Below are 142,330 nucleotides of genomic sequence, written 5' to 3'. Positions count from 1 at the left end.
CTCAAATCCCCTCTAAACCTACCACTTACTACAAATCTATGCACCCTGGTCATTGACCTCTCTGCTAAGGGGAATAGGTCCTTCCTATCCTCTCTGTCTAGGCCCCTCATAATTGTATCCACCTCAATTAGCTCTCCCCTTAGAGGAGTCAGTACTAAGTGCTCAGCAATTTAAAATGATCACCGAGCGAAGAGAGAGGTTTAATTTTGTCGAGGGTTTTTGGAGTGTGAAATGCTTTGGCACAGGGCTTGGTTGTCACAGAGACCATTGCATCTATTCAGGGAAAAGTGGATCAGTATTTGAAGCAGAGGAAGATACAGGACGGTGGGGAGGGCGAGCTGGTCGGTGGGAGTGGTTGAGGATTGCTCCAGCAAAGGGTCAGCACAGACACAATGGGCTGAATAGCCCCCTGCACCGTCAACTTCTTGTTTCCAATAGAGAAACCTTGTACGTGATCCCTCTGTAAAACATTTCAATCTGTCGCAGTCCTTGTCAACCCTTGCTTAATGACTTCAGACTAAAAGGGGCTCCATATACAATATTGCTACTGGTATTATTTAATCTACTGATACCAACAGATTATTGGAAAATCGCACTTAAAACAAACTTTAATGTTGTACAGTACACTTGTGTGATACATACTTCCTCCCACAATCAAGAGGGTCCAGTACATCGAGCTAATAAGCCCCAACCTCTGCAATACAGACCATAACTGGGACTGTTCAAGGGGATTCCTGTTCCCGACACGATTTACCTCCAGTCTCTGTCGCCACGTAATTATTTCTTGAAGAAGTAACTATTTATATCATTAATAGAATGGAATATAGGCAACATAAAGAGGTAGGAAAATTTTAGCGAGCACTTTTTCTGTAATGTATTTACCCATTGTCTGCCTATGTACAGAATATAGTGTGCGTCACAGAAACACTGAAATTTAAGGCACAGAAGAAGGCCAATCGGCCCATCGTGTCTGTGCCGGCCAGAAAAGAGCTATCCAGCCGAATCCCACATTGCAGCTCTTGGTCTGCAGCTCTGTAGGTTAATCATAGGCAGTCCCTCGAAATCGAGGAAGACTTGCTTCCACTCTAAAAGTGAGTTCTCAGGTGATAGCACAGTCCAATACGGGAATTAACAGTCTCTGTCACAGGTGGGACAGACAATGGTTGAAGGAAAGGGTGGGTGGGGAGTCTGGTTTGCCGCACGTTCCTTCCGCTGCCTGCGCTTGGGTTCTGCATGCTCTCGGCGACGAGACTCGAGATGCTCAGCGCCCTCCCGGATGCACTTCCTCCACTTAGGGCGGTCTTTGGCCAGGGACTCCCAGGTGTCGGTGGGGATGTTGCACTTTATCAGGGAGGCTTTGAGGGCATCCTTGTAACTTTTCCTCTGCCCACCTGGGGCTCGCCTGCCGTGTAGGAGTTCCGAGTAGAGCACTTGCTTTGGGAGTCTTATGTCAGGCATGCGGACAATGTGGCCCGCCCAACGGAGCTGGTCGAGTGTGGTCAGCGCTTCGATGCTGGGTTTGTTGGCCTGAGCGAGAACACTGATGTTGGTGCGTCTGTCCTCCCAGGGGATTTGCAGAATCCTCCGCCTGGTCCACGACGACATGTAAGCCATGATCCTGACCAACGGATCCACCACAGACCCAATCGACGCCCCTGTAGGTTACGGCACTTCAAATGCACATCCAAGTACTTTCTAAATGCGATTTTCTGCCTCTACCATTGTAGTGTGTGGAGAAAGAGTCAGACTGAACGGTGTGACCTTAGTCTTTTATTGCAGGTCTCCAGAGTGCCTCTCCAACCAGTGAGGCCTCCTTAAATACCTGTGCTCCCAAGGGATTATGGGATCCCTTGGGACTCCAGGGGATGAGCCCTCTGGTGGCTGTACAGAGTAAATACAAGTCCACATATATAACAACCACCCTTTCAGGCAGTGAGTTCCAGACCATTAACACCCTCTGGGTGAAACAAGTTCTCCTTGACTCCCCTCTAATCCTTCTACCAATTACTTTAAATTTATGCCCCCTGGTTGTTGAGCTCGTGAAATAGGTCCTTCCTATCCATTCTATCTAAGTATCTGTGTCTTGTATCTCGTAGGCATCCATCACATTTCAGACATCATATGACAAAGAGTCAAAGGTATATATTAACAAAGGAAAGAAAGCCAGTCATTTTCTGCTGGTTTTTCTTTTCTGACCTTGATAATTTGGCCTACAAGTGATTTACAAGCTCCAGGTGTGGTTTTAACCAGGGCTTTGCCACCTGATCCAGAAACACCCAATCCCAATAAAACATGCCAGCCTATTCTGAGGTTCTGAGCCTATTTAAATAAATGGGAGTGCCTCTGGGTGCAGGAGTCCATCAGCCATTTGATGGTGAGAGAGGGCTGGACAGAAGGAGATTGAAACGGGCAGATCTCATCAGGGAAAGGAGAAATCACAATTTTCTTTTTTTAAATAATCGTAACAATTGTAGTTGGGTTTTGGGGGTAGGCTCATGCACGAGAGGTTTTGATAGAGCAAATGAGGAGAAACTCTTTCCACTGGCTGGGGTGTCGGTAACCAGAGGACGGAGATTTAAGATAATTGTCAATAAAGCCAGGGAGGGGAGTTGAGAATGATTTTTCGCAGCGAGTTGTTGTGATCGGGAACGCGCTGCCTGAAAAGGCGGTGGAAGAAGATTCAACCGGTAACTTTCTAAAGAGAATTAGAGATATACGCTTGAAAAGTTAAATATGCACAGCTACGGGGACGGAGCAGGGGAGTGGGACTAATCGGACCGCTCTTTCAAAGAGCCGGCACGGGCCACGATGGGCCGAATGGCCGTCTTCTGTGCTGTATAATTCTATGCTGCACACTCGGCCAATTGGGGAGCTAGGATCATCTGAATTCCAGCATGAGAACGTGTACTGATAATATTTTTGTTTTCTTAAATAGAAGCTGGATTTAAACATTGACAGAATCTGCCCTTTTCAGTGATACAGCGGGACTGCCAGATGGCGACAGAATTCTGCGGCTGCAACAGGAAGGGAACAAGATTGTTCCGATCCCCAACAAAAGGGCGCCAAATTCCTTGCCGAAGGTAGCTGTGTCCCGGGAGGGGAGGGGAGGGGGGGGGGAGGGGAAGAGATGAGTGTCAGAATTGTTACCTCCAGACTTGACTATTCCGATGCACTCCTGGCTGGCCTCCCACATTCTACTCTGCGTAAACTAGAGGTGATCCAAAACTCAGCTGCCCATGCCCTGACTCGCACCAAGTCCCGCTCACCCATCACCCCCTGTGCTCGCTGACCTACATTGGCTCCCGGTTAAGCAACGCCTCGATTTCAAAATTCTGGTCCTTATTTACAAATCCCACCATGGCCCTCGCCCCCTCCCTATCTCTGTAATCATCTTAAGCCCCACCACCTCCATGAGATGTCTGCGCTCCTCTAATTCTGCCCTCTTGAGCATCCCTGATTATAATCGCTCCACCATCGGTGGCCGTGCCTTCAGCTGCCTGGGCCCCAAGCTCTGGAACTCCCTCCCTAAACCTCTCCGCCTCTCTTTCCTACTTTAAGAGATGAGACGTTAAACCGAGGCTCTGTCTTCCCTCTCAAGTGGACGTAAAAGATCCCATGGCACTATTTCAAAGCAGGGGAGTGATCCCCGGTGCCCTGGGCCCAAATCTTTATCCCTCAATCAACGTAACAAAAAAACAGATTATCTGGGTCATTATCACATTGCTGTTTGTGGGAGCTTGCTGTGCGCAAATTGGCTACCGCATTTCCCACATTGCAACAGTGACCACACTCCGAAAAGTGCTTCATTGGCTGTAAAGCGCTTTGAGACGTCCGGTGGTCGTGAAAGTCACTATATAAATCCAAAGTCTTTCTTAAGACTCTCCTTAAAACCTATCTCTTTGACCAAGCTTTTGGTCATCTGCCGTAATTTCTTATGTGGCTCAGTGTCAAATTTTTTTGTTTTGTCTCATAACACTCCTGTGAAGCACCTTGGGACGTTTTACTACGTTAAAGGCGCTATATAAATAAAAACCGTTATTCCAAAACTTTATTCAGTGGGGTGTTCCTCCTGAGAACTGTTCTCATTTTGTTCTCTTCACGCCCCCCCCGCCCCCTCAGACGCACCCACACCAAACAGTGGGGGTGCATGCTCCAGTGTTGGACCATTGACGGGCACTGTCCAACTTATTTCTTCCCTGGTGCGCCGCGCCTTCAATATTGGGCTTTTCCCCCTCGTGACTCTGCCTCTGGATCCACTATAGGTGCATGGGCAGGCCATTCAGCCCCTCGAGTCTGTTCCACCTTTGAGTTAGATCATGGCTGATCTGTATCTCCACTCCATTTACCCTTAATAGCCTTGCCCAACAAAAAACTATCAATTTTTACATGTTTAATTGATCCCTCCCCCTCCCAAGCCTCAACAGCTTTTTTGCAGCGGGGGGGGTGGGACAGAGTTCCAGATTCCCACTTTCGTTTTGTGTGAAGAAGTGCTTCCTGACATCACCCCTGAACGCCGAGCTCTAATTTGAAGGTGATGCCCCCTTGTTCTGGACTCCCGCCCCCACCAGAGGAAATAGTTTCTCTGTCCGCTCCGCCCTAGAAAATCCTTCAATCATCTTAAACATCTCCATTAGATCACCCCATAATCTTCGAAAATCAAGGAAATGCAAGCCTAGTCTCTGCAAACTGTGCTCCGATTTTAGCTCTAGCCCCCGGTATCATCCTGGTGAACCTGCGCGACACCCCGTCCAAGGCCAATATAATCTTCCCTGAGGTGTGAACTATCAAGTGTGGAGCTGAACCATACAACCGAGGAAGATAGTCCGTCTGTGTTGAGCTAGCTGTTCCAACATTCCCGTTGGATTGGCTCGATTAACACCCTCGTTATTTTAAAGGGTCTTTTGGCATTTTTTTCCCCTTACTGGAGATAATGTTATGATGAAGAAATGCAAATAAAATTAAAAGCAAGCGTCATTTTCCCATTACCAATCCAGGTTCAACTTTATCTCAAGTTTAATATATTTCTGAATTTCCCGAACTTCGCCATTTAAAAAAAAAACACGAATTGCGCATGTGCAACGACTTCCGGTCCGTTGGCAGCAGCCGTTCCGTTTAAATCCATTGGAACTGCGCGTGCGCAACTACTTCCGGCTCGTTGCCAGCAGCCGTTCCGTTTAAATCCACTGGAGCTGCGCGTGCGCGACCATTTCCGGTTCGTTGGCAGCAGTCGAGACCATGAATTTTGTTGGAAGTGCCATTTCACTTTGCGATTGTGGCACTAACAGGTGGAGGATCTTATTAAATGTTTTGTGTGCCAGCATTACCCAGTTACTGATCCGTGTGCGTTCCTCTGTAGGCACCTGGCACCACACCCGGCAGTGTCCCCTGCAGGCGGTCACACCCCTGCAACTACCTGGACACCAGCGCTGTGATCTTTGCGAACAGGCCGGATGGTTGCGAGGAAGTGAGTATGGGAGTAGAATGGAATGGGGTAAGTACACCAACTCAGCAAAAAAAAAAATCAAAACACCATTGTATTTGGAATAAACAAAGGCGCGAGCCACAGTGATTATAGCACGGGACTGGGGAGTGCGGTTACTAAAATAATTAACTTGGATTTACATAGCGCCTTTCATAACACCGGACGTCTCAAAGCGCTTTACGGCCAATGAAGTACTTTTCTGGAGTGCAGTTACTGTTGTATTGTACGAAACTGGGTTGCTCTTCGAAAGAGCGGCACAGACTCGATGGGCCGACTGGCCTCCTCCTGCACCATACTATTCTACTCCATGATCAAAGGTGTAGAGAAACAGACTGCAGAGAGATAAAGAAACTCTAGGATAGAGCTAGTGAAGATGAGATGTTGGCTGAGTGTGGGAGAGACATTGGAAACTGTCGCACGAGGAACTGAAATAAATGAGATTTTCATCGCCTCATTGAAAGGCGTGGAGGAGACCGAGATAGTCATTCAGCCAATGCACTGCGAGAATGAAGGGGCGTGATCTGAGGGATGTCCTCAAGTTGTGAAAGGCGCTAAATAAATGTGGAAAGGTATCGGCAGTAAAGCAGTGGATAGGGCTGCATGATGAGTGGAGATCATTGATATGACGAAGGAAGAGAGGCCAAGTAATGGAGAATACTCTGTATCTAACCCCGTGCTGTACCTGCCTCGGGAGTGTTTGATGGGACAGTGTAGCGGGAGCTTTATTCTGTATCTAACCCGTGCTGTATTTGCCCTGGGAGTGTTTGATGGGACAGTGTAGAGGGAGCTTTATTCTGTATCTAACCCGTGCTGTATCTGCCCAGAATGTTTGATGGGACAGTGTAGAGGGAGCTTTACTCTGTATCTAACCCCATGCTGTACCTGCCCCGGGAGTGTTTGATGGGACAGTGTAGCGGGAGCTTTACTCTGTATCTAACCCCGTGCTGTACCTGCCCTGGGAGTGTTTGATGGGACAGTGTAGAGGAAGCTTTACTCTGTATCTAACCCTGTGCTGTACCTGCCCTGGGAGTGTTTGATGGGACAGTGTAGAGGGAGCTTTACTCTGTATCTAACCCCGTGCTGTACCTGCCCTGGGAGTGTTTGATGGGACAGTGTAGAGGGAGCTTTACTCTGTATCTAACCCCGTGCTGTACCTGCCCTGGGAGTGTTTGATGGGACAGTGTAGAGGGAGCTTTACTCTGTATCTAACCCATGCTCTGGGAGTGTTTGATGGGACAGCTTTACTCTGGCCCCGATATTTACGGGGGGGCCGAGGAACACAGCGAGGCCAAGGACGCTTCTGTTTACTGCCCGGCAGCGGCCAAATTGACAGGCTGTCAGGACATCCAACGTCAGGACCTCCTGCCCGTCATGGGGGGTGGAGGGTTAATATTGAGACCTCTATTGAATCCGTGCTGCAGCCGACAAGGTTGTGTTTGATAAGCACTAGAATTCACAAAACAAATATAATTTTATTTAAAAAAACATCTGTAATCTTTCTCCGGCCGCATTAACCCCTGCTTCTCTCTTTCTTCTCTTTTTCAGTCTCTTCGATGCAGAGACCTTACCGATACTAACACTACTCACCATACGAAGACCATATAACATCTACCTCTGTTCCTTCTGTGTTGCTCTGTGTCCGATAACCTTTTGTTGTGTTAAGGCGGCGTGCAGGAGGGGGCGGTGGGGGTGGGTGGGTGACAAAGGGTGTCAAATATTGTGCCTGTTTTGTCTGGATATTACTGAGAGCGTTTCTGCCAAGTGACCGAGTGAGGATAAAGCAGAATTAGAACTGTACCGGCATTGTGCAGTCTGCAGATCGCTTGGCCTAAGGGTGCAATAGATGGTTTTTTTGAAGGGTGTGCATAAGCATCAGTGAGTTAACCCTGTAAAAAGTTGTCTCCTAGGATGCGATTTGCATTCAGGTTCAACTGCTTTTATTTGCTTATCAAAAACTTACGGCAGCCAAGGCAACACTGTCCCCACTGACATAAAACCAACAACAATTAATGTGTTTAATACCAAAATTGTTCCCCCCACCCCCCCCCCTCCCCTCCTTCTCTCGGGGTTTGCATATATTCAGTCACTCCGAGTGCTTTGTTTTCATTCATCCTTTCTCTCAGGTTAACACGATGAAGTATCGCAGCCGCCTTTATTTTTTCACAATGTGCTTTGTCCCGCTACAGGACACGCTCGGGAGCCTGAAGCGCAGTGGGTCCTTCACCAAACTGCGTGACTCCATCCGACGAAGTAGCGAAATGCTGGTCCGGAAGCTGAAAGGTGTCGCAACACAAGACACGCGGCCGAGAAACCAAGGGTACGGAACCCGCCAGCGCCGGATGGCTTGGGAAAGATGCCCCTTTCTCAGCCTTCCCTGCGATCCACGGGTTTTGAAATCCACTTTCGATCCCTCCCTATTTCTGTAACCTCCTCCAGTATCACAACCCTCTCCGAACTCTGCCTTCCTTCAATTCTGGCCTCTTGTGCATTCTCCATTTCCTTTGCTGCACCATTTGGGGCCGTGCTTTCAGCTGTCTAGGGAGTGGAGGGAGATTTACTCCGTATCTAACCCGTGCTGTACGTGCCCCGGGAGTGTTTGATGGGACAGTGTAGAGGGAGCTTTACTCTGTATCTAACCCCGTGCTGTACCTGCCCCGGGAGTGTTTGATGGGACAGTGTAGAGGGAGCTTTACTCTGTATCTAACCCCGTGCTGTACCTGCCCTGGGAGTGTTTGATGGGACAGTGTAGAGGGAGCTTTACTCTGTATCTAACCCCGTGCTGTACGTGCCCCGGGAGTGTTTGATGGGACAGTGTAGAGGGAGCTTTACTCTGTATCTAACCCCGTGCTGTACCTGCCCTGGGAGTGTTTGATGGGACAGTGTAGAGGGAGCTTTACTCTGTATCTAACCCCGTGCTGTACCTGACCTAGGAGTGTTTGATGGGACACTGTAGAGGGAGCTTTACTCTGTATCTAACCCCGTGCTGTACCTGCCCTGGGAGTGTTTGATGGGACAGTGTAGAGGGAGCTTTACTCTCTATCTAACCCCGTGCTGTACGTGCCCCGGGAGTGTTTGATGGGACAGTGTAGAGGGAGCTTTACTCTGTATCTAACCCCGTGCTGTACCTGCCCTGGGAGTGTTTGATGGGACAGTGTAGAGGGAGCTTTACTCTGTATCTAACCCCGTGCTGTACCTGCCCTGGGAGTGTTTGATGGGACAGTGTAGAGGGAGCTTTACTCTGTATCTAACCCCGTGCTGTACCTGACCTAGGAGTGTTTGATGGGACACTGTAGAGGGAGCTTTACTCTGTATCTAACCCCGTGCTGTACCTGCCCTGGGAGTGTTTGATGGGACAGTGTAGAGGGAGCTTTACTCTGTATCTAACCCCGTGCTGTACCTGCCCTGGGAGTGAGTGTTTGATGCGACAGTGTAGAGGGAGCTTTACTCTGTATCTAACCCCATGCTGTACCTGCTCTGGGAGTGTTTGATGAGAGAGAAGACAGGGCCTCGGTTTAAGGTCTCCTCTGAAAGACTTCACCTGTGACAGTGCAGCATTCCCTCAGCACTGCACTGGGAGTCAGCCTGGATTTTTGTGCTCCAGGTTCTGGAGTGGGGCTTGAATCCACGACCTTCTGACTCGGAGGCGAGAGTGCTGCCCACTGAGCTACGGCTGACATAGAACAGGATAAAAATAAAACCCTGTCTCTCTTTCTCCTGCAGGATGAAGCGGGCAAATTCTCTCAATGTCCTGAATGTGGGCAGCAGGAGGACAGGAGACAGCTTTCAGGTAACCGAATTATTTTACTGCCCCTATCCTGCAAGGCCTTGCCTTATACACCTGTTGGTGGGTGATTCAGCTCTTAGTTATTTTTATGGGGTTTATCTGAGTAACCTGACCCACCCCCTCCCCACCTCGCCCATCTGCACCGTCGCGTATTAAGCCCTGTCTCTGTCGGTAGCTTTTGCCTCTGGATCAGACGGTTGGGGCTTTGTGGTCCCACTGCTCCCTGCTGCCACCGAGAGGGGTGCTGCTTTGCCGGAGGTGCCGGGACACCAGGGCCGGAGCGGCACCCAGTAACACTGCGGTCCCGGGTGACACCGTCGGAGGGACCGGCAGGTTTGGCGACGGTCGCATAATATGCCCACTTCGCGTGGAGTGAGACCCTCTGTGAATGAGGGGACATTTGTCACTCTCTGGCTGCAACACTGGGAACGAGGAACACTTCTGTCCTTGGGAGCTGTGTCCCTGTTGCTGTGAGAGCCGGAGAGTGCGAGGGAATTTATATTGTACGAGGCGGGTCCTGTGATTCGATCACCTTACGGGCTAACCAAATTCCACAGCTCCAATTTTGCATGTCTTCATTTTGTTCAGCTAGTTCCCTTATACAATGCTGCTTGAAAACAAAGCTCCCACCCCTCCCAGCTGAGGCGGTAATGCCAGGAAAGTGTAGAGGGAGCTTTACTCTGCATCTAACTCGTGCTGCACCTACTCTGGAAATGTTTGATGGGACAGTGTAGAGGGAGCTTTACTCTGCATCTAACTCGTGCTGCACCTACTCTGGAAATGTTTGATGGGACAGTGTAGAGGGAGCTTTACTCTGTATCTAACCCCGTGCTGTACCTGCCCTGGGAGTGTTTGATGGGACAGTGTAGAGGGAACATTACTCTGTATCTAACCCCGTGCTGTACCTGCTCTGGAAGTGTTTGATTGGACAGTCTAGAGGGAGCTTTACTCTGTATCTAACCCCGTGCTGTACCTGCCCTGGGAGTGTTTGATGGGACAGTGTAGAGGGAACATTACTCTGTATCTAACCCCGTGCTGTACCTGCTCTGGAAGTGTTTGATTGGACAGTCTAGAGGGAGCTTAACCCTGTGCTGTACCTGCCCTGGGAGGGTTTGATGGGACAGTGTAGAGTGAGCTTTACTCTGTATCTAACCCCGTGCTGTACCTGCCCTGGGAGTGTTTGATGGGACAGTGCAGAGGGAGCTTTTCTCTGTATCTAACGTCACCCATCGTACCACGCAACTCCAAACGGGACGGAAGGGTATGGAGATTCCTCCACGTGGCAGGGTACTCGTTCCACGCCTCCCCGAGGAATTTCACGGCCAGTATCTCTGCTCCCTCTACACTGTCCCATCAAAGGTAGCAATCTCAGGATTGCTACCAGTGCCACGAGCTAGTCAGAGTAGGAATTGCAGGATAGCGCAGATGAATACGTTGCTTGAGGAGTGGTGCAGAAGGGAGGGATTCAAATTCCTGAGACATTGGAACCGGTTCTGGGGGAGGTGGGACCAGTACAAACCGGACGGTCTGCACCTGGGCAGGGCCGGAACCAATGTCCTAGGGGGAGTGTTTGCTGGTACTGTTGGGGAGGGGTTAAACTAATATGGCAGGGGGATGGGAACCTATGCAGGGAGACAGAAGGAAGTAGAATGGGGCAGAAGGAAAAAATAGAAAGAAGAAAAGTAAAAGTGGAGGGCAGAGAAACCCAAGGCAAAAATCAAAAAGGACCACATTACAGCAAAATTCTAAAGAGGCAAAGTGTGTTAAAAAGACAAGCCTGAAGGCTCTGTGCCTCTGTGCCTCAATGTGAGGAGTATTCATAATAAGGTGGACAAATTAACTGCACAGGCAGCAATTAATGAATAAGATATAATTGGCATCACGGAGACATGGCTCCAGGGTGACCAAGGCTGGGAACTCAACATCCAGCTATTCAACATTCAGGAAGGATAGACAGAGAGGAAAAGGAGGTGGGGTAGCGTTGCTGGTTAAAGAGGAAATTAACACAATAGTAAGGAAGGACATTAGCTTGGATGATGTGGAATCTGTATGGGTGGAGCTGCGGAATACCAAAGGGCAGAAAACGCTAGGAGTTGTGTACAGACCACCAAACAGTAGTAATGAGGTTGGGGACGGCATCAAACCAGAAATTAGGGATGCGTGCAATAAAGGTACGCAGTTATCATGGGTGACGTTAATCTACATATAGATTGGGCTAACCAAACTGGTAGCAATACAGTGGAGGAGGATTTCCTGGAGTGTATTAGAGATGGTTTTCTAGACCAATATGTCGAGGAACCAACTAGAGAGCTGGCCATCCTAGACTGGGTGATGTGTAATGAGAAAGAACTAATTAGCAATCTTGTTGTGCAAGGCCCCTTGGGGAAGAATGACCATAATATGGTAGAATTCTTTATTAAGATGGAGAGTGACACAGTTAATTCAGAGACTAGGGTCCTGAACTTGGGGAAAGGTAACTTCGATGGTATGAGACGTGAATTGGCTAGAATAGACTGGCAAATGATACTTAAAGGGTTGACGGTGGATAGGCAATAGCAAACATTTAAAGATCACATGGATGAACTTCAACAATTGTACATCCCTGTCTGGAGTAAAAATAAAACAGGGAAGGTGGCTCAACCATGGCTAACAAGGGAAATTAAAGATAGTGTTAAATCCAAGGAAGAAGCATATAAATTGACCAGAAAAAGCAGCAAACCTGAGGACTGGGAGAAATTTAGAATTCAGCAGAAGACGACAAAGGGTTTAATTAGGAGGGGGGAAATAGAGTATGAGAGGAAGCTTGCTGGGAACATAAAAATTGACTTCAAAAGCTTCTATAGATATGTGAAGAGAAAAAGATTAGTGAATACAAACGTAGGTCCCTTGTAGTCAGATTCAGGTGAATTTATAATGGGGAACAAAGAAATGGCAGACCAGTTTAACAAATACTTTGGTTCTGTCTTCACGAAGGAAGACACAAATAACCTTCCGGGAATACTAGGAGACCGAAGGTCTAGTGAGAAGGAGGAACTGAAGGAAATCCTTATTAGGTGGGAAATTGTATTCGGGAAATTGATGGGATTGAAGGCTGATAAATCCCCCGGGGCCTGGTCGTCTGCATCCCAGAGTACTTAAGGAAGTGGCCTTGAAATAGTAGATGCATTGGTGATCATTTTCCAACAGTCTATTGAATCAGTTCCTATGGACTGGAGGGTAGCTAATGTAACACCACTTTTTACAAAAGGAGGGCGAGAGAAAACGGGTAATTATAGACCGGTTAGCCTGACATCAGTAGTGGGGAAAATGTTGGAATCAATTGTTAAAGATGAAATAGCAGCGCATTTGGAAAGCAGTGACAAGATCGGTCATGGTCAGCATGGATTTATGAAAGGGAAATCGAGCTTGATAAATCTTCTGGAATTTTTTGAGGATGTAACTAGCAGAGTGGACAAGGGGGAACCAGTGGATGTGGTGTATTTGGACTTTCAAAAGGCTTTTGACAAGGTCCCACACAAGAGATTAGTGTGCAAAATTAAAGCACATGGTATTGGGGGTAATGTACTGACGTGGATAGAGAACTGGTTGGCAGACAGGAAGCGGAGAGTTGGGATAAACGGGTCCTTTTCAGAATGGCAGACAGTGACTAGTGGGATGCCGCAGGGCTCAGTGCTGGGACCCCAGCTATTTACAATATACATTAATGATTTAGATGAAGGAATTGAGTGTAATATCTCCAAGTTTGCAGATGACACTAAACTGGGTGGTGGTGTGAGCTGTGAGGAGGATGCTAAGGGGCTGCAGGGTGACTTGGACAGGTTAGGTGAGTGGGCAAATGCATGGCAGATGCAGTATAATGTGGATAAATGTGAGGTTATCCACTTTGGGGGCAAAAACACAAAGGCAGACTATTATCTGAATGGCAGCAGATTAGGAAAAGGGGAGGTGCAACGAGACATGGGTGTCATGGTACATCAGTCATTGAAAGTTGGCATGCAGGTACAGCAGGCGGTGAAGAAGGCAAATGGTATGTTGGCCTTCATAGCAAGGGGATTTGAGTATAGGAGCAGGGAGGTCTTACTGCCGTTGTACAGGGCCTTGGTGAGACCTCGCCTTGAATATTGCGTTCAGTTTTGGCCTCCTAATCTGAGGAAGGACGTTCTTGCTATTGAGGGAGTGCAGCGAAGGTTCACCTGACTGATTCCCGGGATGGCTGGACTGACACATGAGGAGAGACTGGATCGACTGGGCCTGTATTCACTGGAGTTTAGAAGGATGAGAGGGGATCTCATAGAAACATATAAAATTCTGACGGGACTGGACAGGTTAGATGCAGGAAGAATGTTCCCGATGTTGGGGAAGTCCAGACCCAGGGGACACAGTCTAAGGATAAGGGCTAAGCCATTTAGGACCGTGATGAGGAGAAACTTCTTCACTCAGAGAGTTGTGATCCTGTGGAATTCTCGACCACAGAGAGTTGTTGAGTCCAGTTTGTTAGATATATTCAAAAGGGAGTTAGATGTGGCCCTTACGGCTAAAGGGATCAAGGGGTATGGAGAGAAAGCAGGAATGGGGTACTGAGGTTGCATGATCAGCCATGATCTTATTGAATGGTGGTGCAGGCTCGAAGGGCCGAATGGCCTACTCCTGCACCTATTGTCTATGTTTCTATTCACTGTTTTCACCCTTCCCCCGTTTCTGCTTGTCTCCCTTCCAGCGACCCACCAGCAGCCTGACGGAATCGCGGGTCCTGAGCACCAGCCACTGCAACCTGGCACGCTGTGGCTCGCTAACTGAGTCGGGCTAGGCCGCACCGGGGCACCAGGAGCGTGGGAAGTTACCCGGGACCCTGCCAGCTGACTGCTGCCCAGCGCCCACACCAGACTCCCAGCTCTTGCAAAGGCTGAGGTTCCGACTCAGCCGGGTGTAAGGCGCTGCCCCATCAATCCACTTCTTTCTCTCCCGCCGGGGATGGGGGGGTACTGCCGCAATGTTTGTCTGCACAACCTAGTTACCTAGAACGCACGGCACAGAATGCAGCTACTCGGCCCCCAGCCGGTGCTTACTCCCCACACCAGCCACTTCCCACCCATCTCCACCTCGCCCCGTCAACATATCTTCCACTCCTTCCTCCCTCGTGTGTTTATCCCGTTTCCCCTCAAAGGCATCCATTTTATAAGAAATAGAACAGGCCACGTGGCACAGTGCCGTACCCTTTCCAAATATATTCTGTGTTTCACGCCCCCCCCTGTCCATAAATACTGCTACCGTTAAGCTCTCGTTCTCGGCACTTAAACCGGCTCAAATCACAATCAGTCTTTCATCGAATTACCACAGGTTTTACAGCACCGAAACAGGCCATTCGGCCCAACTGGTCTGTGCCCGTGTTTGGGCTCCATGCCACCTTCCTCCTACCCCTTCGCTCATCTCGCCCCCATCAACCATTCCATTCTCCCTCGTGTAGTTATGTTGGCTCCCCTTAACTGCGCCTCGCTACGCTATTCGCCTCAACTTCTTGTGGTAGTCAGCTCCACCCACATTCCGACCACTCTTGAGTGCAAATCTCACTGAGTGCAATGGGGCGATGGACACCCCAATCACCGTGATTGTTGCTGACACATTCCAGGAGGGAAATTGGGGGATGGGGGGGGTGCAAGATCTCCCTGTGTGATTTGTTTAAATCAATTTTATGATTTTGCTGCAAGAAGCACACGGGGGAAATTCCCCTCGCTCCCTCCCCTGCTCCTCCCAGGACTGCTAATCCCACGGGAAATCCAGTAGTCCACCATTCCAGGCTGGGGATGAGGTCTCTCGCTCTCACTCTCACTCTCTCACTTTCACTCTCTCTCTCACTCTCACACTCTCACACTCTCACTCTCACTCTCACTCTCACTCTCACTCTCTCTCTCTCTCACTCTCACACTCTCTCACTCTCACTCTCACACTCTCACTCTCACTCTCACTCTCTCTCACTCACTCTCTCTCTCACTCTCACTTTCACTTTCACTCACTCACTCTCTCTCTCACTCTCACACTCTCACACTCACTCTCACTCTCACTCTCACTCTCACTCTCACTCTCTCCTCGGCGAAGCTTCGATTGCGGATTGGTGTTTGGAACTCTGGCTACGTAGCACCGCGAGAACCATCCAACATTCCCTCGCGTTTTATTTCAGTGCGTGGTCCCTTTAACTGGCTGCGTTACACGGTTTCCTCCCCCCTGGAAGTTGACGGGCGGGGCTGCGCGGGACCTCCAGACCGCCACACCGGCCGCGCAGCTGAGCGGGCAAGATCGGTGACCCCGCTCTCCGGCCGGCTCGGTCCTACACAGAGAGGGGTGGGAGTGGTGCGGGGGTGGTGCGGGGGTGGGGGGGGGGATTCTTTAAATGGGGAAACGCAAAGTGAGCTGTGGAGGCGGGAAATCTGAAATCGGAACAGAAAAGGCTGGAGAACACTCGGCTGGCCCAGCAGCATCTGTGGGGAGAGGAGGTAGCAGGGGGGAAGGGGAAATGGTGGGGGGGAGGGGTAAGAGAGAGAGGGATGGAGGGGGAGAGGGATGGAGGGGGAGAGGGGAAGAGAGGGATGGAGGGGAAGAGAGGGATGGCGGGGGAGAGGGGAAGAGAGAGGGATGGAGGGGGGGGAAGAGAGAGGGATGGAGGGGAGGGGGAAGAGAGAGGGATGGAGGGGGGGGGGAAGAGAGAGGGATGGAGGGGGGGGGGAAGAGAGAGGGATGGAGGGGGGGGGAAGAGAGAGGGATGGAGGGGGGGGGGAAGAGAGAGGGATGGAGGGGGGGGAAGAGAGAGGGATGGAGGGGGGGGGAAGAGAGAGGGATGGAGGGGGGGGAAGAGAGAGGGATGGAGGGGGTGGGGAAGAGAGAGGGATGGAGGGGTGGGGAAGAGAGAGGGATGGAGGGGTGGGGAAGAGAGAGGGATGGAGGGGTGGGGAAGAGAGAGGGATGGAGGCGGGGGGGGGAAGAGAGAGGGATGGAGGCGGGGGGGGGAAGAGAGGGATGGAGGCGGGGGGGGAAAGAGAGAGGGATGGGGGGGAAAGAGAGAAGTGGGAGGGGGGAAGGTGGGAGGGGTAGGGAGGGGGGAGGGGGAAGGAGTAAGGGAGGGGGAGGGAAGGAGCGAGGGAGGGAAGGGGATGGGGGAAGGAGAGAGGGGAGGTGAGGGGGAAGGAGAGGGGGAGGGGGAAGGAGAGAGGGAGGGGGAGGGGAAAGGAGGGAGGGGGAGGGGAGGGAAGGAGAGAGGGAGGGGGAAGGGGGAGGGGAAAGGAGGGATGGGGAGAGGGAAGGGGGAAGGGAGAGAGGGAGGGGGGGAAGGGAGAGAGGGAGGGGGGAAGGGAGAGAGGGAGGGGGGAAGGGAGAGAGGGAGGGGTGGAAGAGAGAGAGAGGGAGGGGGAGAGGGGGGGGGAAGGGAGAGAGGGAGGGGGAAGGGAGAGAGGGGGGGGAAGGGAGAGAGAGGGAGGGGGGAAGAGAGAGAGGGGGGGAAGGGAGAGAGGGAGGGGGTGGGGAAGGAGAGAGGGAGCGGGAGGGGGTGGGGGAAGGAGAGAGGGAGGGGAAAGGAGGGAGGGGAAGGGAGGGGTGGAAGGGAGAGAGGGAGGGGGGGAAGAGAGAGAGAGAGTGGGGAAGGGAAGGGGAGGAGGGAGAGAGATAACGTATCAAGTTGCTGACCTTCCGTGAGAGGCCGATCGGTTTGGACGAAAGGACACCGACCTGAAGCGATGCTGCCTGGCCTGACCTGACCCGCAGAGTATTTTTTAAGCCAGTCATTTCCATTTTAAATGTTAAACCCGAGGGCTGGGGTCGGTGGTGGGGGCAGCCACTGGCCGTTTCCCCACAGTCTCCCGTTGGCTGTTCGACAGCGTTTTGCGTCAGGAGTACGCCACAAACACGCTGCCTCTGCCTGGGCTGACCACCCCAGAGCTGCACCCTGTCGCGTACTCCCAGTGTCAAGCACCAAGGCTGGGCAAGGGCACCGTCCACATCGGCACCGGATAAACCAGGAGAGCCTGCTCACTGTGCCCGATTCAGCAACACACACTCCCCAAAGTACGGGAGCGATGGGCTGAATGGCCTCCTCCTGGGATGCTGGGTCCAGTTGCGGGAGGCCATTCGGCCTGGCCCTGAACCCCACCCTGCTATCTCACTGCCTCTCGGGTGACTCCCAGCGTTTGCCCACCTTATCTCACTGCCTGCAGCACAGTTCTGCCCTAAATCCCCGCAACACAACCCCAAGCAGTCCAAGAGACGCCCCAATGCCTTGGGATCGAGTAGTCGGAACGCGCCTTCTACACACTGCCTTCATACTGAGTGCATCGTCCGTGTAATCCCCCCCCCCTGCTGTGTCTGTGTCCTCGGGAGTGGCTGTGGAGCATAACCCACACACACTTATTCTGCCAATCGCACATGTAATGGTGTAGAAATTACAGACCTTCTCCCCCGCACCCTCAGCAGGGTATTCACAAAACATACGGTGGGGGGGGCTTTATTCAAATGGCTTGATGCCCTTCACATGCTGCAAGTGTAACTATCGCTGCAGTGGCCGCAGGTTGAATGTGGCAGGAAACAGGGGCGGGGAGGGGGCGCAGGATCCCAACGCCAAAGGTGGGTGCGCCTGGTGAGCCTCGGATCCTCCCCAGATATTTATGCACCAACCAGAGGTTTTAGCCAATAGTAACATCAGTGCAGGCCCAGTCAACGCTCGCTCAGAGCGGCCTAGAAAGTGGATTTAGTTAAGTTTTAGCACAGCACGAAAGGCGTCTGCTGCCACAATGGGATGTTTCCACGTCTGTAACAAGAAATCGGGGCACTTTAAAGGGAGGCCTGTGTCTGTGTGTGTGTCTCTGTGTCTGTGTGTGTCTGTCTCTTTGTGTGTGTGTGTGTGTCTCTCTCTGTCTCTGTCTGTGTGTGTCTCTGTCTCTGTGTCTGTGTCTCCGTCTGTGTCTCTGTCTGTCTCTGTGTCTCTCTGTCTGTCTCTGTGTCTGCGTGTCTGTCTCTGTCTGTGTGTGTCTGTCTCTTTGTGTGTGTGTGTGTGTGTCTGTCTCTGTCTGTGTGTGTCTCTGTGTCTGTGTCTCCGTCTGTATGTGTCTCTCTGTCTGTCTCTGTCTCTCTGTCTGTCTGTGTGTGTGTGTGTGTCTCTGTGTCTGTCTCTGTGTGTGTGTGTCTCTGTGTCTGTCTGTGTGTGTGTCTGTCTCTGTGTCTGTCTCTGTGTGTGTGTGTGTCTCTGTGTGTGTCTGTCTCTGTGTCTGTGTGTGTCTGTCTCTTTGTGTGTGTGTCTCTATCTCTGTGTGTGTGTGTGTCTGTCTCTGTGTCTGTCTCTGTGTGTGTGTGTGTGTGTGTGTGTGTAAGATGTCTGAGGGGAGGTGTATGAGAGACTGAATAGCATGCACCCCAGCTTGGAAAGGAGAGAGGGGAAGCAATGATTCCACGCTGGCAGTGTTTGGGTCAGTGTTGGGACGGCAGGCACTCGCATGCAGTCAGTGCAGTGGGGGCTCTGTACATCTCGCAGTCAAAGCCAGTCACGTGAACATTTTCCCACCTTCCACTCTGCGGGCTCGAACTTTTAGCACAGCTCTGGTTTAGTTCTGTTGTGAAGCATTTTGTCGTGTTCTGAATACTGTATCAAACTCTACTGAAAACCTGTGTCTCTGTCACATTTTACAATGTTATTTATGTGTTGGTAAGAAAAGAAAATAGTACAATAAAAAGTTTACTTGGCATTTCTTTAAATAAAAGTTGAACAAAGTTCTGACGATGGCTCCGGGCCTGAAACGTTAACTCCCCCGCTCTCTGCAGATGCTGCCCGGCCTGATGACTGTTACCAGCATTCTCTCTCTGTTCTTGTTACTAAACAGTAGCTGAACCTGGCTGAATTTGTGGTCGCTGACTCTACATTGGCTCCTGGTCAAGCAACGATTTCAAAAATTCTCATCCTTGTTTTCAAATCCCACCATGACCTCGCCCCTCCTTATCTCTCTAATCTCCTCCAGCCCCACAACCTCCCTTCCCCGCCAGATGTCTGTATTCCTTCAATTCTGCCCTCTTGAGCATCCGATTGTAATCGCTCCACCATCGGTGGCCATGCCTTCTGTTGCCTGGGCCCCAAGCTCTGGAACTCCCTCCCTAAACCTCTCCATCTCACTTTCCTCCTTTTAAGATGCTCCTTAAAACCGACCTCTTTAACCAAGCCTACACTAATTTTTTTTGATGTGTCTCAAGGGGCCAAGTGCCCTGCTCCTGCTCCTATTCTTATGTTCAAGAGGCCCGAATGGCAGATGCAGTACAAGGTGGATAAATGTGAAGATATCCACTTTGGTAGGAAAAATAAAGAATTATTTAAACGGTGATAGCTTGGGAAATGTCGACGTACAGAGGGACCTGAGTGTGTTTGTACACAAGTCATTGCACCTGCATCTTTGCTTTCAAACAGTTAGGAAGGCAAATGGTATGTTGGCCTTCATTGCAAGAGGATTTGAGTACAGGAGCAAGAATGTCTTACTACAGTTATACAGGGCCTTGGTGAAACCGCACCTGGAGTATTAGAAACATAGAAAATAGGAGCAGTAGTAGGCCATTCGGCCCTTCGAGTCTGCACCGCCATTCAATATAATCATGGCTGATCCTCTATCTCAACACCACATTCCTGCTTTCCCCCCATACCCCTATTGTGTGCAGTTTTGGTCTCCTTACCTAAAGGAAGGATATACTTGCCATAGAGGGTGTTGTGTATGCAATAACAGACTGAGTACTGTTTAACTCCGAGGTATGACCTTGGCTCTGCTTTATTAAGGCCCAAAAGTGACTAATATACGAAATGGCTGGCCTTTTATACACACGTGCGTGCAGCCCAATGGCCTCCAACAGTGACGCCATCTAATGATCCCAAAAGTACATACATGATAATATCCCCCTCAGATATTAACAGATTTTTACAAATTGAGACAGTCTGATGGTTTACGCTCCCGGGTTGACTGTCTCAGTTCAACTCCAGCCTTGGGTGAGTGTTCAAAGTCTGTTGTGACTGGTGGCTGGGTGGCTGACCTGGTGGGAGTGGCAATGGCCATGTCAGGGGTTGAAAGTTCATTTTCATTGAACATGTCAGTGATTGAAAGTCCCGATTCACTGATGACCACTGAGTCCTCTGCTGACTGGGGGTAGGTTGGTTGGTCGGCGATTGTCTCTTCCGGTTTGTCTGTGTGCCGCAGCTTTGTCTGATCCACATGTTTCCTGCATGTTTACCCATTTTTGAGCTTGACAATAAATACTCTGTTGTCCTCCTTGCCCATGACAGTACCAGCGATCCACTTGGGACCCTGACCATAATTCAGAACATATACAGTATCATTTACAGAAATATCACGTGACATAGGTGCGCGATCATGATACCTTTGCTGACTTTGTCTTCTATATTCAACATGATTATTCAGGTCAGGGTGTACAAGAGATAGCTTGGTCTTAAGACCTCTCTCCATCATTAGTTCAGCAGGCGAGACCCCCGTAAGCGTGTGTGGTTTTGTCCTGTAACTAAGCAGTATGCATGACAGGCGGGTCTGCAGTGACCCTTGGGTTACTTGCTTCATACTGTGCTTTATGATTTGGACAGCACATTCTGCTTGGCCATTGGATGCAGGTTTGAACGGTGCTGACCTTACATGTTTGATACCAATGAGTTTCATGAACTCTTGAAACTCCTGACTGGTGAAGCACGTTCCATTGTCGCTAACAATGATGTCAGGCAGACCATGTGTTGCGAACATGACACTGAGATTCTCAATGGTAGCTGTGGATATGCTGGATGACATGATTATACACTCTCCACTTCGAATATGCATCCACCACAACTAAAAACATCTTCTCCAGGAAGGGACCTGCAAAGTCTATGTGGATCCTGGACCATGGTTTAGATGGCCACGACCACAGACTCAGCGGCGATTCCCCTGGTGCTTTGCTGAGCTGCATGAAAGTGTTGCACTGACGCACACATGATTCCAGCTCAGAGTCAATTCCCGGCCACCATACATGAGACCTGGCGATGGCTTTCATCATTACAATGCCGGGACGTAGCTCACGTACAAATTTCTCTCTCCCTTTCTTGGGCATACAACACGATTGCCCCACACTATACAATCCGACTGAATAGATAGTTCATCTTTGCGATGAATGTAAGGTTTGGTCTCCTCGCACATTTGCTTGGGTATGGCAGACCAATCATCTTTGAGGATGCAGCTCTTCACCACCGATAAAATCGGGTCCTGGCTGGTCCAGGTCTCAACTTGTTGAGCCGTGACAGGGGTTCCTTCACTCTCAAAAGCATCCATAACTAACAATCGGTTGTGGCGTTTCCACCTCTGGTGTGGGCAACGGCAGACGGCTCAAAGCATCGACACAATTCTCGGTGCCAGGTCTATGGTGAATGACAGTCTTAAGCGGATAATATCAGCGCCCACCTCTGGATGCAGGATGAAGCATTGGTATTGATACCTTTGTTTTCAGAGAACAGTGAAATGAGCGGCTTGTGATCTGTCTCCAGTTCAAACTGAAGACTAAACAGGTACTGATGTATCTTTTTAACCCCATACGCACAGGCTAGTGTTTCTTTCTCTACCATGCTGTAGGCTCTTTCCGCTTTAAACAAACTTATTGAAGCATACGCAACTGGTTGAAGTTTACCCGACTCATTAGCTTGTTGGAGTACGCAACCAATTCCATATGACGAAGCATCACAGGCCAATACTAAACATTTACATGGGTCATAATGTACCAGCAACTTGTTAGAGCAAAGCAGATTAGTGGCTTTCTCAAAAGCTCTGTCTTGAGACTCGCCCCACATCCAGTTGTCGCCTTTTCTTAGCAGCATGTGCAGTGGTTCTAATAAGGTGCTCAATTTAGATAGGAAGTTACCGAAGTAGTTGAGTAGACCCAGGAACGAACGCAGCTCCGTCACATTCTGCGGCTTGGGTGCATTCTTGATGGCCTTGGTTTTCGTGTCTGTGGGCCTGATGCCGTCAGCAGCAATTTTCCTCCCCAGGAATTCAACCTCTGGTGCCATGAAGACGCACTTCGAGCGTTTCAGTCTGAGTCCCACTTTGTCCAGACGATGTAGAACCTCTTCCAGGTTGTTCAGATGTTCCTCGGAGTCAGGATGTCATGGAACATGATGATTCTGGGAACGGACTTCAGTAGACTCTCCATGTTCCTCTGAAATATTGCTGCAGCCGAGCGAATTCCAAAAAGGCACCTGTGATAAATAAACAATCCTTTATGCGTGTTAATACACGTAAGTCTCTTCGACATCTCAACCAGCTCCTGTGTCATACAGGCCGACGTCCAGTCCAGTTTGGTGAACGACTTCTCCCCGGCTAGCATTGCAAACAAGTCATCAGCCTTCGGTAACAGGTACTGATCCTGTTTCAAAACCCTGTTGATTGTAGCCTTGTAGTCTCCACAGATTCTGACTGTGCCATCACTTTTCAGCACAGGAACAATGGGGCTGGCCCATTCATTAAATTCAACCGGTGATATGATCCCTTCACGCTGGAGTCTGTCCAGTTCGATTTCGACCTTCTCATCATGTACAGAACTGCCCGAGCTTTATGATGGACGGGTTTTGCATCCGAGTCCACGTGGATCTGCACCTTGGCTCTTGTGAAGTTGCCGATGCCCGGTTCGAACAGCGAGGGGAACTTGCTCAGTACTTGGGCACATGTATCTTTCTCTGATGACAACGCCTTGATGTCGTTCCAATCGCATCTAATTTTTTTCAAGCCAGTTCCTGCCGAACAGCATTGGGCCATTGCCTGGGACAATCCATAGTGGTAACTCGTGAACCGACATTTTAATTATGGCACTGCCAATCACTGTTAAGAGTTCTTTGGTGTACATGCACAACTTGGCATTGACTGGACTCAGCCTGGGCCTCACAGCCTTAGTATCCCACAGCTTGTCGAATGTCCTCTGGCTCATTATTGATTGACTCGTCCCCGTGTCCAGTTCCATCGATACCGGCACCCCATTAAATTTCACGTTGATCATTATCGGTTTGCTCTTAGTTAGGAATGAGTACAGTCCCTATACATCCTCCTCTGGTATCTCGGATTACGTATCCGGATCCGCGCTACTCTGACCATCATTCTCCACGTGGTGTGTCGCAGCACGCTTGCTCATCTGCGGACACTTGCGCTGGAGATACCCCACTCTCAGACAGCCTTTGCAACTGTATTGCTTAAACCGGCATTGCTGATGCCGATGATTTCCCCCACAATGCCAACACTGAGAAATCGTATTCATTCCCACTGGCGGACTTCGAGCAGCCACAGGTTTCACGTACACAGTCAGGTAGGCCCTGCCATGTGTCACACTGTCGAACGCCGAATCAATCATATTTACAGTGTTGTGTATCTGTAAAGCATGCACTCCCATGTTCCACCACCAGGGAGCTCATCCCCTGAAGTCCCAAGGGATTCCAGCATCTCTTGGGAGCACTGTATATAAGCCGGCCCCTACGGCCTGTTCCTCACTCTGAAGTGTCTTATTAAAGACTGAGGTCACTGTTACTTTAACTTCCCTGTGTGCAGCCTCATCTGTGTTAGGAACACAATAACTGGCAACGGGTATACGAATCCAACGCAAAGATGCAGCAAACTGTGGGCATCCTGGAGAAGTTCTCGGAGTGTGAGGACAGGGAAGCCTATGTCGAACGGCTAGACCAGTACTTTGTAGCTAATGAGCTGGACGGAGAAGGAAGCGCTGCAAAAAGGAGAGTGGTTCTCCTCACAGTCTGCAGGGCACCGACCTACAGCCTCATGAAGAATCTTCTGGCTCCAGTGAAACCCACAGATAAGTCGTATGAGGAGCTGTGTACACTGGTTCGGGAGCATCTTAACCCAAGGGAGTGCATGCTGATGGCGAGGTATCAGTTCTACAGGTGCCAGCGATCCGAAAGTCAGGAAGTGGCGAGCTACGTTGCCAAGCTAAGGTGACTTGCAGGACAACGTGAGACTTTTTTGTACGGGGCATTGGCCACGCGACCAGCCTACGAAAACTTTTGACTGTAGAGACACCGACCCTCAGTAAGGCCATGGTGATAGCACAGGCGTTTATGTCCACCAGTGATAACACCAAACAAATCTCTCAGCACACAAGTGCGAGCAATGTTCATAAATTAACTGGAATGGTGTTTGCGAGCAGAAATGTACAGGGCAGGACCCACGAGTCTGCAACTGCCAGCAGGCCTCAGGTGACCCAGATGACTCAGAGTCCCCAACAAAGGATGAATGCAAGGCAATTCACACCTTGTTGGTGTTGTGGAGGCTTCCATTCAGCCTATTCATGCTGCTTCAAAGAGTATCTTTGCAAGAGCTGTGGAACAATGGGGCACCTCCAACGAGCTTGCAAACAAGCTGCAAGCTCTGCAAAACCTGCTAACCACCACGTGGCAGAGGAAGCTCGGTCCATGGTGGATCAAAGCAATTTCGAGCCTCACAGAGAGGAGGCAGATGCTGAAGTACACGGGGTGCACACATTTTCGACGAAATGTCCACCCATAATGCTAAACGTAAAACTGAATGGCTTACCCGTAGCCATGGAACTGGACACTGGCGCTAGCCAATCCATCATGAGTAAAAAGATGTTTGAGAGACTGTGGTGCAACAAGGTATTCAGACCAGCCCTGAGCCCCATCCACACGAAACTGAGAACGTACACCAAAGAGCTTATCACTGTCCTAGGCAGCGCCATGGTCAAGGTCACTTACGAGGGCACGGTGCATGAACTGCCACTCTGGATTGTCCCGGGCAATGGCCCCACACTGCTTGGAAGGAGCTGGCTGGGCAAAATCCGCTGGACCTGGGATGACATCCGAGCGCTATCACATGCCGATGAGGCCTCATGTACCCAGGTTCTTAACAAATTTCCTTCCCTTTTTGAGCCATGCATTGAGCCAGGGCGAAGGTGCAGATCCACTTGGTCCCAGAGGCACGACCCATTCACCACAAGGCGCGAGCGGTACTTCACATGATGAGGGAGAGAGTGGAAATCGAGCTGGACAGGCTGCAACGCGAGGGCATCATCTCCCCAGTGGAATTCAGCGAGTGGGCCAGCCTGATTGTTCCAGTACTCAAAAGTGATGGCACGGTCAGGATTTGCGGCGATTATAAAGTAACTATTAGTCGTTTCTCGCTACAGGACCAATACCCGCTACCTAAGGCAGACGACCTATTTGCGACGCTGGCAGGAGGCAAGACGTTCACCAAGCTCGACCTGACTTCGGCCTACATGACGCAGGAGCTGGAGGAGTCTTCGAAGGGCCTCACCTGCATCAACACGCACAAGGGACTGTTCATCTACAACAGATGCCCGTTTGGAATTCGGTCGGCTGCAGCGATCTTCCAGAGAAACATGGAGAGCCTACTCAAGTCAGTACCACGCACGGTGGTCTTTCAGGACGACATATTGGTTACGGGTCGGGACATCGCCGAGCACCTCCAGTGAAGTCCTCCAGCGACTGGATCGCGTAGGGCTGCGGCTGAAGTGGTTGAAATGCATCTTCATGGTGACACAAGTGGAGTTTTTGGGGAGAAAGATCGCAACGGACGGCATTCAGCCCACAGACGCCAAGACAGAGGCTATCAGGAAAGCTCCCAGGCCACAGAACGTCACGGAGCTGCGGTCGTTCCTGGGACTCCTCAACTATTTTGATAACTTCCTACCTGGGTTAAGCATCCTGTTAGAGCCCCTACATGTTATTGCGTAAAGGTGAGAACTGGGTATGGGGAAAAAAACAAGTAATTGCTTTTGAGAAAGCCAGAAACATTTTATGCTCCAATAAGCTGCCTGTATTGTAGAACCCGTGTGAAAGACTTGTGCTAGCATGTGACACGTCGTCCTACGGAGTCGGGTGTGTATTACAACAAGCTAACGTTGCGGGGAAGTTGCAACCTGTCGCTTATGCTTCCAGGAACTTGTCTAAGGCCGAGAGGGCCTACAGCATGATTGAGAAAGAGGCATTAGCGTGTGTGTTCGGGGTAAAGAAAATGCATCAGTACCTGCTTGGCCTCAAATTTGAGCTGGAAACCGATCACAAGCCCCTCACATCCCTGATCGCTAAAAACAAGGGGATAAATACTAATGCCTCAGCCCGCATACAAAGGTGGGCACTCGCGCTATCAGCGTATAACTATACCATCCACCACAGGCCAGGCACCGAGACCTGTGCGGATGCTCTCAGTCGGCTACCATTGCCCACCACGGGGGTGGAAATGGCGCAGCCTGCAAACTTGTTGAAGCTTTTGAAAATGATAAATCACCTGTCACAGCCCGCCAGATTAGGACTTAGACCAGCCAAGATCCTCTGCTGTCCCTAGTAAAAAAAACTGTGTATTGCATGGGAGCTGGGCCAGCATCCCCGTTGAAATGCAAGAGCTAATCAAGCCGTTCCAGCGGCGAAAGGATAAGCTGTCCATTCAGGCAGACTGCCTGTTGTGGGGTAACCGCGTAGTGCTACCCAAAAAGGGCAGGGAGACGTTCATCTCGGATCTCCACAGCACACACCCGCGTATAGAGATGATGAAAGCGATAGCCAGATCCCATGTGTGGTGGCCCGGTATCGACTCTGACTTAGAGTCCTGTGTACGGCAATGCAGCGTGTGTGCTCAGTTGAGCAACACACCCAGAGAGGCATCACTAAGTTTGTGGTCCTGGCCCTCCAGACCATGGTCGAGGATCCATGTCGACTATGCGGGCCCGTTTCTCGGTAAAATGTTCCTGGTGGTGCTGGATGCTTTTTCAAAATGGATTGAATGTGAAATAATGTCGGGAAGCACCGCCACCGCCACCATTGAAAGCCTGAGGGCCATGTTTGCCATCCACGGCCTGCCTGACATACTGGTCAGTGACAACGGGCCATGTTTCACCAGTGCCGAATTTAAAGAATTCATGACCCGCAATGGGATCAAACATGTCACCTCGGCCCCGTTTAAACCAGCCTCCAATGGGCAGGCAGAGCGGGCAGTACAAACAATCAAACAGAGCCTTAAACGAGTCACAGAAGGCTCACTCCAAACCCGCCTGTCCCGAGTACTGCTCAGCTTCCGCACGAGACCCCACTCGCTCACAGGGGTGCCCCTGGCTGAGCTACTCATGAAAAGGACACTTAAAACCAGACTCTCGCTGGTTCACCCCAACCTGCATGATCAGGTAGAGAGCAGGAGGCAGCAACAAAATGTAAACGATGGTCGCGCCACTGTGTCACGGGAAATTGATCTGAATGACCCTGTGTATGTGCTAAACTATGGACATGGTTCCAAGTGGATCGCGGGCACGGTGATAGCTAAAGAAGGGAGTAGGGTGTTTGTAGTCAAACTAGACAATGGACAAATTTGCAGAAAGCACCTGGACCAAACCAGGCTGCGGTTCACAGACTGCCCTGAACAACCCACAGCAGACACCACCTTTTTCGAGCCCGCAACACACACCCAAAGGATCAACGACACCACCCCGGACCAGGAAATCGAACCCATCACGCCCAACAGCCCAGCAAGGCCAGGCTCACCTAGCAGCCCTTCAGAGCCAACAACACGCCAGCCCAGCAAGGGCACAGCCAACACACCAGAACAGACATTTGTACCGAGGCGGTCCACCAGGGAAAGAAAGGCTCCCGACCGCCTCACCTTGTAAATAGTTTTCACTTTGACTTTGGGGGGGGAGAGTGATGTTGTGTATCTGTAAAGCATGCACTCCCATGTTCCGCCACCAGGGAGCTCATCCCCTCAAGTCCCAAGGGATCCCAGCATCCCTTGGGAGCACTATATATAAGCCGGCCCCTAAGGTCTGTTCCTCACTCTGGAGTGTCTTATTAAAGACTGAGGTCACTGTTACTTTAACCTCCCTGTGTGCAGCCTCATCTGTGTTAGGAACACAATATTTACAGTACTTGCTGAGTTTTGATTTTTTCACTGATACCTGCTTTAGACTTCTATCCGTCGTCATGCATGACTGAGCGATCGTGATGGCCCTGTTCAAGTCCAACGTCTCCACCGTCAGTAGTTTACGCAGGATCACCTCGTGGTTGATGCCGATTACAAAGAAGTCCCGCAGCATGTCTGCCAACACAGCCTCAAACTTACACGGTCCCGCTAGACGTCTCAGGTCGGCAACGAATTCCGCCGCATTCTGGCCCTCTGAGCGAACGTGCGTGTAAAATCTGTATCTCGAGATGATGATGCCTTCATCTGACTTAAGGTGGTCCTGTACCAGTTACACAATTCTTCATATGTCTTCTCTGTTGGACTCACAGGCAGGAGTAGATTCTTTATCAGACCAGAAATTTTTGGACCGCAAACCGTGAGGAACAGCGCCCCGCGCCCATCTGTGTCGTCGACCTCCTCCATTTTGTTGGCCACAAAGAACTGGCTCACAAACAGCTGCCCAATCTTCTCCTTCCACAAATCGCTCCAACAATTCAATTGTGCTCATTTTTGCATGCAAAGGTTCTTGTTGCCTTGTCGTCACTGTTGTGTATGCAATAACTGTTCGACTGAGTACTGTTTAACTCCAAGAGGTATGACCGTGGCTCTGCTTTATCAAGGCCCAAAGTGACTAATGTACAAAATGGCTGTCCTTTTATACTTGGGCTGCACACACGTGCGTGCAGCCCAATGGCCTCCAACAGTGACGCCATCTAGTGGGCCAGTGATCCCAAAAGTACATACATGACAGAGGGAGTGCAGCGAAGGTTCACCAGGCTGATTCCTGGGATGGCAGGACTGTCGTATGAGGAGGGATTGGGTCGACTAGGCCTGTGTTCACTCGAATTTAGAAGAATGAGGGGATCTCATTGAAACGTATAAAATTCTGACTGGGCTGGACAGACTGTTCAAGAGGTCCGAATATCTCGGAAAGATGGGGGAAACATAGAAAATAAGTGCAGGAGTAGGCCATTCGGCCCTTCGAGCCTGCACCACCATTCAATAAGATCATGGCTGATCATTCACCTCAGTATCCCTTTACTGCTTTCTCTCCATACCCTTGATCCCTTTAGCCGTAAGGGCCATATCTAACTCCCTCTTGAATATATCCAATGAACTGGCATCAACAACTCTCTGCGGCAGGGAATTCCACAGGTTCACAACTCTGAGTGAAGAAGTTTCTCCTCATCTCAGTCCTAAATGGCTTACCCCTTATCCTTAGACTGTGTCCCCTGGTTCTGGACTTCCCCTAACATCAGGAACATTCTTCCTGCATCTAACCTGTCCAGTCCCGTCAGAATTTTATAAGTTTCTATGAGAGCCCCTCTCAACCTGCTGAACTCCAGTGAATATAAGCCCAGTCGATCCAGTCTTTATTCATATGTCAGTCCTGCCATCCCGGGAATCAGTCTGGTGAACCTTCGCTGCACTCCCTCAATAGCAAGAACGTCCTTCCTCAGATTAGGAGACCAAAACTAGACACAATATTCCGGGGGGGGTGGGAGGGGGTAAGGGGGGCTGGGGAATATTACAGAGATAGGGAGGGGGCGAGACCATGAAAGTCCACCGCTTTTAGCGGGCGCGTTCGGGCGAACGTGATTTTCCTGGTTTGCGCGATGGCTGTATGACGTGATAGCGCTGGTCCAGTAATCAACGCCAATGCTCCTGTGTGGTGGCCTTGTGCCTGGTGGTGGCCAGCACCGCTCTGACCTGCAGCTTTCTGCAACACACAGTCAATGCTTAATACAACCTGTAAGCCCATGACATTTAGAGGGGATTAGAAAGGTTTACGTATACGAAGGGTAATTGAATATTAACGAGGTGTTATTAACTGATCGCTGCTCTTGCATTCTGTGCACCTTAACGGACCAATGAGTAAGCACAGCTGTTCCGAAACGCAGCACTTAAATCTTGTATTTCTATAGCGCCATTCACAAAGTCCCAAAGTGCTTTACAGCCAATGAAGTACTTTTGGAGTGTAGTCACTGTTGTAATGTGGGAAACGCAGCAGGCAATTTGCACACAGCAAGCTCCCACACAGCAATGTGATAATGACCCAGATAATCTGTTTTGATGTTGTTTGAGGGATAAATATTGGGCTGGGACACCTGAGAGAACTCCCCTGCTCTTCTTCGAAATAGTGCCATGGGATCTTTTACATCCACCTGAGAGAGCAGACAGGGCCTCGGTTTAACGTCTCATCATAAAGTAGGGCACCTCCGACAGTGCGGCGCTCCCTCAGTACTGCCCCTCCGACAGTGCGGCGCTCCCTCAGTAGTGCGACAGTGCGGCGCTCCCTCAGTACTGCCCCTCCGACAGTGCGGCACTCCCTCAGTACTGCCCCTCCGACAGTGCGGCGCTCCCTCAGTACTGCCCCTCCGACAGTGCGGCGCTCCCTCAGCACTGCCCCTCCGACAGTGCGGCACTCCCTCAGTACTGTCCCTCCGACATTGCGGCACTCCCTCAGCACTGCCCCTCCAACAGTGCGGCGCTCTCTCAGCACTGCCCCTCCGACAGTGCGGCACTCCCTCAGTACTGCCCCTCCGACAGTGCGGCGCTCCCTCAGTACTGCCCCTCCGACAGTGCGGCACTCGCTCAGCACTGCCCCTCCGACAGTGCGGCACTCCCTCAGTACTGCCCCTCCGACAGTGCGGCGCTCCCTCAGCACCGCCCCTCCGACAGTGCGGCGCTCCCTCAGTACTGCCCCTCCGACAGTGCGGCGCTCCCTCAGCACTGCCCCTCCGACAGTGCGGCGCTCCCTCAGCACTGCCCCTCCGACAGTGCGGCACTCCCTCAGCACACTGGGAGTGTCAGCCTAGATTTTGTGTTTCAGTAGCTGGAGTGGGACTTGAACCCACAAACTTTTGACTCGGAGATAACTGTGTTTTACCAACTGAGCCACAACTTACACTTAAGATGCTTTAACCTTAAAAAAAAGTGGCAACTCTGAAATTGCTAATACAAATGAATAGTTAACCCTTTTTGGCCGACATAAGTGCCCGTTTTAAACATGGGCGTTTTAAGTGTTGGGGACAGGCTAGTACCTCTCTTCATTGGGCAATGGTTACTGGGAAGGAGGGAAATTGACTGCTGGTAGGCAGTGAAAGGAGGACATCAATTGCAAAGAATGTAAGATGTCTGAGGGATTAGCAGCTTAGAGGAGCCTGCAGCAGCTGCATCCAGATTCAAAGCTGAATGTGGTGGTGTTGGTGGCTGAAGTTGGGGTGAGCTGGATTGACTGGGCACTGAGGTCAGGGAACCCAAAAGGGGATGGTTCATGGTGTAATGAGGGAGGTTGCAGTAGCTGTCCGTGCAACCTCCACCATCCCCGGAACGCGCCCAGTGCAGGAAGAAGTTCAATGAACGCGCAAGAGCTGCAAAGGTAAGTCAAGGCTCCACTCCATGTCCTGTACCACCAATGGAAGCTCCGCTCAGCTCTTGCTTCTCGCGCTTTTCTCTTATCATCATCTGGGTGTCGGGGGTAACTTGCAAATACTCAAATACCATCTGAACTCCTGACCACTCTGTCAATGCAAATAGCCCAGGTCTCCTCAGCCCTGGGTCTTCACAGACAGATCCACAGCCCTGGGTCTCCTCAGACAGATCCATAACCCTGGGTCTTCACAGACAGATCCATAACCCTGGGTCTTCACAGACAGATCCATAACCCTGGGTCTTCACAGACAGATCCATAACCCTGGGTCTTCACAGACAGATCCATAACCCTGGGTCTTCACAGACAGATCCATAACCCTGGGTCTTCACAGACAGATCCATAACCCTGGGTCTGCACAGACAGATGCACAGCCCTGGGTCTCCTCAGACAGATCCATAACCCTGGGTCTGCACAGACAGATGCACAGCCCTGGGTCTCCTCAGACAGATCCATAACCCTGGGTCTGCACAGACAGATCCACAGTCCTGGGTCTCCTCAGACAGATCCATAACCCTGGGTCTGCACAGACAGATGCACAGCCCTGGGTCTGCACAGACAGATGCACAAGTGATTCTGCGAGACTTCGGTGCACTTAATTTACAGGACCGGTGCACCAGTCCCTCCTCATCATGGGATTTTTTTTCAAATTCATTCACGGGATGTGGGCGTCGCTGGCAAGACCTGCATTTATTGCCCCACGCAAACACACACAATGTTAAACATGGTGCACAGCCACTGGCAGAGAACAGGAGACGGGGAGAGCAGCGATCCTGTAGAAAGGCTATTTGACCGGGTGGGGCGGCTGGAGGCGGGAGATCACGCGACGAACTCTTCAGGAATATATCCCATCCAAAGGGTAGGACAGGGCATCGATCGCGGCTGCTCGTTGTTTAAAAAGCCAGCGGGGCCTGACTCACGGCATCGTACTATCACTTTGGAATGTGATCGAGCTGATCAGTGACTGCCCCAAACCGCCCCTGTCCCAACGGTGATGGCAGCTCACTGCTGCAACATTAACCCCACGCCCGTCCCATTCTCGTCCGGCACAGGAGGCTAAAACCGGGGTTCTTATAAGTGCAAGCTCTTTCATATTAGTTCAGTCCTGTGATCACTGCACAACCTTCCTCGCGTCCATAAGCTCGAGAGACAAGAAAAGTGGCACGTTTTAGAAAGGAATCCTCTTCGCAAGTCAACAGTCTTGATCTGATTACTCTGGCGTCTGAAAGCAAGGAAGTTATGCTAACCCTGTCTCAATCCCTGGTTCGGCCCCAGCTGGAGTATTGCGTCCAATTCTGGGCACCGCACTTTAGGAAGGATGTGAAGGCCTTGGGGAGGGTGCCGAGGAAGATTTACCGGAGTGGTTCCAGGGATGAGGGACTTCGCTTACGTGGCGAGACTGGAGAAGCTGGCGTTTGTCATGTTAGTGTGGACCATGTACACTAACTGTGTAGTCACATAAGGCGTGCCACCAGAGGGCACTGCGGTGGGAGACCTGAGGGTCACCTGCATAGGTGTGCAGGGCCCAGTATAAAAGGCTTGCCCACCTTGTGCCTCACTCTGGAGTTACAATAAATGGGACTAAGGTCACAACAGCTCGAGTACAATACTAGACCTCGTGGAGTCGTTCATAAAGAGTATTAAAGGCACAAAAGGGTTGTTCTCCTTGGGGCAGAGGTTAAGGGGAGATTTAATAGAAGCGTTCAAAATCACAAGGGTTTTGATGGAGTAAATGAGGAGTAACTGTTTACACTGGTGGGTGGGCCGTTGACCAGAGGACACAGATTTAATTGACAAAAGCCGGGTGGGGGGGAGGGGGAGGGGAGGTGAGAATTTTTTAACGCAGCGAGTTGTTGTGATCGGGAACGCGCTGCCTGAAAGGGCGGTGGGAGCAGATTCAACAGTAACTTTCAAAAGGGTTTTACACAAGGGTATACGACACAGAAACAGGCCATTGGGCCCAACCAGTCCGTGCCGGCGTTTATGCTCCACTCGAGCCTCCTCCCGTCTTTCCCCATCTGAATCTATCGGCCTAACCCTCTATTCCCCTCTGCCTCATGTGTTTGTCCAGCCTCCCCTTAAATGCATCGATACTATTCGCCTCAACCCCTCCCTGTGGCAGCGAGTTCCACATTCTCACCACTCTCTGGGTAAAGAAGTTTCTCCTGAATTCCCCATTGGATTTCTTGGTGCCTATCTTATATCGATGGCCTCTAATTCTGGTCTTCCCCCACAAGTGGAAACATTCTCTCTGTATCCACTCGATCAAAAACTTTCATCATTTTAAAGACCCTCTATTAGGTCACCCCTCAGCCTTTTTTCAAAGGAAAAGAGACCCAGCCTGTTCATCCTTTCCTGATGTGTATACCCTCGCATTTCTGGCATCATCCTCGTAAATCTTCTCTGCGCCCCCTCCAGTGCTTCCATATCCTTTTTTACAATATAATATTATTTGAAAGGAAAAAATTGCAAGAGTAAGGGGACGGGGGCGGGGGGAGGCGGAGTGGGACTGATTGGATCGCTCTGTCAGGGAGCTGGTACAGGAACGATGGGCCGAATGGCTGTGCTGTGAGAGTCTGTGACTCAGCCTGTGGCTGTGGCTGCCCTGTGGGGTAACCAGTTCCCGGTCCTCGCAGACGGCAGCACGCAGGATTTCAACACATCTCTTGTTACGGCAGTTCAGGGACCTCTCGGAGCAGAAGAGAGAGAAATGTTCGGATCGGGGAGGAATAATAATACGCCAACTGACAAAACCCAGGCCGGACACACTCTCTGCTCCGATTGGATGACTCACTGGCAGCTGCTAACTTAATTTACTCTTCATTGCCAGAGTCTGACGTCAGAACCTGTGAACTCCTTCACAACACATTCCTTCATGTTTCATTTTAGCAGAGTCAGTAACCAATTTAAAATGCCTGTGTTAAAATGATTGGCAGAGAAATTTGACAGTAACTGGATGCCCATATCTCTGGCAGCAATTTCTCGGCCTCTGTCTCTAACTGGATCTCTTTGTTGCTCTCTCGCCCTCTTTTTCTCTCGGGCTCTGTCTGTCTCTATTTTGTCTCTCTGTACGCCTCTCCCTCGGTCGTGCCTCTCTGCCCCTCCCTCCCTGTGCGCTCTTTCGCTGCCTCTTTGTGTCAGCCGTGGCTCAGTGGGCAGCACTCTCTCGCCTCAGGAGTCAGAAGGTTGTGGGTTCAAGTCCCTCTCCAGAGACTTGAGCTGGAAAAAAAAAAACAATCCAGGCCGGCACTCTCAGTGCAGTGCTGAGGGAGCGCTGCACTGTCACAGGTGCCTCCTTTCAGTTAAACCGGGGTCCCGTCTGCTCTCTCAGGTGGACGGGTATAGCACTGTATCGAAGAAGAGCAGGGGAGTTCTCCCCGGCGTCCTGGGGCCAATATTTATCCCTCAATCAACATCACTAAAAATAGATTATCAGGTCATTATCACATTGCTGTTTGTGGGAGCTTGCTGTGCGAATATTGGCTGCCGTGTTTTCCACATTACAACAGTGACTACACTCCAAATAGTGCTTCATTGTAAGGTGGTTTGGGACGTCCTGAGGTTGTGAAAGGCGCTATATAAATGCAAGTCTTTTTTAACACAGACTCTGTTTTTCACTCCTCTCACTTTCTCTTTCTCTCCATTTTTCTCTGCTGCCTTTTACTATCTCTTTTCTCACTCTCTCTTTCTATAGTTTTTCTCACTCTTATTCTGTGTTTCATTTCTTTCTCTGTCTCTTGCCTCAGATAATGGAGCAGTCCGTGCCCACGTGCAGCAAGACCATGTTGACACTCAGGCTTGGGCTGATCAGTGGCAAGTAACATTTGTGCCACACAAGTGCCAGGCAACGACCATCTCCAACAAGCGAGAGTCTAACCACCTCCCCTTGATATTCAACTGCATTACCATCGCCCAATACCCCGCCATCAACATCCAGGGGGCCACCATTGACCAGAAACTTAACTGGACCAGCCACATAAATACTGTGGCCACAAGAGCAGGTCAGGGGGCTGGGTATTCTGCGGCGAGTGTCTCACCTCCCGACTCCCCAAAGCCTTTCCACCATCTACAAGGCACAAGTCAGGAGTGTGATGGAACACTCCCCACTTGCCTGGATGAGTTGCAGCTCCAACAACACTCGAGAAGCTCGACACCATCCAGGACAAAGCAGCCCGCTTTGATCGACACGCTACCCACCACCTTCAACACTCGCTCCCTCCACCACCGGCGCCCCCTGGCTGCAGTGTGCACCGTCTACAAGATGCACTGCGGCAACTCGCCAAGGCTTCTTCGGCAGCACCTCCCAAACCCACGACCTCTACCGCCTAGAAGGACAAGGGCAGCGGGCGCATGGGAACACCACCACCTCCACGTTCCCCTCCCAGTCACACACCATCCCGACTTGGGAAATATATGGGCCGTTCCTTCATCGTCGCTGGGTCACAATCCTGGAACTCCCTCCCTCTCAGCACCTTCACCACACGGGACTGCAGCGGTTCCTTTGCACCTCCTGTCAGCGCCTGTAGGGGGCTTCCGTGGCGAGTTTGCACCGGCGCTGACACTTATCGCCTCGCTCTCTTGAGCCCCGTAGATGGTGACATCATCCGGTGCTCAGCGCTCCATTAGCGCCCCGGATGTGATAGTCGCTTCCGCCCCCCCCCCCCTGCAGCATCGGCAGGCTTCAACAACGTAAGCTGCAGGAGGCGCTGTCTCCTCGTCTGGCTGCTTGGGGGGACACTAATTAAAGTGGTGGTCAGGTAGGGCAAAATTTAATTCTGTTCCCGCAATTGCTCAGCCCGGCACGCTCAGAGTGTTTGGGGGATGCTATGCGCGTACCGCAGGTGTCGTCGCCAACACCCACAGCCTCGGGCTTCAATGACCGCAGCGTTGGCCTGTCCCTTTAAGGGAGGGAAGGAGGCTGTAAAACCGGCAGCGCTGCCCGAGCATTGCCCAGCGCTCTGCCGACACCGCGCCTCTCACTCCGTTTCATCATCATCACAGGCGCTCCCTCGAACGAGGATGACTTGCTTCCGCACGAGTTCACAGATGTTTCAATGAAGAACCCGATGTTCCAGGTCCTGAACTCCAGTTGAGGGGGTGGAAGATGCCTGTGGGTGGGATTTTTTTAACGTGGGGTGGCCGTTGCACACCAGCCACCACACGGGGCTTGACAGAGCGAGGTCTTGGTCCAGTGGCAAGGGTTCAACCAGGACGACTGGAGACCAGCTCTGCTGCACGGACCCAGTGCGCGCACATATCGCACAGTGTGGGCTGGGCCCGTGCTGCCCCTGGGCCCCTCGGCTCTTCTGGGCCCCGTGCCCCCATTCGCCGAACCTTCTCCCGTGACGTTCCAGGGCCCGGCACTCCAGCTCTATTTATAGCCCCGACCTGCAGTGGTGGTCTCTCACAGGTCGGTAACACTCGAAGGAAACCGAATGATTTAACACTCCATTTCCCTCTTGGAGCGCTAAAGCAGAGGTTCCCATCAGAACCACATGTCTAGCGCCCGGCGATATTTTAGCGCTCCCACAAAAGTTATCACCCCCAAACGGGGCGCTGCGCGAATTCTCGCCCAAACTATTTCCTCTGGTGGGTGGGAAGCGGGGAGTGCAGAACAAGATTAGAGCCAGGCTGTTCAGAGGCTGATGTCAGGAAGCACTCTCCTTATCTGAGAAAGGACACGCATGCCTTGGAGGTTGTCCAACAAAGGTTCACCAGACTGATCCTAGGGATGGCAAGATTGAATGGATTGGGCCGATAGTCTCTGGAGTTTAGAAGAATGAGAGGTGATCTCATTGAGACACATACGATTCTGAGGGGGATTGACAGGGTGGATGCTGTGAGGTTGTTTTTCCCGGGCTGGGGAGTCTGGAATTAGGGGGAACTCTCTTCCCCCCAAAAAACAGAAACCAGCTTTCTATTTTCAAATGTTTTTCAGCTGAATTCAAATGACCATGGTGGGATTTGAACTTTTTTCCCCCCCCTGGGTTGCTAGCTCAGTGCTATAAGCCCGACACCACCGTACCCAAATGCAAGTCCCTGATTTATGACCGACGGGGGAGAGGTTGTTGGCCAAGTGTGACAGGGAGCAAGTGCGACATTGACAGCAAGTGCGACATTGACAGGAAGTGCGACATTGACAGGAAGTGCGACATTGACAGGAAGTGCGTGCTATGTGCAAATAAAACCCAGGAATTTCCCGCTTCAGGAATGAGGGGTTGGCATATTGAATGGAGAAGGCGGTAAAGACATATTTTAGCGGGATGTTCTAGTTAGTGGCATCTTATTAAAATGAGGCTCTCTCAACCAGTTAGAATGAGAGATTTCCAGCACAGGAGGCCATTCGGCCCATCTTTGACAGAGCGCTCCAATCAGTCCCCCCCGCCCCCTCCACCCCCCCCAACCACTCGCATTTTGTCCGTAACCCTGTAACTTTCTCATCCTCAATAACAACATAAGAATTAGGAGCAGGAGTCGGCCATTCGGCCCCTCGAACCTGCTCCGCCATTCAATAAGATCATGGCTGATCATTGACCTCAACTCCACTTTCCCGCCCGATCCCCATATCCTGCGAGTTCCCCTAGACCCCAAAAATATATCCATCTGAATCTTGAATATACTCAACGACTGAGCCTCCACAGCCCTCTGGTGTAGAAAATTCCAAAGATTCACCCCCCTCTGAGTGAAGAAATTCCTCCTCATCTCAGTCCTAAATGGCTGACCCCTTATCCTGAGACTGTGAACCCTGGTTCTAGACTCCCCAGCTCGGGGGGAAACATCCTCCCTGCATCTACCCCTGTCAATCCCCCTCAGAATGTTATATGTCTCAATGAGATCACCTCTCATCCTTCTATTGGTCTCCATATTTAAGGAAGGATATACTGGCTTTAGAGGCTGTTCAGAGAAGGTTCACTCGGTTGATTCCCGAGATGAGGGGGTTGACTCATGAGGAAAGGTTGAGGAGGTTGGGCCTCTACTCATTGGAATTCAGAAGAATGAGAGGTGATCTTATCGAAATGTATAAGATAATGAGGGGGCTCGACAAGGTGGATGCAGGGAGGATGTTTCCACTCATAGGGGAAACTAAAACTAGGGGACATGGTCTCAGAATAAAGGGCCGCCCTTTTAAAACTGAGATGAGGAGGAATTTCTTCTCTCAGAGGGTTGTAAATCTTTGGAATTCTCTGCCCCAGAGAGCTGTGGAGGTTGGGTCATTGAATATATTTAAGGTGGAGATAGACAGATTTTTGAGCGATAAGGGAGTCAAGGGTTATGGGGATCGGGCAGGGAAGTGGAGCTGAGTCCATGATCAGATCAGCCGTGATCTTATTGAATGGTGGAGCAGGGTCGAGGGGCCAATCCTGCTCCTAATTTCTTATGTACTTAAACTCCAGAGAGTATCGGCCCAATCTACTCAATCTCTCCTCGTAGGACGATCCCCCCATCCCAGGAATCAGTCTGGGGAACCTTTGTTGCACCCCCTCTAAGGCAAGTATATCCTTCCTCGGGTAAAGAGACCAAAACTGTGCGCAGTACTCCAGGTGTGGTCTCACCAAGGCCCTGTACAGTTGTAGCAAGACTTCCTTACTCTTGTACTCTGACCCCCTTGCAGTAAGAAACTGTCCAACGCCCTCTTAAAACTATTTATGGAACCAGCTTCTGCCGGCAGAGCGCTCCAGATCCCAAGAACTCTCTGAGTGAAAACATTTCTCTTCATCGCCCCTCGAGGGCTTTTGCCAATGATTTGAAAGCTCTGACCTCTGGTATTGACCCATTCGCCAGAGGGAACCGTACCCTTTCTTACTGTATCAAAACCTCTCCACATCTTGAAAGCCTCAACGAGGTCACCTCTTAGCCTTCTCTGTTCCGAGGGGAATGGCCCTAGCTTGTTGAGGCCCACACTGCGACCTATGAACTCCAAGGACAGTAGGAGCGTGTGCGCACTGGGCCCGTGCAGCGGAGCTGCTCTCCAGTCGTCCTGGTTCAAACCTTGCCACTGGACCAAGACCTCGCTCTGTCAAGCCCCGTGTGGTGGCTGGTGTGCAACAGCCACCCCACGTTAAAACAATCCACACATAGGCATCTTCCACCCCTTCAACATATAGTTCGGGATCCAGAATATTAGATCCTTCATTGAAACACCCAAGAATTGGAGGGACTGCCTAATCCTGTACTCTACCTAAACTTGAATAAGGGGCCGCCCATTTAAAACTGAGATGAGGAGGAATTTCTTCTCTCAGAGGGTGGTAAATCTGTGGAATTTGCTGCCTCAGAGAGCTGTGGAAGCCGGGACATTGAATAAATTTAAGACAGATATAGTTTCTTAACCGATAAGGGATTAAGGGGTTTATGGGGAGCGGGAAGGGAAGTGGACCCAATCGGATCAGCCGTGATCGTATTAAATGGCGGAGCAGGCTCGAGGGGCCGAATGGCCGACTCCTGCTCCTATTTCTTATGTTTGTGTTCTTATTGTCCAACCGCTTCTCATGACCGAGGTCGTTGGGAGAGGGAAGCTCAGCCTCCTGGTATCTACCCACCCTGGATGTCAGAGGAGGAGGAGGAGGAGGAGGTCGGGGGATCGTTCTCGCCGACGATGCCTCCTGTGGTGGAATAGCCCGCGCACGCGCTCACTGGCGAGGCCCGGGTCCTCCTCCCTCATTTCCCCACGCACTCAATCCCCAGGGAAAGGGAGGGAGGTCTCAGAAACTCGCAAGCTGACAACACCAGTGAAGGAAAGTCTCTTAAAGTACAAAAGTGTAATATTGGTTTTATTTGGAAAAAAAGAGAGAGAGAGAGAGAGAGAGTATACACGTCAGTGAAACGGCACAGTGATTGTGGCTGGAATAAGTGCTGTATTGGCTCACCGTAAGTGCCCCGCGTTGCAGCAGCGTCCGAGCTTTGGTCCGCGTGGATCGCTGAGGGTCTGTCCCGCGGAGATTCAAGGCGGTCACGGTTGACCGTTCTCAATCCCCATCTAGCTCCAGTTGCTGACGCCAAAACGGATCTCAGTGTTCCGATTTAGGATTCATTCAGCCAACGTGGCAACTAGCCCCCATCCCCCCAAAACCTCAAACCGGCTGCACCATCAAGGAACAGAGATATAAAGACAAACAACATCGAGTGCGACAATTTCAGATCAGCTCCTTCCATTTTTGGCTCCTTTTCCCCCTCACCCCCCCACCCCCCTCCCCCGACTGATCTTATGTTGTTTCTCTTTGTCTATAATGGCAGCTGCCCATTACACCGCCATTCACACCCGATTAACCTGTCTCTAACTCCGGCCATTACCATTCGACCCATCATCCCTTTTGTCTCTCTAATCTCGCCTGTCTTCCACCCTATCGATAACCTTCCCCTTTTTTGTTCTTTCCATCCCCTCGGCCCATTTCAGCGCTCCTTCAGAACCTATTCTTTTCGAACACTCGCCAGTTCTGACGAAGGGGTCACCGACCCAAAAACGCTAACTCTGTGTTTCTCTCTCCACAGACGCTGCCCGACCCGTTGAGTATTTCCAGCGTGCTCTCTTTTAATTTCAGGTCCCGGCGTCCGCGGTATTTTGCTTTTGATATGGAGACGGACGTGAGTGGAGTTGCCCGAGCTCCAAGCGGGCCACAATTGACCATAGTCTAGACTCTGCTGCGATGCCGTGTTCCCAGTGACTATATTACCACAATGTATACCAAAGACACAGATTTGGCAGTATGCACAGTTCAGTTAATAAAGGCCTGCGTTATAATTTGCTTCTGAAGAAACAGGGCCTCTTGTGGCAGACGTAGACAAGATCAGTTCCTCCATGTGCTGCACACTGTATTAGACCAGGAGTGTTCATACTTACTGTAACCCTCCCCCTGCCTCGGAGATGTTGAAAACCAGCTCTGCACCCACCCCCCCAGCCCCTCACCAACTTACTATGTGCGCCATCTTGGTATAGGTGTACGCACGGTGTAAGCTTGCTTGTCCATCAAACAAGCGTGAGACAGGTTTTGTGTGGGTGACGGAGGAGCTGGTATCTGAGGGACAGAACGGAGCAAGAAACAGGAGCAGGGACAGGCCTTTCGGCCCCTCGAGCTTGCTCCGCCATTCACTAAGATCATAGCTGACCTTCGACCTCAACTCTAACTTCCCGGCCAATCCTTTGATTCCCCTCGCGTCCAACAAAATCTATCGATCTCAGCCTTGAATATACTCAGCCTCCACAGCCCTCTGGGGTAGAGAATTTCCATGAATCACCACCCTCTGAGTGAAGAAATTCCTCCTCATCTCAGTCCTAAATGGCCGACCCCTTATCCTGAGACTGTGTGACCCCTGGTTCTAGACTCCCCAGCCCGGGGGGGGGGAAACATCCTCCCAGCATCAACCCTGTCAATCCCCCTCAGAGTCTTGTATGTTTCAATGAGATCGTCTCTCATTCTTCTAAACTCCAGAGAGTATCGGCCCAATCTACTCAATCTCTCCTCATAGAGAACTTCGAACAGAGCGGCTTGGACAATCGAGCCAATAGTTGTGGTTCTACAACTGGCCTCAATGCCATAACGCTAGGGAAATGGGAGGGGGCCATTAGCCAGGATTCCTACTCCTGTTCACTATCCAAAGATCATATCTGGACAGGATCAGGCTCGGGTGTGATGCCCTTCAGGGTTGAATAGCAACATTTATAGGAGGAGGCCATTCAGCCCCTCGAACCTGTTCTGCCATTCAATTAGATTGCGGCTGATCTACATTGTAACTCCATTTACCCGCTTGGGTTCCATAACTCTTAATACCCTTGCCTAACCAAAATCTATCAGTCGCAGTTTTGACATTTTCAATTGAACCCCCGGCCTCAACAGCTTTTTGGGGGAGAGAGTTCCAGATTCCCACCACCCTTTGTGTAAAGAAGTGCTCCCTGACATCACCCCTGAACGGCCTGGCTCTAATATTAAGGTGATGCCCCCTTGTTCTGGACTACCCCACCCCACCAAAGGAAATAGGTTATCTCTATTGAGTGTCACTATCAGCCGTGTCTCAGTGGGCAGCACCCTTGCCTCTGAGTCAGAAGGTTGTGGGTTCAAGTCCCCCTCCAGGAACTTGAGCACTAAATCCAGGCTGACATTCCCAGTGCAGTGCTGAGGGAGCGCTGCACTGTCGGAGGGGCAGTGCTGAGGGAGGGCCGCACTGTCAGAGGGGCAGTGCTGAGGGAGGGCCGCACTGTCGGAGGGGCAGTGCTGAGGGAGTGCCGCACTGTCGGAGGGGCAGTGCTGAGGGAGCGCCGCACTGTCGGAGGGGCAGTACTGAGGGAGCCACGCACTGTCGGAGGGGCGGGCAATAATCAAGGGAATAATGGAGGCATGTGAAAAAGGAACGGCAGTAGTCATGGGGGATTTTAACCTACATATCGATTGGTCAAATCAAATCACACGGGGTAGCCTGGAGGAGGAATTCATAGAATGCATACGGGATTGTTTCTTAAAACAGTATGTAACAGAACCAACAAGGGAGCAAGCCATCTTGGATCTGGTCCTGTGTAATGAGACAGGAAAAATAAACGATCTCCTCGTAAAAGATCCTCTCGGAATGAGTGATCACAATATGGTTGAATTTGTAATACAGATTGAGGATGAGGAAGTTATGCCAGAAACGAGCGTACTATGCTTAAACAAAGGGGACTACAGTGGGATGAGGGCAGAGTTGGCTAAAGTAGACTGGAAACAAGGACTAAACGGTGGCACAATTGAGGAACAGTAGAGGACTTTTAAGGAGCTCTTTCATAGTGCGCAACAAAAATATATTCCAGTGAAAAAGAAGGGCGGCAAGAGAAGGGATAACCAGCCGTGGATAACCAAGGAAATAAAGGAAAGTATCAAATCAAAGACCAATGCGTATAAGGTGGCCAATGTTAGTGGGAAACTAGAGGATTGGGAAAATTTTAAGCAACAGCAAAGAATGACTAAAAAAGCAATAAAGAAAGGGAAGATAGATTACGAAGGTAAACTTGCGCAAAACATAAAAACAAATAGTAAAAGCTTTTACAGATATATAAAACGGAAAAGAGTGACTAAAGTAAATGTTGGTCCCTTAGAAGATGAAAAGGGGGATTTAATAATGGGAAATGTGGAAATGGCTGAGACCTTAAACAATTATTTTGCTTCCGTCTTCACAGTGGAAGATACAAAAACCATGCCAAAATTTGCAGGCCACAGGAATGTGGGAAGGGAGGACCTTGAGATGATCACTATCACTAGGGGGGTAGTGCTGGACAGGCTAATGGGACTGAAGGTAGACAAGTCCCCTGGTCCTGATGAAATGCATCCCAGGGTATTAAAAGAGATTGCAGAAGTTATAGCAGATGCATTCGTTATAATCTACCAAAATTATCTGGACTCTGGGGAGGTACCAGCGGATTGGAAAGCAGCTAATGTAACGCCTCTGTTTAAAAAAGGGGGCAGGCAAAAGGCAGGTAACTATAGGCCGGTTAGTTTAACATCTGTAGTGGGGAAAATGCTTGATACTATCATTAAGGAAGAAATAGCGGGACATCTGGATAGGAATAGTGCAATCAAGCAGACGCAGCATGGATTCATGAAGGGGAAATCATGTTTAACTAACTTACTGGAATTCTTTGAGGATATAACGAGCATAGTGGATAGAGATATACCGATGGATGTGGTGTGTTTAGATTTCCAAAAGGCATTCGATAAGGTGCCACACAAAAGGTTACTGCAGAAGATAAAGGTACGCGGAGTCAGAGGAAATGTATTAGCATGGATAGAGAATTGGCTGGCGAACAGAAAGCAGAGAGTCGGGATAAATGGGTCCTTTTCGAGTTGGAAATCGGTGGTTAGTGGTGTGCCACAGGGATCAGTGCTGGGACCACAACTGTTTACAATATACATAGATGACCTGAAAGAGGGGACAGAGTGTAGTGCAACAAAATTAGTGGGAAAGCGGGTTGTGTAGAGGACTCAGAGAGGCTGCAAGCAGATTTGGATAGGTTAAGCGAATGGGCTAAGGTTTGGCAGATGGAATACAATGTCGGAAAGTGTGAGGTCATCCACCTTGGGAAAAAAAACAGTAAAAGGGAATATTATTTGAATGGGGAGAAATTACAACATGCTGCGGTGCAGAGGGACCTGGGGGTCCTTGTGCATGAATCCCAAAAGGTTAGTTTGCAGGTGCAGCAGGTAATCAGGAAGGCGAATGGAATGTTGGCCTTCATTGCGAGAGGGATGGAGTACAAAAGCAGGGAGGTGTTGCTGCAACTGTACAGGGTATTGGTAAGGCCGCACCTGGAGTACTGCGTGCAGTTTTGGTCACCTTACTTAAGGAAGGATATACTAGCTTTGGAAGGGGTACAGAGACGATTCACTAGGCTGATTCCAGAAATGAGGGGGTTACCTTATGATGATAGATTGAGTAGACTGGGTCTTTACTCGTTGGAGTTCAGAAGGATGAGGGGTGATCTTATAGAAACATTTAAAATAATGAAAGGGATAGACAAGATAGAGGCAGAGAGGTTGTTTCCACTGGTAGGGGAGACTAGAACTAGGGGGCACAGCCTCAAAATACGGGGGAGCCAATTTAAAACCGAGTTGAGAAGGAATTTCTTCTCCCAGAGGGTTGTGAATCTGTGGAATTCTCTGCCCAAGGAAGCAGTTGAGGCTGGCTCATTGAATGTTTTCAAGTCAAAGATAGATAGATTTTTAACCAATAAGGGAATTAAGGGTTACGGGGAGAGGGCGGGTAAGTGGAGCTGAGTCCACGACCAGATCAGCCATGATCTTGTTGAATGGCGGAGCAGGCTCGAGGGGCTAGATGGCCCACTCCTGTTCCTAATTCTTATGTTCTTATGTTCTTATGAGGGAGCGCCGCACTGTCGGAGGGGCAGTACTGAGGGAGCTCTGCACTGTCGGAGGGGCAGTGCTGAGGGAGCTCTACACTGTCGGAGGGGCAGTGCTGAGGGAGCTCTGCACTGTCGGAGGGGCAGTGCTGAGGGAGCGCCGCACTGTCGGAGGGGCAGTGCTGAGGGAGCTCTGCACTGTCGGAGGGGCAGTGCTGAGGGAGCTCTGCACTGTCGGAGGGGCAGTGCTGAGGGAGCTCTGCACTGTCGGAGGGGCAGTGCTGAGGGAGCTCTGCACTGTCGGAGGGGCAGTGCTGAGGGAGCTCTGCACTGTCGGAGGGGCAGTGCTGAGGGAGCTCTGCACTGTCGGAGGGGCAGTGCTGAGGGAGCTCTGCACTGTCGGAGGGGCAGTGCTGAGGGAGCGCCGCACTGTCGGAGGGGCAGTGCTGAGGGAGCGCCGCACTGTCAGAGGTGCCGTCTTTCGGATGAGACGTTAAACCGAGGCCCCGTCTGCTCTCTCAGGTGGACGTAAAAGATCCCACGGCCACTATTGGAAGAAGAGCAGGGGGAGTTCTCCCCGGTGTCCTGGGGCCAATATTTATCCCTCAATCAGCATGACAAAAAACAGATTATCTGCTCATTATCACATTGCTGTTTGTGGGAGCTTGCTGTGTGCAAATTGACTGCCCACATTACGACAGTGACTACACTCCAAAAAGTATTTCATTGGCTGTGAGGCGCTTTGAGACGTCCGGTGGTCGTGAAAGGCGCTATATAAATGCAAGTCTTTTATCCCTATCAACTCCTTTAATTATCTCAAGCACCTGAATTAAATCGCCCCGGTAAAGAAGAGGGAATAAGTCTCGGTGTGATCTCATTACCAGTCGGGTTACACACAGGCCGGCAACAGCAGTTGACTGGCCCCGCTCTCCTGGTCCGTAAAGCGTGCAATGGAAACCATTTAACCGACGGAAAGAAAAGGTACTGTTTCTTCGAAGGAAATTTGCTTTCCAAAACCAGCTGATTTATCAATTCTTGACATGACATGCAAACACATTTGTGAACAGGAAAGGCTGGCGCAGGTGTTTTACTCTGCAAACAAAACATTGCTTTTCCATTATTTGCTCTTTTTTGGGAAAAAAGACATTAGATCTTAGCAGCGGTTTCGAATTCAGAGCTGACCAGATCTTTGTCACTTCCTGTGACACCTCCCCTCGCACAAGGGTCCCAGTTTTGTTCCCCTTCCCTCCAGCACCCCTGCCCCACCCCCCCTTACATTTTCTGCTCTACCTGAAGCCATCGACTACCTCTGGGTGGGGAACAATCGTAGGAATTTACGGCACGGAAGGAAGCCCTTCGGCCCATCGTGTCCGTGCCGGCCGACAAAGAGTCACCCAGCCCAATCCCACTCTCCAGCTCTCGGTCCGTAGCCCTGTTGGTTACGGTGCTTCAAGTAGTATTTAAATGCGATGAGGGTTTCTGCCTCTACCGCCCTATCGGGTAGGGAGCTCCAGACGATTCCCCCCCCCCCCCCCCCACGCCTCCACCCTCAGGACATGCTCCTCAGGAGTGGCTGTTGCACCACAGGGAGCATCACAGCAGAACTTGTCGCCGCTCTCGCTCAACCTCCGTGCACATGTGCGGTCAGCGGAGAGCAGCCAGGGGCAAGGGAACCCTGCCTTCATTTTTGTTTCTCTCTCTCTCCCCCCCCCCGCCTCCTCCCCTTAGCTCAGGGGGACTGAGGTCGATTACGGCCTCCCCACTGGCTCCGTGGCTGCGGTTGGCTATCCCGACACAGGCCGCAGTTGCTTAGCCGTGGCTCAGTGGGCAGCACTCTCGCCCGCCTCTGAGTCAGGTGGTTGTGGGTTCGAGTCCCACTCCAGGGACTCGAGCACAAAAATCCGGGCTGACAGTACTGTGTGGAACTGCTGTCAGCATCCAAACGAATTGTATGGAATTGCTCACCACAAGGTACTGAACTATTTTCCAATGTATTGTGAAAATTTTACATGAATAAAATATATTTTTGGAAAAAAAAATCCAGGCTGACACTCCCAGTGCAGTGCTGAGGGAGCACCGCATTGTCGGAGGGGCAGTGCTGAGGGAGCACCGCGCTGTCGGAGGGGCAGTGCTGAGGGAGCGCCGCACTGTCGGAGGGGCGGTGCTGAGGGAGCGCCGCACTGTCGGAGGGGCAGTGCTGAGGGAGCGCCGCACTGTCGGAGGGGCAGTGCTGAGGGAGCGCCGCACTGTCGGAGGGGCGGTGCTGAGGGAGCGCCGCACTGTCGGAGGGGCAGTACTGAGGGAGCGCCGCACTGTCGGAGGGTCAGTACTGAGGGAGCGCCACACTGTCGGAGGGGCGGTACTGAGGGAGCGCCGCACTGTCGGAGGGGCAGTACTGAGGGAGCACCGCACTGTCGGAGGGGCGGTACTGAGGGAGCGCCGCACTGTCAGAGGTGCCGTCTTTCGGATGAGACGTTAAACCGAGGCCCCGTCTGCTCTCTCAGGTGGACGTAAAAGATCCCATGGCGCTATTTCGAAGAAGAGCAGGGGGGTTCTCCCCGGTGTCCTGGGGCCAATATTTATCCCTCAATCAACATAACAAAAAAAACAGATGATCTGGGTCATTATCACATTGCTGTGTGTGGGAGCTTGCTGTGCATAAATTGTCTGCCGTGTTTCCCACATTACAACAGTGACTACATTCTAAAAAGTACTTCATTGGCTGTAAAGCGTTTTGAGACGTCTGGTGGTCGTGAAAGGCGCTATATAAATGCAAGTCTTTTTACTTTACAAGTCGTAGCCGGGATCGCCTTCGTATCGAAAGGAGATCAGAGTTTAGAGATTCTGTGACGAATTTGAAGTCCAACATGATGGAATGTGGAATTTGAAGATATTACATTGCTTTTTAAAAAAATGATTTCCCACTCCTGAATAAAATATTTTTAAAACTCTAGCATTCTTTCACAGCAGCGATGTGATAAATTGTTTCAAGCCCATTGCGTTTCTGTGATGCTATCAGCATTGATCAGAGCAGGGAAAAGCATTGTTTCCTTTGCATTCGAATGTGTTAAACCCTTCGAACAATACGATTTTAAATACCTGAATGTAACTGTCTGCAGGGTTTTGATGAATGTTCCCTTTAATGTTTTTTTTTTGGGAGGGGGGTTGCGGGGTTCCTTTAACTGGCTGTGTGTCCCGTTGAAAACTTTGCGCGTACACGATTTCTTGTGTTGAAAAGCCCGTGAGCGGCCTGCACGGGACCTCCAGGCCACTGTGGGGCCACACAGCCTAGCGGGAACGTTGGTTTTGATCGAGTAAATAAGGAGACTGTGTCCCTTGGCAGGGGGGTCAGTAACCAGGGAATACAGCTTTCAGGTCACTGGCAAATAAACCCAGAGGGGGGCGGTGAGGAGAATAGTTCTTTACGCAGCGAGTTGTTGTGATCGGGAACGCGCTGCCTGAAAGGGCGGTGGGAGCAGATTCGGTAGTCACTCTCAAAAGGGAATTTGGATAGCTACTCAAAGGAAACATTTGCAGGAGTGTGAGGATCGAAGTGTGGGGGAGTGGGACTGATTGGATCACTCTGTTAAAGTCCCGCTCACCCATCACCCCTGTACTCGCTTGGCTCCCGGTTAAGCAACGCCCCGATTTCAAAATTCTCATCCTTGTTTACAAATCCCTCCATGGCCCTCGCCCCCTCCCTATCTCTGTAACCTCCTCCAGCCCCACAACCCCCCGAGATGTCTGCGCTCCTCTAATTCTGCCCTCTTGAGCATCCCTGATTATAATCGCTCCACCATCGGTGGCTGTGCCTTCAGCTGCCTGGGCCCCAAGCTCTGGAACTCCCTCCCTAAGCAGGAATGGGGTACTAAAGTTGCATGATCAGCCATGATCATATTGCAGGCTCGAAGGGCCGAATGGCTTACCCCTGCACCTATTTTCTATGTTTCTAAACCTCTCTACCTCTCTTTCCTCCTTCAAGACACTCCTTAAAACCGGCCTCTTTGACCGAGCTTTTGGTCACCTGCCCTAATTTCTACTTATGCAGCTCAGTGTCAAACTTTTAATCTCGTAACGCTCCTGTGAAGCACCTTGGGACGTTTCACTATGTTAAAGGCGCTATATAAATACGTTATTGTTGTTGACTCTATGATAAACACGGTCTAGGCCCTAGGAGTACAATAGCCTCCCTGAGCCCCACATTACTGGACTCCGAGTCTCCTTTACCCGTGATTTGTTGCTGAGATGGTTGATCCGCGAGAAAGGGACAGGCCCTTTCCTTGCCCCTTAAATACCTCGCAATCCCATTTTGCACAAGATCGCCCTGAGGGGAGGGTACAATGCTGCAGGAGCAGCTATTTGCCACCAGAGGCCCTCGGCGAGCTATGGCCGAAACCCAAATCGTTTCAGCTCAGTCCTTTTGGAATCAGTTCTCGGGATGTGGGTGTCGCTGGCAAGGCCCGGCGTTTATTGCCCATCCCTGATTGCCCCTTGAGAAGGTGGTGGTGAGCCGCCTTCTTCAACCGCTGCAGTCCAGTGGGGTGAAGGTGCTCCCACACAGCGCTGACTTTGTCGGAGCGGTTTGGTTCAACGGAGTGTTTCGCTGGGGCCATTTCAGGGGGCAGTTAGTGATCAACCACATTGCTGTGGGTCTGGAGTCACATATCGGCCAGACCGGGTAAGGGCAGCAGATTTCCTTCCCTAAAAAAAGAGCATTAGTGAACCCAAGGGCTTTTTACGACAATCCGGTATTTTTATGGTCACCGTTACACTAGATTCATTTAATTCACTGAGTTTAAACTCCCAGGGTGGGATTTGAACTTGAGCCTCTGGATCATTAGTCCAGGCCTCAGGATTGCTAGACCTGTAACTTAACCACTGCGCTGCCGTAACCCTAGTTAGTTAGCACAGGCATCCTCCACCCCTCAATTGGAGTTCAGGACTGAAACAGCGGGCCCTTCATTGAAAGATCTGTGAACTCTTGTGGAAGCAAGTCATCCTCATTCGAGGGATCGCCTATGACCGACTGACTCACTGGTCTAGGGGTGTGATTCCCCTAACGGGAGAATCTTGGCGGGAACGTTTTAGAGCAGAGTTGATTTACTGGCCCTAGCCAGTGTTACGTCTGCACTTGTGAGTATGCTCACGGGTTTATGGAGCTGTTGACTTAAAATAGTTGTCGAGCTGTTGCACTGTGAGTGGCTTAGCCAGTCACGTGATGTTCACAAGACTCAGTAAAACCCCGGCCAGTTGGGTTCGGGGGATCCACGATGGGGGCAGGTGGTTGTGAGCCCGGTGGATGAACCGGTAATGTGTAGTGCGATTGTTAAACCTTTTGCTAATCAACCAACTCGTTCTTAATAGCAATGTGTTGCTATGAATTCTTAAGCAAAGAACCCATGAAGCAAATACATCGCAGTCGGGATCAGCTTAGGGATGAGAGAGTTTAGAGATTGCGTGTCAGATTTTGAGGCCGAGCGTGGTTTGGTTAGAGCTAGGGAGGGTCCGTGGTCATAGCTACATCGGAAGCCACGATGGGAGCAGTTGACTTAAAAATACCGCCGCATTTGCGTGGAAAGTTGATCGGTGACGGCAAGAGTCCGGGAGAGAGCCATAGTTCCTTTTGGGGAACAGTCACCAGGATCTGGAAGAGGATGATTACACCGAGTGTTCAACACAGAATCGGGCCATTCGACTCCGTGCCGGCTTTTATGCTCCACTCTGAGCCTCCTCCCGCCCCCTCTTCATCTCAGTGTAACCTTCCGTTCCTTTCCTCTCTCGTGGGCTTAAATGCACCTAATGTAAAATAGGATGACTGTCTGGGATTTGATCCCAATCTTCGGTCAGAAATCCCAAAGCCAGAACTGAACCTCTAGATCTACAAGTCACAGCGCTCAATGGTCCCTGCGAGAATTGAACCCGTGAGCCCGGCATTGTTAGTACTGCGAGCTAACCGGCCCTTAAGTGAAACGGTAGTGACTTGATAGAAGAGGGTGGTACCATTCACTCAATAAAACCCCGTCCAGTTGGGTTCGGGGGATTCACGATGACTCAGGTGGTTGTGAGCCTGGTGGATGAACGACATGGGCTTTTTTCACTCGTTCCTGGGATGCGGCCGGCATTTATTGCCCATCCTTAATTGCCCCTCGAGAAGGTGGTGGTGAGCCGCCTTCTTGAACCGCTGCAGTCCGTGTGGTGAAGGTGCTCCCACAGTGCTGTTAGGGAGGGAGTTCCAGGATTGTGACCCAGCGACGATGAAGGAACGGCCGATATATTTCCAAGTCGGGATGGTGTGTGACTGGGAGGGGAACGTGGAGGTGGTGGTGTTCCCATGCGCCCGCTGCCCTTGTCCTTCTAGGTGGTAGAGGTCGCGGGTTTGGGAGGTGCTGCCGAAGAAGCCTTGGCGAGTTGCCGCGGTGCATCTTGTAGACGGTGCACACTGCAGCCAGGGGGCGCCGGTGGTGGAGGGAGTGAGTGTTGAATTCCTCCAGGCAAGTGGAGAGTGTTCCATCACACTCCTGACTTGTTGATGGTGGAAAGGCTTTGGGGAGTCAGAAGGTGAGACCCTTGCTGCAGAATACCCAGCCTCTGACCCGCTCTTGTTGCCATGGTATTTATGTGGCTGGTCTGGTTAAGTTTCTGGTCAATGGTGACCCCCCCCCCCCAGGATGTTGATGGTGGGGGATTCGGCGATGGGAATTCCGTTGAATGCCAAGGGGCGGTGGTCAGACTCTCTCTGGTTGGAGATAGTCATTGCCTGGCACTTGTGTGGTGCAAATGTTACTTTGCCACTTATCAGCCCGAGCCTGGATGCCGTCCAGGTCTTGCTGCATGCGGGCACGGGCTGCTCCATTGTCTGAGGAGTTGCGAATGGAACTGAACGCTGTGCGATCGTCAGCGAGCAGCCCCGCTGGAATAACTTGAGTTCATAGGCACTTACAGGAATTGTCACCACCTGCAATGGGCGTGGCTGTTGGTAGTGGGATTTGCTGAATGTCAATGGGCATGACGGAGGCAAGACTTTGCTGATCGCAGGCTGGTCCCATTAAGAGTCTCGTTGGGGGGGGTGGGGGGCAGGTGGTGTTCTTTTACATTAAGCTCTCTAACAAGTGAGAGGGTGGGACCGACACACGAGGCGAGGAGGCTGCAGGGAACACAGAAATCCGGTGACCTTGACCGAGGCATCCCACGATGCAATGGGGCGAGCGAAATGTCAGCGGGCAAATATTTTTCTGGCGGTTGGGTGGGAGTGGGGGTGGGCTGACTCTTGGCAGGTGGAAAAAAATGGCAACGCTCACTAAGGGAGGGGAGAGGAGAAGAGCAAAGTCTTCATTTGCGAGGGGGGCACGGTGAGAGACAACGCCAGCCCAATGGCAAGAAGTATCTCCAGCCAAGACCCCTCCTTGTCCCCAGACAGTTTCCCCGGTGGGATGGCAGCGAGGGACAGGAACTCTGGCCAATGCTCCCCGCAACCCACCCCAGCCCCCTCCCCAGCTCAAAGACTCTGAGGCCCAAATGCTAACGAGCGACACAGAGCAGGGGTCGGAACTCGGGACTGTGGAGCTCAGTACTACATAAGGCGGTGTCTTCACTTCCCGCCCAGTGGGGGGGGGGGCGGGGGAGGGGCTATGAGCAGACCCGCTCTGCCATGACTAAAATGAGGCATCTCGAGTAAAGCCATGCGGGACCTGAGCAAAAACCGACTCTGGATTCTTGTTCAGTTCAGGCAGAGTCGGGCTTGTTCTCATTGGAGTTTAGAAGAATGAGAGGTGATCTTATTGAAGTGTATAAGATTCTGAGGGGGCTGGACAGGGTAGATGCAGAGAGGATGTTTCCCCTCGTGGGGGAATCTAGAACTGGGGGCCATAGTCTCAGAATAAGGGGTCGCCTGCTTAAGATGACGATGAGGAGGGATTTCTTCTCTCTGAGGGTTGTGAATCTTTGGAATTCTCTGCCCCAGAGAGCTGTGCAGGCTGGGTCATTGAATATATTTAAGGTGGCGAGAGACAGATTTTTGAACGATAAGGGAATGAAGGGTTATGGGGAGCGGGCGGGGAATTGGAGCTGAGACCAAGGTCAGATCAGCCACGATCTTATTGAATGGCGGAGCAGGCTCGAGGGGCCGAATGGCCGACTCCTGCTCCTATTTCTTCTGTTTTCAGCGAGTATCCCTGTCTCGGGGAAATCAATAGAAAACAAAGTCTGGAAATACAAAGATATTGATTGTTCCACCCCGGGCAGTTTGGAAGCGTAAGACATATTTGAGCACTCGTTGGGCCAATTCAAGAGAGAAGCATAAATGATCTTTCTCTCCAGTGGTGAAATGACCACCAAACCAGGTCCGTTTTTCTCTCCGCAAGGCCGATGTACCTCCTCCGGGCCTCTCGCTCAATGGGGCGGTGGTCTCTCCACGCCCGACCCACCCAGACCCAAACCTCCAGCCGGACATTGGCGAGGAATTCTCCCGAAGAGCTGGGCCCCATGGTAACCTCTAACCTTCGGCCGATGGGGGGGGGGCGATGTAATCCGTTGTGCTTTTTACGTTCTTCTCGTGCGCGGGCAACGGCGGCAAGCCATCGCCCGGAGACCAAAGGCGGCGGCGGCGGCGGGGGTGGGGGAGGGGAGTCGAGCGCGCGGACCACAAATCCCGAGCCGGCGTGCTCGGCAAAGGCTTCAACAGGCCTCGGGGAAACGTGGGTGGTTTCCTCTCTCCCGCGGGAACCTTTGAGACCCAGAATCCAGGCCTTGCCGGCCTCCGAGAGCTGCTGTGGTAAATCTTAAACCCATATCCACGCCGGGAGCAATTTCAACACCGCTCAAGCTCCAAGTGGTGCCTCGGAGATTTAAATCCCGGCCATTTGTGAAATCTGCAATCGATGGGTTTATTGGTTTCCATTGGAGTTCCGACGGAGGTGCTGATGTTCTCCGTGTTGCTCGTTGTGTCTGTTCCTACCCCCTCTTACTCGCTCACTCGCGCTCTCGCTCTGAATCACTGGTTATTACAGCTGAGTGTAAATGTAGACAAATATGATGACTAGAAGGTTGAGGACTGTCCCACTGATCCCCAGCATGGCCAGTATTTGTTCCTCTTTGTCCTCATCATCATCCTCCGGAAGTTGAACGATTCTCGTCTCCTCAATGTGTTCAATGATGACCATGTTTACAGATTCTTAATCCGGGGCCTCAGATCTACGGAGTGGGGGGTGGGGGGAGGGGAAGGGAAGAGAAAAGAGAAGGAATAAGCCCCACCATCCAATGTTTCCTCCCAACTCTCCTGAAGGGCTTGTGGGAGTGCGGTCACAAAGACCACCAGCCACCAAAGGTATTGAGGGATCACGGGGCCAAAGACGGGTAGATGGAGTTAGGTCGCAAATCAGCCGCGATCTCATTGAATGGCGGGACAGACTCGAGGGGCTCCTCCTGTTCCGATGCGAGCCATTCTTCCTGCGCGACCCTAGCCAGTGAGCGTCCGCAGGCTGAGCGACCATGGGAGGCACCGCCCAATTCTGTTTTCATCCAAAGTCCACACAACACACGCGGCCACACTTCCCAGTAGGATTCAGGGGATAGCCGTCGGGAGCAGCAACCATGGCTGGTTGTCTTTCTCTCCCTCACCCAGGAGGCGCTGTGGCTAACTGCAGTTCCCCAAGTGCCTATCTCAACTAACGAGTGCAGGGCTTTCTTGTCTGGTGGGTTCTGTAATGTATGCACCAGGGAGCATGCTCACAGGTTTGTAGAGCTGTTGCGGAGGGGAGCGGGCCAGTCGGAGGGCCTCCTCGTGGGACTGCTCCTGGGCCTCGCCAAGGGGGCCATCAGCCGGTCCAGGCAGCGGGCGGTCGAGGGGGTCGTTCAGCTCGACTGCCTGTCTCTCTTCCGCGGTTACATCCGAGCCAGGGTGTCCCTGGAGATGGAGCACGCGGTGTCCACCGGTACGCTCGCGAGAGGTGGGCGCCGGAGGGACTGGAGTGCATCATCACCCCCGGCAACCAAATTTTAATTTGAACCACTTAATGTCTAAAGTTTCATTTGCTTATTTGTCGGTTTAGTGCCCCGTTAATAAGGGGGCACTTGAATTAATGTTCAACCAAAAATAATTGTAGAACTGTTGCATTGTGAGTGGCTTAGCCAGTCACGTGATGTTCGCAAGACTCAATAAAACCCCGGCCAGTTGGGTTCGGGGGATCCACGATGGGGCAGGTGGTTGTGAGCCTGGTGGGTGAACGTGTAATGTGTCATGTGATTGTTAAACCTTTGCTAATAAACCAACTAGTTCTTAATAGCAATGTGTTGCTATGGATTCTTAAGCAAAGAACTCCTGAAGCAAATACATTACAGGTTTGACACCAACCTGGGTGGTATATTTACACTACTGAGCCAGAGAAGCCGATTGGGTTTAGTGATAGTGATTGTATTAAGTTCCTCCCTCCCTATAGCCCCTTGATTATCCACTATTGGGATGTTTTTAGTCTACCGTGAAGACCAATGCAAAATATTTGTTCAACGTCTCTGCCATTTCCCTGTTCCCCATTATTATTTCCCCACTCTCATCCTCTAAGGGACCAACATTTACTTTAGCCACTCTTTTCCTTTTTATGTACCTGTAGAAACTCTTACTATCAGTTTCTATATTTCGTGCTAGATTACTTTCATAATCTATCTTCCCTTTCTTTATCATTTTTTTTTTAGTCGTTCTTTGCTGGCTTTTAAAAGTTTCCCAATCCTCTGGCCTCCCAGAAGTCTTGGCCACATGGGTTGAAAGGCGCTCACACATGAAACTGAATTTCAGGTGAGTCAGTATAGTCTACATCGAAGTGACATCCTTGGGAAATAATGCACCTAAGGAGGGAGTGTCATTGCCTCATCATGGATTGGCTGAATGCTTCCCCCCAATCTCCCCCACGCCCCCCTCCCCACCGCGCCCCCTTACTCCCAGAGAAACTGTGTCCCTAGGCTAGTGAGGGGGAACAATTAGATCGAGTTCGTGCTCCTAATCACTACACAGTGACCCTGCTGGAAAGTGTGTGTGTGTGTTTGTATCAACCAGTGGCTCAGTGAGAGGCACTCTCTCTCGCCTCTGAGTCAGAAGGTCGTGGGTTCAAGTCCCACTCCAGAGACTTGAGCACAAAAATCCAGGCCGACACTCCCAGTGCAGTGCTGAGGGAGTGCCGTACTGTCGGAGGGGCAGTGCTGAGGGAGTGCCGTACTGTTGGAGGGGCAGTACTGAGGGAGCGTCGCACTGTCAGAGGGGCAGTACCGAGGGAGTGCGGCACTGTCAGAGGGGCAGTGCCGAGGGAGCGTCGCACTGTCGGAGGGGCAGTACCGAGGGAGCGCCGCACTGTCGGAGAGGCAGTACCAAGGGAGCGCCGCACTGTCAGAGGGGTAGTAACAAGGGAGTGCCGCACTGTCGGAGGGGCAGTACTGAGGGAGTACTGCACTGTCGGAAGGGCCGTTTTTCAGATGAGACGTTAAACCGAGGCCCCGTCTGCTCTCTTGGATGAATGTAAAAGATCCAACAACCACTATTTCGAAGAAGAGCAGGGGGTTATCCCTGGTGTCCAGCAATATTTATCCCTCACCCAACATGATTAAAAAAACGATTATCCAGTCATTATCACATTGCTGTTTGTGGGAGCTTGCTGTGCGCAAGTTGGCTGCTGCGTTTCCCACATTACAACAGTGAGCACACTCTAAAAGTATTTCATTGACTGTAAAGCGCTTTGGGATGTCTTCAGGCCGTGAAAGGCGTCGTATAAATGCAAGTCCTTTTTTTGCGCGCGCGTGTGTGTGTGTTTGTGTGGAAGAGAATTGGATGGAACCAGGATGTGATGCCCCTGTGGTGGAACAGCCCGCTGAATGGTCAATGCACCGGGGCAAGTAACGGAGGGCATCTAGCAGAGGAGAGAGGGGGGGGAGGTACAAAATTAGCAAATGAGCAACAGGGACAACAGAAAACCCTCCCTGAGATAAGAGAGACCCTGGAACAATTGTCACAAATCTCACGTGCACTTGTTCCTTATTTAAATACGGATGGACTTGAAATACTAATTAAACTGGAGGCTGCCTCCACCAACCCCCCCAAAGATAGCGGCCTCACACCAACAGGACCTGCATAAACAGGAAGTGGAATGTAACCCAGGGGTGGCACAACGGGCTTAACCCTTACCCTGCCGACACACGTCTCCCCGTTGCTTTGGCAGGGCCCCAGGGGTGTTGTGCCAGACAATTTATCAATTAAAATAAACGCGGGCGACAGGGGCAGGGGGCCCACGGTTGTTGGGGTTGGAGAGAGGGTGGGGACGAGGAGGCCCGTTACCCCCAAATAACCAAGTGGGACAGAGGAGGGGGATGCAATAATGAACAAGCATTTCCCTGAAATAAAATCCTATTTCTCATTGCAATACAGAGGGGAGAATGGAGCTGTGGTTTGCAAAAAAACAAATTAAAATATGGTTGATTAAAGAACTGCAGGCTACAGCTTGCTTCAAATTAAGACTCGCTCTGTGATATTGTCTATTATTGCTCGGTAATACTGGCTGGCGTTAACAGGTGTTAATAGAGGGGTGCTTACCAGACTGAGAAGGTGGCTGAGAGGTTCATTCAGGCAGACGTGCATCAGGCTTCATTGCAGCAAACATTCCAGCACCCATGCTCAAAAAATATTCAATTGGCACAAAAGAAAACTCTAGATCTCTCTCGCTCTCGCTCCCCCTCCCCGAGGGGTACTAAAAGCTGGCCTTCTTGTCTGAGAATAAAACCAGGGGTTGCAACTGCAGGCAAAAGGCTCACTCAGCTTGCCCCTGCACAGTGCAAGTATGGACAACCCTCTTCTCTCCTCCCAGCTGGAAGGGTCTTCATGTGAAAAATGTCACACACACACACACACACACACGCGCACACACACACACACACGCACACACACACACACACATGCACACACACACACAAATCCCACCTTCTTTCGCCCCAGAATCAGCCTTCTGCTGCCTGGGAGATGATGTGAGATTGTATCAGTGTGTCTGTCCCTGGCAATATCCGTGTTGCAGTCTCCTTTGTCAGTCTGTCTCTCTCTCTCTCTCTCTCTCTCCTCTCCTTCTCTCTCTCCCCCCTCTCTCTCTCTCTCTCTCTGAAATCCAGGGTCCACACTCCTGACTATACATCAGTGAAGATTACACTAGACAGGAGCTGCAAATTCTGGGCTGCTCCAATACAACACACACACACACACACACACACACACGAAGGAGTCCACCCCCCTCCTCCTCCTCCTGGTCCCACTCCCCCACCCCAAGGCAGATTATTTGCAAGGGAGAGAAATAGAACTGTGTTCCCCACCCGCCCCCGGGACAGAGAGGGCAGGCTAGCCAGAGAATCCCGTGCAAAACTGAGCCACTGACGGCCTTGCTCCACGGCGCATCTCCCAGCGCAATAGTGACACCCAGACACACACAGCAAGATCCCAGTGTGAGCAAAATTGGTGTCGCTCCGGGGCTGTGAGAGGCTGTGTCTGAGACAGGGATCCTCCTCCCTCCCTCTCTCCATTCGCTCCCTCCATTCCCTCCATTCGCTCCCTCCCTCTCCCCATTCCCTCCCTCCATTCACTCCCTCCTTCTCCCCATTGCCTCCCTCCCTCCCTCCATTCGCTCCCTCCCTCTCCCCATTCCCTCCCTCCCTCCATTCCCTCCATTCGCTCCCTCCCTCTCCCCATTCCCTCCCTCCATTCCCTCCCTCACACTCTCCATTCGCTCTCTCCCACTCCCCATTCCCTCCCTTCATTCCCTCCCTCACTCTCTCCATTACCTCCCTCCCTCCCTCCTTCTCCCCATTCCCTCCCTCCCTCCATTCCCTCCCTCACTCTCTCTCCCTCTCCCCATTCCCTCCCTCCCTCTATTCCCTCCCTCACTCTTTCCATGACCTTCCTCCCTCTCTATTCCCTCCCTCCATCTCTCCATTCCCACCCTCCTCAATTTCCCTCCCTTACCCCCTCTCTCACACTCCCTCTATCCCCTCCATCCCTCCCTCACTCCCTCCTCTATTTCCCTTCCTCCCTCTCCCCATTTGCTTCCTCCCTCCCTCTCTCCATTCCCTCTGCCCCTCACTCTCCATTCCCTCCCTCTCTCTATTCCCTCCCTCCCTCTCTCCATTCCCTCCCTCACCCTCTCTCTCACACTCCCTCTATCCCCTCCATCCCTCCCTCACTCCCTCCTCTATTTCCCTTCCTCCCTCTCCCCATTCCATCCCTCCCTCACACTCTCTCTCTCCCTCCCTCTCTCTCCCTCCCTCCCTCTCTCCCTCTCCCTCCCTCTCTCCATTCCCTCCCTCCTCTATTTCCCGCCCTCACGCCAGCTTCCACGCTCCCTCCCTTCATCCCCCTCCCTCCCTTCTACCTCTCTCCTCATCCACTCCCTCCCTCACTCCCTCCATATCACCTCCCTCACTCATTCCCTTGCTCCCTCCATCCCCTCACTTCCTCCCTCCTAGATCCCTACCTCACTCCCTTTTTCCTCCCTCCCTCCTATAACCCATCCTCCACTTCTTCCTCCCTCCCTTCCTCCTCCCTCACTCTCTCCATCCCCCTCATTCCCTCCCTTCCTCCTATGTCCCCTCCTTTCCTCCCTCCCTCCTCCCTCCCTCCTATATCCCCTCACTCCCTCCATCCCCTCCTCATCCAAATCCTCTCCCACCTCCATCCCTCCCTCCCAGTTCCTCTTCCATCTTCCCAAATCCTTCTCCCCAGATTTTCCCACCCACTTTATTTATTGCCAATCGCAGAGATGCAATGAAGTAGTTGGTTGCTATGGTGACCGCCTCCAGGAAATGTCGCAGGCAGGAATGTAGAATGACAAAGATATTAAAAGGAATAAACATAGCCTTCTATCCCTCTCTCCATCCCTCACTTTGTCCATCCCTCAACAACAACAACCTGTATTTATATAGCACCTTTAACGTAGTGAAACGTCCCCAAGGCGCTTCACAGGAGTATTATATGATAAAAATTTGACACCGAGCCACATAAGGAGAAATTAGCGCAGGTGACCAAAAGCTGGGTCAAAGAGGTCGGTTTTAAGGAGCGTCTTGAGGGAGGAAAGAGAGGTGGAGAGGCGGAGAGGTTTAGGGAGGGAGTTCCAGAGCTTGGGGCCCAGGCAACAGAAGGCACGGCCACCGATGGTGGAGCGATTATAATCAGGGGGAATGCTCAGGAGGGCAGAGTTAGAGGAGCGCAGACATCTCGTGGGGTTGTGGGGCTGGAGGAGATTACAGAGGTAGGGAGGGGGCGAGGGCCATGGAGGGATTTGAAAACAAGGATGAGAATTTTAAAATCGAGGCGTTGTCGGACCGACAGCCAATGTCTTCTTTCTTTGGCAGTCCCCCAGAGTCGAGGATGACTTGCTTCCGCACTAATTGAGTTCTCGGGTGACCGATGAGTCCGACGCGGGACCCACCGTCTCGGTCACAGGCGGTGTCTGGGGCAGACGGTGGTTGGAGGGACGGGTGGGTGGGGGGTGGGGGGTGGGGGGGGGGCTTGGGGTTGTCGTTCGCTCCTCCCGCTGTCGACGCTCGGCTTCCGCGTTACTCCCGGCGACGAGACTCGAGGCGCTCGGCGCCCCTCCCGGATGCACTTCCTCCACTTGGGGCGGTCTTGGGCCAGGGACTGCCAGGTGTGGGTGGGGAAGTTGCGCTTTATCAGGGAGGCTTTGCGGGCGTCCCTTGTAACGTTTCCTCTGCCCCACCTGGGGCTCGCCCTGCCGTGACGGAGCTCAGAGTGGAGCGCTTGTTTCGGGAGTCTAGTATCGGGCAATGTGGCCCGTCCACCGGAGCTGGTTGAGCGCGCTCAATGCCTCGATGCTTGAGGAAGTTTGCCTGAGAGAGAACGCTGACATTGGTTCGTCTGTCCTGCCAATGAATTTGCAGGATCTTGCGGAGTCAGCGTTGGTGGTATTTCTCCCGTGCTTTGAGGTGCCTTCAGGTACATAGTCCATGTCTCTGAAGCATAGAGGAAGGCGTGTATCACCACTGCTCTGTAGACCATGAGCTTGGTGCCGGGTTTGAGGTCCTGATCTTCAAGCACTCAAGTCAACGAGCACAGGGGGTGATGGGTGAGCGGGACGTGGTGCGAGTTAGGACACGGGGCAGCCGAGGTCGAGACTCACAATCCTTTTTAATTGGTGAACTCGGGATTGCCAACCAAGTGTGACATTCCCTCCGTGACTCAGTTGGCATACAGCTGAGCCCACCTCCCACTCTCGTCTGTTGTGAGAAAGAAAAGACTTGCCACTCCCAACTCAACAGCTCTACAACTATTTTAAAAGTAACGTTAATACAAGTTACTAAAGGGACACTAAAACCGACACATTAAACGTTTTGAAACTACGGTCAAATTAAAAGTTGGTTGCCGGGGGGTGATGATGCACTCCAGTCCCTACCTCTCGTGGAAGGCCGCGAGCGTACCGGTGGACACCGCGTGCTCCATCTCCACGGACACCCTGGCTCGGATGTAACCGCGGAAGAGAGGCGGGCTGAACGACCCCCTCGACCGCCCGCTGCCTGGACCGGCTGATGGCCCCCTTGGCCAGGCCCACGAGGAGGCTCTCGGACCTACCCGCTCCCCTCCGCACAGGGTGCCCCAAAGATCAGGAGTGTGGGCAGAATTTGAGGAGCAGCCCCTTCAAATATTGGAATAGGGGCTGCAACAACCTCACAGGTCCCTGACTCTGGTCACCTTGCCGAACACAGCCCTCTCGTCCGCCTGCCTCCTCAAACCGCGCTCGTGGAACCTATGAGCATACTAACAGGTGCATACATTGCAGAGTGCAAGGAGGCTTGAGTGGAGTATAAACACCAGAAAGACTTGCATTTATATAGCACCGGACATCCCAAAGTGCCTTACAGCCAATGAAGTACTTTTTTTTGAAGTGTAGTCACTGCTGTAATGTAGGAAACGCGGCAGCCAATTTGCACACAGCAAGCTCCCACGTGATCATCTGGGTTTTTTTAGATGTTGGTTGTGGGATAAATATTGGCCCAGGACACCGGGGAGAACTCCCCTGCTCGTCTTCGAAATAGTGGTCGTGGGATCTTTTGCGTCCAGAGAGCAGACGGGGCCTCGGTTTAACGTCTCATCCGAAAGACGGCACCTCCGACAGTGTGGCACTCCCTCCGCACTGCACCAGGAGAGTCAGCCTGGATTTTTGTGCTCAAGTCCCTGGAGTGGGACTCGAACCCACGACCTTCTGACTCAGAGGCGAGAGAGAGTGCTGCTCACTAGGCCACGGCTGAGACACTGTACCAGACGTGCCGATTGGCCTGTTTCTGTGCTATAGGTTCTGTGTAATTCTATGCAATTCTAAGGCGGATCTCCACCTCAATTCCATTACCCCGCCTTTGATCCATATTCTTTAAACTAGAGGTGATCCAAAACTCGGCTGCCCCGTTTCCTAACTCGCACCGAGTCCCGCTCACCCATCACCCACTGTGCTCGCTGCCCCGTGTCCTAACTCGCACCGAGTCCCGCTCACCCATCACCCCCTGTGCTCGCTGCCCCGTGTCCTAACTCGCACCGAGTCCCGCTCACCCATCACCCCCCTGTGCTCGCTGCCCCGTTTCCTAACTCGCACCGAGTCCCGCTCACCCATCACCCACTGTGCTCGCTGCCCCGTGTCCTAACTCGCACCGAGTCCCGCTCACCCATCACCCCCCTGTGCTCGCTGCCCCGTGTCCTAACTCGCACCGAGTCCCGCTCACCCATCACCCCCTGTGCTCGCTGCCCCGTGTCCTAACTCGCACCGAGTCCCGCTCACCCATCACCCCCTGTGCTCGCTGCCCTGTGTCCTAACTCGCACCAAGTCCCGCTCACCCATCACCCCCTGTGCTCGCTGCCCTACATTGGCTCCCGGTTAAGCAACGCCTCGATTTCAAAACTCTCATTCTTGTTTACAAATCCTTCCATGGCCCTCGCCCCTCCCTATCTCTGTAATCCCCTCCAGCCCCACAATCCCCCCCCCCCGAGATATCTGTGCTCCTCTAATTCTGCCCCCTTGAGCAGGAGAGATTGGATCAACTGGGCCTGTATTAACTGGAGTTTAGAAGAATGAGAGGGGATTTCATAGAAACATATAAAATTCTGACGGGACTGGACAGGTTAGATGCAGGAAGAATGTTCCCGATACTGGGGAACCAGGGGTCACAGTCTAAGGATAAGGGGTAATCCATTTAGGAACGAGATGAGGAGAAACTTCTTCACTCAGAGAGTTGTTAACCCGTGGAATTCCCTGCCGCAGAAAGTTGTTGATGCCAGTTCGTTGGATATATTCAAGAGGGAGTTAGATATGGCCCTGACGGCTAAAGGGATCAAGGGGTATGGAGAGAAATCAGGAAAGGGGGTACTGAGGGAATGATCAGCCATGATCATATTGAATGGTGGTGCAGGCTCGAAGGGCCGAATGGCCTACTCCTGCACCTATTTTCTATGTTTCTATGTTTCTATCCCTGATTATAATCGCTCCACCATCGGTGGCCATGCTTTCGGTTGCCTGGGCCCCAAGCTCTGGAACTCCCTCCCTAAACCTCTCCGCCTCTCTCTGCTCCTTCAAGACGCTCCTTAAAACCAACCTCTTTGACCAAGCTTTTGGTCACCTGCGCTAATCTCTACTTATGCGGCTCGATGTCAAATTTTTATCTCATAACACTCCTGTGAAATGCCTTGAGACGTTTCATTACGTTAAAGGCGCTATATAAATACAGTTTACTGTTGTTGATACCCTCACTGAGTAAAACTCAAACAATTTCATCCACTCCCTCCAAATCATGTTTCTGTTGGCTACAACAAGGCTTGTCAACAATCATCCTCTCAACCCGACAAATTCTAATCTGTTTACTGCTTATCTACATGTGGAGCCCAGCCAGTGTGATAAACAAACTCTCAGCTCTCATTGTCAAGAAGAAAGAGATAAAAAATTGTGCCTTTTGCAAACAAGCCTCCCAGATCCAGCTGTCAAAATAATGGTGGGTTTAATGCCGTTCTTTTTTATTTCATTCGTGGCCAGTACCCCGGGGTCCATAGGATCTTTTAGGTCCACCTGAGAGGGCAGGTGGGGCCTCGGTTTAAAGTTTCATCCGAAAAATGGCACCTCCGACAGTGCGGCACTCCCTCAGTACTGCCCCTCCGACAGCGCAGTGCGGCGCTCCCTCAGTACTGCCCCTCCGACAGTGCGGCGCTCCCTCAGTACTGCCTCTCCGATAGCGCAGTGTGGGGCTCCCTCAGTACTGCCCCTCCGACAGTGCGGCGCTCCCTCGGTACTGCCCCTCCGACAGTGCGGTGCTCCCTCGGTACTGCCCCTCCGACAGTGCGGCACTCCCACAGTACTGCCCCTCCGACAGTGCGGCGCTCCCTCAGTACTGACCCTCCGACAGTGCGGCGCTCCCTCAGTACTGCCCCTCCGACAGTGCGGCACTCCCTCGGTACTGCCCCTCCGACAGTGCGGCGCTCCCTCAGTACTACCCCTCCAACAGCGCAGAGCCAAAATCTGTGCAGCTGGTGGACTGCACTGTGCCTGCATGGCCACCAGGGGGTGATGCTGGAGCAGATTAAATCCAGATTTAATTCACTGCGGTCCATTTATGTCTTGCTTACACCTGAAAAAAAAATGGGACAACGGTGGATTGTAAATCATACGGGAACCCGAACCACCGCAGTATTTTGCTTTTATATTGCCGTTTGCACAGGCCTGAGTCCGCTGACCTGGTCAAGGGAATGTTCCTGTGATTAATCCGCCATTAGTCATCTTGGAGAGATGTAGGACGGGCATCTTTGGAGTTACAGGTTTAAAGACAGACTTGCATTTATATAGCGCCTTTCACGACCACCAGATGTCGCAAAGCGCTTTACAACCAATGAAGTACTTTTGGAGTGCAGTCACTGTTGTAATGTGGGAAACGCGGCAGCCAATTTGCGCACAGCAAGCTCCCACACACAGCAATGTGATAATGACCCAGATAATCTGTTTTTGTTATGTTGATTAAGGGATAAATATTGGCCCCAGGACACCGGGGGTAACTCCACTGCTGTTCTTCGAAAAAATGGCCATGGGATCTTTTACATCCACCCGAGAGGGCAGACGGGGCCTCGGTTAAACGTCTCATCTGAAAGACGGCACCTCCGACAGTGCAGCGCTCCCTCAGTACTGCCCCTCCGACAGTGCGACGCTCCCTCAGCACTGCCCCTCCGACAGTGCGGCGCTCCCTCAGTACTGCCCCTCCGACAGTGCGGCGCTCCCTCAGCACTGCCCCTCCGACAGTGCGGCGCTCCCTCAGTACTGCCCTTCCGACAGTGCGGCACTCCCTCAGCACTGCCCCTCCGACAGTGCGGCGCTCCCTCAGCACTGCCCCTCCGACAGTGCGGCGCTCCCTCAGTACTGCCCCTCCGACAGTGCGGCGCTCCCTCAGCACTGCCCCTCCGACAGTGCGGCGCTCCCTCAGTACTGCCCCTCCGACAGTGCGGCGCTCCCTCAGCACTGCCCCTCCGACAGTGCGGCACTCCCTCAGCACTGCCCCTCCGACAGTGCGGCGCTCCCTCAGTACTGCCCCTCCGACAGTGCGGCGCTCCCTCAGTACTGCACTGGGAGTGTCAGCCTAGATTTATGAGCTCAAGTCCCTGGAGTGGGACTCGAACCCACAACCTTCTGACCCAGACGCAATGTGCTGCCCACTGAGCCATGGCTGACACAACAGTGTATTGAAAGCATGATATTGAAAGTTTCGGAAAAGGACTGTCAGGTTTTCCAATTTGAACAGGATGACAGTGAAATGTGGCGAGGGAACGCATGGCTGGCCTTGCGATATGTAAAGTGCTTGTGTGAGGAAATATGTGCGGTTCAGCAAAACCGGGCCCCGAGTTCTTTTGCTCATTGAAACATACAACATTCTTACGGGGCTTGACAGGGTAGATGCAGGGAGGATGTTTCCCCCCGGGCTGGGGAGTCTAGAACCAGGGGTCACACAGTCTCAGGATAAGGGGTCGGCCATTTAGGACTGAGATGAGGAGAAATTTCTTCACTCAGAGGGTGGTGAATCTTTGGAATTCTCTGCCCCAGAGGGCTGTGGAGGCTCAGTCGTTGAGTATATTCAAGGCTGAGATCAGTAGATTTTTGGATATTCAGGGAATCGAGGGATATGGGGATAGTGCAGGAAAGTGGATTTGAGGTCGAAGGTCAGCCATGATCTTATTAAATGGCGGAGCAGGCTCGAGGGGCCGAATGGCCGACTTCTGCTCCTATTTCTTTTGTCATGGCCTTCTCACAGCCAATCGGATGCGAACAGACTCTCTGTTACCCGATTGGTTGATTCTTGACTTGTCAATCACACCGCCTTTTCCCCAACTCCCACAACTAATGAGCGAGAGCTTTCCAGGAACTGCTTGATCGTATCCCGCCCGCCCGACTTATCGAGTCAGACTGACCAGATCATCTCTCCCATCCCCCTCCCCCTTCCCCCTCACCCCATCCTCTCCCTACCCCCTCACTCCATACTCCCTCCCCCTCACCCCATCCTCTCGCTACCCCCTCACCCCATACTCCCTCCTCACCCCACTCCCTCCCTCTCACCCCATCCTCTCCCTACCCCCTCACCCCATACTCCCTCCTCACCCCACACCCTCATCCTCATCCCCTCATCTCCCTCCCTCCTTACCCCATACTCCCTCCTCACCCCACTCTCTACCCCTCACCCCATTCTCTCCCTACCCCCTCACCCCATACTCCCTCCTCACCCCACTCCCTCCCCCTCACCCCCTCACCCCATCCTCTCCCTCCCTCCTCACCCCATACTCCCTCCTCACCCCACTCTCTAACCCCTCACCCCATCTCCTCACCCGCTCCCCCTCACTCCACCACCCCAACCTTCCCCCCCCCCCAAGCCCCTCACCCTCACCCCTCCCCTTCACTCCACCCACCCCTCACCCCACTCCCTCCCCACCTTCTCCCCCTCCCCCTCCCCCATCTCTTCCCTACAGCTGCCCCATCTCTCCCTCACCAGCCCCCCCTCCCCCTCCCCCCTCTCTCCCCTACAGCTGCCCCATCTCCCCCTCACCCCTCCCCCCTCCCCCTCAGCCCTCCCCCTCCGACAGAGAACTCTGCCGCCGGTCCTCACCTGAGAGATGCTGGGGAACTACTTCCACAGGAGCCACGTGAAGCCGGCCGCTCTTCGCTGACCTGTGGCTGAGTTGTTGCCAGTGTGCTCACAGAGGGTCTGTTCATCCCGTGCCAGTGACAGCGAGCTCACTTCCAGTATCCAGAGCTGTTTGACAATCAGAGGCCCAACTTCTATTTTTTCTGATAATGTTTGTGAAAGTCAGTGAAAGCGTTAGTGTCTGCGGAGCCCCGTCTGGGGGGGGTCGGGGGGGAGGTGGGAGGGTTGTTGGTGGGCCAGGATCACAGAGCCAGGCAAAGGAAGAGATTTCTATAGCGCCCTTCACAATCTCGCAAAGCGCTTTACAGACAATGAAGTACTTTTGGAGCGTAGTCACTGTTGTAATGTGGGAAACACGGCACGCAATTTACGCACAGCAAGCTCCCACACACAGCAATGTGACCAGATAATCTGTTTTTGTGATGTTGATTGAGGGATAAATATTGACCCCAGGACACCGGGGAGAACTCCCTTGCTCTTCTTCAAAATAATGGCCTGAGAGGGCAGACGGGGCCTCGGTTTAACGTCTCATCTGAAAGACGGCACCTCCGACAGTGCGGTGCTCCCTCAGCACTGCCCCTCCGACACTGCGGCGCTCCCTCAGTACTGCCCCTCCGACAGTGCGGCGCTCCCTCAGCACTGCCCCTCCGACAGTGCTGCGCTCCCTCAGCACTGCCCCTCCGACAGTGCGGCGCTCCCTCAGCACTGCCCCTCCGACAGTGCGGCGCTCCCTCAGCACTGCCCCTCCGACAGTGCTGCGCTCCCTCAGCACTGCCCCTCCGACAGTGCGGCGCTCCCTCAGCACTGCCCCTCCGACAGTGCGGCGCTCCCTCAGCACTGCCCCTCCGACAGTGCGGCGCTCCCTCAGCACTGCCCCTCCGACAGTGCGGCGCTCCCTCAGCACTGCCCCTCCGACAGTGCGGCGCTCCCTCAGCACTGCACTGGGAGTGTCGGCCTGGATTTTGTGTTTGAGTCTCTGGAGTGGGACTTGAACCAACGACCTTCCGACTCAGAGGCGAGGGTGCTGCCCACTGAGACACTAGCTGCCAACCTTTGCAATTTCTCCGATCTGGTTTCCAAGCATCTTGTCTTTCGCATCTGGCCGACACCAGATCAGGGATTAGATAATGCCGAATTGGGCGATTTGCCTGACTCCGAGCTGCCGTCTGATAAACATGTCGCGTCCTCCTCATTTGCTTCTGTTGACTCACTGTTGCTCCTTCCCCTGCCCTTTAACCCTCTCCCTGATGACCGAACTATCCACTTCCCAGAAAAAGAAAGACTTGCATTTATATAGCGCCTTTCACGACCACTGGACACCCCAAAGCGGTTTACAGCCAATGAAGCCCTTTTGGAGTGTAGTCAGTGCTCCGTACGAGTCTCCTCCCACTCCCTTTTCACCTCACCCCATCGGCATGATCTTCTATTCCCTTCTCCCTCGTGTGTCTATCCAGCTTGCCCTTAAATGTTCGCCAGTGGCTCCGTGGGCAGCACCCTCGCCTCTGAGTCAGAAGGTTGTGGGTTCAAGTCCCACTCCAGGGACTTGAGCACAAAAATCCAGGTTGACATTCCCAGTGCAGTGCTGAGGGAGTGCCGCACTGTCGGAGGGGCAGTACTGAGGGAGCGCCGCACTGTCGGAGGGGCAGTACTGAGGGAGTGCCGCACTGTCGGAGGGGCAGTACTGAGGGAGCGCCGCACTGTCGGAGGGGCAGTACTGAGGGAGCGCCGCACTGTCGGAGGGGCAGTACTGAGGGAGCGCTGCACTGTGGGAGGGGCAGTACTGAGGGAGCGCCGCACTGTCGGAGGGGCAGTACTGAGGGAGCGCTGCACTGTCGGAGGGGCAGTACTGAGGGAGCGCCGCACTGTCGGAGGGGCAGTACTGAGGGAGCGCCGCACTGTCGGAGGGGCAGTACTGAGGGAGCGCCGCACTGTCGGAGGGGCAGTACTGAGGGAGCGCCACACTGTCGGAGGGGCAGTACTGAGGGAGCATCGCACTGTCGGAGGGGCAGTACTGAGGGAGTGCTGCACTGTCGGAGGTGCCGTCTTTCGGATGAGACGTTAAACCGAGGCCCCGTCTGCTCTCTCAGGTGGATGTAAAAGATCCCATGGCACTATTTCGAAGAAGAGCAGGGGAGTTCTCCCCGGTGTCCTGGGGCCAATATTTATCCCTCAATCAACGTAACAAAAACAGATGATCTGGGTCATTATCACATTGCTGTTTGTGGGAGCTTGCTGTGCACAAATTGGCTGCCGCGTTTCCCACATTCCAACAGTGACTACACTCCAAAAGTACTTCATTGGCTGTAAAAGAGCTTTGAGACGTCCAGTGGTCGTGAAAGGCGCTATATAAAGGCAAGTCTTTCTTTATAAAGTTTCACACGATTACAACTGAACTTTTATATTCTAGACCTGTTTGGTGGAGAGCAGCTGTTGCCACTGGCTGGAGTGCCGGTAAGCAGAGAATAATGATTTGAAATAATTGGCAAAAAAGCAGTCGATGAACAAGAAAGATCTAGGCAGTGAGTTATTGCGATCTGGAATGTACTGCCTGAAAGGGGAGCAGATTCAATAGTCACTTTCAAAATAAATATTTTGAAGGGGAAAAATTTAGCAGGGCTTTGGGGAAAGAGCAGGGCGGGCGTGGAACCAATCAGCTCGCTCTTTCAAAGCGTTGGCACGGACATGATGGGCCGAATGGCTTCCATCCCTGTTGAAAAATATCGAAATTTTTAACTCTTTATGTTTGAACCGAACCATTTGTAGTGTGGAGTGTGCTGGGGAGGGGGGCGCGGTTTGACTGGTACACACACCTCACCGAGTCACTCACTCCTTCACTCAGAGAATTGTGAACCTGTGGAGTTCTCTACCACAGAAAGTTGTCGAGGCCAGTTCGTTAGATATATTCAAAAGGGAGTTAGGTGTGGCCCCTGACGGCTGAAGGGATCAAAGGGTATGGAGAGAAGGCAGGAATGGGGTACTGAAGTTGCATGATCAGCCATGATCATATTGAATGGCGGTGCAGGCTCTAAGGGCCGAATGGCCTGCTCCTGCACCTATTTTCTATGTTTCTATGTTATTGGAGGAGACAGGATTCGGGAAACAGCAGGGTACTTGTGTGTGCCGCAAATTACTTTTAATGTTATTGCCTGACAGGCATTAGTTAATGAACACACGCTCACAGCACAGGCAATCCTTGCTTCAACGCAGCAGTCTGCACAATTCAACAAATGCACTCATTAAATGCAATTCCTTACATTAACTTCATGATTCTATTTATTTTTTTGTACGCTAACTCCTCCTTTCTGTGTGTTTTCCAACCCCCCCATCCTCTCTTTCTTTTGCTCGTTCCCTCTCTCTTTCTCTTCCTGCTGCTTTGGTCTGTTTTGCTTGGCTCTCCCCACGCCTCCCTTTCTCTTTGTCCTGCTCCCTCTCACATCCTGAGCCCTCCACACAATGCTAGTGCTCCACAGCCCTCTCCCCACCCACACACTTGTTGGCGAGCAACTCGGAGCCGATTAAACTGGAGACACGTGTCGCATAGAGGGGAAAAAAACCTGAACATCTCCCTCCCTGCTCAAAGGCAGCACTGAGGCTGCGGGCACCGGGGAGAGAGAGGAGAGAGAAAGAAGAAGAGATAGAAATACAGGGTGAGAGAGATAGAGAGAGAGAGAGAGATACAGGGTGAGAGAGATAGAGAGAGAGAGAGAGATACAGGACGAGAGAGAGAGAGAGAGAGAAAAAGGGCGAGAGAGAGAGATATACAGGGTGAGAGAGAGAGAAAGAGGGAGAGAGAAAGAGAGAAGGAGAGAGATAGATACAGGGTGAGAGAGAGATATACAGGGCGAGACAGAGAGAGAGAGGGAGAGGGAGAGAGAGATACAGAGCGAGAGAGAGAGAGAGAGAGATACAGGGTGACAGAGAGAGAGAGAGACAGAGAGAAAGAGAGAAGGAGAGAGATAGATACAGGGTGAGAGAGATAGATACAGGGTAAGAGAGAGAGAGAGACAGAGAGAAAGAGAGAAGGAGAGAGATAGATACAGGGTGAGAGAGATAGATACAGGGTGAGAGAGATAGATACAGGGTAAGAGAGAGAGATACAGGGTGAGAGAGAAGGAGAGACAGAGAGAAAGAGAGAAGGAGAGAGATAGATACAGGGCGAGAGAGAGAGAGAGAGAAAAAGGGCGAGAGAGAGAGATATACAGGGCGAGACAGAGAGAGAGAGACAGAGAGAGAGAGGGAGAGAGAGATACAGAGCGAGAGAGAGAGAGATACAGGGTGACAGAGAGAGAAAGAGATACAGGGTGAGAGAGAGGACGAGAGAGAGAGACACACACACAGATAGAAGGAGAGAGAGAGAAATACAGGGTGAGGGAGAGAAACAGATTGAGAAAAACAGAAAGAGAGAGAAAAATAGAAAGAGAGAAACACAGACACACAGAGAGAGAAAAAGACAGAAAGAAACGGAGAGCAAGAAACAGAGATAGAGGAACACAGAGAGAAAGAGAGAGTGAAATAAAAGCAGAGAGAGACAGAGAGGCAGAGACAGAGTGAGAAAAACAGAGAAAAGTAGAAAGACAGAAATAGAGAGAGATACACATGAGAGAAAAGAAACTGAAAGAAGGCAGAGAGGGAGAGCAAGACAGAGAAAACAAACAGGGAGAGAGGGAGAGAGAGAGAGAGAGGCAGAGAGAGAGAGAGAGAGAGGCAGAGAGAGAGAGAGAGATACAGATAGACAGAAAGAGACACGCAAGCAGGGAGATTCTACGTCAGAAGGAGAACGCGAGGCAGGAGTCCAGGAAGAGAGAGGTTTGCTCTGTTCACTGAATGAGGTCTAAGCCCCAATGGTCCTGTTGATGATGACATTCGGTGGCTGGGTGAATTGTTCCCCCGAGGGCAGTCTAATGCTCCTGATCCTTTGTGTCCAAATGCTGACCGTGGCTGCTCACCCTCAGTGCCTGGATTTCAAGCCCCCGTTCCAGCCCTCCGAGCCCCTGACATTCTGCACCACCTACTCATCCTTCGGCTGCTGCGATGCTCCCAGGGACGCTGCCATTGCTCGAAAGTATCGCCACATCCTGAGTTACTTCCACCACTCGGGCATCGCCGTCTGTGCCCAGTACGTCCGTCAGCTGCTGTGTCAGGTAATGGGGGGGGGGGGGGTCTGTGTCTGTGTCAGGGTGGGGGGGTCTGTGTCAGGGTGGGGGGGGTCTGTGTCAGGGTGGGGGGGAGGGGGGTCTGTGTCAGGGTGGGGGGGGGGTCTGTGTCAGGTAATGGGGGGGGGGTCTGTGTCTGTGTCAGGGTGGGGGGGGTCTGTGTCAGGTAATGGGGGGGGGTCTGTGTCTGTGTCAGGGTGGGGGGGTCTGTGTCAGGGTTGGGGGGAGGGGGGGTCTGTGTCAGGGTGGGGGGGGCTCTGTGTCAGGGTAGGGGGGTCTGTGTCAGGGTTGGGGGGAGGGGGGGTCTGTGTCTGTGACAGGGTGGGGGGAATTCTGTGTCAGGGTGGGTGGGGGGGCTCTGTGTCAGGGTGGGGGGGTCTGTGTCAGGGTGGGGGGGAGGGGGGGTCTGTGTCTGTGACAGGGTGGGGGGAATTCTGTGTCAGGGTGGGTGGGGGGGCTCTGTGTCAGGGTAGGGGGGTCTGTGTCAGGGTTGGGGGGAGGGGGGGTCTGTGTCTGTGACAGGGTGGGGGGAATTCTGTGTCAGGGTGGATGGGGGGGCTCTGTGTCAGGGTGGGGGGGTCTGTGTCAGGGTGGGGGGGGGTCTGTGTCAGGGTGAGTGGGAAGCTCTGTGTCAGGGTGGGGGGGGCTCTGTGTCAGGGTGGGGGGTTGGGGGGGGAGTTCTGTGTCAGGGTGGGTGGGGGGGGCTCTGTGGCAGGGTAGGGGGGGGGTCTGTGTCAGGGTGGGGGGGAGGTCTGTGCCTGTGTCAGGGTGGGGGGGGTCTGTGCCTGTGTCAGGGTGGGGGGGTCTGTGTCAGGGTGAGTGTGGGGCTCTGTGTCAGGGTGGGTGGGGGGTCTCTGTGTCAGGATGGAGGGGGGTCTCAGCCAGGGTGAATGGGGGGCTCTGTGTTAGGGTGAGTGGGGGGCTCTGTGTCAGGGTGGGGACTGTCCGTGTCAGGGTGGGGAGGGGGGGGTCTGTGTCAGGGTGGGGAGTCAGGGTGGGGGGGTCTGTGTCAGGGTGGGGGGGGTTCCGTGTCTGTGTCTAAGGGTGGGGAGGTCTGAATCAGGGTGGGGGGGCACTGTGTCAGGGTGGGGAGGGGTGTCAGGGTGGGGGGGGGGGGAGCTGTGTCAGGGTGGGCACTCTGGGGTTGGGGTTTCTTATCGGGGGAAAGTAGGAATTGGGGTAATTCAGAGAGTGGTTAACCTGTGGAATTCCCTACTGCAGAGAGTTGTTGAGGCCAGTTCGTTGGATATATTTAAGAGGGAGTTAGATATGGCCCTTACGGCTAAAGAGATCAAGGGGTATGGAGAGAAAGCAGGAAAGGGGTACTGAGGGAATGATCAGCCATGATCTTATTGAAGGGCCAAATGGCCTGCTCCTGCACCTAGTTTCTATGTTTCTGAGTGAATTTTAGATTCGATTTGTGATTTCTGATTAGGCTCTGATTGGGATTGTGGATGGGGTTTAAATTGTTGGTTTCTGATTGGGTTTGGGATTGGGATTTGGGATTTTTGGTTTGTGAGGTTCTTTCCAATGCGGGTCATTCATTGCGACTCTTGATGTGCTGACTTGCAATGAGAATTTTGAAATCGAGACGTTGCTTAACCGGGAGCCAATGTAGGTCAGCGAGCACAGGGGGTGATGGGTGAGCGGGACTCGGTGCGCGTTAGGGCACGGGGCAGCGAGCACAGGGGGTGATGGGTGAGCGGGACTCGGTGCGCGTTAGGGCACGGGGCAGCGAGCACAAGGGGTGATGGGTGAGCGGGACTCGGTGCGCGTTAGGGCACGGGGCAGCGAGCACAGGGGGTGATGGGTGAGCGGGACTCGGTGCGCGTTAGGGCACGGGGCAGCGAGCACAAGGGGTGATGGGTGAGCGGGACTCGGTGCGCGTTAGGGCACGGGGCAGCGAGCACAGGGGGTGATGGGTGAGCGGGACTCGGTGCGCGTTAGGGCACGGGGCAGCCGAGTTTTGGATCACCTCTAGTTTCTTAAGTGTAGAATGTGGGAGGCCAGCCAGGAGTGTGTCGGAATAGCCAAGTCTGGAGGTAACAAAGGCATGGATGAGGGCTTCAGCAGCGGATGAGCTGGGGCAGGGGCAGAGATAGGCGATGTTACGGAGGTGGAAATAGGCGGTTTTAGTTATGCTGCAGATATGTGGTCGGAAGTACATTTCAGGGTCAAATATGGCTGCGAGCAACCTGTTCTACATTAATGTAACTTGTTGTTATCAGCTCACAAGAACGCTCCACTCGGCTGTGCCCCTCCCCCCGTGCCCACACCCCTCCCCTCCGTGCCCACACCCCTCCCCCCTGTGCCCACACCCTTCCCCCTGTGCCCACCCCCCCATGCCCACACTCCACCTCCAACCCCATTCCATCGCCCATCCCTCCAACCCTGCTCCCCCAATCCCACGCTCGTTCACCCCCCACCCCGCCTGCCCACTGCCCCCGCCCGTCTCTGCACCCCCTCCAACCCTCGCCAAGCTTCCCGTGCCCCCCCCGCGTCCCCTGGTGTTTCATGTTACTGTGATATTTCACTGAGAGACTCCGGCAGACACTGACTCAGCCGTTCTCCAGTTCGCCCACTTTCCCGCGAGGCAAACAGAAAATGTAATTAACTGCGGTCACATGCTGACGAGGGAAGCAAAGATGCATTTTTGAGGGATTGAGGTGGGATTTTAAAAATTTAATCATTATCTTATGTTTCTAGAAATGAATCATTTTCTGCAGGGTGAGGGGTTGGAATTTAACTCTTTGGGGAAAGAGTTTCAGGCGAATAAAAATGGAACAAAAATTGGGAGAATAACACAAATCTTCTGCAATAATTAAACAGACATGGTCATTGTACAGAGTCACTGTTTATTCAGGGTAAGGGTCACTCACTGTGTAACTGTACAGAGTCACTGTTTATTCAGGGTAAGGGTCACTCACTGTGTAACTGTACAGAGTCACTGTTTATTCAGGGTAAGGGTCACTCACTGTGTAACTGTACAGAGTCGCTGTTTATTCAGGGTAAGGGTCACTCACTGTGTAACTGTACAGAGTCACTGTTTATTCAGGGTAAGGGTCACTCACTGTGTAACTGTACAGAGTCACTGTTTATTCAGGGTAAGGGTCACTCACTGTGTAACTGTACAGAGTCACTGTTTATTCAGGGTAAGGGTCACTCACTGTGTAACTGTACAGAGTCGCTGTTTATTCAGGGTAAGGACCTGTACTGTAACTGTAGACATACCCAAGTCCCTGTTTATCCCCCAGCCCCAGAAAAACTAATTTGCACTGGGATGCAATATATGACCAGCTTCCAATTGCCCAAGTTGTATGTGCGAACTCAGACAGTAAGCCACAAAAGGCTATTTGGCCATGGGAGGTATTACGGTTGAGCACAAACCTGTCCTCGCCTGCCACACACACATACCTCGACTTTACTGGGATCCCTGTCTGATTCATTCACTAACCCAGGAGCCACTGAGACCAACTGTAGCAACTTTCCCTTAGTCAGCTGTGTCTCAGTGGGCAGCACTCTCTCTCGCCTCTGAATCAGAAGGTTATGGGTTCAAGTTCCACTCCAGGGACTTGAGCACAAAGTCCAGGCTGACACTCCCAGTGCAGTGCTGAGGGAGTGCCACACTGTCGGAGGTGCCGTCTTTCAGATGAGATGTTAAACCAAGTTCCCGTCTGCTCTCTCAGGTGGATGTAAAAGATCCCATGGCACTATTTCGAAGAAGAGCAGGGGAGTTCTCCCCGGTGTCCTGGGGCCAATATTTATCCCTCAATCAACATAACAAAAACAGATGATCTGGGTCATTATCACATTGCTGTTTGTGGGAGCTTGCTGTGCACAAATTGACTGCCGCGTTTCCCACATTACAACAATGACTACACTCCAAAAATGCTTCATTGACTGTTGTAATGTATGCACCGGTGAGCATGCTCATAGATTTGTGGAGCTGATGCATCGTGAGTGGCTTAGCACTCAATAAAACCCCGGCCAGTTGAGTCTAGGGCATCCACGATGAGGTATGCAGTTGTGAGCCTAGTGGATTGAAAACAAAAGTACTTAATTGGTTGTAACGCGCTTTGGGATGTCCTGCAGTTGTGAAAGGCGCTATATAAATGCAAGTCTTTCATTCATTGGACCTCCTGTATGGCTCAGAGACATGGACCTACAGTAGACACCTCAAGTCACTGGAGAAATACCACCAACGATATCTCTGCAAGATCCTGCAAATCCCCTGGGAGGACAGACGAACCAACGTCAGCGCCCTCGACCAGGCCAACATCCCCAGCATCGAAGCACTGACCACACTCGATCAGCTCCGCTGGGCAGGCCACATTGTTCGCATGCCAGACACGAGACTCCCCAAAGCAAGCGCTCTACTCGAAACTCCTTCACGGCAAACAAGCCAAACGTGGGGCAGAGGAAATGTTACAAGGACACCCTCAAAGCCTCCCTGATAAAGTGCAACATCCCCACCGACACCTGGGAGTCCCTGGCCAAAGACTGCCCTAAGTGGAGGAAGTGCATCCGGGAGGGCACTGAGCACCTCGAGTCTCGTCGCCAAGAGCGTGCGGAAACCAAGCGCAGGCAGCGGAAGGAGCGTGCGGCAAACCTGTCCCACCCTCCCCTTCCCTCAACCACTGTCTGTCCCACCTGTGACAAGGACTGTGGTTCCCGTATTGGACTGCTCAGCCACCTAAGGACACATTTTAAGAGTGGAAGCAAGTCTTCCTCGATTCCGAGGGACTGCCTATGATGAGGTTCACAAGACTCAATAAAACCCCGGCCAGTTGGGTCTGGGTCATCCACGATGAGGTATGCAGTTGTGAGCCTGATGGATTGGGAAAAAAAAAGTACTTCATTGGCTGTGAAGCGCTTTGGGATGTCCTGAGGTTGTGAAAGGCGCTATATAAATGCAAGACTTTCACTCATTGACTGTCATCATCATCATAGGTCTTTGGCCAGGGACTCCCAGGTGTCAGTGGGGATGTTGCACTTTATCAGGGAGGCTTTGAGGGTGTCCTTGAAACGTTTCCTCTGCCCACTTGGGGCTCATTTGCCGTGAAGGAGTTCCGAGTAGAGCGCTTGCTTTGGGGAGTCTCGTGTCGGGGGCATGTGGACAATGTGTCCCTGCCCAGCGGAGCTGGTCGAGTGTGGTCAGTGCTTCGATGCCGGGGATGTTGGGCCTGGTCGAGGACGCTGACGTTGGTGCGTCTGTCCTCCCGGGGGATTTGCAGGATCTTGCGGAGACATCGTTGGTGGTATTTCTCCGGCGACTTGACTTGAGGTGTCTACTGTACATGGTCCATGTCTCTGAGCCATACAGGAGGGCGGGGAATCACTACAGCCCTGCAGGCCGTGAGCTTGGTGGCAGATTTGAGGGCCTGGTCTTCAAACACTCTTTTTTCCTCAGGCGGCCGAAGGCTGCACTGGCGCACTGGAGGCGGTGTTGGATCTCGCCGCTGATGCCTGCCCTTGTTGATAAGAGGCTCCCGAGGTATGGGAAGTGGTCCACGTTGTCCAGGGCTGCGCCGTGGATCTTGATGACTGGGGGGGGGGGGGGCAGTGCTGTGCGGTGAGGTCAGGCGGCTTGGGGATGTACTGCGGTTGTGAAAGGCGTTATATCAATGCAAGTTCTCTCTCTCTCTCTCTCTCTCTGTGTTTCCTTCCCCAGCAATGCTCACCATTTGCGGCCCATCTGTACGATGCCGAGGACGCCAACACGCCGGTTCGGCAGGTGCCGGGCCTGTGCGCCGGTTACTGCGCCGAGTACTGGAAGCGATGCCGGTCCACCCTCAGCCTGCTGACGGGCGATCCACGCCACACGGAGCTGGAGGCGGACCAGGCCCGGTTCTGCGGCCTGCTGGAGCTGCGGGACCCCGACTACTGCTACCCCGCCGTGCTGGCCAGCCGGCGGCTCAACGCCCGGCTCGGGGCGGTGCGCGCCGACCCCCGGCGGGGCTGCCTGCAGCTGTGCCTGCGGGAGGTGGCCAACCAGCTGCGCAACCCCGTGGCCATGGTGCACGCCGGCGACGGCACCCGCCGCTTCTTCGTGGCCGAGCAGCTGGGCCTGGTCTGGGCCTACCTGCCCAACGGCTCCCGGCTGGCCCGGCCCTTCCTCAACCTGACCGAGGCCGTGCTGACCTCCCCCTGGCTGGGCGACGAGCGGGGCTTCCTGGGGCTGGCCTTCCACCCCGCCCACCGCCGCAACGGCAAAGTCTACGTCTACTACTCCATCTTCGCCCGCCAGGCCGAGCGTATCCGCATCAGCGAGTTCCAGCTCCTGCCCGGTAACATCAACGCGCTGGACCCCACCTCGGAAAGGTCAGTGGCGCGCGGTGCCCCTTTAAGGGACAGTCCACAATTAAAAGGGAGTGGGGGAGGGGTGGGGGGCACAGTCCACGATTAAAAGTGGGGGGCATTCATCATAGGCTGTCCCTCGAAGCGAGGATGACTTGCTTCCACGCCAAAAAGGGATGAGTTCACAGGTGTTTCAATGAAGGACCTAATATTCCGGATCTCGAACTACATCCTGAAGGGTGGAAGATGCCTGTGGGTGGATTATTTTAATGTGGGGTGGCCGTTGCACACCAGCCACCACACGGGCTTGACAGAGCGAGGCCTTGGTCCAGTGGCAAGGGTTAACCAAGACGACTGGAGACCAGCTCTGCTGCACGGACTGTACATTCTAGGCTACGAAGTGAAGGTTAGGCTCTCTGTAGCCAGCCATGCTAGTATTGATGACAGGTGGAGGAGAAGGGAACCGAAAACAACGGTATACAAACAGCTAACGCTACATTAACACCGACAGAAAATGAGACTGTGTGCGAGACACTAAACATCCTTGTGTATATAAACAGGATTACAATCATCCAGTTTAATTAGCGGCGATATAAAAACTGAAAGCGCTGGAAATACGCAGTGGGTCAGGCAGCCTCGGGTGGAGAGAGAAAGAGAGTTAACGTGTCGGGCCGTCAGAACTGGCGAATGTTTGAAATGAACGGATTCTTAAGGAGGGGGGTGAATCTGTGGAATTCTCTGCCCCAGAGAGCTGTGGAGGCTGGGTCATTGAATATATTTAAGGTGGAGATAGACAGATTTTTGAGTGATAAGGGAGTCAAGGGTTATGGGGAGCGGGCAGGGAAGTGGAGTTGGCCCGGGTCCCACACACACACTGACTCTCACTGGGGTATGGGTCCCACACATACTGACTCTCACTGGGGTACGGGTCCCACACACACACTGACTCTCACTGGGGTATGGGTCCCACACACAGACTGACCCTCACTGGGGTACAGTCCCACACACACAGACTCTCACTGGGGTATGGGTCCCACACATACTGACTCTCACGGTACGGGTCCCAAACACTGACTCTCACTGGGATACAGTCCCACACACACAGACTCTCACTGGGGTACGGGTCCCACACACACTGACTCTCACTGGGGTACAGTCCCACACACACAGACTCTCACTGGGGTACGGGTCCCACACACACTGACTCTCACTGGGGTACAGTTCCACACACTCTGACTCTCACTGGGGTACGGGTCCCACACACACCGACTCTCACTGGGGTACAGTCCCACACACACTGACTCTCACTGGGGTATGGGTCCCACACGCACTGACTCTCACTGGGGTACGTGTCCCACACACACTGACTCTCACTGGGGTACAGTTCCATACACACTAACTCTCACTGGGGTACGGGTCCCACACACACCGACTCTCACTGGGGTACGGGTCCCACACACACTGACTCTCACTTGGGTACAGGTCCCACACACACTGACTCTCACTGGGGTACGGTCCCACACACACTGACTCTCACTGGGGTACAGTCCCACACACACTGACTCTCACTGGGGTACGGGTCCCACACACACTGACTCTCACTGGGGTACAGGTCCCACACACACACAGACTCTCACTGGAACAGGTCCCACACACACTGACTCTCACTGGGGTACGGGACCCACACACACAGACTCTCACTGGGGTATGGGCCACACACACACTGACTCTCACGGTACGGGTCCCAAACACTGACTCTCACTGGGATACAGTTCCACACACACTGACTCTCACTGGGGTACAGTTCCACACACACTGACTCTCACTGGGGTACGGGTCCCACACACACTGACTCTCACTGGGGTACAGTTCCACACACACTGACTCTCACTGGGGTACGGGTCCCACACACACCGACTCTCACTGGGGTACGGGTCCCACAGACTCTGACTCTCACTGGGGTACGGGTTCCACACACACTGACTCTCACTGGGGTACGGGTCCCGACTCTCACTGGGGTACAGGTCCCACACACACTGACTCTCACTTGGGTACAGGTCCCACACACACTGACTCTAACTGGGGTACGGTCCCACAAACACTGACTCTCACTGGGGTACAGTTCCACACACACTGACTCTCACTGGGGTACGGGTCCCACACACACTGACTCTCACTGGGGTACATGTCCCACACACACACTGACTCTCACTGGGGTACAGATCCCACACACACTGACTCTCACTGGGGTACGGTCCCACACACACACTGACTCTCACTGGGGTACGGGACCCACACACACTGACTCTCACTGGTGTACGGGTCCCACACACACACACTGACTCTCACTGGGGTATGGATCCCACACACACACTGACTCTCACTGGGGTACGGGTCCCACACACACTGACTCTCACTGGGGTACAGTCCCACACACACTGACTCTCACTGGGGTACAGTCCCACACACACTGACTCTCACTGGGGTACAGTTCCACACACACTGACTCTCACTGGGGTACAGTTCCACACACACTAACTCTCACTGGGGTACAGTTCCACACACAGTGACTCTCACTGGGGTACGGTTCCCACACACATTGACTCTCACTGGGGTACGGGTCCCTCACACATTGACTCTCACTGGGGTACAGTCCCATACACACTGACACTCACTGGGGTACAGTCCCACACACACTGACTCTCACTGGGGTAGGGGTCCCACACACTGACTCTCACTGGGGTACGGGTCCCACACACACTGACTCTCACTGGGGTACGGTTCCCACACATTGACTCTCACTGGGGTACAGTCCCACACATACTGACTCTCACTGGGGTACAGTCCCACACACATTGACTCTCACTGGGGTACAGTCTCACACACACTGACTCTCACTGGGGTACAGTCCCACACACACTGACTCTCACTGGGGTACAGTCCCACACACACTGACTCTCACTGGGGTACAGTCCCACACACACTGACTCTCACTGGGGTTCAGGTTGGTAGAGCTGTTGAGTTGGGAGTGGCTTAGCCAGTCACCGTGATGTTCACAAGACTCAATAAAACCCCGGCCAGTTGGGTTCGGGGGATCCACGATGGGGGCAGGTGGTTGTGAGCCGGGTGAATGAACTGGTAACGTGTCGTGTGATCGTTAAACCTTTTGCTCATAATGTTCTCAGGGCCAGACTTTCGCCTTCATTGTCGGCGATTTTCCCGGCGGTACAGCAGCTTTTCTGCCCGGCGAGAGTTTCCAGGTAAGTTTTTGCCTTGGCAGCACCCAGCTCTGAAGCTGCGCACCGGGACCAAACCGCCCAGGTGCAAGGCCGAGAACAATGGCCAGCGCGCAAGTTTGGCCTCAACCACCGACGTCCAGATCGCCGAGAGACCCGGCCCGTAATAGCTGCTTAAACAGGGCGGTAAGGGGCGGCCCGGCAAATAAAGATAAGTTAAAGGTTCTGTAATTATTATTTTTTTTTTTTTACATTTTAACAAGGCGATTAGGGTTCAATCGGCCTTGGGAATGCCTGGTATGTTTTTGTTCTGAAATGAAAATTAGTTTTTTTAAGGTCATCCCCTCCCTCGGCCCAACCGCAGCCTGGGTCTAAATTTGACTACTTGCCGTCCTTTCGGGTAGCGACCGCCCATGTTAATAACTTTGCACTTACCCGCCGAGAATCCCGCCGACAATGAGTATGCAACGGTCATTTTCTCGCTGGGCGATTAGTTTTAATTACTTTAAATAAGCTTTTTTCGGCGAGTGTTAGCGGTGCTTCTCATCGGGCGCTGAGGGCCTTTAGGGAAAGTCTGGCCCTTTATAGCAAGGTGTTGCGAGGAATTGTTAAGCAAGGAGCCCTCGAAGTAAATGCATTACACATGGGCACTGTGGGATATTAAGGGACCCCTTTACTCCCGCCCTGGCGAGGCACCAGCGGTGGGGCAGGGATCGGACCTTTGGCCTTCCCCCGGAGCGGACTGGCTCAGCGTGTTTGCGGATTCCCGGCTGGGCCGCGCGGACAATCTGACGGAACGCCCTTTTTTCTCCGATGGCAGGGTGGTGCTGGAGGTGGTGGAACCGGCCTCCAATCACAATGGGGGCCAGCTGCTGTTCGGGAGGGATGGCTACCTCTACATCTTCACCGGGGACGGTGGGCGAGCAGGCGATCCCTTCGGGAGGTTTGGCAACGCCCAGAACAAGTAGGTCCCACTGCGCTGGCCCAGCGCGCGCGTGCGCGGGTTTGCCTTGACCGACCGCCGCCGCCTCCCGTGGCGTTGCTCGGGTGTGGCGCGGAGCGCGGTCTGTGGCCACTTCCGAGTTTATTGATCGCGGGAATTGATCTCACCACACAGTCAGAGAGTGGTTGCAGCAGAGGAGGAGGCCATTCGGCCTGTCGAGCCTGTGCTGGCTCTCTGCAAGAGCACCTCAGCCAGTCTCATAGAAACATAGAAACATAGAAAATAGGTGCAGGAGTAGGCCATTCGGCCCTTCGAGCCTGCACCGCCATTCAATGAGTTCATGGCTGAACATGCAACCTCAGTACCCCATTCCTGCTTTCTCACCATACCTCTTGATTCCCCCTAGTAGTAAGGACTACATCTAACTCCTTTTTGAATATATTTAGTGAATTGGCCTCAACAACTTTCTGTGGTAGAGAATTCCACAGGTTCACCACTCTCTGGGTGAAGAAGTTTCTCCTCATCTCGGTCCTAAATGGCTTACCCCTTATCCTTAGACTGTGACCCCTGGTTCTGGACTTCCCCAACATTGGGAACATTCTTCCTGCATCTAACCTGTCTGAACCCATCAGAATTTTAAATGTTTCTATGAGGTCCCCTCTCATTCTTCTGAACTCCACTCCCTCCGCCCTTTCCCCGTAGCCCTGAAATTATACAGGGCCCCGGTGAGACCGCACCTGGAGTATTGTGTACAGCTTTGGTCTCCTTACCTAAGGAAGGATACACTTGTCTTAGAGGGAGTGCAGCGAAGGTTCACCAGACCGATTCCTGGGATGGCAGGACTGTCGTATGAGGAGAGATTGGGTCGACTGGGCCTATATCACTAGAGTTTAGAAGAATGAGAGGGGATCTCATTGAAACGTATAAAATTCTGACGGGGTTGGACAGGCTGGATGCGGGGAGGATGTTTCCCCGGGGCTGGGAAGTCTAGAACAAGGGGGTCACAGTCTCAGGATACGGGGTAGGAAATTTAGGACCGAGATGAGGAGAAATGTTTTCACTCAGAGGGTGGTGAACTTGTGGAATTCTCTACCACAGAAGGCTGTGGAGGCCAAGTCACTGAATATATTTAAGAGGGAGATAGATAGATTTCTAGACACAAAAGACATCAAGGGGTATGGGGGAAAAAGCGGGAATATGGTGTTGAGATAGAGGATCAGCCATGATCATATTGAATGGCGGTGCAGGCTCGAGGGGCCGAATGGCCGACTCCTGCTCCTATTTTCTATGTTTCAGCTAGTCCCGCTCTGCCATCGTTCCCCTCACCCCTTCCCCGCAGCCCTGCACATGTTTTTCATTCAGGTACTTATCCAGTTCCCGATATATGTGATACAAGTTCCTCCCCTGTGTTGGAAGTGCGCTGCGTTTTATAAGGTCACCATGTGTCGCACAATGTACTATTCTGCCGCTAAGGAGTTTCACCCAAGTCCATAGCAACAGGAGGAGGCCATTCAGCACCTCGAGCCTGTCCCGCCATTCAACGAGAACCTGTCTGATCTGTATCTTAACTCCATCTACCCGCCTTTGTACCATATCCCTCAATACCCTTGACATCAAAGATCTATCATTCTTTGCAATTTTCAATTGACTCCCAGCCTTAACAGCTTTTTGCGGGGTGGGTGGAGAGAGTGTTCCAGATTCCCACTGCCCTTTGTGTGAAGAAGTGCTTCCTACAATCACCCCTGAACGGCCGTGTAAAGTCCTGTCCCCTCAGTACAGATTCACACGAGGCATGAAGTGAAGTCAAGGTCACTCTGGACCTGCACCTTTTATTTCACAGCTCTGGAATGCTGCACTTGCCTGAGACCTGTCCTTATATACCTGTCTCTTGCAAGTGCAGCCCTGGTGGTAAGGTATGCTGGTGGTTACAGGTCATATCTTATTACATGTATAGCATGTTAGGATACAGTTATATATAATAATGTAAGATTCATGACAGGCCGGGCTCTAATTTTAAGGTGACACCCCCTTGTTCTGGACTTGTAAGGACAAACGGACATAAGAAATAGGGGCAGGAGAAGGCCACTCGAGGGTCCAAATGGCCTCTGTCTGCTCCTAATTCTTATGTTCTTATTTAAACTTAGTAATTGGCCTTAATTATCCAATTAGAGTTCTACCTGTGCTGCCAAAGGTGGCAGCAGTGACTGGGGAGGGAATGTTGGCACAACTTCAGTCAGCGTCGATCTGGTCACTGGGGAGGGAGAGGTGCGGGAAGCTTATTAGAGTTTGTGATGGAGCCTGACATTAATTTACTGTGGCTGTTTGTACACTGACTGCAGACTGCAGTGCCAGGGGGGGTGGTGCGGGGGGTGATTGGGGGAGAAATGCCAAATTCCTCTAACCTCTGCCAATTCAACCAGATCCCACAGCAGAAGGAGAGCATGAGGGAGTTCTCGCCGGTACCCCAGCCAAAGGTTATCCATCAACCAAGACCTCATACGAACAATCTGGGTCATTATCACATTGCTGTTTGCGGGAGCTTGCTGTGCGCAAATTGGTTGGCGCGTTTCCCACATTAACGAAAGAAAGCTTTGCATTTATATAGCACCTTTCACGACCACCGGACGTCTCAAAGCGCTTTACAGCCAATGAAGTGCTTTTGGAATGTAGTCACTGTTGTAATGTGGGAAACGCGGCAGCCAATTTGCGCACAGCAAGCTCCCACAAACAGCAATGTGATAATGACCCAGATCATCTGTTTTTTTGATTTGAGGGATAAATATTGGCCCCAGGACACCGGGGATAACTCCCCTGCTCTTCTACGAAATAGTGCCCTGGGATCTTTTCCGTCCACCTGAGAGAGCAGAGGGGGCCTCGGTTTAACGCCTCATCTGAAAGACCGCCCCTCCGACAGTGCGGCACTCCCTCAGCACTGCCCCTCCGACAGTGCGGCTCTCCCTCAGTACTGCCCCTCCGACAGTGCGGTGCTCCCTCAGTACTGCCCCTCCGACAGTGCGGTGCTCCCTCAGTACTGCCCTTCCGACAGTGCGGTGCTCCCTCAGTACTGCCCCTCCGACAGTGCGGCGCTCCCTTAGCACTGCCCCTCCGACAGTGCGGCACTCCCTCAGTACTGCCCCTCCGACAGTGGGGCACTCCCTCAGTACCGCCCCTCCGACAGTGCGGTGCTCCCTCATCACTGCTCCTCCGACAGTGCGGCACTCCCTCAGTACTGCCCCTCCGACAGAGCGGCGCTCCCTCAGTATTGCCCCTCTGACAGTGCGGCGCTCCCTCAGCACTGCCCCTCTGACAGTGCGGCGCTCCCTCAGCACTGCCCCTCCGACAGTGCGGCACTCCCTCAGCACTGCCCCTCTGACAGTGCGGCGCTCCCTCAGCACTGCCCCTCCGACAGTGCGACGCTCCCTCAGCACTGCCCCTCCGACAGTGCGGTGCTCCCTCAGCATTGCACTGGGAATGTCAGTTTGGATTCTTTTTATGCTCAAGTCTCTGGAGTGGGACTGGAACCCACAACCTCCTGACTCAGAGGCGAGAGAGAGTGCTGCCCACTGAGCCATGGCTAACACTAGTGATTACAACAATGACTTTGCTTCAAAAATACTTTGTTGGCTGTGAAGCACTTCGGGACGTCCTGAGGAGCTGTGAAAGGCGCTATATAAATGCAAGTCTTTCTCTCTTTATCCTTATTCCAATTGCATCTTTCTGTGGGAGGCAGATGAGTGGAGGAATCTGAAAAGGTAGGTGGTCACACAGGGTGAGGGCGAGCATCCCGGAGAGTAGGGGCAGGAGGAGTCCGCAATGAGGGAGGGGAGGTATTCGTGAGCAGGAGAAGCACCCAGGGTGAAGGGAGTCCGGACGCTCGGCAGAGGAGGACAAGAACTTGGTTAGAGAGGCGCCCCGGGGGGAGAGTCAGCAGGAGCAAGGGCACTCGGTGCGGGGGGGGGTGGAATGAGGGGAGAGCATGAGGGGGGAGGGGTCTCGTAGAGCAGAAGTTATGACGAACCTGTATAAAACTCTGGTTCGGCCCCAACTGGAGTATTTGTCCAATTCTGGGCACCATACTTTAGGAAGGATGTGAAGGCCTTAGAGAGGGCGCAGGAAAGATGAACAAGAATGGTTCCAGGGGTGAGGGACTTCAGTGACGGGGAGAGACTGGAGAAGCCGGGGTGGTTCTCCTTGGAGCAGAGAAGGTTGAGAGGGGATTTGATCGAGGTGTTCAAAGTCATGAGGGGTCTGGACAGAGCAGATCGAGAGAAACTGTTCCCATTGGTGGAAGGGTCGAGAACCAGAGGGACACAGATTCAAGGCGATTGGCAGAAAGGCGACACGAGGGAAAAACGTTTTTACGCAGCGAGTGGTTAGGATCTGGAACGCGCTGCCTGAGAGGGCGGGGGAGGCAGACTCAATCGCGGCTTTCAAAAGGGAGTTGGATAAGTCACTGAAGGAAAGATATTTGCAGGGCTGCGGGGAAAGGGCGGGGGGAGGGGGACTGGCTGAAGTGCTCTGGCAGAGAGCCGGCACGGGCTCGACGGGCCGAATGGCCTCCTCCTGTGCTGTAACCGTTCTGTGATTCTCTGGCCGGGAGATGCTCGGGGAGGAGGGGATGGGGTACGGCAGCGTGCTGCAGAAGGAGATGCTGTCAGTTCCGGCTAAATCTGTCCGTTGTATTTTGGATGGAGCCTCCATCCTGTGTCAGGGCCGGCAGCTCTCGAGGTCTCTCCCTCCAAACCAAAGATCCTTACCCCCTTCTCGCCTGGGTTTAATCTGCGACAGAGAGAGCTCGTAAATATTTTCAGGTGTAAACTGAAGCGTGTGGAAGGAAACTAAGCAGGGGGGGGCGGAACAATGATTCCTTGTCCAGAAAAAGTACTTTTGCGCTGAAGAGGTTCAATTCAATCCAGTTAAAGGGGAAAAGATAACTCCAGGTGGAACCAGCACTCAGGGAATAATAGAAATACAGCACTGGCTCCCCTCCCGATCCCCCCTCGTGTCATCTTAGGCATTCGGTCTCAGCAGCTTATTGGTCAAGGGAGCCATCACACAAAGGGATTACTGGACGAAATAAGACCAAGGTACATCTAGTTCGCCTTTTACCATCCTGGTCCTCGCATAATGGAGTCAATGCCTCGCACCACCCCCGCCCTCCCTATCCCTGTAACCCCCTCCAGCCCCACAACCTCTCGGGATCTCTGCAATCCTCCAATTCTGACCTCTTGCGCATCCTCCAATTTCCATTGCTCCATCATTGGCGGCCATGCCTACATCCGCCTGTGCCCCCAAGCTCTGGAATTCCCCCTCCCTTCACCTCTCTCTCTCTCTCTCTCTCACCCTCCTCCTTTAAGACTCTCCTTTAAAAACTATTTCTTTGACCAAGCCTTTGGCCACCTGCCCGAAGATCTCCTTACATGACTCGGTGTCAGTTTTTGTTGTCTTGGGACATTTTACTATAGTCAAACAGGCGCTATATAAATTCTTAAATCAGTGCGGTGCCCCCCACAGTCAAATAGCCGGCCAACTCTCACTGCTTGGGCCCACAAGTGGAGAATGGCCTCTTGGGTGAGGTACCGAGTTAGCAACCATTCCCATGGATTGGGTCCAGCACTGGCATCAGGGGAGAAGGATAGAAAACGAGCAGGAGAAAACGGTGCTATCAAATAACAAACACTTTGAATGCAGACTGAACGAGCCTCACTGCAGATGAGTATGATTCGACAGCTCCAGCTACAGGACTTTGTTCTCAATTCAGACTCTGAACTCTCTGGGACACAGTGTTCAGTGCTGGGCACCACAGCTCAGGAAGGATATATTGGCCTTGGAAAAGGTGCAGTACAAATTTAGCAGAGTGATGCCCGGGGGCGAAAAGAAGGGTTAAAATTACAAGGACAGGTTATACTTTGGTGGCAAAAACAGGAAGGCAGAATATTATCTGAATGGCGGCAGGTTAGGAAAAAGGGAGGTGCAACGAGACCTGGGTGTCACGGTACATCAGTCATTGAAAGTTGGCATGCAGGTACAGCAGGCGGTGAAGAAGGCAAATGGCATGTTGGCCTTCATAGCGAGAGGATTTGAGTATAGGAGCAGGGAGGTCTTACTGCAGTTGTACAGGGCCTTGGTGAGGCCACACCTGGAATATTGTGTTCAGTTTTGGTCTCCTAATCTGAGGAAGGACATTCTTGCTATTGAGGGAGTGCAGCGAAGGTTCACCAGACTGATTCCTGGGATGGCAGGACTGACATATAAAGAAAGACTGGATCGCCTAGGCTTATATTCACTGGAATTTAGAAGAATGAGAGGGGATCTCATAGAAGCATATAAAATTCTGACGAGATTGGACCAGGGTTAGATGCAGGAAGAATGTTCCCGATGTTGGGGAAGTCCAGAACTAGGGGTCACAGTCTAAGGATAAGGGGTAAGCCATTTAGGACCGAGATGAGGAGAAACTTCTTCACTCAGAGAGTGGTGAACCTGTGGAATTCTCTACCACAGAAAGTTGTTGAGGCCAGTTCGTTAGATATATTCAAGAGGGAGTTAGATGTAGCCCTTACGGCTAAAGGGATCAAGGGGTATGGAGAGAAAGCAGGCATGGGGTACTGAGGTTGCATGATCAGCCTTGATCATATTGAATGGTGGTGCAGGCTCGAAGGACCGAATGGCCTACTCCTGCACCTATTTTCTACGTTTCTATGCACAGACCAGGCCTGTATTCTCTTGAGTCTCGGAGATTAAGGAATGAGCTAAATGAGGTATTGAAGCTGATTAAAGGATTTGATAGGGTAGAGATAGAGAAACTATTTCCTCTGGTGCGGGGTCTCCAGAACAAGGGAGCAGAACCTTAAAATTAGAGCCAGGATGTTCCGGAGTGATGTCAGGAAGCAGTTCTGCACACAAAGGGCAGTGGGAATTGTAATGTATTTGCTTCATGGGCTCTTTGCTTAAGAATTCCTAGCAACACATTGCTATTAAGAACTAGTTGGTTTATTAACAAAGGTTTAACAATCACACTACACATTACCGGTTCATCCACCAGGCTCACAACCACCTGCCCCATCGTGGATCCCCCGAACCCCAACTGGCCGGGGTTTTATTGAGTCTTGTGAACATCACGTGACTGGCTAAGCCACTCACAGTGCAACAGCTCGACATTTTAGAATCTCTAAAGCTCTACAATTATTTAAATCAAGTGCTCCCTTTTAGCAAGGGCACTCGAACCCACACACTTCCAAATAACACTTTAACTGAAACTTAAATCAAATTCAAATTTGGTTGCCGGGGGCGATGATGCACTCCAGTCCCTCCGGCGCCCACCTCTCGCGGAAGGCCGCGAGCGTACCGGTGGACACCGCGTGCTCCATCTCCAGGGACACCCTGTCTCGGATGTTACCGCGGACGAGAGGCAGGCAGTCGGGCTGAATGACCCCCTCGACCGCCCGCTGCCTGGACCGGCTGATGGCACCCTTGGCCAGGCCCAGGAACAGTCCTACGAGGAGGCCCTCGGACCCACCCACTTCCCTCCGCACAGGGTTCCCAAAGATCAGGAGTGTGGGACTGAAGTGCAGCCAGAATTTCAGGAGCAGCCCCTTTAAATATTGGAAGAGGGGCTGCAACCTCACACACTGAACATACGCGTGGAACACGGACTCCTCCAGACCGCAACAGGTCTACAAACCTGTGAGCATACTCACAGGTGCATAAATCTGCAGCTCTCTCACCCCAAAAAAGACTGGGAGAAAGGTCAATTAAAAATGTCAAACCTGAGATTGATAGATTATTGTTAGGCAAGGGTATTAAGGATTATGGAACCAAGGCAGGTAAATGGAGTTAAGACACACATCAGCCAAGATCTGATTGAGTGGTGGAGGGGCTGAATGGCCTCCTCCTGTTTCGAGATTCCTGTATAAACAATAAAACATCCCGAATTTCTGACATTGTTACAAAGCTCCTCATTTTCCGATTTTTTTCCGTATCTCAGTCGATTTTTTTCCTGCATTGTACGAAAGTAAGCTGGCTGGGAGACACAACAACAACTTGTATTTATATAGCACCTTTAACGTAGTGAAACGCCCCAAGGTGCTTCACAGGAGTGTTATGGAAAAAAAAAACATTTGACACCGAGCCGCATAAGGAGAAATCAGGGCAGGTGACCAAAAGCTTGGTCAAAGAGGCAGGTTTTAAGGAACGTCTTGAAGGAAGAACGAGAGGTAGAGAAGTGGAGAGGTTTAGGCAGGGAGTTCCAGAGCTTGGGGCCCAGGCAACAGAAGGCACGGCCACCAATGGTGGAGCGATTATAATCAGGGATGGTCAAGAGGAGCGCAGACATCTCGGGAGGTTGTGAGGCTGGAGGAGATTACAGAGATAGGGAGGGGGCGAGGGCCATGGAGGGATTTGAAAACAAGGATGAGAATTTTGAAATCGAGGCGTTGCTTAACCGGGAGCCAATATAGGTCAGCGAGCACAGGGGTTGATGGGTGAGCGGGACTCGGTGCGAGTTGGGACACGGGGTCAGCGAGCACAGGGGGTGATGGGTGAGCGGGACTCGGTGCGAGTTAGGACACGGGGTCAGCAAGCACAGGGGGTGATGGGTGAGCAGGACTTGGTGCGAGTTAGGACACGGGGTCAGCGAGCACAGGGGGTGATGGGTGAGCAGGACTTGGTGCGAGTTAGGACACGGGGTCAGTGAGCACAGGGGGTGATGGGTGAGCAGGACTTGGTGCGAGTTAGGACACGGGGTCAGCGAGCACAGGGGGTGATGGGTGAGCGGGAATTGGTGCGAGTTAGGACACGGGGTCAGCGAGCACAGGGGGTGATGGGTGAGCGGGACTGGGTGCGGGTAAGGACACGGGGTCAGTGAGCACAGGGGGTGATGGGTGAGCAGGACTTGGTGCGAGTTAGGACACGGGGTCAGCGAGCACAGGGGGTGATGGGTGAGCGGGACTGGGTGCGAGTTAGGACACGGGGTAGCCGAGTTTTGGATCACCTCTAGTTTACGTAAGGTGGAATGTGGGAGGTCGGCCAGGAGTGCGTTGGAGTACTCCGGTCTAGAGGTAGCAAAGGCATGGACGAGGGCTTCAGCAGCGGATGAGCTGAGGCAAGGGCGGAGACGGGCGATGTTACGGAGGTGGAAATAGACAGTCTGAGTTATGCTGCAGATATGTGGCCTGAAGCTCATTTCAGGGTCAGATATGACACACAGCAGGCGCGGCAGAGAGGAGCAGGGCTAAGCCAAAGAATGTGTGCGCCAATGAGAGGGGTCAGGGTTCAGGGTTCAAATGGAATTCCTTTCAGTTGGGTGTTTGTGTGAGAGAGCTCCTGGCTTAGCAAACTCACAGCAAGAGAACAGAGGGAAAGAAAAAAATATCGCAGTTATCACTCCCACCAACACCACCTCCCCCAGCTTTTCTTTTTCCAGCTTCAAAAGTCAGACCAAGCTTTGGCACACTGCGCAGGCAGTAATTCTAAACCGTTTCAGGCTAATTTCCTTCCTGCACTTTTCTGTTTAACCACGCTCACAAACCGTCGGGACGTCGCCAGAAGCAGTGTCAGTGCCAACCTCCGAGAGCCCCCCTGCCCCTCCCACCCCCACCCCATCGCCGCTCGCGACCGACACTAGCTGTGATCGGCGCGGAGCAGCGCCGGGCACCAACTGAGGGTCTCCACCACTCGTAGATGCATCCTGCACTCCTTCAGGTGCCCTGTGAACCGTGCCAGAGAGCTGTGCCAAGTAACCCGGGGGCAGCCGTGCCAAGGCCAACACTGGAGCTCGGCCCAGCATTCATCCAACTCGCCCAGCATGAAGCAGACTGTATCCTTCATTTATCAGCTTGCTCAGCTCGCTTGTGTCCCGTTTATTCCAGCGAGCCTTTTTGGCAGAAATTCTCGGCACGCTCTTTCTCCGTCTTCCTATCTGCCAGGTTTGTCAGATGCGGAGCAGAATAGCAGATTGTTCAAAAGCAGAATGCGGGAAGGCTGGTCTTTAAAATTAAAAAAAACAGAAGTTGCTGGAAGTGCTCAGCGGGGCTGGCAGTGCCTCCGGAGACAGAAACAGGGTTATTGTTTCAGCTCAAGGAGCTTTCAGCATCGTCACATCAAACACTCCCGGGGCAGGTACAGCACGGGGTTAGATACAGAGTAAAGCTCCCTCTACACTGTCCCATCAAACACTCCCCGGGCAGGTACAGCACGGGGTTAGATACAGAGTAAAGCTCCCTCTACACTGTCCCATCAAACACTCCCCGGGCAGGTACAGCACGGGGTTAGATACAGAGTAAAGCTCCCTCTACACTGTCCCATCAAACACTCCCCGGGCAGGTACAGCACGGGGTTAGATAGAGAGTAAAGCTCCCTCTACACTGTCCCATCAAACACTCCCAGGGCAGGTACAGCATGGGGTTAGATACAGAGTAAAGCTCCCTCTACACTGTCCCATCAAACACTCCTCGGGCAGGTACAGCACGGGGTTAGATACAGAGTAAAGCTCCCTCTACACTGTCCCATCAAACACTCCCAGGGCAGGTACAGCACGGGGTTAGATACAGAGTAAAGCTCCCTCTACACTGTCCCATCAAACACTCCCAGGGCAGGTACAGCACGGGGTTAGATACAGAGTAAAGCTCCCTCTACACTGTCCCATCAAACACTCCCAGGGCAGGTACAGCACGGGGTTAGATACAGAGTAAAGCTCCCTCTACACTGTCCCATCAAACACTCCCAGGGCAGGTACAGCACGGGGTTAGATACAGAGTAAAGCTCCCTCTACACTGTCCCATCAAACACTCCCAGGGCAGATACAGCACGGGGTTAAATACAGAGTAAAGCCCCCTCTACACTGTCCCATCAAACACTCCCAGGGCAGGTACAGCACGGGGTTAAATACAGAGTAAAGCTCCCCCTATATATCGGCCGTTCCTTCATCGTCGCTGGGTCAAAATCCTGGAACTCCCTCCCTAACAGCACTGTGGGAGCACCTTCACCACACGGACTGCAGTGGTTCAAGAAGGCGGCTCACCACCACCTTCTCAAGAGGCAATTAGGAATGGGCAATAAATGCCGGCCTTGCCAGCGACGCCCACATCTCCAAACTGAATAAAAAGAGAATGAACCTGCATTTATATAGTGCCTTTCACGACCTCAGGACGTCTCAAATGAAGTACTTTTGAAGTGTAATCACTGTTGTAATGTGGGAAACGCAGAAGCCAATTTTCGCACAGCAAGCTCCCACACACAGCAATGTGATAATGACCAGATAATCTGTTTTTAGTGATGCTGATCGAGAGATAAATATTGGCCTCATGACACCGGGGAGCACTCCCCTCCTCTTCTTCAAAATAGTGCCCGTGGGATCTTTTACATCCACCTGAGAGGGCAGAAGGGGCCTCGGTTTAACGTCTCATCTGAAAGACGGCACCTCCGACAGTGCGGCGCTCCCTCAGCACTGCTCTTCTGACAGTGCGGCACTCCCTCAGCACTGCACTGGGAGTATCAGCTTCGATTCCTGTGCTCAACTCCCTGGAGTGGGACTTGAACTCACGACCTTGTGACTGAGAGACAAGAGTGCTGCCCACTGAGCCACAGCTGATGCCAGTGAATGCCATTCCAGGGGGAGCGTTACTCCCCCCGCCCCGACAGGCTAAGTGAGTGGGCAAAAATTTGGCAGATGGAGTATAATGTTGGAAAGTGTGAGTTTATGCACTTTGGCAGAAAAAAAATCAAAGAGCAAGTTATTATTTAAATGAAGAATGATTGCAAAGTGTCGCAGTACAGTGGGACCTGGTGCAAAAGGATAGTATGCAGGTACAGCAAGTGACCAGGAAGGCCAATGGAATCTTGGCCTTATTGCAAAGGGGATGGAGTATAAAAGCAGGCAAGTCTTGCTACAGTTATACAGGGTATAGAAACATAGAAACATAGAAAATAGGTGCAGGAGTAGGCCATTCAGCCCTTCTAGCCTGCACCGCCATTCAATGAGTTCATGGCTGAACATGAAACTTCAGTACCCCCTTCCTGCTTTCTCGCCATACCCCTTGATCCCCCGAGTAGTAAGGACCTCATCTAACTCCCTTTTGAATATATTTAGTGAATTGGCCTCAACTACTTTCTGTGGTAGAGAATTCCACAGGTTCACCACTCTCTGGGTGAAGAAGTTTCTCCTCATCTCGGTCCTAAATGGCTTACCCCTTATCCTCAGACTGTGACCCCTGGTTCTGGACTTCCCCAACATTGGGAACATTCTTTCTGCATCTAACCTGTCTAAACCCGTCAGAATTTTAAACGTTTCTATGAGGTCCCCTCTCATTCTTCTGAACTCCAGTGAATACAAGCCCAGTTGATCCAATCTTTCTTGATAGGTCAGTCCCGCCATCCCGGGAATCAGTCTGGTGAACCTTCGCTGCACTCCCTCAATAGCAAGAATGTCCTTGCTCAAGTTAGGAGACCAAAACTGTACACAATACTCCAGGTGTGGCCTCACCAAGGCCCTGTACAACTGTAGCAACACCTCCCTGCCCCTGTATTCAAATCCCCTCGCTATGAAGGCCACACCTGGAATACTGCGTGCAGTTCTGGTTTCCATATTTACGAAAGGATATACTTGCTTTGGAGGCAGTTCAGAGAAGGTTCACTCGGTTGATTCCGAAGATGAGGGGGTTGACTTATGAGGAAAGGTTGAATAGGTTGGGCCTCTACTCATTGGAATTCAGAAGAATGAGAGGTGATCTTATCGAAACGTATAAGATTATGAGGGGGGCTTGACAAGGTGGATGCAGAGAGGATGTTTCCACTGATGGGGGAGACTAGAACTAGGGGGCATGATCTCAGAATAAGGGGCCGCCCATTTAAAACTGAGATGAGGAGGAATTTCTTCTCTCGGAGGGTTGTAAATCTGTGGAATTCGCTGCCTCAGAGAGCTGTGGAAGCCGGGACATTGAATAAATTTAAGACCGAAATAGACAGTTTCTTAAACGATAAGGGGGCGGGCAGGGAAGTGGAGCTGAGTCTATGATCGGATCAGCCATGATCGTATTAAATGGCGGAGCAGGCTCGAGGGGCCGTATGGCCTACTCCTGCTCCGATTTCTTCTGATTCCTGAGTCGCGGGGCGGCGAGACGATAGCGCCGTCGCGGAGTGCGCCCATGCCTCATGGTTTCCGATGCGCTTTCCCCCCCCCCCCTCCCCTGCAGGTCGTCGCTGCTGGGCAAGGTGCTACGGGTCGACGTGAACCACAACGACAACGGACCCCCGTACCGCGTTCCGCTGGACAACCCCTTCGTGGGCGAGCGGTGGGCGCGGCCCGAGGTCTACGCCTACGGCGTGCGCAACATGTGGCGGTGTTCGGTGGACCGTGGGGACCCGGTTACGGGGGCGGGCGCGGGGCGCCTGTTCTGCGGCGACGTGGGCCAGAACAAGTTCGAGGAGGTGGATATCGTGCGGCGCGGCGGCAATTACGGCTGGCGGGCCCGGGAGGGATTCTCGTGCTACGACAAGAAACTCTGCACCAACTCCTCCCTGAGTGAGTCACACTTTCCGCCATTCCTTGTCGTTCCGCGGGTAAATACTGACGCCGCTCCGTGTCAGCCAATCAGCTGGAGGGAGCGGGAATTGTGGGATATTGACAGCTGTGTCAGCCAATGAGTTAGCGATGGAGGTGGGCTTTGTGGAATATCGGCAGCTGTGCGTGCCAATCAGTTGTAGGGGGCGGGCTTTGTGGAATATTGACAGCTGTGACAGCCAATCGATTGTAGGGGTGGAACTTGTGGCATATTGACAGCTGTGCCAGCCAATCAGTTCAAGGTGGGGGTGGGACTTGAGTGTCTCTGAACTCACACCCCAAACTACAGCAAAGTCTCCCGACTATAGCAGGATTATTTCCCTTCACTTGCAGCACTCCAGGCGAGATTGGTGGGGCAGAATTATCCAATCATCTCCATTCCGGCCGGGACTTGCGTTGTCACTATATGCAGCCCATGGGCACTGGCTCTGGCCAGGGTGAGGGTCACCCGGGCACCCACCAACCCCAGTTCCCTCACCCCGGTGCTCGTTCTCCAAGGACCGACATCCGCAAGGGTGCTCACTCCCGTGCACTCACATGCTCACACCCTCATTCACACACACCTCACACACACTCTCACTCACACACACCTCACACGCGCATTCACACTTACACACACACACTCACACACACACACTCACACACACACACGCACACACACACACGCACATTCACACTCACTCACACACACACACACTCACAAGCATATTCACACTTACACACACTTACACACACACGCATTCACGCTCACACACACTTACACACACACTCACACACTCACAAGCACTTACACTCACACTTGCACACACACACATGCACTTACTCACACACACACGCACACTCACGCACTAACTCACACCCACTCACCCACACAGTCACACACACACACACACTCACACACTAACTCACACACACAGTTACACACACACGCGTGCACACACTCATACACACACGTGCGTACTCCTACACACGCAAGCACTCACAATCAGGCACACTCATGCGTGCGTGCGCACACTCACTCACACACTCACTCGCTCACACGCTCACTCGCTCACACACTCACTCACTCACTCACACACACACACTCATTCACACACTCACTCACTCACTCACACACTCACTCGCTCACACACAGACAGGGTCCAGCAGGCGTGACTGCGTGGCGATCGGGAGCGCAGCCCTGGCTGACCCCTCCGCCTCTGCCCCCACCCCTCCCTCCGCCAGGTGTCCCGGAACCAACCCTCGCGGGGGGCCCCCTAAGCACAGCCCCGACTGGGAACCACTGCCTCAGCATACGCCAGGACTCGGCCAGGCTGGGTGTTGCATTTTACCGGCCAAACCGCCGGGGAAGCGGGAGTGGAGGCGGGCGGGGGCGGGGGGAAAGTCAGCAGTTCGTTTCAGACACCTAGCAACCTCTGGAGGGAGTGGGAGGTGTTTGGGAGCAGCCTTGGGCGACACTGCTCTTTAACAGATTAATTCTCCACCACCCGCCCAATCTCCCGACGGGAAATCCTCACCAATTCTCACTGCCAACAGCCACATCTGTAAGCAATTTAGCGATTGGAAATGTCAGTAGCGAGGCAGACACTTCCCCATAGCTCTCGCTCCATGTGCAGGCGCCCTCCACGAGCCTGATTTATGACCTGCCCCCGGGGGCCTCCCCAACAAATATCCAGATATTTTCTCACCCTCCCACGTCAGCCACCTTTTCCAATCGGAAGGAATTTCCTGGCCCCTGTCCCGAACTTGGATTCCCTCCTTAACCCCCGTGCCTCCTGTACCACTCTCACAACTTAGTGTCCAGTCACTTTTCGATTGACCTTCTCTCATCCCTCCTTGTTACTATCTTACACTCCTCCCGGCCGCCTCCTGTTCATCATCATCCTCGGCCGTCCCTCGAACGAGGATGACTTGCTTCCACGCCAAAAGGGATGCGTTCACAGATGTTTCAATGAAGGACCCGATGTTCCAGGTCCTGAACTCCAGTTGAGGGGGTGGAAGATGCCTGTGGGTGGATTTTTTTAACGTGGGGTGACCGTTGCACACCAGCCACCACACGGGGCTTGACAGAGCGAGGTCTTGGTCCAGTGGCAAGGGTTGAACCAGGACGACTGGAGACCAGCTCTGCTGCACGGACCCAGTGCGCACACACATATCGCACAGTGTGGGCTGGGCCCGTGCTGCCCCCTGGGCCCTCGCCTCTCCGGGGTCCCGTACCCCCATTCGCCGACCCTCCGCCACAGAAACACTCGCCGCGCCTCCGCCACGATCCTCTCGCCGTTCCTCCGCTATACCTGGGCCTCGCCGATGTTGCAGGCCGCACTCCAACCGGCGACCTGGGCCTTGATGATGTCACCCAGTCGCCCACCTCAAAAGTCGTCACACCCACACGCAACGACTCGCGCTAGAAGCTGCAGTGGCCGCGCTCCAGCTCTTTAATGTTCCCCGACCTGCGGCGGTGCCCTCTGTCAGGTCGGGGTGGCCCACACGAGGTTGCAGGGCCCGGGCTGCCAAGGGCGAGTTGGCCACTGAGCCAACAGGCTGGGGTTCCTGTTGCCGAGGTATCTCTCCAGCTCACTCCAGAAGGGCATGGAGAACCAATAACACGGCACGTTACACATCGAGTATCTAGCACAGAAGCAGACCATTGGGCCCACCGCTCCGTGCCGGGGTTTGTGCTCCACACCAGCCCCCTCCCCAACCCTCTTCATCTCACCCCATCCCACAACCTTCTATTCCCTTCTCCCTCGTGTGTTTATCCAGCTTCCCCTTAAATGCATCGATACTATTCGCCTCAACCCCTCCCTGTGGCAGCGAGTTCCACATTCTCACCGCTCTCTGGGTAAAGAAGTTTCTCCTAAATTCCCGATCGGATTGATTAGGGACTGTCTTATATTGATGGCCCCCCCCCCCCCGGAGTTCTGATCTCCACCCCGCAAGGGGGAAACATCTTCTCTACGTCTACCCTCTCAAACCCCTTCATAATCCTGAAGACCTCCTTCTCGAAGGAAATGAACCCCAGCCTGTTCAGCCTTTCGAGTCCAGGGAGGGACTGCGGTCACAAGTAGGCCCACACCAGACAAGGACAGCAGGTTCCCGTTCCTGAAGGATAGGAGTGAACCAGATAGGTTTTTAACAACAATCCGGGAGCTTTAATGCTCAATTTTTGCTCAATCGGTGCCGACCCATAATCGTCGAGTTCAATTTTACAGCTCGGGGTTTGAACCCATGACCTCCAGGGTGGCTATGCCAATTCCATACCCCACGACCTTTCTCCTTCCTGTGTTTGTCCAGCTTCCCCTTAAATGCATCGATACTATTCGCCTCAACCACTCCCTGTGGCAGCGAGTTCCACATTCTCACCCCTCTCGTTCTGGGATGTGGGCGTCGCTGGCAAGGCCGGCATTTATTGCCCATCCCTAACTGCCCTTGAGAAGGTTGGTGAGCCGCTGCCTTGAACCGTTGATCTTTGTAGCGGGGTTGGTACAACGGAGTGTCTCGCTGGGCCACTTCAGAGGGGCAGTTAAGAGCCAACCACATTGCTGTGGGTCTGGAGTCACATATCGGCCCAGACCGGGTAAGGGCGGCAGATTTCCTCCCCTAAAGGGACATTAGTGAACCCGATGGGTTTTTAACGACAATCCGGTAGTTTCATGGTCAACGTTACTGACACGAGCTTTTTAATTCCAGATTTATTTCGTTAACTGAATTTAAATTCCCCAGCTGCCCTGGTGGGATTTGAACTCGGGTCTCCGGATCATTAGTCCACGCCTCTGGATTATTAGCCCAGTAACATAACCACTACCCTATTTATTGGGGATTATCCTATATTTCATCACAGGCGGTCCCTCGAAGCGAGGATGACTTGCTTACATGCCAAAAAAAAGGGATGAGTTCACAGGTGTTTCAATGAAGAACCTAATATTCCGGATCCCGAACTACATCCCGAAGGGTGGAAGATGCCTGTGGGTGGATTATTTTAACGTGGGGTGACCGTTGCACACCAGCCACCACACGGGGCTTGACAGAGCGAGGTCTTGGTCCAGTGGCAAGGGTTAACCAGGACGACTGGAGACCAGCTCTGCTGCACGGGCCTAGTGCGCGCACATATCGCACAGTGTGGGCTGGCCCCGTGCTGCCCCTGGGCCCCGAACTCACGTCTCTCCTGGGCCCCGATCGCATCCCTCCACCGTCTCCCACAGCCCATGTGTAATCCAGTGATGGCTGGTTGATGGGGTTTCGTTATTTATGACCGAGAATAAGGAGGAATAAGGAGGAATGAGGGCATAGATTTAAAGTAATTGGGGGGGGTGGGAAGTTTAGAGGGGATTTGGGGGAAATGTCTTCACCCAGAGGGTGGAACTCACGGCCTGAAAGGGTGCTAGAGGCAGAAACCCTCACCACATTTAAACAGTACTTGGATGTGCACTTGAAGTGCCGTAACCTACAGGGCTACAGACCCAGAGCTGGAAAGTGGGATTAGGCTGGGTAGCTCTTGGTCGACCGGCGCGGACACGATGGGCCGAAATGGCCTCCTTCCGTGCTGTATATATCTAGGACTCGATGAGTGTCAATGGGGTTGAAGAGAACATGTTTGGAGGGGGTTTCTGAAGAGAGATGGTATTGAAGGATTATGGTGATTGGTTGATCGATGAAACTGGACAGAGCTCTTGGGCTTGTTGCCGAGCCCATTGTTCTAGCACATTCTATGTTGATTCCGGAGATGAGGGGGTTGACTTATGAGGAAAGGTCGAGTAGGTTGGGCCTCTACTCATTGGAATTCAGAAGAATGAGAGGTGATCTTATCAAAACGTGTAAGATGTTGAGGGGGCTTGACAAGGTGGATGCAGAGAGGATGTTTCCACTGATGGGGGAGACTAGAACTAGGGGGCATAGTCTTCGAATAAGGGGTCGCCCATTTAAAACTGAGATGAGGAGGAATTTCTTCTCTCAGAGGGTTGTAAATCTGTGGAATTCGCTGCCTCAGAGATCTGTGGAAGCCGGGACATTGAATAAATTTAAGACAGAAATAGACAGTTTCTTAACCGATAAGGGGCGGGCAGGGAAGTGGAGCTGAGTCCATGATCGGATCAGCCATGATCTTATTGAATGGCGGAGCAGGCTCGAGGGGCCGTATGGCCAACTCCTGCTCCTATTTCTAATGTTCTTATTCTGGCCCTTTGTCCGTATTACAGATGACATCCTTCCCATATTTGCGTATCCGCACAAGCTGGGCAGGTCAGTGACTGGTGGTTACATCTACAGAGGCTGCGAGATGCCTAATCTGAACGGACTCTACATCTTCGGCGATTACATGAGTGGGTCAGTTACACTCCCCATCCCATCTCGCGCGTGCACAGAGACCTCCCATCCAATCCCCACCCTGCAGCCCCCTCACTGGATCACACCTTCCAACTCTGCCTCCAGGGTCTCGAGCACAATAAATCATGGCCGACGCTCCCAGTGCAGTGCTGAGGGAGCGCCGTACTGCGCTGTCGGAGGGGCAGTGCTGAGGGAACGCCGCACTGTCGGAGGAGCGGTGCTGAGGGAGCGCTGCACTGTCAGAGGGGCAGCGCTAAGGGAGCACCACACTGCGCTGTCAGAGGGGCAGTGCTGAGGGAGCGCCGCACTGTCGGAGGGGCAGTACTGGGGGAGCGCCGCACTGTCAGAGGGGCAGTACTGAGGGAGCGCCGCACTGTCGGAGGGGCAGTACTGAGGGAGCGCCGCACTGTCGGAGGGGCAGTGCTGAGGGAGCGCCGCACTGTCGGAGGGGCAGTGCTGAGGGAGCGCCGCACTGTCGGAGGGGCAGTGCTGAGGGAGCGCCGCACTGTCGGAGGGGCAGTGCTGAGGGAGCGCCGCACTGTCGGAGGGGCAGTACTGGGGGAACGCCGCACTGTCAGAGGGGCAGTACTGAGGGAGCGCCGCACTGTCGGAGGGGCAGTGCTGAGGGAGCGCCGCACTGTCGGAGGGGCAGTGCTGAGGGAGCGCCGCACTGTCGGAGGGGCAGTGCTGAGGGAGCGCCGCACTGTCGGAGGGGCAGTACTGGGGGAACGCCGCACTGTCAGAGGGGCAGTACTGAGGGAGCGCCGCACTGTCGGAGGGGCAGTGCTGAGGGAGCGCCGCACTGTCGGAGGGGCAGTGCTGAGGGAGCGCCGCACTGTCGGAGGGGCAGTGCTGAGGGAGCGCCGCACTGTCGGAGGGGCAGTGCTGAGGGAGCGCCGCACTGTCGGAGGGGCAGTGCTGAGGGAGCGCCGCACTGTCGGAGGGGCAGTACTGGGGGAACGCCGCACTGTCAGAGGGGCAGTACTGAGGGAGCGCCGCACTGTCGGAGGGGCAGTGCTGAGGGAGCGCCGCACTGTCGGAGGGGCAGTACTGGGGGAACGCCGCACTGTCAGAGGGGCAGTACTGAGGGAGCGCCGCACTGTCGGAGGGGCAGTGCTGAGGGAGCGCCGCACTGTCGGAGGGGCAGTACTGGGGGAACGCCGCACTGTCAGAGGGGCAGTACTGAGGGAGCGCCGCACTGTCGGAGGGGCAGTGCTGAGGGAGCGCCGCACTGTCGGAGGGGCAGTGCTGAGGGAGCGCCGCACTGTCGGAGGGGCAGTGCTGAGGGAGCGCCGCACTGTCGGAGGGGCAGTGCTGAGGGAGCGCCGCACTGTCGGAGGGGCAGTGCTGAGGGAGCGCCGCACTGTCGGAGGGGCAGTACTGGGGGAACGCCGCACTGTCAGAGGGGCAGTACTGAGGGAGCGCCGCACTGTCGGAGGGGCAGTGCTGAGGGAGCGCCGCACTGTCGGAGGGGCAGTACTGGGGGAACGCCGCACTGTCAGAGGGGCAGTACTGAGGGAGCGCCGCACTGTCGGAGGGGCAGTGCTGAGGGAGCGCCGCACTGTCGGAGGGGCAGTGCTGAGGGAGCGCCGCACTGTCGGAGGGGCAGTGCTGAGGGAGCGCCGCACTGTCGGAGAGGGAGTACTGAGGTTTAACGCCTGACATTGCGCTCCATGACCTCTCGGGGGTGGTAACCCCAATTTCACGGCCGGGGCAGGACTTCAGAAGTTCCGCCTCGCCTACCGCCCCCAAATAGGGGCACTGCTGAATCTCGGCCCCCCCCACCGTGTCTCGAGTCCCTGGAGTAGGACTTGAAGCCACAACCTTCTAACAGAGGAGGCGAGAGAGAGTGCTGCCCACTGAGCCTGTCTGGTTGGCAACGCTGGTTGTCTGGGCTGCCATTTCAGGAATGATCACTTGGATGAGAGTTATTGGCAAGAGTCAGTACTTTCCAGAGAGGAGAGGAATGTATTGAAGGGAACACGGGTATCACCAATGATCATTTCCTGCTTACTGTTTATTCGCTGTGTTAATCCCACACCCCACCCCACCACCCTCCCAGCTCACACTCCTCGTCAAATCTCAAGCTCTTGATGTTGCTAGCAGATCACCTGTGGCATTGCTCAGAGTCGATCAGACAAGATGCTGCTGTCTGTGTATAGGAGGAGTGTTATATTATGTAATGCACAGTATATTATCCTTTGTCGTGTTGCGTGTTAGATACCCCCTGAATGGGTTGTGATGGTGTAGTCTCGGTGTGCTTCGGGTCTCGTTGACGGAGTTGGTGTTGGTTGACTTATGAGGAAAGGTTGAGGAGGTTGGGCCTCTACTCATTGGAATTCAGAAGATTGAGAGGTGATCTTATCGAAACGTATAAGATTATGAGGGGGGCTCGACAAGATGGATGCAGAGAGGATGTTTCCACTGATGGGGGAGACTAGAACTAGGGGGCATGGTCTTAGAATAAGGGGCCGCCCATTTTAAACAGAGATGAGTAGAAATTTCTTCTCTCAGAGGGTTGTAAATCTGTGGAATTCGCTGCCTCAGAGAGCTGTGGAAGCCGGGTCATTGAGAAGATTTAAAACAGAAATAGACAGTTTCTTAACCGATAAGGGGGCGGGCAGGGAAGTGGACCTGAGTCCATGATCGAATCAGCCATCTTGTTTCTGCTAACGGCTAAAGGGACCAAGGGGTATGGAGAGAAAGCAGGAAAGGGGTACTGAGGTGAATGATCAGCCATGATCTTATTGAATGGCGGAGCAGGCTCGAGGGGCCGAACGGCCTACTCCTGCTCCTATTTCTTCTGTTGTGCCCTAGCCCAGCCAGTCGCTCTGACCGTGTGTGCGTTGTGCTGTGTTCCAGGCGGCTCATGGCCCTGAAGGAGGACAATGCCTCCGGCGAGTGGCACTACCACGAGATCTGCATGGGCCGAGGGCAGGTTTGCAACTTCCCCAAGCTCATCAACAGCTACTACCCGTACATCATCTCCTTTGCTGAAGATGAGGCAGGTAACCTTTCTTACTACATGCCCCCGTTCTTTCACCTCACCGGGTTCAGGCATTTGTGTCCCCTCCCCTCCCGAAGGCAGGGAACTCCGACCGGAGCCACGGTTCCAGGGGGGCACTGGCGAGCACCTCACTCCAGGGACCGTTCTCCGTGCGCCGGCAGGCTGCTTGACTGTGGAGGCCGGCACAGTTGGGGGTCAACGATGTCCTACTTTGGGGAGTCACACAAGTTGGGGTGGGGGTCGTGTCCCTAGTGAGTAATCAACACCCCTAAACCCTCGCTCATGTTGCCCCTCCTCCATCCCAGGAGCTCTGTAACTAACTGACGTTAGCAAACTTGGTCCGCAAGGGTCTGAATGTACGTGAGCATTAGGAAGACTTATTTACAAATTACAGCTCAGAAACAGGCCGGGGGTCCGTGTTGGGGTTTATGCTCCACACCAGCCCCCTCCCACCCCTCTCCATCTCACCCCATCACCATATCCCTCTATTCCTTTCTCCCTCATGTGTTTATCCAGCCTCCCCTTAAATGCATCGATACTATTCGCCTCAACCCCTCCCTGTGGCAGCGAGTTCCACATTCTCACCGCTCTCTGGGTAAAGAAGTTTCTCCTGAATTCCCCGTTGGATTTATTGAAGACGATCTTATATTTGTTGGGTTTTGACAGTCTCTTATCCACCAAGCAATTGGCCCGGGATATGTTTGAGGTGCTGGCCCGTTTCATTATGCTGACAATCTGTACACAGCAAGGTCCCACAATGAGATGAGCGGCCAGTTAATCTATTGCTGGTGGTGTCGGTCGGGCGATGAATGTTGGGCGGGAAGCTGGGAGATTTCCCCTGCTCTCCTTCGGTTTGAAGTCACAGCCCAAGAGGTCGGCCAGAATTACATTCTCAACCCTCAACGCTAAACCTTCCAACTCGGAGGTGATTGTGTCAGATAGTGTCAGCAGTGGCTCTGTGGGTCCTGCTCCCTTCCTCCCTCTCCCCCTCCAACTCCCCCCCTCCTCCTCCAACTCCCCCTCCCCCTCCAATTCCCACTCCCCATCCCCCTCCCACTCCCCCTCCCCCTCCAACTCCACCTCCCCCTCCAACTCCACCTCCCCATCCCTCCCCCTCCTCCTCCCCCTCCAACTCCAACACCCCCTTCCCCTCCTCCTCCAACACCCCCTCCCCCTCCAACACCCCCTCCCCCTCCTCCAACTCCCACTCTCACTCTCCCTCCCCCTCCAATTCCCACTCCCCTCCCTTCCTCCCATCCTCCAACTCCCCCTCCCCCTCCTCCAACTCCCCCTCTGCCTCCCCCTCACCCTCCTTCTGCCCCTCCCCCTCCTCCAACTCCTCCCCCTCCCCCTGCCCCTCCACCTCCCCCTCCCCCTTTCCTCTCTCAATCATCCTTGCCCCTCCCCCCCCTCCTCCTCCTCCTCCCTCCCTTCTCCTCCTCCACTCCTCCTCCCCTCCCCCTCTCTGCTCTCCTCCCTCTCTCTCCTCCCCTCCTCTGCCTTTCTCCTCTCCGTCTCTTTCCTCCCCCCTCTCCTCCTCCCATCCTTTAACGTAGAAACACCTCCCCCCCCCCCTCCCACCTCCACCTGCCCTCGCCGCCCCCCCCGGGAGCCCACTTGGTGCTGCCCGAGGCTGGGGGACTGAGGGCCACATGTGGGCGAACTTCAGGCCTGACACTCCCAGCAGGACCAGGCTGAGGATCGGATAGTGAGAGACGAGTCAGTGAGAGGCAGGGAGCGTGGACAGAGTGCGGCATCGTGTGACAGACACCGTCCCGTGCTTGCCTGTTGCGGCCGTGTGTAAATGTGTAGAGAAAGGTGACACAGCTGCTCTCTCTCTCTCTCTCCTCCCAGGTGAGCTCTACTTCATGTCCAGCGGTAATCCCAGTGCGTACGTGGCAGCAGGAACCGTTTACAAACTGATCGATCCGTCTCGGTGAGTGGCAGACGTTCATTTAATGTTCGGATTCACAATATCCCCCATGTTTGTGAGATGAATAAGAATTTAACACATAAGAAATAGGAGCAGGAGTCGGCCATTCGGCCCCTCGAGCCTGCTCCGCCATTTAATACGATCTGATCATGGACTCAGCTCCACTTCCCCACCCGCTCCCCATAACCCTTGACTCCCTTATCGCTTAAGAAACTGTCTTAAATTTATTCAATGTCCCAGCTTCCACAGCTCTCTGAGGCAACGATTCCACGGATTTACAACCCTCTGAGAGAAGAAATTTCTCCTCATCTCTGTTTTAAATGGGCGGCCCCTTATTCTAAGATTATGCCCCCTAGTTCTAGTCTCCTCCATCAGTGGAAACATCCTCTCTGCATCCACCTTGTCAAGCCCCCTCATAATCTTATACGTTTCGATAAGATCACCTCTCATTCTTCTCAATTCCAATGAGTAGAGGCCCAACCTACTCAACCTTTCCTCATAAGTCAACCCCCTCATCTCCGGAATCAACCGAGTGAACCTTCTCTGAACTGCCTCCAAAGCAAGTATATCCTTTCGTAAATATGGAAACCAAAACTGCTCACAGTATTCCAGGTGTGGCCTCACCAATACCCTGTATAACTTCCCTGCTTTTATACTCCATCCCCTTTGCAATAAAGGCCAAGATTCCATTGGCCTTCCTGATCACTTGCTGTACCTGCATACTATCCTTTTGTGTTTCATGCACAAGTAACCCCCAGGTCCCACTGTACTGCAGCAATTTTTCTCCATTTAAATAATAACTTGCTCTTTGATTTTTTTCTGCCAAAGTGCATCGTGACCTCACACTTTCCAACATTATACTCCATCTGACAAATTAGGAGCAGGAGTCGGCGATTCGGCCCCTCGAATCTGCTCCGCCATTCAATAAGATCATGGCTGATCTTCGACCTCAACTCCACTTTCCCGCCTGAGCCACATCCCTCAATTCCCTTAATGTCCAAAAATCTATCGATCTCAGCCTTGAATACCTTGAGAGGGCTTTGTTACCTCTGGTCTCTCTTTTAGGCGGTTCCTTGTATCGAGGATGACTTGCTTCCATGCCAAAAAAACGATGAGTTCACAGGTGTTTCAATGAGGGATCTAATATTCCGGATCCCGAACTACATCCTGAAGGGTGGAAGATGCCTGTGGGTGGATTGTTTTAACGTGGGGTGACCGTTGCACACCAGCCACCACACGGGGCTTGACAGAGCCAGGTCTTGGTCCAGTGGCAAGGGTTAACCAGGACGACTGGAGACCAGCTCTGCTGCACGGACCCAGTGCGCACACATATCTTCAAAGATATGTGACCATTCACCCCAGTTTCTTCTGTTCTTGCAGAACCCTCAAAATAGAACCATTTAGATTATGCTGCCTCTCCATGTAGTTCCCCCCCAAAGTGCATTACCTCACACTCATCCGCTTTAAGGTGTATGTCGCGTGTCTGTCTGTTTCACCAGTCTGTCTACGTCCTCATTGAATTCTGATATTATCCTGCTCACTATTCACCACGTCGCCAAGTTTTTTTTATCATCTGCAAACTTCACAATTGCACTTTCTATCCCCAAGTTCAGGTTATTAATATACAACAAAGAAAGCCTGGTGTCCCCCAAGAATCTATCCTTGCCCCTCGGCAACACCATCCGAAAACACAGCGTTGGTTTCCACACGTACGCTGGTGACACCCATCCTAACGGTGGAGATCTCTGTCGAGCACATGGTGTGCACAATAGCTGCAGCCACCCTGACCTCTCTGACCTCTCCTCCTTCCACGAAGTGGACCTCCGGCCATCCCAATGCAGGCCCTCGGCCAGGCCTCGGATTTATCACCACCTCACCGAAGTGCCGAGCTTGCTGTAGGCAACGAGGCCCAATACAGCAGTGCCTGATCTCCAGTCCGTCTTAGACCCCCCCCACCTTGCCACTGGGCCAAGACCTCGCTCAGCTAAGCCCGTCTGGTAGCGGTGTGCAACGGACACCCCACGTTGAAAGAACTCACACACAGGCATCTTCCACTCGACGTTTGGGACCTGGAACGTCAGGACCCTCATGGACAACTACCTCACCACCACTTCTCTCGGCCTCTCCACTGTCTCTAAATTGTCAGACTGCTTGTCCGACATCCAGTTCTGGATGAGCAGAAATTTTTCTCCAATTGAATATCGGGAAGACCAAAGCCATTGTATTCGGTGCCCGCCTCAAACTGCGTTCCCCAGCCACTGACTCCATCCCTCTCCCCAACTCCTGTCTGAGGCTGAACCAGACTGTTCGCGACCTTGCTGTCATATTTGACCCCGAAGTGCCACATATCCGCAGCATAACTAAAACCGCCTATTTCCACCTCTGTGACATCGCCCGTCTCCGCCCCTGCCTCAGCTTATCTGCTGCTGAAGCCCTCGTCCATGCCTTTGTTACCTTGAGACTTGACTATTCCAACGCCCTCCTGGCTGGCTGGCCTCCCTCATTCTACCCCACGTAAACTAGAGGTGATCCAAAACTCGGCTGCCCCGTGTCCTAACTCGCACCATGTCCCGCTCACCCATCACCCCCTGTGCTCACTGCCCCGTGTCCTAACTCGCACTGTGTCCCACTCACCCATCACCCCCTGTGCTCACTGCCCCGTGTCCTAACTCGCACTGTGTCCCGCTCACCCATCACCCCCTGTGCTCGCTGACCTACATTGGCTCCCGGTTAAGCAACGCCTCAATTTCAAAATTCTCATCCTGGTTTACAAATCCCTCCATGGCCCTCGCCCCCTCCCTATCTCTGTAATCTCCTCCAGCCCCACAACGCCCCCAGAGATGTCTGCGTTCCTCTAATTCTGCCCTCTTGAGCATCCCTGATTATAATCGCTCCACCATCGGTGGCCGTGCTTTCTGTTGCCTGGGCCCCAAGCTCTGGAACTCCCTCCCTAAACCTCTCTACCGCTCTTTCCTCCTTCAAGCTGCTCCTTAAAACCTACCTCTTTGACCAAGCTTTTGGTCACCTGCGCTAATTTCTCCTTATGTGGCTCGGTGTCCAATTTATTATCTTAAAATATCCTGTGAAGCGCCTTGGGAGCTTTTGCTACATTAAAGGTGCTATATAAATACAAGTTGTTGTTGTCATAGAACATAAGATATAGGAGCAGGCTTTGGCCCCTCGAGCCTGCTCCGCCATTTAATATCGTGGCTGATCTTATCTTGGCCTCAGCTCCACTTCCCCGCCCGATCCCCATAACCCTTGACTCCCTTATCGCTCAAAAATCTGTCTATCTTCACCTTAAATGACCCAGCCTCCACAGCTCTCTGGGGCAGAGAATTCCACAGATTCACCACCCTCAGAGAAGAAATTCCTCCTCATCTTCGTTTTAAATGGGCGACCCCTTATTCTGAAACTATGCCCCCCTAGTTCTAGATTCCCCCCACAAGGGGAAACATCCTCTCTGCATCTACCCTGTCCAGCCCTCCCCAGAACCTTATACATTTCAATAAGATCACCTCTCATCCTTCTAAACTCCAATAAGTACAGGCCCAACTTGCTCAACCTTTCTTCATAAGACAACCCCTTCATCTCAGGAATCAACCCGAGTGAACCTTCTCTGAACTGCCTCCAATGCAAGTATATCCCTCCTTAAATAAGGAGACCAGAACTGTACGCAGTACTCCAGGTGTGGTCTCACAACGATTCAGCATCCGGGAAATGGAAACGCAGCAAGCCTATCAACCTAATTTGGACTCTATCCCTATTTGTGGCCATCTCGTAAGACAATGTCCAGATAGCAACTGGTCTCTCAGTCCCAGCGACTGACTCATGGAAGTCTCTGAGCAAAAGATGTTGCTGCTTGCTGGCTGGTGTCGCCCTCCGCTGGCCGACTGAGGACTTGCACCGCGAACAAAACGTATAAACCCCAATAAATCCCCGTTCACTCACGCCTGGCAAAGGGGGAAGGCACATGAGACAATTACAGGCATCAGCTTCCGTTAAGCAGCGCGGCCATGCAGCGATCTGGAGGAGCCACCCAGGCCGCTCGCGCAACGGAAAAAAACGCGCGGAGTTTGATTGGGCCACACAGCCTGTTAATGGGGCCGTGCACCCAGGAGAAAGTTAGAGGGGACTTCGGTTACAGGCCGTTCAGCAAAAAATACTTGCAGCACTCGGTCAGCTAACCTGATGGTTAAGTCGGAGTTAATTACTTTCACTACCCTACTAGTGGCTCGGCTCCAGCACAGTGGGCAGCACTCTCGTCTCTGCATCAGAAGGTTGTGGGTTCGAGTCCCACTCCAGGGATCAAGCTCGGCCGACTCTCCCAGTGCCGTGCTGAGGGAGTGCTGCACTGTCGGAGGGGCAGTACTGAGGGAGTGCCGCACTGTCGGAGGGGCGGTATTAAGGGATTGCCGCACTGTCGGAGGGGCAGTACTGAGGGAGCGCCGCACTGTCGGAGGGGCAGTACTGAGGGAGTGCCGCACTGTCGGAGGGGCGGTACTGAGGGAGCGCCGCACTGTCGGAGGGGCAGTACTGAGGGAGTGCCGCACTGTCGGAGGGGCAGTGCTGAGGGAGCGCCGCACTGTCGGAGGGGCAGTGCTGAGGGAGCGCCGCACTGTCGGAGGGGCAGTACTGAGGGAGCGCCGCACTGTCGGAGGGGCAGTGCTGAGGGAGCGCCGCACTGTCGGAGGGGCGGTACTGAGGGAGCGCCGCACTGTTGGAGGTGCCGTCTTTCGGATGAGACGTTAAACCGAGGCCCCGTCTTCTCTCTCAGGTGGATGTAAAAGATCCCATGGCCACTATTTCGAAGAAGAGCAGGGGAGTTATCCCCAGTATCCTGGGGCTAATATTTATCCCTCAATCAACATCACTAAAAAACAAATTATCTAGTCATTATCACATTGCTGTTTGTGGGAGCTTGCTGTGCGCAAGTTGGTTGCCGCGTTTCCCACATTACAACAGCGACTACACTCCAAAAGTACTTCATTGGCTGTAAAGCGCTTTGGGACATCCGGTGGTTGTGAAAGGCGCTATAGAAATGCAAGTCTTTCTTTTTACCCAGAGAATCCTGAGACAGTCTGATCGAGATCTGCCTTAAATGTCTGTTTGATGAATTTTAGCCCAATCACCATGCAGCAGATTTACTTTGAAGCAGCACTCTGGATTTCGCTAATATTTGCGATCTCTGGGAGCTCCCATCTCATTCGCCTCCTTTTCTGATGAACAAGCCACGACTTCAAAAACTTGCATTTCTATAGCGCCTTTCGCCACCTCAGGATGTCCCAAAGGGAGTCGAGGGTTATGGGGAGCGGGCGGGGAAGTGGAGCTGAGGCCAAGATCAGATCAGCCAATGATCTTATTGAATGGCGGAGCGGGCTCGAGGGGCCGAATGGCCGACTCCTGCTCCTATTGCTTACGTTATTAGCCACAACTCTCTTACCCTTTGATGTTGCGACCGACTTCCATTTCTTACGCCCGACCAGCAGTCCCCGTGAGCTGCCGTGATGTTCCGCGCGGCTTGTCTCCCTTAGTGCGTAGTCCCTTTAAATTTCCGTCTGTGCGTCGGGCGAGCAGTGTGACCGCCGGTGAGCGGCCCGCGCAGCCGAGGGAACATTGATCATCGTGTTAACCTGTGACCCCGCCCTCCCTGGGGAGGAGGGGGGGTATTCTCTTTCTGTTCAAGGCGAGCACCGCCGGGGAAATGTCACTTTAAACCCAAGCCGGTGACCGTGAAGGGGAAGCTGGTCCGTTTCAGGCCAAAGCAGAGTGAGTCTCCTTGTCTCCGTCTTTGTGTCAAATTCTAGAACATATTCAATGGCTTCCGTTTGGTCCAAGCGTCCCGTAAGTGTCACATTTAGTGTTGGTCACGTCCCGGGGGGTGGGGGGGTCAAGCCTCAGGGGTTCACGTCCCGGGGGTCACGACACAGGGGGTCAAGCCTCAGGGGCTCAAGCCTCAGGACTCACGACCCAGGGCTCACGCCTCAGGGGTCACGTCCCAGGGGGTCAAACCTCAGCGGTCATGCCCCAGAGGTCAAGCGTCAGGGGTCACGGCTCGGGGGGGGGGGGTCAAGCCTCAGGGGATCACGTCCCGGGGGTCACGACACAGGGGGTCAAGCCTCAGGGGGTCAAGCCTCAGGACTCACGACCCAGGGCTCACGCCTCAGGGGTCACGTCCCAGGGGGTCAAACCTCAGGGGTCATGCCCCAGAGGTCAAGCGTCAGGGGTCACGGCTCGGGGGGGGGGGTCAAGCCTCAGGGGATCACGTCCCGGGGGTCACGTCACAGGGGGTCAAGCCTCAGGGGGTCACGTCCCGGGGGTCACGTCACAGGGGGTCAAGCCTCAGGGGGTCACGCCTCAGGGCTCACGCCTCAGGGCTCACGTCATCGGGAGTCAAACCTCAGGGGTCATGCCCCAGAGGTCAAGCGTCAGGGGTCACGGCCCAGGGGTCGCATGTCATCGGGGGTCAAACCTCAGGGGTCATGTCCCAGAGGTCAAGCGTCAGGGGTCACGGCTCAGGGGTCAAGCCTCAGGGGGTCAAGCCTCAGGACTCACGACCCAGGGCTCACGCCTCAGGGGTTACGTCCCAGGGGGTCAAACCTCAGGGGTCATGCCCCAGAGGTCAAGCCTCAGGGGGTCACGCCTCAGGGCTCACGCCTCAGGGGTCACGTCATCGGGAGTCAAACCTCAGGGGTCATGCCCCAGAGGTCAAGCGTCAGGGGTCACGGCTCAGGGGTCACGGCCCAGGGGTCGCACGTCATCGGGGGTCAAACCTCAGGGGTCATGCCCCAGAGGTCAAGCGTCAGGGGTCACGGCTCAGGGGTCAAGCGTCAGGGGTCACGGCCCAGGGGTCATGTCTCAGGGGGGGGGGGGGGGTCACAATTTCTTGATGGCCGCAAATCAGGCTGGAAGCGGTAGGGGGTGTAAGACAATAACTAGTGAGCCAGGTCGACACAGCGTGACGAGGCTGCGAGGACTGTGGGTTATAGAGAGTGGGCACCGCTCCCATCGACTGCCGTAGGGCCGCTTTGCGGGGCAGGGGGAGGAGGGCACAGAGGGCGAACCCAGAGCAAACTGACATGAATCCGCTTCTGTGTCTCTCTCTCTCCGCAGAACTCATCCTGGAGTCCGCAACCACGACCCTTGCCCCGCCGAAAGCCACCACGGCCGGGCCCGCGCCGACCAGGGGCCCCACGAAGAGGCCAAAGGTCGCGGCCACCAAACCCAGCGCGGCTCAGAAAGAGGCGGCCCGGCACACGACCGCCGCCACCGCCCCCCGGGCGTCCGCCACGAGCTGGTACCGGCCGGCCCCGAGCCCGCCGGCGGTTACGCCGACGACGCAGGCGTCGCGTCGCGTGACGTCCAAGGCCCCGCCCAAGAGCCGGCGGCCGCAGACCACGCTGCCCAAGCAGCCGGCGGGCAAGGCCGACGGAGCCCGGCCCAAGGAGGAGGAGGAGGAGGGGGGCGGCGGAGGCGGCAAGAGGAAGGGTGGGCGGGGCAGGGGTCAAGGGTCGAGGGCGGGCAAGAGGAGGCGGGCCAAGCCGCGGCAGGGGGCAGTGCGGCTGGCGGGGAAGGGGCGGTCGCGGGGCCGGGGGCGGGTGGAGATCTACCTGGGCGGGGCCTGGGGCACCGTGTGCGACGACTCGTGGAACTCCAGCGCCGCGACGGTGGCCTGTCGGCAGCTCGGGTACCCGGGCGCGGTGCGGGCAGCCAGGAAGGCGGAGTTCGGGGCCGGCAGCGCCCTGTCCATCCTTCTGGACGACGTGCGGTGCGGGGGGGCGGAGCGGAGCCTGCTGCAGTGCCGACACTCGCCCGTCGGCGAACACAACTGCTCGCACGATGAAGACGCCGGCGTGGTCTGCAGCGACAAGGAACAATAAACTTTGCGGGAAAAAAAAATAAGGGGCCCGTGTTTGAATCTTTTTACCTCTGGCGTTTATCGCGGAATGGAGACACTCTGTCCCAGCACCACGGCTCCCCCCCTACACATAACCAATAAAGCATCGGGGTTTTTGCTTCTAAAATCGGCACGGAAACGATGGGCCGAATGGCCTCCTTCTGAGCTGTAATTTGTCAATGACTCACTCCGAGTAACATAACAAAGAGCATAAGGAACAGGAGCAGGAGTAGACCATTTGGCCCCTTGAGCCTGCTCTGCCATTCAATAACTTCCGCTTGAAACACGCAAGCTCCCCCGTTACATACCGCATACGGCACAGAAACAGGCCGTTTGGCCCAACCGGTCCATGTCGGCGCCTATGCACCACCCACTCCTCCAATCTTTCCTCATCATACAGTAATGATTTGGACGAAGGAATTGAGTGTAATATCTCCAAGTTTGCAGATGACACTAAGCTGGGTGGCGGTGTGAGCTGTGAGGAGGACGCTAAGAGGCTGCAGGGTGACTTGGACAGGTTAGGTGAGTGGGCAAATGCATGGCAGATGCAGTATAATGTGGATAAATGTGAGGTTATCCACTTTGGTGGCAAAAACAGGAAGGCAGAATATTATCTGAATGGTGACAGATTAGGAAAAGGGGAGGTGCAACGAGACCTGGGTGTCATGGTACATCAGTCATTGAAAGTTAACATATAGGTACAGCAGGCGGTGAAGAAGGCAAATGGCATGTTGGCCTTCATAGCGAGGGGATTTGAGTATAGGAGCAGGGAGGTCTTACTGCAGTTGTACAGGGCCTTGGTGAGGCCTCACCTGGAATATTGTGTACAGTTTTGGTTTCCTAATCTGAGGAAGAACATTCTTGCTATTGAGGGAGTGCAGCGAAGGTTCACCAGACTGATTCCCGGGATGGCAGGACTGACATATGAAGAAAGACTGGATTGACTAGGCTATATTCACTGGAATTTAGAAGAATGAGAGGGGATCTCATAGAAACATATAAAATTCTGATGGGATTGGACAGGTTAGATGCAGGAAGAATGTTCCCGATGTTGGGGAAGTCTAGAACCAGGGGTCACAGTCTAAGGATAAGGAGTAAGCCATTTAAGACCGAGATGAGGAGAAACTTCTTCACCCAGAGAGTGGTGAACCTGTGGAATTCTCTACCACAGAAAGTTGTCGAGGCCAGTTCATTGGATATATTCAAAAGGGAGTTAGATGTGGCCCTTACGGCTAAAGGGATCAAGGGGTATGGAGAGAAAGCAGGAATAGGGTACTGAAGTTGCATGATCAGCCATAATCATATTGAATGGTGGTGCAGGCTGGAATGGCCTACTCCTGCACCTATTTTCTATGTTTCTATGTAAATCTATCGGCATAACCCTCTAGTCCCTTCTCCCCCATACGCTTGTCCAGCCTCCCGTTAAATGCATCGATACTATTCGCCTCAACCCCTCCCTGTGGCAGCGAGTTCCACATTCTCACCGCTCTCTGGGTAAAGAAGTTTCTCCTGAATTCCCCATTGGATTTAGAAACATAGAAAATAGGAGCAGGAGTAGGTCATTCGGCCCTTCGAGCCTGCACCGCCATTCAATACGATCATGGCTGATCCTCTATCTCAACACCATATTCCCGCTTTTTTCCCCATACCCCTTGATGCCTTTTGTGTCTAGAAATCCGTCCATCTCCCTCTTAAATATATTCAGTGACTAGGCCTCCACAGCCTTCTGTGGTAGAGAATTCCACAGGTTCACCACCCTCTGAGTGAAAACATTTCTTCTTATCTCGGTCCTAAATTTCCTAGTTTATTAGTGATTATCTTATATTGATGGCCCCTAGTTCGAGCCTCCCCCACAAATGGAAACATCTTCTCTACATCTACCCAAGCAAACCCCGTCATAATTTCAAACCCCTCTATCAGGTCTCCCTTTTCAGCCCTCTCTTTCCTGGACAAAAGAGCCCCAGCCGCTTCGATCTTTCCGGATAGTTATAAGTTCTCAGTTCTGGTATCAGCCTTGTGAAGGGGATCGAGATGACCTTCTCCAGTGCCTCAATATCCTTCTTGTAATACGGAGACCAGAACTGGGCACAGGACGCTCGTTTCTGCCATGGTCCCTGGGTCACGACCCCAAGCTAACACCGCGGTGGAAACAGCACCGGGGCCAGAACGCCCTGTAATATACGCCCTGTAATAAACACATATACGCCCTGTAATATACGCCCAATAATATGCACCCTGTAATATATGCACTGTAATATACGCCCTGTAATATTCACCCTGTACTATACACCCCGTAATAAATGCCCAGTCATATGCGCCCTGTAATTTACGTTCTGTATTATACATCCTGTAATAAACACCCTGTAATATACCCTCTGCAATATACACCTTGTAATATACGCCCTGTAATTAACACCTTGCATTAAACACCCTGTAATATAGACCATGCAATAAACCCCCCTGTAATAAATGTCATGTAATAAACACCATATAATATATGCCCTGTATATACGCCCTGTAATAAACACCCTGTAATATACACCTTGTAATAAATGCCATGTAATATATGCTCTGTAATATACACCTTGTATTATACGCCCTGTAATATCAGCCCCGTAATACGCCCTCTATGTTTATTACAGAGTGTGTGCAAAAGAAAAAAGAAAGACTTGCATTTCTATATCGCCTTTCACGACCACCGGACGTCTCAAAATGCTTTTTGAAGTAGTCACTGTTGTAATGTGGGAAATGCGGCAGCCAATTTGTGCACAGCAAGCTCCCACAAACATCAATGTGATAATGACCAGATAATCTGTTTTTTAGTTATGTTGATTGAGGGATAAATATTGGCCCCAGGACACCGGGGAGAACTCCCCTGCTCTTCTTTGTCCGTATCAGCCGTGGCTCAGTGGGCAGCACTCTCTCTCGCCTCTGAGTCAGAAGGTTGTGGGTTCGAGTCCCACTCCAGGGACTTGAGCACAAAAATCTAGGCTGACACTCCCAGTGCAGTGCTGAGGGAGCGCTGCACTGTCGGAGGTGCCGTCTTTCGGCTGAGACGTTAAACCCGAGGCCCCGTCTGCCCTCTCAGGTGGATATAAAAGATCCCACGGCCACTATTTCGAAGAAGAGCAAGAGATTTCTCCCCGGTGTCCTGGGGCCAATATTTATCCCTCAATTAGCATCACAAAAATAGATGATCTGGGTCATTATCACATTGGTGTTTGTGGGAGCTTGCTGTGCGCAAATTGGCTGCCGTGTTTCCCACATCATCATCATCATAGGCAGCCCCTTGTATCGATGATGACTTGCTTCCACGCTGAAAAGAGATGAGTTCACAGGTATTTCAATGAAGGACCTAATATTCCGGATCCCGAACTACATCCTGAAGGGTGGAAGATGCCTGTGCGTGGATTTTTTTTAACGTGGGGTGGCCGTTCACGGTTCACCAACTCCGCTCCAGCCACTCTGTTCTCACTTACATGGACACGAGCCTGAACCCATGATCCTGTATCCCGGCGATCTCCACTAACACTCCGCCGTGCGCAAATTGACATTCGTATTTCCCACATTACAACAGTGACTGCACTCCAAAAGTACTTCATTGGCTGTAACAATCCTCGGGGATGTCGGGTGGTCGTGATAGGCGCTCTATAAATGTAAGGCTATCTTTCGAAATAGTGGCCGTGGCATCTTTTAGGCCAACCTGAGAGAGCAGACGGGGCCTCGGTTTAACGTCTCATCGGAAAGACAGCACCTCCGACAGTGAGGAGACGAAGTGATGTCTTGTTTCTGACTGCTCCATTTTTGATCGAGGCCCAGGTGCATCGTGATCGGGGCCTGGGAGCGAGGGGTCGTGACCCAGGTGGGGCGAGAGCCCAGGGGCAGCACGGGGCCAGCCCACACTGTGCGATATGTGCGCGCACTAGGTCCATGCAGCAGAGCTGGTCTCCAGTCGTCTTGGTTAATCCTTGCCACTGGACCAAGACCTCGCTCTGTCAAGCCCCGTGTGGTGGTTGGTGTGCAACGGTCACCCCACGTTAAAAGAATCCACCCACAGGCATCTTCCACTCTTCAACATGTAGTTCTGGACCTAGAATGTCAGGTCCCTCATTGAAACACCTGTGAACACATCCCTTTTTGGTGTGGAAGAAAGTCATCCTCGATACGAGGGAGTGCCTAATACTGTATTATACTCAAGATCCATGGCGCGGCCCTGGACAACGTGGACCATCTCCCATATCTCGGGAGCCTCCTATCAACAAGAGCAGGCATCGACGACGAGATCCAACACTGCCTCCAGTGCAGCCTTCGGCCGCCTGAGGAAAAGAGTGTTTGAAGACCAGGCCCCCAAAACTGTCACCAAGCTCATGGTCTACAGGGCTGTAGTAATACCCGCCCTCCTGTATGGCTCAGAGACATGGACCGTGTACAGTAGACACCTCAAGTTGCTGGAGAAATATCACCAGCGATGTCTCCGCAAGATCCTACAAATCCCCTGGGAGGACAGGCGCACCAACATCAGCGTCCTTATCCAGGCCAATACCCCCAGCATCGAAGCACTGACCACACTCGACCAGCTCCGCTGGGCAGGGCCACAGGTCCGCATGTCCCCAGACACGAGACTCCCAAAGCAGGCGCTCTACTCGGAACTCCTTCACGGCAAACGAGCCCAAAGGCGGGCAGAGGAAACTTTACAAGGGACCACCCTCAAAGCCTCCCTGATAAAGTGCAACATCCCCACCGACACCTGGGAGTCCCTGGCCAAAGACCAGTCCACCCTAAGTGGAGGAAGTGCATCCGGGAGGGCGCTGAGCACCTCGAGTCTCGTCGCCGAGAGCGTGCAGAAACCAAGCGCAGGCAGCGGAAGGAGCGTGCGGCAAACCAGTCCCACCCACCCTTTCCCTCAACCACTGTCTGTCCCACCTGTGACAGGGACTGTGGTTCTCGTATCGGACTGTTCAGCCACCTAAGAACTCACTTCAGGAGTGGAAGCAAGTCTTCCTCGATACGAGGGACTGCCTAATACTATACTATACTACCATACCCTCAGCACTGGGAGTGTCTGCCTCGATTTTTGTGCTCAAGTCCCTGACTCGAACCCACAACCTTCTGACTCAGAGGCGAGTGTGCTGCTCACTGAGCCACACTCCAGGAAGAAGTATATAACAAGGTGTATATTACAAGAGTGACGTTACCTCTGAGACTCGCAGCGCCATCGAAGCAGGTAGCAGAGGCGGAAACAGCTGTGGGGAGAGATTCCTGCTCCACTCCAGCTAAGAGATGGCGTGGATAGCGTCCCCTTCCTTCCTGTTCCTACTGCTGGCTCTCTTTTACCTGTGTTACCTGCTGCTCGGGGCCCTGATCGTGTCCCTGGTGGAGGGGCCCCACGAACGCAGGCTGAGGGAGGAGCTGAGCCTCCTCAAGAGCCGGCTCCTCAACAGCAGCTCCTGCCTCGCCGAGCCCGACCTCGAGAGCTTCCTGGAGCGGGTTTTGACAGCGGACAGATACGGCGTCTCCATTCTGAGCAACGCCTCCCACAACACCAACTGGGACTTCGCCTCTGCCTTCTTTTTCGCCAGTACTTTGATCACCACAGTGGGTGAGTGTGAAAACGTTCGTTTTACATAGATAGATATATATTTTTTAAAGTTATATTTAAGAAAAAAAAGTTTTTCAATAGTTTTGAAAAGTTTAGAAAAGTTTTCCAAACTTTTTTTTACCTAAGTTTGAACAGCATTCTGTTTAACCAAGCAACAGATGGGAGATGAGACTTTTTTTAAATCAGGGAGTTGTCATGATCTGGAATGCACTGCCTTGAAAGGACCTGAAAGGACCGTGGAAACAGATACTACAGTAACTTTCAAAAGGGAATTCGATAGTACTTGAAAAAAAACTGCAGGGCGATGGGGAAAGAGTATGGGAAGTGGGACTAACTGGATAGCAACTTTCACCACCCCAGGGCGTCCCAAAGCACGTTACAGCCAGTTAATTACTTTTTTTGAGTGTAGTCATTGTTATAATGTAGGGAACCCACCTGCCAATTTGCGCACAGCAAGCTCCCAGAAACAGCACTGTGATAATGACCAGATCATCTGTTCACGCCTCTTGAGTCAGAAGGTTGTGGGTTCGAGTCCCACACCAGGGACTTGAGTACAGAAATCTAGGCTGATGGAGTGCCGCACTGTCGGAGGTGCCGTCTTTCGGATGAGACGTTAAACCGAGGCCCCGCCTGCTCTCTCAGGTGGACGTAAAAGATCCCACGGCCGCTATTTTGAAGAAGAGCAGGGGGAGTTCTCCCCGGTGTCCTGGGGCCAATATTTATTCTTCAACCAACATCACTAAAAATAATGATCTGGGTCATAGAAAAACATAGAAACATAGAAAATAGGTGCAGGAGCAGGCCATTCAGCCCTTCTAGCCTGCACCGCCATTCAACGAGTTCATGGCTGAACATGAAACTTCAGTACCCACTTCCTGCTTTCACGCCATACCCCTTGATCCCCCGAGTAGTAAGGACTTCATCTAACTCCCTTTTGAATATATTTAGTGAATTGGCCTCAACTACTTCCTGTGGTAGAGAATTCCACAGGTTCACCACTCTCTGGGTGAAGAAGTTTCTCCTTATCTCGGTCCTAAATGGCTTACCCCTTATCCTTAGACTGTGACCCCTGGTTCTGGACTTCCCCAACATTGGGAACATTCTTCCTGCATCCAACCTGTCCAAACCCGTCAGAATTTTAAACGTTTCTATGAGGTCCCCTCTCACTCTTCTGAACTCCAGTGAATACAAGCCCAGTTGATTCAGTCTTTCTTGATAGGTCAGTCCCACCATCCCGGGAATCAGTCTGGTGAATCTTCGCTGCACTCCCTCAACAGCAAGTATGTCCTTCCTCAAGTTAGGAGACCAAAACTGTACTCAATACTCCAGGTGTGGCCTCACCAAGGGTCATTATCACATTGCTGTTTGTGGGAGCTTGCTGTGCGCAAATTGGCTGCCGCGTTTCCCACATTACAACAGTTATGAGGGGCCTGGATCGAGTGGCTAGGAAGGACCTGTTTCCCTCAGCAGAGCGGTCAACAACCAGGAGGCACAGATTTAAAGTAATTGGTAGAAGTTTTAGAGGGGATTTGAGGGGAACTTTTCTCACCCAGAGGGGGGGTGGGGGTCTGGAACTCACTGCCTGAAAGGGAGGTAGAGGCAGAAACCCTCATCACATTTAAAATGTACTACAGGGCTACGGACCAAGAGCTGGAAAGTGGGATTAGGCTGGGTAGCTCTTTGTCGGCCGGCGCGGACACAATGGGCAGAATGGCCTCATTCTGTGCTGTAAACTTCTATGTGTGCCGGAGATAAATCTTCAATTCCTAGAGACTCCGGAACCTTCCTGGAGGGTCCATGACTCGAACACTGCCCCAAGTGGCCATTCTTCATGTGTGCGCCTGGACAGAGCAGGTCGGCGGGCTATTGGACCAGGGGGTGGGGAGCGCGGGGAAGTTGCTAGTGTCCCAATCGGAGCCCGATCTAGTCCCCACCTCCTGCCCACGCTCGCAGGCTAGCCAGAGTCACTGGTCAGCGATGGGCCTTGAGCACTCTTGTACGACCACCCCAGCTGACCTCTGACCTCAGAATAACAACAACAACAACTTGTATTTATATAGCACCTTTAGCGTAGTGAAACGTCCCAAGGCGCTTCACAGGAGTGTTATGAGTTACAAATTTGACATCGAGCCGCATAAGTAGAAATTAGGGCAGGTGAAAGAGGTAGGTTTTAAGGAGCGTCTTGAAGGAGGAAAGCAAGGTAGAAAGGCGGAGAGGTTTAGGGAGGGAGTTCCAGAGCTTGGGGCCCAGGCAACAGAAGCCATGGCCACCGATGGTGGAGCGATTATAATCAGGGATGCTCAAGAGGGCAGAATTAGAGGAGCGCAGACATCTCTGGGGGGGTTGTGGGGCTGGAGGAGATTAGAGATAGGGAGGGGCGAGGGGCCATGGAGGGATTTGAAAATAAGGATGATAATTTTGAAATCGAGACGCTGCTTAACCGGGAGCCAATGTAGGTCAGCGAGCACAGGGGGTGATGGGTGAGCGGGACTCGGTGCGAGTTAGGACTCGGTGCGAGTTAGGACACGGGGCAGCGAGCACAGGGGGTGATGGGTGAGCGGGACTCGGTGCGAGTTAGGACACGGGGCAGTGAGCACAGGGGGTGATGGGTGAGTGGGACTCGGTGCGAGTTAGGACACGGGGCAGCGAGCACAGGGGGTGATGGGTGAGCGGTACTTGGTGCGAGTTAGGACACGGGGCAGCGAGCACAGGGGGTGATGGGTGATCGGGACTCGGTGCGAGTTAGGACACGGGGCAACGAGCACAGGGGGTGATGGGTGAGCGGTACTTGGTGCGAGTTAGGACACCGGGCAGCCGAGTTTTGGATCACCTCTAGATTACGTCGGGTAGAATGTGGGAGGCCAGCCAGGAGTGCATTGGAATAGTCAAGTCTAGAGGTAACAAAGGCATGGATGAGGGCTTCAGCAGCTGATGAGCTGAGGCAGGGGCGGAGACGGGCGATGTTACGGAGGTGGAAATAGGCGGTCTTAGTTATGCTGCGGATATGTGGATGGAAACTCAGTTCAGGGTCAAATATGATACCAGGGTTGTGAACAGTCTGGTTCAGCCTCAGACAGGAGTTGGGGAGAGGGATGGAGTCGGTGGCTGGGGAATGCAGTTTGTGGCGGGCACCAAAAACAATGGCTTTGGTCTTCCCCCAATATTGAATTGGAGAAAATTTCTGTGCGTTCAACACTAGATGGTCAGAGAATTAATTTTGAGACCATGGGGGGGGGAGCGGGGTGTGGTGAGGCAGAGCTGGGTGTCGTCAGCGTACAGCTGGACAGTGAATTAAGATAAAGCGCGCAGCGATGGTTAAAGGCCGGGATGGAGCCAGGGAACAGCTGACTGTGAGGAGCCGAGGGGTTGCACAGTGTCCCCGACCGATGTTTACACCCCGAGTGAATTTATATTTTGTGTTTGGAGAGCACGGAGCAGACCACACCAGAACGCACCGGAACATCAAACCGCCTCAGACGGACTCTTGTTGTGTACATTGTGTCAGGTGGCTTTCTGGGTGAGAGGGGTGGGGAGGGGATGGGGCGGGAGGGGGAGGGGTGAGGGGGAGAGAGTGGGGGAGGGGATGGGGCGGGAGGGGGAGGGGTGAGGGGGAGAGAGTGGGCGAGGGGGGAGGGGAGAGGGGTGGGCGAGGGAACGGGGGGAGGGGAGAGGGGTGGGCGAGGGAACGGGGAGAGGGGTGGGCAAGGGAATGGGGGGGGAGAGGGGTGGGCAAGGGAATGGGGGGGGAGAGGGGTGGGCGAGGGAACGGGGGTGGAGCGGGGTGGGGCGAGGGAACGGGGGGGGGAGAGGGATGGGCGAGAGAACGGGGGGGGAGGGGAGAGGGGTGGGCGAGGGAACAGGGGAGAGGGGGGCGAGGGAACGGGGCGGGGGAGGGAGGGGAGAGGGGTGGGCAAGGGAACGGGGGGGGAGGGAGGGGACGGGGCGGTGAGGGGAAGGTAGAGGGTGGGGAAGGGGAGAAGGGTGGGGGAGGGGAGAGGATGGGGGGGGAGGGCAGAGGTGAGGGGTGGGGACTGGGGGGAGGGCTGGCGGGGGTGTTCTGGAGTCTTTCACAACCCCCGGATATCTCAAAGCGCTTTACAGCCAATTAAGTACTTTTGGAGTGTAGTCACTGTTGTAATGTGGGAAATGCGGCAGCCAATTTGCGCACAGCAAGCTCCCACAAACAGCAATGTGATAATGACCCAGATCATCTGTTTTTTTGTGATGTTGATTGAGGGATAACTATTGGCCCCAGGACACCGGGGAGAACTCCCCTGCTCTTCTTGAAACTAGTGGCCATGGGATCTTTTACATCCACCTGAGAGAGCAGACGGGGCCTCGGTTTAATGTCTCATCCGAAAGATGGCACCTCCGACAGTGCGGCGCTCCCTCTACTGACCCTCCGACAGTGCGGCGCTCCCTCAGCACTGCCCCTCCAACAGTGCGGCGCTCCCTCTACTGCCCCTCCGACAGTGCGGCGCTCCCTCAGCACCGCCCCTCCGACAGTGCGCCGCTCCCTCAGCACCGCCCCTCCGACAGTGCGGCGCTCCCTCAGCACCGCCCCTCCGACAGTGCGGCGCTCCCTCAGCACCGCCCCTCCGACAGTGCGGCGCTCCCTCAGCACCGCCCCTCCGACAGTGCGGCGCTCCCTCAGCACCGACCCTCCGACAGTGCGGCGCTCCCTCAGCACTGACCCTCCGACAGTGCGGCGCTCCCTCAGCACTGCCCCTCCGACAGTGCGGCGCTCCCTCAGCACTGCCCCTCCGACAGTGCGGCGCTCCCTCAGCACTGCCCCTCCGACAGTGCGGCGCTCCCTCAGCACTGCCCCTCCGACAGTGCGGCGCTCCCTCAGCACTGACCCTCCGACCGGCGCTCCCTCAGCACTGCCCCTCCAACAGTGCGGCGCTCCCTCAGCACTGACCCTCCGACAGTGCGGCGCTCCTTGTGTACTGCACTGGGAGTGTAAATGTGGATTGTTCATTGTGTGTGGCTGCAACGACTGCTGGCGATGTCTGTCACTCAGGTCGAGCGTCGGACGGACTTGTTTGCTTTTCCAACGTGTCACGCCTGCAGGGCGGTGGCTGAGTAGGAACAGTCTGCTCCATACACTTGTCTTTGTACGCAGTCCGGGATTATCACACGTCTGAGTGCTGCAACTGCACAGCTGCTCTTGTGCGGAGCCTGTCGGAGGGGCAGTGCTGAGGGAGTGCCGCACTGTCGGAGGGGCAGTGCTGAGGGAGCGCCGCACTGTCGGAGGGGCAGTGCTGAGGGAGCGCCGCACTGTCGGAGGGGCAGTGCTGAGGGAGCGCCGCACTGTCGGAGGGGCAGTGCTGAGGGAGCGCTTCACTGTCGGAGGGGCGGTACTGAGGGAGAGACGCACTGTCAGAGGGGCAGTACTGAGGGAGCACTTCACTGCCGGAGGGGCAGTGCTGAGGGAGTGCTGCACATACTTGGCATCACTGATGGCGAATGGAGCTGGGCAAGGTGCCTTTAAATGTCACAAACAGTGGCAGCGAGGAGCTGCACTTTAAGATGCGCAACCCTCCTGGATTGTCCTCGAGTCCACAGGCATAAGAAGATAAGATATAGGAGCAGGAGTCGGCCATTCGGCCCCTCGAGCCTGCTCTGCCATTCAATAAGATCATGGCTGATCTTCGACCTCAACTCCACTTTCCTGCACTGTTCCCATATTCCTTGATACCTCCAGATTTGAAAAATCTATTGATCTCAGCCTTGAATATACTCAACGGCTGAGCCTCCACAGCCCTCTGGAGCAGAGAATTCCAAAGATTCACCACCCTCTGAGTGAAGAAATTCCTCCTCATCTCAGTCCTAAATGGCCGACGTCTATCCTGAGACTGTGACCCCTAGTTTTTCGGATGAGACATTAAACCGAGGCCCCGTCTGTTCTCTCAGGTGGACATAAAAGATTCCATGGCCACTATTTCGAAGAAGAGCAGAGGAGTTCTCCCCGGTGTCCTGGGGCCAATATTTAGCCCTCAATCAACATAACTAAAAAAAAACAGATGATCTGGGTCATTATCACATTGCTGTTTGTGGGAGCTTGCTGTGTGCAAATTGGCTGCCGCGTTTCCCAAATTACAACAGCGACTGCACTCCAAAAAAAAGTACTTCATCGGCTGTTGTAATGTCTGCACCAGTGAGCATGCTCACGGGTTGGCAGAGCTGTTGCATTGTGAGTGACTTAGCCAGTCACGTGATGTTCACAAGACTCAATAAAACCCTGGCCAGTTGGCTTCGGGGATCCACGATGAGGTATGCAGTTGTGAGCCTGGTGGATGAACTGGTAATCTGTGATTGTTAAACCTTTGTGAATAAACCAACTAGTTCTTAATAGCAATGTGAATTCTTAAGCAAAGAACCCCTGAAGCAAATACGTTAAAGCGTTTTGTGATGTCTTGAGGTTGTGACAGGTGCTATATAAATGCAAGTTCTTTATTGTTAGGGACTTTCAAAAGGCTTTTGACAAGGTCCAACACAAGAGATTGGTGTGCAAAATTAAAGCATATGGTATTGGGAGTAATGTACTGACGTGGATAGAGAACTGGTTAGCAGACAGGAAGCAGAGAGTAGGAATAAACGGGACCTTTTCAGAATGGCAGGCAGTGACTAGTTGGGTACCACAGGGCTCAGTGCTGGGACCCCAGCTATTTACAATATACATTAATGATTTAGACGAAGGAGTTGAATGTAATATCTCCAAGTTTGCAGATGACACTAAGCTGGGTGACGGTGTGAGCTGTGAGGAGGATGCTAAGAGGCTGCAGGGTGACTTGGACAGGTTAGGTGAGTGGTCAAATGCATGGCAGATGAAGTATAATGTGGATAAATGTGAGGTTATCCACTTTGGTGGCAAAAACAGGAAGGGAGAATATTATCTGAATGGTGACAGATTAGGAAAAGGGGAGGTGCAACGAGACCTGGGTGTCATGGTTCATCAGTCATTGAAAGTTGGCATGCAGGTACAGCAGGCGGTGAAGAAGGCAAATGGCATGTTGGCCTTCATAGCGAAAGGGATTTGAGTATAGGAGCAGGGAGGTTTTACTGCACTTGTACAGGGCCTTGCTGAGGTCACACCTTGAATATTGTGTTCAGTTTTGGTCTCCTAATCAGAGGAAGGACATCTTTTCTATTGAGGGAGTGCAGCGAAGGTTCACCAGACTGATTCCTGGGATAGCAGGACTGACATATGAAGAAAGACTGGATCGACTGGGCTTATATTCACTGGAATTTAGAAGAATGAGAGGGGATCTCATAGAAACATATAAAATTCTGACAGGATTGGACAGGTTAGATGCAGGAAGAACATTCCTGATGTTGGGGAAGTCCAGAACCAGGGGTCACAGTCTAAGGATAAGGGGTAAGCCATTTTGGACCGAGATGAGGAGAAACTTCTTCACTCAGAGAGTGGTGAACCTGTGGAATTCTCTACCACAGAAAGTTGTTGAGACCAGTTTGTTAGATATATTCAAAAGGGAGTTAGATGTGGCCCTTATGACTAAAGGGATCAAGGGGTATGGAGAGAAAGCAGGAATGGGGTACTGAGGTTGCATGATCAGCCATGATCATATTGAATGGCGGTGCAGGCTGGAAGGGCCGAATGGCCTGCTCCTGCACCTATTTTCTATGTCTCTATGTTTCTATGACTGAAGTAAATATTTCCGCTCTGCAGGGTACGGCCACACGACTCCGCTGTCCAATGGAGGGAAGGCTTTCTCTATCTTCTTTGCCATTGTTGGCGTCCCCCTGACGATGCTGGTTCTCACTGTGGCCGTGCAGCGTCTAATGGTCTACGTGACGCACCGTCCAATCCGCCTGGGTCAGGAGAGGCTGGGCTACAGCAAGCTGCAGGTGTCGCGAGCCCACCTCCTGCTCCTGCTACTGGCCACCTTGGTCGCCTTCTTCCTGGTCCCCGCCTCCATCTTCAGCGCCATTGAGGCCAACTGGTCCTTCCTTGACGCCTGCTACTTCTGCTTCATCTCCCTCACCACCATCGGCCTGGGCGACTACGTGCCCGGGGAGGACAGACACCAGGCCCTGCGCCCGCTCTACAAGATATCCATCACCTGTGAGTAGTGGCTCATCAGCCAGGGCCGTGCTCGGTTACAGCGTGACGCTGGCATCCCTCTCTCTCGCTGTCTCTTCACACCTCTCTCATTCCCCTTCTCTCTCTCATCTCACTCTCCCCTTCTCTCCCATCTCTCTCTCTCTCCCCAGTGCCTTCTCTCTCACCCCCCCTTCCCCTCTCTCTCTGTCCCCCCCCTCTCTCTCTGTCCCCCCCTCTCTCTCTGTCCCCCCCTCTCTCTCTGTCCCCCCCTCTCTCTCTGTCCCCCCCTCTCTCTCTGTCCCCCCCTCTCTCTCTGTCCCCCCCTCTCTCTCTGTCCCCCCCTCTCTCTCTGTCCCCCCCTCTCTCTCTGTCCCCCCCTCTCTCTCTGTCCCCCCCTCTCTCTCTGTCCCCCCCTCTCTCTCTGTCCCCCCCTCTCTCTCTGTCCCCCCCTCTCTCTCTGTCCCCCCCTCTCTCTCTGTCCCCCCCTCTCTCTCTGCCCCCCCTCTCTCTCTGTCCCCCCCTCTCTCTCTGTCCCCCCCTCTCTCTCTGTCCCCCTTCTCTCTCTGTCCCCCCCTCTCTCTCTGTCCCCCCCTCTGTCTCCCTCTCTCTCTCTCTCTCTCTCTCTGTCTCCCTCTCTCTCTCTCTGTCTCCCCCTCTCTCTCTGTCTCCCATCTCGCTCTCTGTCTCCCCCTCTCTCTCTGTCTGCCTCTCTCTCTCTCTCTGTCTGCCTCTCTCTCTCTCTCTGTCCCCCCTCTCTCTCTGTCCCCCCCTCTCTCTCTGTCCCCCCCTCTCTCTCTCTGTCCCCCCCTCTCTCTCTGTCCCCCCCTCTCTCTCTGTCCCCCCCTCTCTCTCTGTCTCCCCCTCTCTCTCTGTCTCCCCCTCTCTCTCTGTCCCCCCCTCTCTCTCTGTCCCCCCCTCTCTCTCTGTCTCCCCCTCTCTCTCTGTCTCCCATCTCGCTGTCTCCCCCTCTCTCTCTGTCTCCCATCTCGCTGTCTCCCCCTCTCTCTCTGTCTGCCTCTCTCTCTCTCTCTGTCTCCCCCTCTCTGTCTGCCTCTCTCCCCCTCTCTCTCTGTCTCCCCCTCTCTCTCTGTCTCCCTCTCTCTCTCTGTGTCTCCCCCCCCCCTCTCTCTCTGTCTCCCCCTCTCTCTCTGTCTCCCATCTCGCTCTCCCACCTCTCGCGCTCGCTCACTCTCCCAACCTCTCTCTCTGCCCCGCCCCTTCCCTCTCTTCCCTCTCTCACTATATTGCTTGCTATCGATCTCACACATGCTTGAGCTCACTCACTGCGATAATTTTCTAATCTTTTAATTGACGCTAATCAGTCTCTGAGTAGCCCCGAGGACTGATGATGTGGCCAAGACATGCAGCAAATGCAAAATAATTGCTTCTGCCATCGGTTGAAAAAATGGGGATGGGGGCAAAGATTATCTGGGAGATAGTTCTCTGCTGTCAGTTCCACCGAGGTCGTTAAGCTTTTCTGTTAAATAAAGAACTTGCATTTATATAGCGCCTTTCAGGACCTCTGGATATCCCAAAGCGCTTTACAACCACTTTTGGAGTGTGGTCACTGTTGTAATGTAGGAAACGCAGCAGTCAATTTGCGCACAGCAAGCTCCCACAGACAGCAATGTGATAATAAGCAGATAATCTGTTTTCTGTTATGTTGAAATGAGGGCTAAATATTGGCCCCAGGACACCGGGGATAACTCCCCCTGCTCTTCTTCGAAATAGTGGCCGCGGGATCTTTTATGTCCAGTTGAGAGAGCAGACGGGGCCTCGGTTTAATGTCTCATCCGAAAGACGGCATCTCCGACAGCGCGACACTCCCTCAGCACCGCCCCTCCGACATTCCCTCAGCACCGCCCCTCCGACAGTGCGGCGCTCCCTCAGCACCGCCCCTCCGACATTCCCTCAGCGCCGCCCCTCCGACAGTGCGGCGCTCCCTCAGCACCGCCCCTCCGACATTCCCTCAGCGCCGCCCCTCCGACAGTGCGGCGCTCCCTCAGCACCGCCCCTCCGACATTCCCTCAGCACTGCCCCTCCGACAGTGCGGCACTCCCTCAGTACTGCCCCTCCAACAGTGCGGCACTCCCTCAGCACCGCCCCTCCGACAGTGCGGCGCTCCCTCAGTACTGCCCCTCCGACAGTGCGGCACTCCCTCAGCACCGCCCCTCCGACAGTGCGGCGCTCCCTCAGTACTGCCCCTCCGACAGTGCGGCACTCCCTCAGCACCGCCCCTCCGACAGTGCGGCACTCCCTCAGCACTGCACTGGGAGTGTCAGCCTAGATTTATGTGCTCAAGTCCCTCGAGTGGTACTTGAACCCCCAACCTTCTGATTCCGAGGTGAGAGTGTGTGCTGCCCACTGAGCCACGGCAGGGAAGCTAGATAAACACATGAAGGGGGAAAGGAATAGGATACGCTGATGGGGTGAGATAAAGAGTGGTGGGAGCAGGCTCTTGTAGAGCAGGGACCGGTTGGACCGAATGGCCTGTTTCTGTGCTGTAAAATTCAACGTCAAAATTCTCATCCTTGTTTGCAAATCCCTCCATGGCCTCTCGCCCCTCTCTATCTCTGTAATCTCCTCCAGCCCCACAACCGCCCGAGATGTCTGCGCTCCTCTAATTCTGCCCTCCTGAGCATCCCTGATTATAATCGCTCAACCATCGGTGGCCGTGCCTTCTGTTGCCTGGGCCCCAAGCTCTGGAGCTCCCTGCCTGAACCTCTCCGCCTCTCTACCGCTCTCCTCCTTCAAGACGCTCCTTAAAACTTACCTCGTTGACCAAGCTGTCCTGCCCTAACTTCTCCTTATGAGGCTCGGTGTTCAATCTATTTGTTTTTGTCTTATCATCATCGACAGTCCCTTGAATCGAGGATGACTTGCTTCCACGCCAAAAAGTTCACAGGTGTTTCAATGAAGGACCTAATATTCCGGATCCCAAACTACATCCTGAAGGGTGGAAGATGCCTGTGGGTGGATTTTTTTAACGTGGGGTGGCCGTTGCATACTAGCCACCACACGGGGCTTGACAGAGTGAGGTCTTGGTCCAGTGGCAAGGGTTAACCAGGACGACTGGAGACCAGCTCTGCTGCGCGCACTCCTGTGCTCCTGTGGAGCGCTTTGGTTTGTTTTACGACGTTAAAGCTGCTATATCAATACAAGTTGTCATTGTGGTTGCCTGACAAGCTCGTGAGCCGAGTGAATAACGCTGTGTCTGTCTCTCCTGCAGTCTACCTGCTGTCTGGCCTCACCGTGATGCTGCTCCTGATCCAGACCTTCCACAAGGCAGCGGTGCTGCACGGCCTCAACCACATCTTCGACCTCCCGCCGGCCGAGGACGGGGAGCAGGAGGGGGAGGGGGAGGCGGTCCTGCACCGGGTGGATTCGCGCCCCGCCCCGCAGAGCAACGGGCTGAAGGACGACTCCCGTGGCCGCCCCGAGCCCCCTTCCTACGACTCCATTTTGCCCTCCGTTAACCGATGACGGAGCCAGCCAATGGGGCGGCCGGGTGGGGGGGGGGGGGAGGGGGGCTGAGGGGCGAGGGGTTCATGGCCTCCGTCACACTCCGGCCTCGACGCTCCTGGAATAGGGCGGGAGAATTGGTGCTCCTGATGACTCTCCGGTGACCCTGGCTGGGTGTTGGGAAATGGCTGTGATGCCTCCGGTGTCGAATAGCCGGCCAAATCTATTCGCCTGCGAGCTGAGCTTCAACACCCCCCCCCCCCCCCCCCCCCCCACCCGGCCATATCCTGCCCGTTATCAAGACCGGCTCTATCCAACAGTGGGACATTGTCCACTTCCATACTTGCGCTGCACATCTATGTTTTTCTCACCGCTAGGCCTGTTAATGAAAATAGCCTCCCGTTCTCCACCCATTGCAACTCCAAGCTGTCCTTCACTCAGTCCCTCGCGCCCATCACTCCCATTCCCGCTGACCTACACTGGCCCCCTGTTCTGGAAATTGTACGTTGAAAAATCCATGTCTTCAAAACCCCCTGCGGGCTTGATCCATCCGATCTCCGTGCCTTCCCCCAGCCCTTGTGTCATTCTCACTTCCTGCCCTGCTTGGGCCTCTGCTTCTGGCCTTAAGTGCATCTACTCTCGTCAGTCAGTGTCTCAGTGGGTAGCACTCTCGTCTCTGAGTCAGGAGGTTGTGGGTTCAAGTCCCACTCCAGAGACTGGGCAGAAGAGCAGAGGAGGTCACCTTGGGGTCTTGGACCAATATTTATCCCTCAACCTACGCCACTAAAACAGATTATCTGTTTTCTCTCGTTCCTTTCCCTCTCTCTCTATTTCTCTCTTTCTACCTCTTTCTTTCTCTCCCACTCTCCCTTCCTTTTTTTTTTTCTCCCTCTCTCTTTCTCTCCTCCATCCACCCATCCATTTCTGGGACAGCCTCTAGTCCATACCCTCCCTGAACCTCTCCACTTCTCTCTCCGCCTTTTTAAAAACCAACTCAAAACCCATGTTTCCTGTCCGCACCCTCCCCCAATCTCTCTCCCCACATCACATGGTGTTCATTTGCCTGTCTTACTTCCATTTGTGAAGCGGCTTGGGGCTATTCGATGCAGCCAATTGTCGCACAGCAAGCTCCCACAAACAGCAATGTGATAATAACCCAGATAATCTGTTTTTGTTATGTTGATTGAGGGATAAATATTGGCCCAGGACACCGGGGAGAACTCCCCTGCTTCGGAATAGTGCCATGGGATCTTTTACGTCCACCTGAGAGAGCAGGCGGGACCTTGGTTTAACGTCTGATCTGAAAGACGACACCTCCGACAGTGCAGCACACCCTCAGCACTGCACTGGGATTGTCAGCCGAGATTTATGTGCTTAGGTTTCTGGAGTGGGACTTGAACCCACAACCTCCTGACTCCGAGGCAAACGTGCTGCCCACTGAGCCACTGGCTGGTGAATATCCAGAAAGATTCACTTTCAATTCCAAAAGGATTGGCAACGACTAAGGGGACTGCGTTTTGGCAGCAGCTGACTGTATTCATGACTCACTTTGCTTTTGTTTAATGTGTTATGCCTGATGTCAAACTGACCTCGTGCTGTGAGTAACCGTTTATTTTCAGCGAGTGACCGCTGATGTCGCTATAATTTGGATAAAGACTGCGTCTGTCTGTGTTCAGCCTCACAGGTACTCTCTCACTAATGCAACAGTGCAGGGATTAGCTGCCTAGCCAGTCTAAACTGTGTGCGTGCAGTGTGGCTGGGGGCAAGATATGAGCTCATACAGTTCAAAGAGCCTGTAAGTCTCGGCCTTTTGGCTAAGATCATGCGTAACTGACTTGACAGGGGAGTAACCATGACCCCAAAGTGGTTCTCCCTGGATCAGGAAGGTGGTTCTCCTATGCTTTTTGGAAATAGGAGGTGGGTGGGGTGGATTGACCCATCCACCTCCACGGAGGTGTGTGGGGGGCCTGACCCATCCACCTCCATGGCACGAACCTGGTATTGCAGTACTTCCAGGAACGGTGCAGTGGCTCTAGGCCTTTTGGCTAAGAGCATTGGCGCAGAGTGATCCTTGATGTGTGCAAGGTGACCTCTGGCGTTTGTGATTTGACAAAGAATTGGAAAGATTGGCAACGAAAAATTAAAAAAAAAAATTAAAAAAATTTTTTTTAAAAAGAGCCTTTAAGCCTTGACTGAGACTAGGAGCAGCAGCTAAAGGTAAAACCAGGAAACCAATCGGACACACACACACACACACACACACCACGTGAGTGCATTTGAGTGCTATTCACTCAGGTTTTTAAAATTAATTCACGGGATGTGGGTGTCGCTGCCAAGGCCCAGCATTTATTGCCCATCCCTAATTGCCCCTCGAGAAGGTGGTGGTGAGCCGCCTTCTTGAACCGCTGCAGTCCGTGTGGTGAAGGTGCTCCCACACAGTGCTGTTAGGGAGGGAGTTCCAGGATTGTGACCCAGCGACGATGAAGGAACGGCCGATATATTTCCAAGTCGGGATGGTGTGTGACTGGGAGGGGAACGTGGAGGGGGTGGTGTTCCCACGCGCCTGCTGCCCTTGTCCTTCTAGGTGGTGGAAGTCCCCAATGTTAGCGCAAAACTCTCTTGTGGGAGATTGCCAATTCGGTGTTACTTTTATGACCTGGGCCCAGTTATACTTGCAACTGTTTTGAAGCGATCCAAATTCATTTTATGGAAGTCCCTTACAGCCACAGCACACAAAAGAGACTGTCATCCCATGAGTCAGCAGCTCACCAAGGCTTCTTCGGCAGCACCTCCCAAACCCGCGACCTCTACCCCCTAGAAGGACAAGGGCAGCAGGCGCATGGGAACACCACCACCTCCACGTCCCCCTCCCAGTCACACACCATCCTGACTTGCATAGAAACATAGAAAGTAGGTGCAGGAGTAGGCTATTCGGCCCTTCGAGCCTGCACCACCATTCAATATGATCATGGCTGATCAATCACTTCAGTACCCATTCCTGCTTTCTCTCCACACCCCTTGATCCCTTTAGCCGTAAGCGCCACATCTAACCCCCTTTTGAATATAATCTAACGAACTGGCCTCAACAACTTTCTGTGGTAGAGAATTCCACATGACTTGGAAACATATCGGCCGTTCCTTCATCGTCGCTGGGTCACAATCCTGGAACTCCCTCCCTAACAGCCCTGTGTGGGAGCACCTTCACCACACGGGACTGCAGCGGTTCAAGAAGGCGGCTCACCACCACCTTCTCGAGGGGCAATTAGGGATGGGCAATAAATGCCGGCCTTGCCAGCGACGTACATGTTCCAAGAACTAAATAAATTTAAAAGTTTGGAATGGAGTCCAGTTCGAAGAGGAGCAGAGTTTCTGTCTAACCCAGGGCAAGTGTTAATCTCCCCAGTTGAACATATTTCATTACAGCACCGACTCTGGAATAAGATGACAGTTTATACCCAACCAGATGCTGTTCAGCTCCATTCAATACCTCAGCGTGAAGTCACAGTATGCCAGACACTTGATTCTAGTGATGGGTTAGTGTGTGGTGCGTCACGGGGCTACATACACCAGGAAGACCTCGACATGTTCCCATAGACTACGCTAAGTCAGGTGGGCTAACCGTAGGGGCCAAGACAGATGGGCTCGATACCCCTTAACTAGAGAAGATGGCGGGGTGGGGGGAGGCGGGGGGGGGATAGAGGAAAGGTCAACCTGGGTTCTGCACCCCCAATCACGATCCAGCTTGGGCTTTGGGCGAATGCAGCTGCCATGGTCGAATAGCTGTCCGGAGTCACGCACGGCAAACAATGAGTGATGAACTGCACCCCAGCAAGGGTCAGTGCCTTCTGGGGGAAGGGGCGAGAACTGGGGAAAAGCTTCTTTGAAAAAAAATTGTAACCACTTCTGTATGAGAGAGCACGTTGCAATTTTGGGCCGTGGGGGTGGGGGGGGTGGTGGGTGGGTGGGGTTAGCATTCGTGAGGATAGATTGCCATGGGCGAGTTGGTATTTATTATTTAAAAAGAATGTAAATAGAACAGAAGTTATGCTGCAACTGTATAAAACACTGGTTAGGCCACAGCTGGAGTACTGCGTCACCACATTACAGGAAAGATGTGCTTGCACTGGAGAGGGTACAGAGGGGATTTACCAGGATGTTGCCAGGACTGGAGAAGTTTATCGATGAGGAAAGATTGGATAGGCTGGGGTTGTTTTCTTTGGAACAGAGGAGGCTGAGGGGAGAGCTTATTGAAGTGTATAAAATTATGAGGGGCCTGGATAAAGTGGATAGGAAGGACCTATTTATCTTAGCAGTGAGGTCAATAACCAGGGGGCATAGATTTAAAGTAATTGGTAGAAGGTTTGGAGGGGATTTGAGGAGAACATTTTCACCCAGAGGGTGGTAGGGATCTGGAACTCACGGCCTGAAAGGGTGGTAGAGGCAGAAACCCTCACCACATTTAAAAAGTACTTGGATGTGCACTTGAAATGCCGTAACCTACAGGGCTACGCACCGAGAGCCGGAAAGTGGGATTAGGCTGGGTAGCTCTTTGTCGGCCGGCACAGACACGATGGGCCGAAATGGACTCCTCCCGTGCTGTAAATGTCTATGATGTTAGAGAGACAAATGCAACTGCAGGAAAACACTCAAGGTACACATGCTGTCGTTCATTAATAAAGCTGCTATGTTGAAGATGCTTGGTGTCAGTCAGTCTAACTCAGTAAGTCGGGCGGGCGGGATGTGATCAAGCAGTTTCTGGAACGTCTCGTTTATTAGTTGTGGGAGTTGGAGAAAAGGCGGCAAGTCAAGAATCATCCAATCGGCTAACAGAGAGTATGTTGGCCTCTGATTGGCCGTGAGAAGGCCATGACATAAGACTTAGGAGCAGGAGTCGGCCATTCGGCCCCTCGAACCTGCTCCGCCATTCAATGAGATCACGGCTGATCTTCGACCTCAACTCCACTTTCCCGCCCAATTTCCATATCCCTTGATTCCTTTAATCTCCAAAAACCTACCGATCTCTGTCTTGAATATACTCAACGACTGAGCCTCCACAGCCCTCTGGGGCAGAGAATTCTAAAGATTCACCACCCTCTGAGTGAAGAAGTTTCTCCTCATCTCAGTCCTAAATGGCCGACCCCTTATCCTGAGACTGTGACCCCTGGTTCTAGACTCCCCAGCCCCGGGGAAACATCCTCCCTGCATCTACCCTGTCAATCCCCTCAGAAACTTATATGTTTCACTGAGATCACCTCTCATTCTTCTAAACTCTAGAGAATATCGGCCTCGTCTACTCAATCTCTCCTCATAGAACAATCCCCCCATCCCAGGAATCAGTCCGGTGACCCTTCGCTGCACTCCCTCTATGGCAAGTGTATCCTTCCTTAGGTAAGGAGACCAAAACTGTGCACAATACTCCAGGTGTGGTCTCACCAGGGCCCTATATAATTGCAGTAAGACGTCTTTACTCTTAAACTCAAACCCTCTTGAAGACAGACGTGTTGGGCGACCAATGGCGGGAGGGTGGGGGTGGGGCGGTTGGAGGCAGGAGAGTCATGTGACACCACCTCCAGGAATACACCCAATCGGTGTTGGAGACCCAAAGCTCAGGGTGGTCCTCTCCCGTATGGTAACAAATCAAATCAAACGTCAATATTCAAGTGGGATATCCAGGCCACAGCTCCCGGTGTAACAGCGTGGATATCTTGTAGGCTGCCTGTGAATTCCCTCTGAGGGCAGTGCTCGATGATGTGCTCCAGGGTCTGTTTAGGAGCTTCACAGTCGCACGCTGGGGATACTTTAATCTCCCACCTCATCATCATCATCAAAAGCGGTCCCGCAAACAAGGATGACTTGCTTCCACATGAGTTCACAGATGTTTTCATGAAGAACCCGATGTTCCAGTCCTGAACTCCAACTGAAGGGATGGAAGATGCCTGTGCGTGGATTTTTTTTAACGTGTGGTGACCGTTGCATGCCAGCCACCACACAGGCTTGACAGAGCTAGGTCTTGGTCCAGTGGCAAGGGTTAACCAGGACGACTGGACATGGACCTAGAGCGCGTGCATAGCGCAGTGTTGGCTGGCCCGTGCTGCCCCTGGGCCCTTGGCTCTTCAGGGCCCCGCACCCTCATTTGCCGCACCTTCGCCACGATCTCTCACCGTTCCTCCGCCACGATCTCTCACCGTTCCTCCACCACGATCTCTCGCCGCTCCTCCGCCACGATCTCTCGCCGCTCCTCCGCCACGATCTCTCGCCGCTCCTCCGCCACGATCTCTCGCCGCTCCTCCGCCACGATCTCTCGCCGCTCCTCCGCCACGATCTCTCGCCGTTCCTCCGCCACGATCTCTCGCCGCTCCTCCGCCACAAAAACATTCGCTTCACCTCCGCCACGATCTCTGGGCAGTTAGCCAATGCCGCCCTTGAACAGCTTCTGGAAGGTGGCCGAGAGTGGGCACCTTCCCCCTACGGAGAAGGCGGCAGCATCGACCGTGACCGGTTCTGAGGCGGTCGATGTTTGTCCGCTGTTTGCGAGGAAGGTTTGATCCTTCAGGTTGCACTGTGGGCTCCTCGATAAGGAACCCATTCCGTGTGTGTCGCAGTTCTTCCAAGCATTTCGCCGTCGGTCATCGAGGCTGAGGGGAGATCGCTGAAGGGCTTCGGCGACGGTCCAAAATGGCCTTCCAGATTTGAGACGGGTTGGTGGTAGGTTGTTCCAGTCGGCCTGGATCGGCATGAATTTGCTGGTGTAGCGGCTGTATTCTCTGGAGACTGTGTATTGGCGGCGTAGGTGTGGTGGTGCGATGTTTGCAAGCACAGGGAGCCAAAGAGGTGGTGTCAGAGTGGGTTAGAACGTGGAGTTCCCGGCCACAATCTTGTGTCAAAGCAAAGCCCATAAATCCCTTCAAAAGATTACACGGTTGCTTCAAGTAAAGGAATGTTGGTCAGGACTTACCTGGATGATACCAGAACTGAGAGGTTCTAACTAGCAGGAAAGATTGAAGGGGTGACCTGATAGAGGTCTTTATGATTATGAAAGGTTTCGATAGGGTAGACGTAGAGAAGCGGGTGAGACCAGAACTAGGGGGCCATCAGTGCAAGACAGTCACTAATAAATCCAACCGGGAATTCAGGAGGAACTTGTTTACCCAGCGAGTGGTAAGAATGTGGAACTCGCTGCCACAGGGAGGGGTTGAGGCGAATAGCACAGATGCAGTTAAGGGGAAGCTGGATAAACACATGAGAGAGAAAGGAATAGAAGGATATGGTGATGGGGTGAGCTTCCTGGACTGCTTAATGGCCACCTTGGTCAGGTCAACAGCTCTACAACTATTTTAGTTGATCTGTAAATCAAATGCCCCTTTATTATAGGGGCACTAAAACCAACAAATAAACAAATTAACTTTTGACCACAAACTTAATCAAATTAAAACTTGGTTGCCGGGGGGTGATGATGCACTCTAGTCCCTCCGGCGCCCACCTCTCGCGGAAGGCCGCGAGCGTACCGGTGGACACCGCGTGCTCCATCTCCAGGGACACCCTGGTGGGAGGAGGCTTGTATGGAGCATAAACACCAGCACAGATCCGTCGGCCTGTTTATGTGCTGTAAATTCTGTGTGATTCAGTGTCACGTGACATTGTCCACATGGTGCCAAGACCAGATATAATCTTCAGATGATGGGCGCAGCTGAAAATCATGCACTGTGTCCTTACTTTTATTTTTAGAATGCTGTAATGTATTTGCTTCATGGGCTCTTTGCTTAAAAATTCACATTGCTATTAAGAACTTGTTGGTTGATTAGCAAAAGGCTTAACAATCACACGACACATTACCGGTTCATCCACCAGGCTCACAACCACCTGCCCCATCGTGGATCCCCCGAACCCAACTGGCTGGGGTTTTATTGAGTCTTGTGAACATCACGTGACTGGCTAAGCCACTCCCAACTCAACAGCTCTACAACTATTTTTGTATTACATTAAATCAAGTGCCACCTTTTGTAAGGGCACCACAACCTACAAATTAAAATGCTACCTTGTCAAATCAAATTAAAATTTGGTTGCCGGGGGGGCGGTGATGATGCACTCCAGTCCCTCCGGTGCCCACCTCTCGCGGAAGGCCGCGAGCGTACCGGTGGACACCGCATGCTGCATCTCCAGAGACACCCTGGCGCAAACGTAGCCACGGAAGAGAGGCAGGCAGTCGGGCTGAGCGACCCCCTCGACCGCCCGCTGCCTGGACCGGCTGATGGCCCCCTTGGCATACTCACAGGTGCCTACATAACAACTGTAAATGCCAGTATCCACACATTTATAATGGGAACTGGTTGGGTCTGTTCTGCTGTAATAGCAGCCTCTGGGAGCCAGTGGTTGCACTCTAGCCCCTCCGCTGGGAGGTGGGCATAATTACAGCGTGACAAGTTTCCGTATGCGCTTTCCACAAGGAAGTCAAGACCAAGTGTAGCCATCACGTGATGCAGAGTGAGAGTTTGAAGTTTAGCTGCACCGAAACTCGCAGATGTAATTCATATATCGTGTCCTTATTTTTAGATTTCCATTATGAGTGCGAGCACAGGAATTGACAATGGAAAAACTGACAGAAAGTACAGGGAGATTGAAAATCTTTAATATAGTTGGGAAGCAAGCAGGAGACAGGGTTAGTGGATATGGATTCATTGGCTTTAGAAACAGAGCCAAAGATGACAAAAGCAAGGGAGTTATGCTGAACCTTTTTAAAAACTCTGGTTGCGTCCCAGCTGGAGGGAGCATTGAGTTTCTGCACACCACACTTTCGGAATATCCAGCAATTTTTGTATTTATGACCTATTCCCAGCCTTTGCAGTTATTTTTCCCCTTTTCATGTGCTTAAATAAGTTGTGATGTTAGATTTGCTTTGCATTGGACAGTGAGGGAATGTCCTGCAACACCTGGAATACTGCGGGCAGTTTTGGTTTCCATAATTACGAAAGAATATACTTGCTTTGGAGGCAGTTCAGAGAAGGTTCACTCGGTTGATTCCGGGGATGAGGGGGTTGACTTATGAGGAACGGTTGAATAGGTTGGGCCTCTACTCATTGGAATTCAGAAGAGTGAGAGGTGATCTTATCGAAACATATAAGATTATGAGGGGGCTTGACAAGGTGGATGCAGAGAGGATGTTTCTGCTGACAGGGGAGACTAGAACTTGGGGGCATAGTTTAAGAATAAGGGGCTGTCCATTTAATACTGAGATGAGGAGGAATTTCTTCTCTCAGAGGGTTGTGAATCTGTGGAATTCGCTGCCTCAGAGAGCTGTGGAGGCTGGGTCATTGAATATATTTAAGACAGAGATAGACAGTTTCATAACCGATAAGGGAATAAGGGAGCGGACAGGGAAGTGGACCTGAGTCCATGATCGGATCAACATGATCTTGGTAAATGGCGGAGCAGGCTCTAGGGGCCATATGGCCAATTCCTGCTCCTATTTCTTATGTTGTTCTTGCTATTGAGGGAGTACAGCGAAGGTTCACCAGACTGATTCCCGGGATGGCAGGGCTGACATATGAGGAGAGAGTGCATCAACTGGGCTTGTATCCACTGGAGTTTAGAAGCATGAGAGGGGATCTCATAGAAACGTATAAAATTCTGACGGGATTGGACAGGTTAGAGGCAGGAAGAACGTTCCCGTTTCTGGGGAGTTCCAGAACCAGGAGTCACAGTCTAAGGATAAGGGGTAAGCCATTTAGGACCGAGATGAGGAGAAACTTCTTCACTCAGAGAGTGGTTAACCTGTGGAATTCTCTACCGCAGAGAGTTGTTGAGGCCAGTTCGTTGGATATATTCAAAAGGGAGTTAGATGTGGCCCTAACGGCCAAAGGCATCAAGGGGTATGGAGAGAAAGCAGGAAAGGGGTACTGAGGGGATGATCAGCCATGATCATATTGAATGGTGGTGCAGGCTCGAAGGGCCAAATGGCCTACTCCTGCACCTACTTTCTATGTTTCTATGTATGTTCTGTAATGTTAGTTTTGCATTACATGGGACATTGAGAGAATGTTAGTTTTGCACTGCACGGTGCAATGAAGCAGTGTTTAATTTGCATTACACGGGACATTGAATGAAGGAATGTTAGTTTTGCACTGCACAGGACATTGAGAGAATGTTAGTTTTGCACTGCACAGGACATTGAGAGAATGTTAGTTTTGCACTGCACGGTGCAATGA

The 142,330-nt window shown here is 52.9% G+C and overlaps 3 protein-coding genes and 1 pseudogene across 13 annotated transcripts in view; all 4 read left to right on the top strand.

Moving 5' to 3' along the window:
- Positions 1 to 41,381, top strand: part of LOC139239150 (kinesin light chain 1-like) — a 151,594-nt gene extending 110,213 nt beyond the window's left edge. For all 4 annotated transcript variants that reach the window (XM_070867730.1, XM_070867728.1, XM_070867726.1 and 1 more), the window contains exons 12-16: positions 2,975 to 3,080; positions 5,357 to 5,491; positions 7,669 to 7,799; positions 9,203 to 9,269; positions 41,148 to 41,381. In XM_070867730.1, the coding sequence (XP_070723831.1) occupies positions 2,975 to 3,080; positions 5,357 to 5,491; positions 7,669 to 7,799; positions 9,203 to 9,269; positions 41,148 to 41,291 (583 nt within the window). In that variant the 3' untranslated portion in view covers positions 41,292 to 41,381. The remainder of the gene's footprint in view (positions 1 to 2,974; positions 3,081 to 5,356; positions 5,492 to 7,668; positions 7,800 to 9,202; positions 9,270 to 41,147) is intronic.
- A 30,171-nt stretch (positions 41,382 to 71,552) lies between these two features.
- On the top strand, positions 71,553 to 114,303 carry LOC139239068 (HHIP-like protein 1). 8 transcript variants are annotated; one of them, XM_070867576.1, is made up of 9 exons: positions 71,553 to 72,797; positions 78,481 to 79,130; positions 83,163 to 83,306; positions 96,473 to 96,801; positions 102,036 to 102,162; positions 105,025 to 105,170; positions 107,024 to 107,105; positions 112,764 to 112,871; positions 114,216 to 114,303. In XM_070867576.1, exons 1-8 carry the CDS (start codon positions 72,498 to 72,500, stop codon positions 112,816 to 112,818), a joined length of 1,833 nt encoding a protein of 610 aa, XP_070723677.1. In that variant the 5' UTR covers positions 71,553 to 72,497; the 3' UTR covers positions 112,819 to 112,871; positions 114,216 to 114,303. The 8 variants fall into 8 exon arrangements, with proteins under 8 accessions (XP_070723677.1, XP_070723676.1, XP_070723679.1 ...); XM_070867575.1 differs by having other exon boundaries at positions 112,761 to 112,871; XM_070867578.1 differs by lacking the exon at positions 114,216 to 114,303 and having other exon boundaries at positions 105,025 to 105,166; positions 112,789 to 112,871.
- A 5,649-nt stretch (positions 114,304 to 119,952) lies between these two features.
- Positions 119,953 to 132,380, top strand: kcnk6 (potassium channel, subfamily K, member 6). Its single transcript, XM_070867725.1, has 3 exons — positions 119,953 to 120,598; positions 128,292 to 128,687; positions 131,896 to 132,380. The coding sequence occupies exons 1-3, from the start codon at positions 120,280 to 120,282 to the stop codon at positions 132,147 to 132,149; spliced, it is 969 nt and encodes a 322-aa protein (XP_070723826.1). The 5' UTR covers positions 119,953 to 120,279; the 3' UTR covers positions 132,150 to 132,380.
- Positions 132,381 to 133,925: 1,545 nt separating this feature from the next.
- On the top strand, positions 133,926 to 134,160 carry LOC139239279 (U2 spliceosomal RNA; annotated as a pseudogene).
- The last annotated feature ends 8,170 nt before the right edge of the window (positions 134,161 to 142,330 follow it).

The sequence above is a fragment of the Pristiophorus japonicus genome, chromosome 26 (genome assembly GCF_044704955.1).
Source record: "Pristiophorus japonicus isolate sPriJap1 chromosome 26, sPriJap1.hap1, whole genome shotgun sequence".
NCBI lineage: Eukaryota > Metazoa > Chordata > Chondrichthyes > Pristiophoridae > Pristiophorus > Pristiophorus japonicus.
The sequence above is the reverse complement of the archived record's forward strand: the minus strand, read 5'-3'. Positions and strand labels throughout refer to the sequence as shown.

What these genes read in the sequence shown, in the direction of transcription:
- LOC139239068 (XM_070867575.1), top strand. Translation starts at nt 72,498, where the DNA reads ATGGTCCTGTTGATGATGACATTCGGTGGCTGGGTGAATTGTTCCCCC. An exon ending in TCCGTCAGCTGCTGTGTCAG is followed by an intron (nt 72,798 to 78,480) that starts GTAATGGGGGGG and finishes TTCCTTCCCCAG; the next exon opens with CAATGCTCACCATTTGCGGC. An exon ending in CTTTGCTGAAGATGAGGCAG is followed by an intron (nt 105,171 to 107,023) that starts GTAACCTTTCTT and finishes CTCTCCTCCCAG; the next exon opens with GTGAGCTCTACTTCATGTCC.
- kcnk6 (XM_070867725.1), top strand. Translation starts at nt 120,280, where the DNA reads ATGGCGTGGATAGCGTCCCCTTCCTTCCTGTTCCTACTGCTGGCTCTC. An exon ending in TACTTTGATCACCACAGTGG is followed by an intron (nt 120,599 to 128,291) that starts GTGAGTGTGAAA and finishes TCCGCTCTGCAG; the next exon opens with GGTACGGCCACACGACTCCG. An exon ending in CTACAAGATATCCATCACCT is followed by an intron (nt 128,688 to 131,895) that starts GTGAGTAGTGGC and finishes TCTCTCCTGCAG; the next exon opens with TCTACCTGCTGTCTGGCCTC.